The sequence below is a fragment of the Lingula anatina genome, unplaced genomic scaffold (assembly GCF_051362555.1).
Source record: "Lingula anatina isolate TDL-2025a unplaced genomic scaffold, LinAna3.0 unanchor82, whole genome shotgun sequence".
In the NCBI taxonomy this organism is placed as follows: Eukaryota; Metazoa; Brachiopoda; class Lingulata; order Lingulida; family Lingulidae; genus Lingula; species Lingula anatina.
The window spans coordinates 836,611-961,004 of NW_028257603.1; the positions used below are offsets into that span (position 1 = coordinate 836,611).

The 124,394-nt window shown below is 36.2% G+C and overlaps 12 protein-coding genes across 16 annotated transcripts; 5 read left to right on the forward strand and 7 right to left on the reverse strand.

Annotated features, from left to right (window-relative positions):
* Positions 1-3,955: 3,955 nt before the first annotated feature.
* Positions 3,956-7,757, reverse strand: LOC106170086 (toll-like receptor 4). The gene is made up of 2 exons (XM_086998462.1): positions 5,406-7,757; positions 3,956-4,790 (listed from the first exon to the last, which is right to left on the reverse strand). The coding sequence occupies exons 1-2, from the start codon at positions 7,589-7,591 to the stop codon at positions 4,268-4,270; spliced, it is 2,709 nt and encodes a 902-aa protein (XP_086854588.1). The 5' UTR covers positions 7,592-7,757; the 3' UTR covers positions 3,956-4,267.
* A 4,916-nt stretch (positions 7,758-12,673) lies between these two features.
* LOC106170654 (toll-like receptor 4) lies at positions 12,674-15,836 on the reverse strand (the record flags this gene model as incomplete). Its single annotated transcript, XM_086998558.1, has 2 exons — positions 12,674-13,658; positions 15,358-15,836. Coding segments are annotated over 2 exons (1,002 nt in total), but the record flags the coding sequence as incomplete, so codon positions are not given.
* A 300-nt stretch (positions 15,837-16,136) lies between these two features.
* Positions 16,137-23,789, forward strand: LOC106180492 (uncharacterized). 2 transcript variants are annotated; one of them, XM_086998440.1, is made up of 3 exons: positions 16,137-16,306; positions 18,314-18,586; positions 20,759-23,789. In XM_086998440.1, the coding sequence occupies exons 1-3, from the start codon at positions 16,165-16,167 to the stop codon at positions 21,733-21,735; spliced, it is 1,392 nt and encodes a 463-aa protein (XP_086854566.1). In that variant the 5' UTR covers positions 16,137-16,164; the 3' UTR covers positions 21,736-23,789. The 2 variants fall into 2 exon arrangements, with proteins under 2 accessions (XP_086854566.1, XP_086854567.1); XM_086998441.1 differs by having other exon boundaries at positions 18,317-18,586.
* Positions 23,691-25,890, reverse strand: LOC147759139 (toll-like receptor 3). The gene has a single exon (XM_086998439.1). The coding sequence runs from the start codon at positions 25,582-25,584 to the stop codon at positions 23,860-23,862; it is 1,725 nt and encodes a 574-aa protein (XP_086854565.1). The 5' UTR covers positions 25,585-25,890; the 3' UTR covers positions 23,691-23,859.
* A 2,718-nt stretch (positions 25,891-28,608) lies between these two features.
* LOC106170657 (toll-like receptor 4) lies at positions 28,609-32,408 on the reverse strand. 2 transcript variants are annotated; one of them, XM_013550630.2, is made up of 2 exons: positions 30,059-32,398; positions 28,609-29,443 (listed from the first exon to the last, which is right to left on the reverse strand). In XM_013550630.2, the coding sequence occupies exons 1-2, from the start codon at positions 32,242-32,244 to the stop codon at positions 28,921-28,923; spliced, it is 2,709 nt and encodes a 902-aa protein (XP_013406084.2). In that variant the 5' UTR covers positions 32,245-32,398; the 3' UTR covers positions 28,609-28,920. The 2 variants fall into 2 exon arrangements, with proteins under 2 accessions (XP_013406084.2, XP_086854814.1); XM_086998688.1 differs by having other exon boundaries at positions 29,307-29,443; positions 30,047-32,408.
* A 1,706-nt stretch (positions 32,409-34,114) lies between these two features.
* LOC147759140 (sorcin-like) lies at positions 34,115-38,153 on the reverse strand. The gene is made up of 5 exons (XM_086998692.1): positions 38,045-38,153; positions 37,094-37,193; positions 36,068-36,229; positions 35,626-35,769; positions 34,115-35,344 (listed from the first exon to the last, which is right to left on the reverse strand). Exons 1-5 carry the CDS (start codon positions 38,093-38,095, stop codon positions 35,118-35,120), a joined length of 684 nt encoding a protein of 227 aa, XP_086854818.1. The 5' UTR covers positions 38,096-38,153; the 3' UTR covers positions 34,115-35,117.
* LOC147759141 (NPC intracellular cholesterol transporter 1-like) lies at positions 38,149-57,824 on the forward strand. Of its 2 annotated transcripts, XM_086998686.1 has the most exons (23): positions 38,149-38,370; positions 41,229-41,382; positions 41,804-42,815; positions 43,211-43,343; positions 43,991-44,229; positions 44,668-44,768; positions 44,988-45,154; positions 45,342-45,476; positions 45,768-45,950; positions 46,344-46,458; positions 46,857-46,984; positions 47,400-47,534; positions 47,932-48,021; positions 48,417-48,607; positions 49,078-49,208; positions 49,551-49,674; positions 49,831-49,892; positions 50,243-50,471; positions 50,758-50,989; positions 51,600-51,713; positions 51,940-52,102; positions 54,281-54,436; positions 55,738-57,824. In XM_086998686.1, exons 1-22 carry the CDS (start codon positions 38,317-38,319, stop codon positions 54,433-54,435), a joined length of 4,047 nt encoding a protein of 1,348 aa, XP_086854812.1. In that variant the 5' UTR covers positions 38,149-38,316; the 3' UTR covers position 54,436; positions 55,738-57,824. The 2 variants fall into 2 exon arrangements, with proteins under 2 accessions (XP_086854812.1, XP_086854813.1); XM_086998687.1 differs by lacking the exon at positions 54,281-54,436.
* Positions 57,811-88,842, reverse strand: LOC106172912 (prolyl endopeptidase-like). 2 transcript variants are annotated; one of them, XM_086998690.1, is made up of 20 exons: positions 88,640-88,838; positions 87,552-87,679; positions 87,107-87,202; positions 86,637-86,805; positions 85,987-86,088; positions 75,700-75,842; positions 75,148-75,263; positions 74,547-74,596; positions 73,850-73,945; positions 68,046-68,150; positions 67,078-67,182; positions 66,592-66,672; positions 62,348-62,461; positions 61,695-61,843; positions 61,130-61,246; positions 60,680-60,775; positions 59,729-59,830; positions 59,186-59,342; positions 58,811-58,879; positions 57,811-58,412 (listed from the first exon to the last, which is right to left on the reverse strand). In XM_086998690.1, the coding sequence occupies exons 1-20, from the start codon at positions 88,796-88,798 to the stop codon at positions 58,347-58,349; spliced, it is 2,220 nt and encodes a 739-aa protein (XP_086854816.1). In that variant the 5' UTR covers positions 88,799-88,838; the 3' UTR covers positions 57,811-58,346. The 2 variants fall into 2 exon arrangements, with proteins under 2 accessions (XP_086854816.1, XP_086854817.1); XM_086998691.1 differs by lacking the exon at positions 85,987-86,088 and having other exon boundaries at positions 88,640-88,842.
* On the forward strand, positions 78,034-80,751 carry LOC106151446 (uncharacterized). Its single transcript, XM_024074592.2, has one exon. It carries the CDS (start codon positions 78,763-78,765, stop codon positions 80,620-80,622), a length of 1,860 nt encoding a protein of 619 aa, XP_023930360.2. The 5' UTR covers positions 78,034-78,762; the 3' UTR covers positions 80,623-80,751.
* On the reverse strand, positions 81,357-84,067 carry LOC106151426 (uncharacterized). Its single transcript, XM_086998371.1, has 2 exons — positions 83,860-84,067; positions 81,357-83,499 (listed from the first exon to the last, which is right to left on the reverse strand). The coding sequence occupies exons 1-2, from the start codon at positions 84,065-84,067 to the stop codon at positions 82,142-82,144; spliced, it is 1,566 nt and encodes a 521-aa protein (XP_086854497.1). The 3' UTR covers positions 81,357-82,141.
* A 152-nt stretch (positions 88,843-88,994) lies between the features above and the next one.
* LOC147759142 (uncharacterized) lies at positions 88,995-99,687 on the forward strand. Its single transcript, XM_086998689.1, has 4 exons — positions 88,995-90,582; positions 95,358-95,559; positions 95,915-96,133; positions 96,470-99,687. The coding sequence occupies exons 1-4, from the start codon at positions 89,320-89,322 to the stop codon at positions 97,090-97,092; spliced, it is 2,307 nt and encodes a 768-aa protein (XP_086854815.1). The 5' UTR covers positions 88,995-89,319; the 3' UTR covers positions 97,093-99,687.
* A 4,805-nt stretch (positions 99,688-104,492) lies between these two features.
* Positions 104,493-106,911, forward strand: LOC147759143 (chymotrypsin A-like). The gene is made up of 5 exons (XM_086998670.1): positions 104,493-104,575; positions 104,842-104,947; positions 105,440-105,608; positions 105,917-106,053; positions 106,664-106,911. Exons 2-5 carry the CDS (start codon positions 104,849-104,851, stop codon positions 106,826-106,828), a joined length of 570 nt encoding a protein of 189 aa, XP_086854796.1. The 5' UTR covers positions 104,493-104,575; positions 104,842-104,848; the 3' UTR covers positions 106,829-106,911.
* The last annotated feature ends 17,483 nt before the right edge of the window (positions 106,912-124,394 follow it).

Below are 124,394 nucleotides of genomic sequence, written 5' to 3' on the forward strand. Positions count from 1 at the left end.
ATTATATAAAAATGACGGTAAACCTATTATCCTGCATTGTGTAATAAAGTATCAAAAATGGAAAGGAACTCATCATTGCAGTTCGTCAGATTCAATCATTCACTATGTTCAGAATCTCCAAATGGAGCTAATTGGACATTATAAATTGTTCTATTGATATTTTTCCTATGTCAACAATTTTCCTAGTTGATCATTTAAAAATGACAGTTAATTGATGATGGTTTTATGTAAAAAAGGTGTTGAAAATGGAAAGAAAATAATTTCAGTACAGTTATCTCTTGTTAACATTTTGGCATTTTGAAAGTGTGACCCTAACTTCCATGTCCTTGGAGACCTTTCCATATCACATTTTCTGAATATCCATGATACTTTTATTTTTTTATAAAAAATTTGATGGTCATTATGCTGTTAAGTATTATGTTATATTGCATGAAAGTTAAAGAAAACCCTATTTTGGACACTGCTGCCAGGATAGCGATTAAGGGAAAACCATGTTACTTATGATAATCAACCTTACTGAAAAGACTGAAGTGCAGCTTGTGTTGGAAAACCATCGTAATTGTTTTCTGTTTTGAAAGCAATGCAGTACAGTGCTAATTGGTGCAATAAATGTATATGGATAGTAGGCAGTTAATTCAGGGTTATAAAATAATTTGCCTAATTGATTTTCAAGTTATTTCAGGGTTATAAAATAATTTGCTTAATTAATTTTCAAGTGGGTATTAAATGAGATTACATAAACACACATTGAGATTTCATTGTAAAGTCCCATCGGTTTAGCTTTCTTAACTGTGTCACATAATTAGGAATCGTTGATTATTATGCAGGTAAATGTTATTTAATATGGAAAATAAGTTTACAAAAAAAATTTTGTGTAACGCTTACATTAATGCTAAAGATGAATAACAGTGCCTTATTATTCTCAAACTCAATAGGGTTATTCATATCATGTTAGTAATTGTACAGCTAGATTAAAAGTTTGAATAGCAGCTTTATTGGTATTTTTTGTTATGTTTTATTTTACATTTTCTTTTAATTTTTTAAGCTGTTTTTTCACTTTTTTCAACATATATGCAACATTAATAACACGATATAAGAAAAACAGCTTAGCCAATTGTCATTATACTCACAGGAGTGGTCAATCTTACAAAAATGCAGGTTGAGTTCGAAAATAAGCGTTATCAGGCCATTATTTTAGAAGTTGTACTTTTTTTTCACATTTCCTCAGATTCAATTCTTAGGCATGTTAACAGTCTCATTATTGAACTAATAAGATACGTAAAAGTGTTTGTTTGATATTTCCTGCATCTTTACAACATTGTTAGTTGATTATGTAAAAATGATGGTAAACTTGTTATCATGTATTGTGTAATCAAGTGTCCAAAACGGAAATAAACTCATATCATTGCAGTTTGTCAGATTCAATCATCCACATCTGCCATGATGACCATGATGGGAAAACCATATTACTTATGATTGTCAAACTTTCAAAAAAGAAACACAGGACTAAAATGCAGCCCAAGTTGGAAAAGCAGTCTAATGGGCTTCTTTTTCTGGAAGTTATACATTTTAGTGAAATATTCATTATCTTTTTGGCATATTCATTGTGGGACTCGGAGCTCCCATGGACATGAAGCCGGATGGTAATCAAATTTTCTACATGTTCATGCTATTTATAGTCAATAATCAAAAATTGGTGATAATTATTCTATAATTTATTATGTAATGTTACATCAAAATTGACAATAATCTTTTTGCACTGCTACTGCAAACATTATGAAAAGAAAACTGTGTTATTTATTATTATATTTAACTTACGAGTATGATTTTTAGGATTGGCATGCAGTTCAAATTAGAAAGCCAGGTCAATTGGGTTATCATTTATTATTGAATTTAATGCAATTTTGTGTGAAATTTCATTTTTCTCATTCTGGCACTTTCTAAGTATAAACTTGAACTCTGATGGGCCTGAAGCCTTATGCTTTTACTTTCGTCGGTGTTACCTGTTGTGCAAAATTAAAATTTGATGTTGACTGTGCAGTTAAACATAATGTATTATTGCATCAGAAGTGATAGTCTCCTATTTTGTGCATTATTGTTTTGTGCTCTTCTTAAGTTGTGAGTTATGGGCCTGAAAGACCTTTGAGAGGGTCAGTCTGTAAATTTCCCTTGGGTATCACTTCGCTAATTTCAGTTATAAAGTAATTTGCCTAATTGATAGGCTACATAAAGCACACTTGTGATTTGAGATTACATAAAGCACACTTGTTGATATTTCCCTGTAAACTCCCATAGGTTAAGCTCTCTGCTAGATTAATAATAAGGAAGCAGTGATAATTATGCAGGTAAATTTTGTTTAATATTGCAAATAAGTTATATATATATATATATATATATATATATATATATATATATATATATATATATATATATATATATATATATATATATATATCAAACTGAAAGATTAAAAGTTTGAATAGCAGCTTCATTGGAATTATATTTACCTCTGCCAAGGAGGTTATATTTTCACCCCTGTTTGTCATCAACATAACTCAAAAAGTTATGGACCGATTTTGCTGAAATTTTCAGGAACTGTCAGAAATGGGCCAAAGAGGACAAAAATCAATAATAATCAACAATTGCTACCTTGGCAGAGGTCTGCACTCTCGGAGTGCTTTTCTAGTTTTGTTATGTTTTCCTTTATAATTTTTTCTCAAACACTTGCATTTGTGACTTTTAACTCTCATCCGCCTGAGACTCTGACATTTCTGTATTTCCACATAAGCAGTTGTATTGTTTTTTATGTCTTTAAACATTATGTTACTTATGTAATATTATTTTATGCACTGTCATCATTTTTCAAATATTGAGACTTACATCATGTGAATTTGAACTCTCATGGTCCTGAAACTGTAATCTTATTGAAAGGGTAGATTGAGACCATCTTCTGGGACTTCCGGAAGACAGTCAGGTTATTAAGTTTATATTGCCTGGTATCTAATTCTTCTGTTGGAAGACCATCAAAATGGAGGATGGATCAAAATAGATACTTTGGAATACTGTCAGAGAATATCTCTGGTTCCGCTCATGTTATTGACCATTTTACCTGTTGTGCAAGATTATAAAATTCAGTGTTGACTGATAGTGCTATTATAAGCATTATTTATTATTGCATCAAAATTAACAAAATGACCTTTTTTGCATCTTTATTTTCTGTTTTTTGTCTGTACATTTGACAGCTTTGCTGCCTTGTTTAAATTATTTAGGTACAATCTACTCACGAGTAAATTAAGTGCAGCATTTTTGTACTCAACACTAATATTTTGTTTTGTGAAAGCCTGTACTTGTTAGTTCAATTACTCCCGCTCTACTTAATTTTTTCGCCCAATATATTTCTGCTACATACAAATAAGCAAGGAAGTAGCATCTCTCGAGAAACTTTATGTTTTTTTAAGACGATGCACGGATTGTTTTAACACTTCCTTCTCTCCTCTCCCATCTGGATGCAGGGAACGACAGTGACATGAGGTACCAGGAAGCCCCTACCCCAAAAAAGCAATTCCCAATTTGTCCTGACATCTTTAACATTTTTCTAACAACCTCGTGCACCAATACATACATGACAAAGTTTCAAGGGCAGAAATATGCTATGTAGTTTTGGCGGCTTTTTTCTTCTTTTGCTCCAAGCCTAGAATATACATGTATACGAGTATTTTATTTTAAAAAATCTTTGTTGAAGAAGTGTCTTAAACATAATAATTTCTTTCGTAAAAAAAAAAAAAAAAAAATTAAAGTGAGAAATGTTTATATCAAATCTCTCTCTCCCATTGCTGAGCCGCTTTAGGTTAATCGAGGTGCATATTGTACTAATAAAGAATACTGTATTAATACAGAACACTGGATACAAGAGTCGGCAAAGGCGAAAAGAAAGTGACGTTACAAAATATGCATCTATTTATGGCATCTACATATCAAAATTTATTTACTCAAAATAATTTATATTGTCACACAATTGTTACAAATATCCACACAGTTTTTTCGATCTGATCTACAATACGTAAGCCATAAGTGCATGTTACAAAACAGTTCAAAAACCAAAAACCTCAGCCACATAACTTCAGTCATCTCGTCTTCATCAGCTTGCTCAAGTGGTTTATTCACATCAAAAATTGCGTCGGAAAGACGATTGCAGAACAGACAGTGTCCGTCTGGGTTCTCAGTCCACTTTATATACCCTCAACAGTTTAAAATCAAATCCAATCAGCTACATGAGTTCAGTCGTGTCATCTTTCTCGGGTTGCACAAGTATATTATTCTCATCAAAGATGGCGTTGGAGAGGCGTTTCCAGAACAAACGTTGTCCATCGGGGTCCTCAGTCCACTTTATATACCCTCTAGCTCTAATGTACTTTCGCAGCGATTTCGTCATAGCATCAAATGGCACAGGTTGAAACATAACCGGGATTACTGATTGATAACCACGAGCAAGAGACATCTGAAACTCAAACTCACACCAAGGATTGAGCACGTAGCTCTCAGACAGAACAAGCACTGTTTTTCTGCTGTTTTCCACGGCCTCTACGATGGCCTCGAAAAGGGAAGCGCCACCAATGAAATTTCTTTGATCTATGATAACATCAAGTTGATCCACGTCTTCTAGATGATGCAACAGCACGTGCGTTACCCAGTAATAATCGTTGTCGTCATAGGAGGCGTACACGTGACCAGGTGGTGCAGCAATGACACCTCTCTTTCGAAAATGGCGGCGAAGAAGGAAGAAGTGGTATCTATAAAATTGGGAGAAAAACAAAAACGTGATCGGTAATCATTACAAATATTTTACTGAAATGTCGCACTAAATGACATAGAAACACTTTAATACCCATTCAAACTATTGGGATTCACTTTCCTAATGTAGTCCAACTCCAATAGCGACAATTCAGTTGGTTAGTGCTTATATCTATGTATTCTATGAAAAGAAAGTTAGTCATGGTAAAAGATAATGTAAATATTTCATTGTCGCTGAGGTGCATTCGTTTCAACAATACAAGATAGCCACGAAAGTCTTTTGGTATTATGTCGATTTTGTTCACTGATAAATCGAGGATTTCTAAGTGTGGGAGTTGTATTGGATGTAGACCACCTTTAGCAATTGATAATTAGTTTTCAAAGGATAACCTACACTGTATTTGATTTTAACTATTAGTATTAATATTCATTTTAATACTATATTTTCTAGATTCTATCACTATATTTAGTATATGTTGCAAAGAGAGCACAATGAACCCTTAGGACTATATATAATAGTTTTCCTGTGTTAAATTATTTTTATGCGCATTTTGATACATATTTAATCAATATAAAAATTGAACTTGTCTACATACACTCACAAGTTAACTCACTTGATATTCCAACGGTAAATGTAAGCTACTATAAATCCACAGGCAACAGCAAATATGACACCAAGAGATGCTACCAAGGAAAGCCACTGGTTTGATGAAATGATCGTATGTGGAGAACTGTCGCATTCCCTATCAAGTCTACTCAGGCTGCTCTCTAAGCTTGTTTTAGATCCATTCACGTAGCAAGTGGAGTCGTTGGAGAATATTGTCGTCATGTTGGAATGGATAATCAAATGGAGGAATCCTATCCCGTCGCAAACGTTGCAGTCCATGGGATTGTTGCTCATGTTCAAAGTTACATCCAAACTACTATCATTTATCTTCAAAATGTAATCCAACTGTGATATCGACAAGGCAGTTAGTTGGTTAGTGCTTATATCTATGTATTCTATGGAAAGTAAGTTTGTAATAGTAAAAGATAATGTTGATATTCGATTGTCACTGATGTCCAGCCGTTTTAAGGATACAAGATAGCCAAAAAAGTCTTTTGGTATTGTGCTGATTTTGTTCACTGATAAATCGAGGATTTCTAAATGAGGGAGTTGTAATGGATTAAGACCACCTTCAGCTATCAAAGGTCCTAAATTGTTTTCTTTCATATACAAGTATATCAGTGAGGTTAAATTATCAAAAAATGTTTTTGGAAGGAAGTTAACACCATTATAAGATAAATCCAGAAACTCTAGCCGATCTAATCCATAAAGTAAGGCACAAAAAGTTTTTAAATTCATGTCCTCTATTCTGAGATATCTGAGCTTGTTTGGAAACAAAAAAACGGACCCCTTAAAAGTATCACATGGTAAGATATTATTTCTATCTGTGGCCCACCAGCTTATAGACACGTATTCTAAATTTTCAGGCAGGTTTATTTTCAAAATTGGGAGCTCTAACCGAAAATTATGTGGGGCACTTCGAGTTGTTTGGGGGGTTGGGCTTACATACGAGTATTTAGCTGGTTCTAAAGGAAGCTTTGGACGGCCATACCAAAAAGAGTTTGATGGAATATCTTGAGGTGTCACCATTCTCCTGCCATAAACATTGTTGTCCACTCTAAAAAGTGTTAGGTTTGTATTTAACATCAGATCACGAAATGTTTTATCGAAACCAAAGTCCTGTTTTCCATTTTCCAAAGTAAATAAAAGGTTGTTGCCAGACAAATCTACATATTCTAAATGAGGCAGAAACTTAAATTTTTGAAGGTCAATCGCTTCTATTCTATTGCGCATTAATTCCAATGTCTTAAGTGATGTTTGTTTCAAACACTGAAAAGTATCAGCAAACACAATCCACTGTGGAACATTTGGTTCCCCATTTCGCCATCCGAATATGTCGTACATGTGAAGAACTTCTATTGAGGTATTGTTCAGGTCACATATAATCTTCTCGGCCTCTGTGACTGACACAAAGTTGGCATATTCTATGTCCAATACTTTCAGATGTGGAAATGAAGACAATGTGCCATATTCTACGGTGTCCAGTCCACAGCTAATGAAAGCTAATCGTTCGATAGGACAGTTTTTCAACATGGCAAAAGTGTGCTTTCTTATGTTCGTTACAGATCCAACTCCATGAAACACCACTGTTTTCAGTGAAGTAAGATTGTTGTATCCGCGACCAAATGGTGGATTTCCATCCGGTAGACTTGGAAAGGTCACCTGTTGCAATTGGTGTAAGGGAGCTAAGGTTTGGTCTAAATAGCCTTGTTGAATCTGTGCACTGCTGCTCATTCTTCCGAACATCAGAACTTCTAACAAGATTAAATCACGAAACAAGTTCGTGGGGAATGCTTCATAATCGAAGTTCATGTCCCAATGAAGTGGAGACAAATCTAAGAGTTCCAAATTCCATAAACCTGTAAAACTATCCTCGTGAAAGTGTTTTATGTTGTTCCCTCCGACATAAAGTGCTTTCAGTCCCTCCAGTTGGCTAAATGCGTGTGGTGGGATCTCAGACAGACCGGTATACCGTAGATCCAATACAGTTGTATTACGTGGCATAGGTATATCCAGGGGCAGGGCACGGATTGGACTGTAAGAGCAGTTGAGAATCCAATGTGACCAGGACGTAAAATCACAGTGACATGGCGCCGGGCATCTCTGAGCCTTGAAACCTCCACAACTAACAATGAAATTTACCAAACACCACAGATACAGAATAAAGTAACCTTTTCCTGGCATCGTGGACATTTCAGTTATCGGTATTCTGGGCTTCCTTTTTGCGAGTAAGGATTGAATGATTCACATACAAAAAAAAAATTACTATACAGCCACTCATGCAGGCACATTCTATAATTCCCAATGAAACTCTCCTTTTAAGATAGGGCCAAATTGTGTCGACGAACTTTTTATAGGCATTTATATATTTATGGGCTACATAAACATTTATCTAAGCTTACATGTCGTGATACTCTTCTGCTTTGGTTGTGAATTTGACTAGGATTTGTTTATACACGAACAGTTAATTAAATATAGTACTTTCTCCGGGTCTTTTATCCAATGTTTTTCTTCCTGGTTTTGTAGAGATTGTTGTTGACATTATTAAAAGAAAATCCAGTAGGTTTATACAGATTTATAAAAAGCGTTTAGCGTGTAGAATCAACAACGTGTTTCCATTGCACTCCTTTATGTTCACAATCACAAGTCAAGATCCCACGAGTATAGAACACTACGCCTCCCTAATATCTTGCAGAATAACATTTTTTAACATTTGCTGAAACCAGAACACATTGATCAAAATGAGGAATGTGAGAACAAAGACAAGGAAATCTTAGAACAAACAAAATCAATGACCAATGATGACAGGAGGAGAGGTAGTGCGATTGCACCCACCGCAAGTGATTTTTGATAAAAGATATGTTACGTGTAAACGTGTTCTCCACCCCTCCCCCCAAGTTCATAAGAAAGCTTTTTTTTCTATATCCTTCTTTATATTAAAATGTGTGTAATTCAAATAACGTATGCTCTCACACAACTGTAACAAATCCTCTCCGTCAACTTGGGGAACCTGTGCGTGTATTATTATTTTGTTTGCCAACAGCCGTGGGGAATTCCCTCTTCATCCACCGAACTTTATGATTGGACAGGCTTTTTTAAGGTGATACGTGAGTATATTGTCTGTTACATAAAGGCAATTTGGGAAGTTTTGAAAAGGAAGATGATTGCCTTTTGAGGCTTGCCATGTGAGGTTTAAAAATGTCAAGTTTGATCTGTGGCAACATTTTCTTTGAAATAAACACAGAAGTTAAAATTGAGGAAGTTATAAACGGAAGTAAAAATTACTGACTTCAAAAGAAATTAAAATTTATTTGGGTATTGTAAGAAAATATCACATCATTTCAAAACAGTCCACAGTGCGTCCTCTAGGGGCAGGCCAGGAGGCACCTCTGCTGAGCAAAGAGCGCAGGGTTTGCGGGGAGCTGAGGAGCGCGAGCATCTGGCTCAGCGCAAGTGGCGCGCGCCAATTGCTTACCGTGTGCGGGGTGCTTTACAAGTTCAGTTGCAAACATACGGGATGTTAATGAGTAGATTTTTCGTATCAGTAATACGCTTTGCATATCATATCTGACATTTTATCTATCTTTATTTTCAAATTTCAAAAGTTTCATATACGTAGTAGTAAAATGAAAATAAAATATATATTAGATCAAACGATATTAACTATTTTGAACATATTTTTAAATATTAATTTTTTTCAATCGTATATCTATGACGATTCTAGGACAATCCCCCCGCCCCCAGGAAAGTCCCCCCCCCCCCAAGAAATATATATTCGTATACAAATATAAAGTACTGTAAAAACTATAAAGTTTAAAACATTCCATCCCTTTTTATTAATATTTTAATGTGATAATGCGCATGCGTCTTCATCATGAAACATTATTTTATAAGAAATTCCTTTTCACTTTATATTTTTATATATTTGTATATAAATATATATTATTTATATATATTTGTATATAAATATTTATTTTCGGAGGGAATCGTCCGGGGGGAGGGGATTGTTCGGGAGTGGGGGGGGGGGGCGGGATTATATAAAAGCACTGTGCTATATGACAAGCTTTCCCTGGAAAAAAAACTTGAAGTCTTCCATCAGATCTCTTTGAGGTTTTCAGTAAACTTCTAGAGGTGTGCTTAGTCATTATCATGTTATCAGTGACAAGGCATCAGCAACAGTGGAAGGGTGACGTATTATACAAATGGACTATACACGCCTCTGTATGACTAACATCAAATTGCTTATCATGTTACACACAAACGGCACAAACTGTCGGGCGTAGATGTCTTATGCGCTTTTTTTTTATTATTTTGATTACGACCTTGAGAATCCATGCGTGTACACATTATTGTTCGCCCACAGCTGTGGGGGATTCCCTCATGTACCCCTCTTCTTTATGATTGGATAGCCTTTGTTGTCATGTACGGTAGAACGGGTTTTGATACTTCGATGAAGGTCAGGCTTATTTAACTTAGGCCCTATTTAGGTACAATTTACTTTTGAGTAAATTGCAGCATTTTTGTACTCAGCACTAATGTTTTGTCCTGTGAAAGCCTGTACTTGTTAGTTCAATTACTCCCGCTACTCAATTTTTTTTCGCCCAACATATTTCTGCTACATACAAATAAACATACTTGTTGCTTATAAATAATTTTAAAAAACGAAAGAGAAAGAAGAATCTTTCGAGAAATTTTATGTTTTTAAGACAATGCATGGATTGTTTTTAACACTTCCTTCTCTCCTCTCCCATCTGGAAGCAGGAAACGACAGTGACATGAGGTACCAGGAAGCCCCTACCCTAAAAAATTCCCAATTTGTCCTGACATCCTTCAAATTTTTCTAACAACCTCGTGCACCAATTAATACATATCTGAACAAAGTTTCAAGGGCAGAAATATGCCATGTAGTTTTGACGGCTTTTTTCTTCTTTTCTCCAAGCCTAGAATGTACATGTATACGAGTAATTTTATTTTAAAAAATCTTTCTTGAAGAAGTGTCTTTAACATAATAATTTCTTTCATAAAAGATAAAAAATTCAAGTGAGAAATGTTTATATCAAATCTCTCTTAGGCTTTATTTATACTTTAAGAGCATTGCTGAGCCGCTTTAAGTTCATCGACGTACATATTCTATTTATAAAGAATATTGTATTAATAAAGAAGACTGGATACAAGAGTCTTCAGACGCAAAAAGAAAGTGGCATCACAAAATATGCATTTATTTATGGCATCTACATATCATTATTTGTTCCCTTAAAATAAATTATATTGTCACACAATTGTTACAAATATAAGGTATAATTCAAAAGATTTTTCACACAGTTTACAACTTTTCACAATAATCTCGAAATAGGATACTGTTTAACTGGGGTCGATTGATGAATCCATTGTTTCACTTCTATCCAAAATTGCCCAACTATTTCACAGCCAATAAATATGCAGTTATTAGTTTTAAAATATGTCTTATATTATTATTTTAAATTCAAAAAGTAAGCTCTTTAATCCAGATTTCTATATATTGCCTTAACATTAACAAGTAAGTTTGTTGCCTTAAAATTCTAACACTCATTTTAGTTGTTCCCATTTTTTGTTCACCATGTGGTGTTTTATAGAGATCTTTTACAAATATATTACATATACATTTCTGCACCCTTTTCAAACTTTACGTACCCCAGTAATGTTTGAATTATGCGAACAGAAATTCATATATTTAAGAACAGAATCGGGAAAAAAACAACCCTTAATATTCAACAATGGAATATATGCAATACTCAACACAATAAAACCAAATCCAATCAGCTACATGAGTTCAGTCATGTCATCTTTCTCGGGTTGCACGAGTATATTATTATTTTGTGAATAGGTTCAGTGTGGTGGGTAGGTGGGTAGTGGTCAAGCAATTCAAAGTGACAAATAATCAATGGGATACCTGGATAATCGAGATCTGTTTGCCCCACCTTAACCTAGAGATACACCTTGATTCAAGACTTACTCAACCAAGGGGGGGGGGGGGGATAATAAAGCAATTAAAAGTAAAACAATTCATCAAAAGGTTACCTGGATGAGTGAGATCGTTCGTTTACCCCACCTTTACCTGATGATATAGTTTGATCAGATTTTTAATAAAATGTTCTATGCTTCTTTCCCTAAAATCTTCTGTACTTGTTCTCCACGAAAATAATTTGTTTAGTGAAATGAATATTATCTCTCCTCGAGTTGCATCATCACACTAAGAAATATTCAGAAAATGGATAAAAAAATTTGAACTTTCTACTCTTTACTTTATATATATATATATATATATATATATATATATATATATATATATATATATATATATATATCTTCGGGAGGAGGGAATCGTCCAGGGGGGGGGGGATTGTGCGGGAGGAAGGATTATATAAAAGCACTGTGCTATATGACAAGCTTTCATTGGAAAAAAGGTTGAAGCCTTCCATCAGATCTCTTTAAGGCTTTCAGTAATCTTCTAGAGGTGTGCTTAGTCATCATCGTGTTATCAGTGACAAGGCATCAGCAACAGTGGAAGGGGCTTCTGTATGATTGCTCAGGTACACCTTTCTTATTGGATTACCATGCGTGTATACATTATTGTTCGCCCACAGCTGTGGGGGATTCCCTCATGTACCCCTGCTCTTAATGATTGGAAAGCCTTTGTTGTCATTTACGGTAGAACGGGTTTTGATCCTTCAAGGAAGGTAAGGCTTTTTAGACTTATTTAGGTACAATCTACTCCCGAGTAAATAAAGTGCAGCATTTTTGTGCTCAACACTAATATTTTGTTTTGTGAAAGCCTGTACTTGTTAGTTCAATTACTCCCGCTCTGATTATTTTTTTTTTTCGCCAAATATATTTCTGCTACATACAAATTAGCAAGGAAGTAGCATCTCTCGAGAAATTTTATGTTTTTTAAGACGATGCACGGATTGTTTTTAATACTTCCTTCTCTCCTCTCCCATCTGGATGCAGAGAACGACAGTGACATGAGGTACCAGGGAGCCCGTACCCCAAAAAAAGCAAGTCCCAATTTGTCCTGACATCCTTAACATTTTTCTAACAACCTCGTTCACCAATGCATACATGACAAAGTTTCAAGGGCAGAAATATGCTATGTAGATTTGGCGGCTTTTTCCTTCTTTTGCTCCAAGCCTAGAATGTACATGTATACGAGTATATTTATTTTAAAAAATCTTTGTTGAAGAATGTCTTAAACATAATAATTTCTTTCATAAAAGATAAAAAAATTAAAGTAAGAAATGTTTATATCAAATCTCTCTCTCCCATTGCTGAGCCGCTTTAGGTTAATCGAGGTGCATATTGTAGTAATAAAGAATACTGTATTAATACAGAACACTGGATACAAGAGACGGCAAAGGCGAAAAGAAAGTGACGTCACAAAATATGCATCTATTCATGGCATCTACATATCAAAATTTATTTACTCAAAATAAATTATATTGTCACACAATTGTTACAAATATCCACACAGTTTTTCGATCTAATCTACAATACGTAAGCCATAAGTGCATGTTACAAAACAGTTCAAAAACCAAAAACCTCAGCCACATAACTTCAGTCATCTCGTCTTCATCAGCTTGCTCAAGTGGTTTATTCACATCAAAAATTGCGTCGGAAAGACGATTCCAGAACAGACAGAGTCCGTCTGGGTTCTCAGTCCACTTTATATTCCCTCAACAGTTTAAAATCAAATCCAATCAGCTACATGAGTTCAGTCGTGTCATCTTTCTCGGGTTGCACAAGTATATTATTCTCATGAAAAATGGCGTTGGAGAGGCGTTTCCAGAACAAACGTTGTCCATCGGGGTCCTCAGTCCACTTTATATACCCTCTAGCTCTAATGTACTTTCGCAGCGATTTCGTCATAGCATCAAATGGCACAGGTTGAAACATAACCGGGATTACTGATTGATAACCACGAGCAAGAGACATCTGAAACTCAAACTCACACCAAGGATTGAGAACGTAGCTCTCAGACAGAACAAGCACTGTTTTGCTGCTGTTTTCCACGGCCTCTACGATGGCCTCAGAAAGGGAAGCGCCACCAATGAAATTTCTTTGATCTATGATGACATCAAGTTGATCCTCGTCTTCTAGATGACGCAACAGCACGTGCGTTACCCAGTAATAATCGTTGTCGTCATAGGAGGCGTACACGTGACCAGGTGTTGCAGTAATGACACCTCTCTTTCGAAAATGGCGGCGAAGAAGGAAGAAGTGGTATCTATAAGATAGGGAGAAAAATCAAAAACTTAATCGGTAATCATTACAAATATTTTACTGCAATGTTGCACTAAATGACAGAAACACATTTTTACCCAACCAAACTACTGGGATTCACATTTCTAATGCAGTCCAACTCCAATATCGACAAGGCTATCTATGTATTCTGTGGAAAGAAAGTTTGGCATGGTAAAAGATACACTGAGAATAAAATTGGAGTCATTTGACTCTCTAGTCAGAGTCCAGCACCCCTTGACCCTCATGGAGTTAATTTGACTCCTATATAAGGGTCAAATTACCACACTACCAGAGCTTTACACTCTCTTATCAGAGTCAATCACCCCCTGGCTCTCATGGAGTCAATCTGACTCTAAAATCAGAGTCAAATTATCGGGGGCCAGTGTCTGGCTGACCCTTTTCACCGACTCTTTTCGCTCGCTGGACAGAAAGCTTCGTTTCATTACTTGTGATGGCAGTGTGCAGACGGCGTGGAGAGAACAGTTTTCAGCATCCTTTGTCAGTATAAACATTACTTTATTGGTCATAGTTGGTTCTATACATGAACAAGTGGTTTTCTGTGTGTTTCTTAATTTTTAATTTCTTAATTTTTACTGGCCCGGGCTTTCAGTTGCCACACCCTTTATGTGATATGTTGGTATACAGGTCAGCAGGTTTTGTTTCCAGGTTGTAGGTTTGACCCACCAATGCATGTCAGTGGAGAGGTATGCTCACTCATTGGTTTATTTTTTCATCTTTAGATATGAGTTAAAATATCTCCCAAAGTTTACGATTTTGAAGGAAATAGTTTGTTTACTCTCTAGTATGGTCACACGGTTTCCTAATCCAACATCCAACAAACATGTCATGCTGTTTATTACCAGATTTACGAACTGTTTGTTATTGCTACATGTAATCCACTTCTCACCGCATGGCCTAGTGGTTAGGGTGTCTGCCTCTGGAGCGGGAGGACGCCGGGTTCGAACCCGTCCGGGGACAACAGTCTGAAATGAACGATACTTGCTGTCACTCCACTTGTCGCTATTGTAGCTGTTTTTGTTCATGATGTATCAAGGAGTCAAATATTCCTTAATATGGGGTCATGGTGACTCTTTTGTAGAGATAAATCAAGGGATGAAGGGATGTGTGAATGTAGTCAATTGTGACCCTCCTGTGGGGTGTTGGGTGGCATTTCTCCTTCGGAGTCAACTTGACTCCAATTGGGAGTTATTTTAGGCACCACTGCTGGACTCCAAGTTTGGAGTCACTTGGACTCCGATTTTATTCTCAGTGTCATGTTGATATTCGATTGTCGATGAGGTCCAGCGGTTTTAAGGATACAAGATAGCCAAAAAAAAAAGTATTTTGGTATTGTGCTGATTTTGTTCACTGATAAATCGAGGATTTCCAAATGTGGGAGTTGTATTGGGTGTAGACCACCTTTAGCAATTGATAAGTAGTTTTCAAAGGATGACCTTCTCTGTATTTGATTTTAATTATTAGTATTTATACTCATTTTAATACTATATTTTCCAGATTCTTTCGCTATACTTAGTATATGTTGCAAAGAGAGCACAATGAACCCTAAGTACTATATATAATAACAGTTTTCCTGTGTTAAATTATTTTTGTGCGCATTTTTGCTACATATTTAATCAATATAAAAATTAAACTTTTCTACATACACTCACAAGTTAACTCACTTGATATTCCAACGGTAAAAGTAAGCTACTATAAGACCACAGACCGCAGCAGATATGACACCGAGAGATGCTCCCAAGGAAAGCCACAGGTTTGATGAAATGATCGTATGTGTAGAACTGTCGCATTCCCTCTCAAGTCTACTCAGGCTGCTCTCTAAGCTTGTTTTAGATCCATTCATGTAGCAAGTGGAGTCATTGGAGAATATTGTCGTCATGTTAGAATGGATAATCAAATGGAGGAATCCTATCCCGTCGCAAACGTTGCAGTCCATGGGATTGTTGCTCATGTTCAAAGTTACATCCAAACTACTGGCATTCATCTTCATAATGTAGTCTAACTGCGATATTGCCAAGGCGGTTAGTTGATTAGTGCTTATATCTATGTATTCTATGGAAAGTAAGTTTGGCATGGTAAAAGATAATGTTGATATTCGATTGTCGCTGAGGTCCAGCCGTTTTAAGGATACAAGATAGCCAAAAATATAATTTATTGGTCACAATAAAGGGATTTATGTGTGATGAGGGTATTAATGTGATGTAAGATGCCCAGGGAAACTCCCAGAGACTAAGATAAGCTCCAGATGTTTCTTCCCTAATTACAGACAGGATGTCTTCGCTTTGTATTTCACGCTGTTAAGTTAATTACTACCAAGTGACACTGGTCAGATACCAGTATAGCAAAACCTGATTGGACAGTACAACCTAGTCTCATTATGATCAGCCAATCAGAATCATAAGGAGTTCAGCTTCACCAAGAACAAAGAACACTCTCTCTCACTTCCTTAGAAAATTTTAACCTAGTAGTACATGCTCAGGAGAGAAAAGTTTTTAGTGAATTTCATAAAGTTTCTCAAAGTTTCTCGAAGTTATCAGCACCACAAGGAATATCAAGCAAAACGCAAGTGTATCATAAAGAGGCGATCACCAGTTAATCAAATTCACAACAAGGGTGAGTACCTAAATTCTAGAACCTGTTTGAGTATTTAAGATCAAAGTTTAAGCTATTGCAGTATTTAGTGAATTTTGCATTCACTTTACACAGAACTTGACTTGTCTCACATTATTCAGAATGGTTCACAAGGTTTTAGCACTGGGTCACTCATACATTTGTAGGTTAGGGCAAACTGTAGAAAATCTGCAAGAAGACTATTTTAATCTGGGTTTTGACGGGACTAGTGTACAAGTTGTCTGTCATGGCATAGGGGGAGGTGTAATTAGTAAGGGCCCTAAGTCTCTTAGAAATGAAATGCATATGCTAGCTAGCTATAACCCAGATGTAGTATACCTTCAAGTAGGAGGCAACGATTTGGCTAAGAAATATGCAGATCCCTTAGGAACTGCACAGGAGGTATTGAAATTTGCTGAGGACTTGATCAGTTTCCCAAGCGTTAAGTTAGTCATCATTGGACAACTGCTGCCACGTTATGTAGATACAGGGTCTTACAATGAAAAGGTAGTTAAAACAAATCTACATCTCAAAGCATATGCACAAAGTTGCCCCAACATATATTTTTGGCATCACAGGGGTTTCTGGAAAGATTCACGGGGCATGTTTAGTAGAGATAGGGTACATTTGAACTATTCAGGAATGCAAAAATATGCCAAGAGCGTACGCTGTGCCATAGGAAAGGGCCTTGCAAAATTGTAGTAGCCAACAGAACCTAAGTTTAGTTAAGCACTTTAGTTTCAGTACTGCACTCTCAAGAGTAGAATTAACATTTAAAACACACAGTTTACAGTGAAGGCCAGTTCATCTTAACTGCATATTTTAACTAGTACAATTGGAACTAACTTCACAAATCAGGCATTGTTCAGTGAGAAAGTAGCATCAGCTATCAAATTATCCCGGTGTAAGTACATATAAACATGTCTTGGAAATAGTTAATATGCTAACAAGGGAAGTCCTATATAGGATAAATGACAATAGTCTCCATTTTTATAGTGTTGGTTTAGCAAACTTAGTATATAAAGTGCTGTATGAAAATTATGTTTCTTTGCAAAATTATAAATTGGTTTTTGCTCAGTGCTTAATCTCTGATTTAAATTCAATAATGTAAAGCTAACATGTGGAGATTCAACAGTATCTGACTGTTTGTATGGGGCGAGTTCTTCAGTAGTGTTGGCTATGCTAACATGTGGAGATCGTCTCCAGTATTGGATTGTTTGTATGGGGCGAGTTCTTCAGTAGTGTTGGCTATGCTAACATGTGGAGATCGTCTCCAGTATTGAATTGTTTGTATGGGGCGAGTTCTTCAGTAGTGTTGGCTATGCTAACATGTGGAGATCGTCTCCAGTATTGGAATGTGGTATGGGGCGAGTTCTTCAGTAGTGTTGGCTATGCTAACATGTGGAGATCGTCTCCAGTATTGGATTGTTTGTATGGGGCGAGTTCTTCAGTAGTGTTGGCTATGCTAACATGTGGAGATCGTCTCCAGTATTGGATTGTTTGTATGGGGCGAGTTCTTCAGTAGTGTTGGCTATGCTAACATGTGGAGATCGTCTCCAGTATTGGATTGTTTGTATGGGGCGAGTTCTTCAGTAGTGTTGGCTATGCTAACATGTGGAGATCGTCTCCAGTATTGGATTGTTTGTATGGGGCGAGTTCTTCAGTAGTGTTGGCTATGCTAACATGTGGAGATCGTTTCCAGTACTTGCTTGATGTAGGAAGTGAGATCTCAGTAGTGTTAGAATCAGCTACATTTTCATTAGGCTAATAGAGTCCATTTCAGACTCAATATAAGCATATATATGGATATACCATATACTAATTTGAGTTTAGAAATGCATATAAACATGTGAAGGCTAAATTAGGTTCAGTTAAATTTATAATGATTCAGCAGCTGTAATGTTTACTGTCAGTAAAATAGTACTTAAGGTATTCTAGTGTATCTCCTATTCATTTCACAAAATAACCCCATGGACAAGCTTGCTGTGCGCATAAATTTACTTATTCCAGTAGACATGCCACCAACAAGAAGGAGTCGAGTGAGTGCCCGGGCAACACCAGTGGCCCCTCGTGGGAGACCAGCTCGTGCATCCAAAACAAACAGCAGACAAGAAATGGCAATCCAAAACTTAGAAGCAGCCATTGACTATGATAAATTAGCCGATAAAGTGGCTCAAAGACTAATGGCTGCCCAACAGAATACTCCACCCACGCCTACTGAAACGCCCACATTTGAACCACAGCCAGGTCCAAGCTCTTCCCAGGATGAACAACCCAGTGCAGGTACGAACTTTCTGATTGACCCAAACCTGTATACAACTATGCCTCTGGGTTTTCACGTGGATGAAAAGACCAGACAAAAAATCTTTAACAATGAATATGTGGAATTTGCACAGCTTTTATACCCAGAGCAGAGCACAACTTTCAACCTTTACACAGACAGAGACGGTAATGTCACCTCACAACCAAAAACAAAATTCCTAAGAAGTATAAACCAGTGGAACCAGTCTTTTGACATTTTTCTGGCTATTTATTCATCTAAATTTTCAAACGAAACCCCCAATTTAGCTAAGTATGCAAGTACAATTAGACAAATTGACAACACATATGGATTTGCAGCTGCAAAATTTTATGATGAAAATTTTAGAAAGCTAAGAGCCTTGGCCCCTCTTGACTGGTCCATAGCACATAATGAGCTATGGCGACAGGTAACCATCAAATTTAATAAAGTAGGCCCAACAACATTCTCCCGCCCAGTTAGGAAACAGCCCCAGCCCTTTCGTTCCCAATACAACACGAGGACCCCCTTTGGATATTGCAGAAAGTACAATTCTGAAGGAGTATGCCACTACAACAACTGCATATACAGGCATGCTTGCTTCCAATGCCAACAACAGCACCCTTTCAAGTTCTGCAGAGGAAAAGATAATCACAACCCAAAACAAAACCCTGCAAGCACTACCAACACCAATAAAGGCAAAACTTCTTGAAAGATACCTACAAGGTTATGATGAAATAAATAAAAAGTACCTTATTGAGGGCTTTAACAAGGGGTTTGCACTGGGGATTCAGGGAACAGTCAATCCAAATCACGCAAAAAATCATAAATCTCTGTCCAATAATATGAATGCAGCCAAAGCTAAAATTGAGAAGGAAATTCAGTTAGGGCGCATTATGGGTCCATTCAATGAACCTTTAGAAAATTCAGTGATTTCCCCATTAGGTCTAATACCAAAAAAGGAGGCTAACAAATTCCGCCTGATACATGACTTGTCCTACCCAGAAGAAAAATCAATCAACTCCTATATCCCGGAAACATTTTCACGCGTCCAATACGAAAACATTGAAAATGTGATTTCTTTGGTTATTAAATTTGGCAAACATGCATTAATGTCCAAAGCAGATATAGCTGATGCTTTCAGGCTTATCCCAATACACCCATCAAATTACAAATTCTTAGGCTTCTCCTGGAATGAAAAATTTTACTATGATAAATGTCTACCAATGGGATGCTCCTCCTCATGTAAAATATTCGAATCCTTCAGCTGTGCTCTGCAATGGATAATGGTACACAAGTTCAACACGTTAGGCATTTCACATCTGCTAGATGATTTCTTTTTTATAGGACCTCAAAATGATGATCGTTGTAACACTGCATTAAATAACTTCTTGTTGTTATGTTAGGAAATAGGAGTCCCTATAAATAACGAGAAAACAGTCACACCCACTACTGTAATCACTATTTATGGAATTGAAATAAACTCTGACACAATAACTGCTCAGCTTCCCCAAGAAAAGGTCTCAAAAGCAGTACAGCTCCTTAAATCCATGAATAAAAAGAAAAAAGTTAAACTTAGGGACATGCAATCCCTAATTGGTTTTCTAAATTTTGCTTGTTCAGTAATAATACCAGGACGAGCATTCCTACGCCGCCTCATTGATCTAACGCGAGGAATTAAACATCCCCATCACTATATCAGGTTGAACAAAGAAGCTAGGGCAGACATGTCTGCATGGTTAAGTTTCCTACACCATCATAATGGCAAATCCTGTTTCCTATTTGAAAAGTGGCTCTCATCCGAAAGTATAAAATTTTTCTCAGATGCAGCCGGAAAAAATGGGGGCTTCGCAGCCATCTTAGGTAGTCAATGGTTTATGGATAAATGGCCAAGAGACCTCGAAGATATGCATATCACATGGAAAGAACTATTCCCAATCATTCTAGGCATAGAAATTTGGGGCAAAAAAATAGCGAATCATAAAATACTGTTCATGTGTGACAATGCATCAGTAGTGGATATCATAAACAAGACTTCAAGCAAAGATAAACATATCATGATTTTAGTAAGAAGACTTGTCCTGGCAACATTAAAATATAACATTCATTTCAAAGCCAAACATATCCCCGGATATACAAATATCATAGCAGATAAACTTTCCCGATTTAAATTACAGGAAGCTTTCTCATGGGCACCATGGCTGGACCCTCAACCAACCCCAATACCCAAAACTCTGACTCTGATGTCATCCAACAGTTGTTAAAAGCTTCACTTGCTCCAAACACAAGAAAAATGTACGGGAGAGTGCTCACTAACTTCAATACCTACCACAAGCAGAAATACGCCAAGCCTGCAGAATATCCACTCGACCAACAAATCTTAGCTGGTTACATTTCTCATCTTTTCCAACAGAAATATCAGGCGGCGACAATAGTGTCATATATATCAGTCTTGAGTTTTGTGCACAAGATGGATAATCTCCCAGATCCGACCAACTCATTCTTTGTCAAACAATTACTGAAAGGGGTAAAAAATACTTGCAAAGCACCAGATACAAGATTACCAATCACTCTAGAATTATTGCATCAGATAGTTAGAAGTAGTGACAAAGTGATCCCATCATTTAACAAGCGTCTTCTATGCAATGCCATGTTCCTATTAGCATTCCATGCCTTTCTGAGAATAGGGGAATTTACAGTAACAGGGTCAAATAAGATGGAAAATATTCTTCAAGTTCAACATGTAGTGTTTAAATATGCAAGCACTAAGTTAACTAGCATGAGTGTAAAAATTGTGCATTTTAAGCATAGCAACAACAAGCCGGTTTATATTGAAATTCCAAGTTCCAGCTCTATTGACATATGCCCCGTACATACTTTAAAAGCATATCTAGATGTCTTCAAACACTCTTCAGGACCCTTGTTTCAATTTGTAGACAGATCCCCAGTACCACGCTCCTTTTTCACAACAAAATTACAAGCAATTCTTTCCTTTAATGGCCTTGACTCCAAAGTGTACAAAAGCCACAGCTTTAGAATAGGTGCAGCAACATCAGCAGCCGCAAGGGGTACACCAGAAATAGTCATTCAAAAAATGGGTAGATGGAAATCAAATGCACTAAAAAGTTACATCCGTATCTCGACATTTTCTTAAAATCCAAGTCAATAATAACAAAAGGGAGGTCAGCAGAGACTGCTCCTTAATAACACTGCTCATCAACAACAAAAAGGTGGCTTATGCAGACTGCTCCAAAGACTTAATTCACAAAACCCCAAAACAAGTAAGGTCAAATCCTGGTTCCATCACGGTTATATACTTTTCTAGAACTTTGTGAACTCAGTATTTTGTCCTTGTTAACACTGGATCTGGAAACTGGATCCCAAGGCCAGCAATGCCTGCTTGGGTGACATGTCAGCCATTGGATAGTTACCATATTTGTATAGAGACTTAATTGTTATAAGTTAGCATTAGTTGATCTATCACGGTCATTTGTAACTGTATCACCTTCCATTTTATATGAGATGTTTACTATATAGAAAACTTAATTATAACAGGTTAGCATTAGTCAATTTATCAGGATCATTTGTAACTGTATCACTTTCCACTTTATATGTATTGTTTACTGTAGCTAACGTTTTAATGTGAAGCACCTTTCTTGTAATTTATTTTGGCATAAAGAGCTATTTAATTAGCAATAATTGAGATTATCAAGGTCATGAATACATGCTAGTGACCATATGGATATTAGATACGTAGAGTTCTGATGGTAAGCAAAGTGATAATGAACAACTTCCACCAAGGTCAGCAATGCCTGCTTGGTGACAACTTATCAACTTAGTTAAGAAAATTTCTTAATATTTAATATTTATAATGGTGTATGGCATATAGCCCAGGAAATATAGAATAGTAACAGAAAGTATGAAAATTAGGTAATTCAATCATTGTAAGAGAATGCAACCTTGTATAAATATCACTATGAGGAATTAGCATGAATTCAGAGGAGTCTCCTTGGATGGGGGGATACAGACTGCGGACAGTCTGTATCTTTGGCCCTTTTTCCCTCCATCTTTGCTGAAATGTAAATTATATCTTTAAGCTTGAAAATTATATAACATGCATGATTGTCATTCATAGATTTATATCTAACTCTCAGTATTTTTCATTCGTACTTTGAACATTAATCAAAGTGCAAATGTCAATAAAATGACATTTTCAACCTACATCTATTTGATTCTGTTGTTTTGTGTATGATAACAAAATTTGACAGCAAACTAGCCGCGGCGACTCCTCTCAATTCATGCACTCATAAATATAATTTATTGGTCACAATAAAGGGATTTATGTGTGATGAGGGTATTAATGTGATGTAAGATGCCCAGGGAAACTCCCAGAGACTAAGATAAGCTCCAGATGTTTCTTCCCTAATTACAGACAGGATGTCTTCGCTTTGTATTTCACGCTGTTAAGTTAATTACTACCAAGTGACACTGGTCAGATACCAGTATAGCAAAACCTGATTGGACAGTACAACCTAGTCTCATTATGATCAGCCAATCAGAATCATAAGGAGTTCAGCTTCACCAAGAACAAAGAACACTCTCTCTCACTTCCTTAGAAAATTTTAACCTAGTAGTACATGCTCAGGAGAGAAAAGTTTTTAGTGAATTTCATAAAGTTTCTCAAACCCAACCCTGTCCCTCCCTAATGTTCCCTGATTAATTAACACTACAAAACAATTATTAATTCTATGTATCATTATTATATGTATGGTATTTATGTTTAGAAACATTTGACATATAGGTAAGCCTCTATGTGTTAGCAGTTCTCATTTTGTTTAAGTCAACATACAGGGCATAACCTTAGCATAGGGCACATATGGCAGTTATAAGGCCAAGAGAGACAACTCGATTAGTGGGCTGTCAGAGCATTGAGGAAACCTACGTCCCCTTCCTGAAGGGTAGGGGTTGCGCAGCTCGCTCTCAGCCTCGGCCGAATTTTGGACATAAAATTTATCTAAAACATATTGCCATGTGTGGGCCCTTTTTCCCTCCATCTTTGCTGAAATGTAAATTATATCTTTAAGCTTGAAAATTATATAACATGCATGATTGTCATTCATAGATTTATATCTAACTCTCAGTATTTTTCATTCGTACTTTGAACATTAATCAAAGTGCAAATGTCAATAAAATGACATTTTCAACCTACATCTATTTGATTCTGTTGTTTTGTGTATGATAACAAAATTTGACAGCAAACTAGCCGCGGCGACTCCTCTCAATTCATGCACTCATAAAAGTCTTTTGGTATTGTGCTGATTTTGTTTACTGATAAATCGAGGATTTCTAAGTGTGGGAGTTGTATGGGATGTAGACCACCTTCAGCAATCAAAGGACCTAAATTGTTTTCTTTCAGATACAAGTAAATCAGTGAGATGAAATTTTCAAAAAATGGTTTTGGAAGGAAGTTAACACCATTATAAGATAAATCCAGAAACTCTAGCCGATCTAAGCCATAAAGTAAGGCACAAAAAGTTTTTAAATTCACGTCCTCTATTCTGAGATATCTGAGCTTGTTTGGAAAGAAATAAACGGACCCCTTAAAAGTATCACATGGTAAATAATCATTCCTGTCTGTGGCCCACCAGCTTATAGACACGTATTCTAAATTTTCAGGCAGGTTTATTTTCAAAATTGGGAGCTCTAACCGAAAATTATGTGGGGCACTTCGAATTGTTTGGGGGGTTGGGCTTACATACGAGTATTTAGCTGGTGCTAAAGGAACCTTTGAACGGCCATACCTAAAAGAGTTTGATAGAATATCTTGAGGTGTCACCAAACTCGTGCGATAAATATTGTTGTCCACTCTAAAAAGTGTTAGGTTTGTATTCATCATTAGATCATGAAATATTTTATCGAAACCAATTTCCTGTATTCCATTTTCCAAACCAAATAAAAGGTTGTTGCCAGACAAATCTACATATTCTAAATGAGGCAGAAACTTAAAATTTTGAAGGTCAATCGCTTCTATTCTATTGCGTATTAATTCCAATGTCTTAAGTGATGTTCGTTTCAAACACTGAAAAGTATTAGCAGACACAATCCACTGTGGAACATTTGGTTTCCAATTTCGCCATCCGAATATGTGGTACATGTGAAGAACTTCAATTGACGTATTGTTCAGGTCACATATGAACTTCTCGGCCTCTGTGACTGACATAAAGTTGGCATATTCTATGTCCAATGTTTTCAAAAGTGGAAATGAAGACAATGTGTCATATTCTACGGTGTCCAGTCCACAATCAATGAAAGCCAGTCGTTCAATAGGACAGTTTTTCAGCATGGCAAAAGTGTGCTTTCTTATGTTCCTTACAGATCCAACTCCATAAAACACGACTGTTTTCAGTGAAGTAAGATTGTTGTATCCGCGACCAAATGGTTTATATCCATCTGGTAGACTTGGAAAGGTCACTTGTTGCAATTGGTGTAAGGGAGCTAAGGTTTGGTCTAAATAGCCTTGTTGAATCTGTGCACTGCTGCTCATTCTTCCGAACATCAGAACTTCTAACGAGATTAAATCACGAAACAAGTTCGTGGGGAATGCTTCATAATCGAAGTTCATGTCCCAATGAAGTGGAGACAAATCTAAGAGTTCCAAATTCCATAAACCTGTAAAACTATCCTCGTGAAAGTGTTTTATGTTGTTCCCTCCGACATACAGTGCTTTCAGTCCCTCCAGTTGGCTAAATGCGTGCGGTGGGATCTCAGACAGACCGGTGTAGCGTAGATCCAATACAGTTGTATTAAGTGGTATAGCTATCTCCAGGGGCAGGGCACGGATTGGGCTGTAAGAGCAGTTGAGAATCCCCTGTGACCAGGACGTAAAATCACAGTGACATGGCGCCGGGCATCTCTGAGCCTTGAAACCTCCACAACTAACAATGAAATTCACCAAACACCACAGATACAGAATAAAGTAACCTTTTCCTGGCATCGTGGACATTTCAGTTATCGGTATTCTGGGCTCCCTTTTTGCGAGTAAGGATTGAATGATTCACATACAGAAAAAAATTACTATACAGCCACTCATGCAGGCACATTCTATAATTCCCAATGAAACTCTCCTCTTAAGATAGGGCCAAATTGTGTCGACGAACTTTTTATAGGCATTTATATATTTATGGGCTACATAAACATTTATCTAAGCTTACATGTCGTGATACTCTTCTGCTTTGGTTGTGAATTTGACTAGGATTGCTTTATACACGAACAGTTAATTAAATATAGTACTTTCTCCGGGTCTTTTATCCAATGTTTTTCTTCCTGGTTTTGTAGAGATTGTTGTTGGCATTATTAAAAGAAAATTCAATAGGTTTATACAGACTTATAAAAAGCGTTTAGCGTGTAGAATCAACACCGTGTTTCCATTGCGCTCCTTTATGTCTAAGATCTAATAAACTTAGTTTATGTTCACAACCACAAGTCACGATCACACGAGTATAGAACACTACGCCTCCCTAATATCTTGCAGATTAACATTTTTTTACATTTGCTGAAACCAGAACGCATTGATCAAAATGAAGAATGTGAGAAAAAAGACAAGGAAACCTTAGAACAAACAAAATCAATGACCAATGATGACAGGAGGAGAGGTAGTGCGATTGCACCCACCGCAAGTGATTTTTGATAAAAGATATGTTACGTGTAAACGTGTTCTCCACCCCTCCTCCCAAGTTCATAAGAAAGCTTTTTTTTCTATATCCTTCTTTATATTAAAATGTGTGTAATTCAAATAACTTATGCTCTCACACAACTGTAACAAATCCTCTCCGTCAACTTGGGGAACCTGTGCGTGTATAATTATTTTGTTTGCCAACAGCCGTGGGGAATTCCCTCTTCATCCACCGAACTTTATGATTGGACAGGCTTTTTTAAGGTGATACGTGAGTATATTGTCTGTTACATAAAGGCAATTTGGGAAGTTTTGAAAAGGAAGATGATTGCCTTTTGAGACTTGCCATGTGAGGTTTAAAAATGTCAAGTTTGATTTGTGGCAACATTTTCTTTGAAATAAACACAGAAGTTAAAATTGAGGAAGTTATAAACGGAAGTAAAAATTACTGACTTCAAAAGAAATTAAAATTTATTTGGGTATTGTAAGAAAATATCACATCATTTCAAAACAGTCCACAGTGCGTCCTCTAGGGGCAGGCCAGGAGGCACCTCTGCTGAGCCAAGAGCGCAGCGTTTGCGGGGAGCTGAGGAGCGCGAGCATCTGGCTCAGCGCAAGTGGCGCGCGCCAATTGCTTACCGTGTGCGGGGTGCTTTACAAGTTCAGTTGCAAACATACGTGATGTTAATGAGTAGATTTTTCGTATCAGTAATACGCTTTGCATATCATATCTGACATTTTATCTATCTTTATTTTCAAATTTCAAAAGTTTCATATACGTAGTAGTAAAATGAAAATAAAATATATATTAGATCAAACGATATTAACTATTTTGAACATATTTTTAAATATTAAATTTTTTCAATCGTATATCTATGACGATTCTAGGACAATCCCCCCGCCCCCAGGAAAGCCCCCCCCCCCAAGAAATATATATTCGTATACAAATATAAAGTACTGTAAAAACTATAAAGTTTAAAACATTCCATCCCTTTTATTAATATTTTAATGTGATAATGCGTCTTCATCATGAAACATATTATTTTATAAGAAATTCCTTTTCACTTTATATTTTTATATATTTGTATATAAATATATATTATTTATATATATTTGTATATAAATATTTATTTTCGGAGGGAATCGTCCGGGGGGGAGGGGATTGTGCGGGAGTGGGGGGGGGGCGGGATTATATAAAAGCACTGTGCTATATGACAAGCTTTCCCTGGAAAAAAAACTTGAAGTCTTCCATCAGATCTCTTTGAGGTTTTCAGAAAACTTCTAGAGGTGTGCTTAGTCATTATCATGTTATCAGTGACAAGGCATCAGCAACAGTGGAAGGGTGACGTATTATACAAATGGACTATACAGGCCTCTGTATGACTAACATCAAATTGCTTATCATGTCACACACAAACGGCACAAACTGTCGGGCGTAGATGTCTTATGCGCTTTTTTTATTATTTTGATTACGACCTTGAGAATCCATGCGTGTACACATTATTGTTCGCCCACAGCTGTGGGGGATTCCCTCATGTACCCCTGTTCTTTATGATTGGATACCCTTTGTTGTCATGTACGGTAGAACGGGTTTTGATACTTCGATGAAGGTCAGGCTTATTTAACTTAGGCCCTATTTAGGTACAATTTACTCCTGAGAAAATTGCAGCATTTTTGTACTCAACACTTATGTTTTGTCCTGTGAAAGCCTGTACTTGTTAGTTCAATTACTCCTGCTACTCAATTTTTTTTCGCCCAACAGATTTCTGCTACATACAAATAAACATACTTGTTGCTTATACATAATTATAAAAAACGAAAGAGAAAGAAGAATCTTTCGAGAAATTTTATGTTTTTAAGACAATGCATGGATTGTATTTAACACTTCCTTCTCTCCTCTCCCATCTGGATGCAGGGAACGACAGTGACATGAGGTACCAGGAAGCCCCTATCCCAAAAAAGCAATTCCCAATTTGTCCTGACATCCTTAACATTTTTCTAACAACCTCGTGCACCAATACATACATGACAAAGTTTCAAGGGCAGAAATATGCTATGTAGTTTTGGCGGCTTTTTTCTTCTTTTGCTCCAAGCCTAGATTATACATGTATACGAGTATTTTATTTTAAAAAATCTTTGTTGAAGAAGTGTCTTAAACATAATAATTTCTTTCGTAAAAAAAAAAAAAAAATTAAAGTGAGAAATGTTTATATCAAATCTCTCTCTCCCATTGCTGAGCCGCTTTAGGTTAATCGAGGTGCATATTGTACTAATAAAGAATACTGTATTAATACAGAACACTGGATACAAGAGTCGGCAAAGGCGAAAAGAAAGTGACGTTACAAAATATGCATCTATTTATGGCATCTACATATCAAAATTTATTTACTCAAAATAATTTATATTGTCACACAATTGTTACAAATATCCACACAGTTTTTTCGATCTGATCTACAATACGTAAGCCATAAGTGCATGTTACAAAACAGTTCAAAAACCAAAAACCTCAGCCACATAACTTCAGTCATCTCGTCTTCATCAGCTTGCTCAAGTGGTTTATTCACATCAAAAATTGCGTCGGAAAGACGATTGCAGAACAGACAGTGTCCGTCTGGGTTCTCAGTCCACTTTATATACCCTCAACAGTTTAAAATCAAATCCAATCAGCTACATGAGTTCAGTCGTGTCATCTTTCTCGGGTTGCACAAGTATATTATTCTCATCAAAGATGGCGTTGGAGAGGCGTTTCCAGAACAAACGTTGTCCATCGGGGTCCTCAGTCCACTTTATATACCCTCTAGCTCTAATGTACTTTCGCAGCGATTTCGTCATAGCATCAAATGGCACAGGTTGAAACATAACCGGGATTACTGATTGATAACCACGAGCAAGAGACATCTGAAACTCAAACTCACACCAAGGATTGAGCACGTAGCTCTCAGACAGAACAAGCACTGTTTTTCTGCTGTTTTCCACGGCCTCTACGATGGCCTCGGAAAGGGAAGCGCCACCAATGAAATTTCTTTGATCTATGATAACATCAAGTTGATCCACGTCTTCTAGATGATGCAACAGCACGTGCGTTACCCAGTAATAATCGTTGTCGTCATAGGAGGCGTACACGTGACCAGGTGGTGCAGCAATGACACCTCTCTTTCGAAAATGGCGGCGAAGAAGGAAGAAGTGGTATCTATAAAATTGGGAGAAAAACAAAAACGTGATCGGTAATCATTACAAATATTTTACTGAAATGTCGCACTAAATGACATAGAAACACTTTAATACCCATTCAAACTATTGGGATTCACTTTCCTAATGTAGTCCAACTCCAATAGCGACAATTCAGTTGGTTAGTGCTTATATCTATGTATTCTATGAAAAGAAAGTTAGTCATGGTAAAAGATAATGTAAATATTTCATTGTCGCTGAGGTGCATTCGTTTCAACGATACAAGATAGCCACGAAAGTCTTTTGGTATTATGTCGATTTTGTTCACTGATAAATCGAGGATTTCTAAGTGTGGGAGTTGTATTGGATGTAGACCACCTTTAGCAATTGATAATTAGTTTTCAAAGGATAACCTACACTGTATTTGATTTTAACTATTAGTATTAATATTCATTTTAATACTATATTTTCTAGATTCTATCACTATATTTAGTATATGTTGCAAAGAGAGCACAATGAACCCTTAGGACTATATATAATAGTTTTCCTGTGTTAAATTATTTTTATGCGCATTTTGATACATATTTAATCAATATAAAAATTGAACTTGTCTACATACACTCACAAGTTAACTCACTTGATATTCCAACGGTAAATGTAAGCTACTATAAATCCACAGGCAACAGCAAATATGACACCAAGAGATGCTACCAAGGAAAGCCACTGGTTTGATGAAATGATCGTATGTGGAGAACTGTCGCATTCCCTATCAAGTCTACTCAGGCTGCTCTCTAAGCTTGTTTTAGATCCATTCACGTAGCAAGTGGAGTCGTTGGAGAATATTGTCGTCATGTTGGAATGGATAATCAAATGGAGGAATCCTATCCCGTCGCAAACGTTGCAGTCCATGGGATTGTTGCTCATGTTCAAAGTTACATCCAAACTACTATCATTTATCTTCAAAATGTAATCCAACTGTGATATCGACAAGGCAGTTAGTTGGTTAGTGCTTATATCTATGTATTCTATGGAAAGTAAGTTTGTAATAGTAAAAGATAATGTTGATATTCGATTGTCGCTGATGTCCAGCCGTTTTAAGGATACAAGATAGCCAAAAAAGTCTTTTGGTATTGTGCTGATTTTGTTCACTGATAAATCGAGGATTTCTAAATGAGGGAGTTGTAATGGATTAAGACCACCTTCAGCTATCAAAGGTCCTAAATTGTTTTCTTTCATATACAAGTATATCAGTGAGGTTAAATTATCAAAAAATGTTTTTGGAAGGAAGTTAACACCATTATAAGATAAATCCAGAAACTCTAGCCGATCTAAGCCATAAAGTGAGGCACAAAAAGTTTTTAAATTCATGTCCTCTATTCTGAGATATCTGAGCTTGTTTGGAAACAAAAAAACGGACCCCTTAAAAGTATCACATGGTAAGATATTATTTCTATCTGTGGCCCACCAGCTTATAGACACGTATTCTAAATTTTCAGGCAGGTTTATTTTCAAAATTGGGAGCTCTAACCGAAAATTATGTGGGGCACTTCGAGTTGTTTGGGGGGTTGGGCTTACATACGAGTATTTAGCTGGTTCTAAAGGAAGCTTTGGACGGCCATACCAAAAAGAGTTTGATGGAATATCTTGAGGTGTCACCAATCTCCTGCCATAAACATTGTTGTCCACTCTAAAAAGTGTTAGGTTTGTATTTAACATCAGATCACGAAATGTTTTATCGAAACCAAAGTCCTGTTTTCCATTTTCCAAAGTAAATAAAAGGTTGTTGCCAGACAAATCTACATATTCTAAATGAGGCAGAAACTTTAAATTTTGAAGGTCAATCGCTTCTATTCTATTGCGCATTAATTCCAATGTCTTAAGTGATGTTTGTTTCAAACACTGAAAAGTATCAGCAAACACAATCCACTGTGGAACATTTGGTTCCCCATTTCGCCATCCGAATATGTCGTACATGTGAAGAACTTCAATTGAGGTATTGTTCAGGTCACATATAATCTTCTCGGCCTCTGTGACTGACACAAAGTTGGCATATTCTATGTCCAATACTTTCAGATGTGGAAATGAAGACAATGTGCCATATTCTACGGTGTCCAGTCCACAGCTAATGAAAGCTAATCGTTCGATAGGACAGTTTTTCAACATGGCAAAAGTGTGCTTTCTTATGTTCGTTACAGATCCAACTCCATGAAACACCACTGTTTTCAGTGAAGTAAGATTGTTGTATCCGCGACCAAATGGTGGATTTCCATCCGGTAGACTTGGAAAGGTCACCTGTTGCAATTGGTGTAAGGGAGCTAAGGTTTGGTCTAAATAGCCTTGTTGAATCTGTGCACTGCTGCTCATTCTTCCGAACATCAGAACTTCTAACAAGATTAAATCACGAAACAAGTTCGTGGGGAATGCTTCATAATCGAAGTTCATGTCCCAATGAAGTGGAGACAAATCTAAGAGTTCCAAATTCCATAAACCTGTAAAACTATCCTCGTGAAAGTGTTTTATGTTGTTCCCTCCGACATACAGTGCTTTCAGTCCCTCCAGTTGGTTAAATGCGTGCGGTGGGATCTCAGACAGACCGGTGTAGCGTAGATCCAGTACAGTTGTATTACGTGGTATAGCTATCTCCAGGGGCAGGGCACGGATTGGACTGTAAGAGCAGTTGAGAATCCCCTGTGACCAGGACGTAAAATCACAGTGACATGGCGCCGGGCATCTCTGAGCCTTGAAACCTCCACAACTAACAATGAAATTCACCAAACACCACAGATACAGAATAAAGTAACCATTTCCTGGCATCGTGGACATTTCAGTTATCGGCAATCTGGGCTCCCTTTTTGCGAGTAAGGAATGATTCACATACACAATTTTTTTACTAAACAGCCACTCATGCAGTCACATTCTATAATTCCACATGAAACTCTCCTCTTAAGATAGGGCCAAATTATGGCGACGGGCTTTTTTATAGGCATTTATATATATTTATGGACTACATAAACATTTATCTAAGCTTACACATTGTATTACTCTTCTACTTTGGTTGTGAATTTGACGAGGATTATACACGAACAATTAACTAAATGTAGTACTTTCTCTGGGTCTTTTATCCAATATGTTTTTCTTCCTGGTTTTGAAGAGATCGGTTGACATTTTTAAAAGAAAATTCAATATGTTTATACATGTACAGACTTATTAAAAGCGTTTAGAGTGTAGAATCAACACCGTGTTTCCATTGCGCTCCTTTATGTTCACAACCACAAGTCACGATCTCACGCGTATGGAACACCGTGCCCCTTTAATACCTTGCGAAATGACGTTTTTTAACATTTGCTGAAACCAGAACGCATTGATGAAAATGAAGAATGTGAGAAAAAAAAGATAAGGAAACCTTAGAACAAAGAAAGTGCGATTACACCCACCGCAAGAGATTTTTGACGTGTTCTCCACCCTTCCCCCCAAGTTCATCAGGAAGCTTTTTTTTTCTATATACTTCTACATATTAAAATTTATGTAAATCAAATAACTTATGCTCTCACACAACTGTACCAGACCCTCTCCCTCGACACCTGAGTGTGTACAATTCTTTTGTTTGCCAACAGCTGTGGGGAATTCCCTCTTCATCCACCGAACTTTTTGATTGGACAGTCTTTGTTGAGGTGAAACAACGTAAGTGTATTGTCTCTTGAATGAAGGCAAAATCATTTAGTGCAGGGATATTTTCTACTATATTTTTTTACGAATTAATGTTCTATTTATTTCTCATCAAATACGAAATACAGTATTGGTAACCCGGAAAAAAACATATTACAATCGATGTAAGGTAGCTTTTGTTTAGTCTAAATAACCTTTTTGCATCTGTGTTGCGTTAAATCATGGAATAAGTTCACGAGGAACGTTTCATTATCAAAATGTGTGTCCGGATGAAGTGGAGACAATTCCATGTGTTTCAAAGTTCATAAACCTGCAAAGCTATCCTCATGAAAGTGTTTTATGTTGTTGAATCCTGCATATACTGCTTTCAGATTTCAAATATAGTGCCTTCTCCTGGTAATAACATCCCCAATATGTTTTTCTTCCTGCTTTTGGTACAGAAACATTTCTTAAAAGAAAAATAAAAAGGTCTGTTCAGGTTTTAAAATAGCGTATAGCCCGTAGAATTAACCCCATGTTTATCTTGCGTTCTTTTCTGTACCCTGGGTATTTTTCTTATCAGTAAAAACAATTTGCATATCATATCTCATATTTCATCTATCTTTATTTTCAAATTTCAGGAGTTTCATATTAGTAGTAGTAAAATGAAAATAAAATATATATTAGATCAAACGATATTGTATTGTTTCTGCTTTTGAAAAGGTCATAAGATTTCTAGTGGGAATTTGAAAAGGAAGGTGCTTGCCATGCGAGGTTTAAAAAGATTAAGTCTGCCACACTTTGTGGCAATATTTTCTTAAGCACAGAATTTAAAATTGAGGAAGTTATAAACGGAAGTAAAAATTACTGACTTCAAAAGAAATTGAAATTTCCAATGATATTAGACATTGTAAGAAAAGATCCCAGCATTTCAAAACAATAGTGCACTAGCACAAGTCATTTTGTCTGTTACAAGTTCAATAGTAAACATACGACATGTTTATGAGTAGATTTTTCTCATCAGTAAAAACAATTTGCATATCATATCTCCTATTTCATCTATCTTTATTTTCAAATTTCAGGAGTTTCATGTAAGTAGAATAAGTATGAAATGAAAATAAAATATATTAGATCAAATGGTAGCCTATTGTTTCTGTTTTAGAAAAGGTCATCTTAAGTGGGAATTTTTTTGGGGGGGAGGTCAGTCATATAACTATCTATACCATATTTAATATTTTAATCACACATTATGATATATCTCATTGCACTATTTTATAAATAATGAACAGTAATGCTTAAATAAATACTACAATATAAAATTTAATTATTTTCACTTGACAGGAAAAATTTTATGACATTAATTTAATCGGTGCAAGGAACCACAGAATTTGCACATTATTCTGGTTTTGCATTTCATGACCTTTTCATTCTTTAACCCTGTAAGGCTACAGTAACTTCTTTCCAAGGAAAAAGATAAATATTGGTCATGCCACACAGAAAACAAAGTATCAATAAAAATATGTATAACAGATTGCAGATATTCTTAAATAATCCAAGGAAGAAATCCTAGACTTGTAAAAGTAAGTTTCACCTAACACCTCAAATTGTCTTTAATCTTAAGTAACCATCATAATAACATTTAATGGTTCGGATGATATTCATGTAACTCAACCTCTTAGAGTAATGCCAACTTGAAATTGAACTTCTAACAAATGTGGCATTTGGACAGAAAAGTTTTGCAGATAGAACTGGACAAGATTCACTAATAGGCGCATCCTCTATACAGAAAAAACGGTGACGTTTCTGTTCAAAACCAACACCTAAAGCTGACAAAATATAAAAAAAACTTTACTACCTTTTTATGTTTGAAAAACATTTACCAACTCCACATCTTTTCAGGAATAAAATAACATGGTTTGGTCATCATCAATCATTTCCATATGGTGACAATGACACAGAAACCACTGACAAAACTAGGTCAAGGTGACCCCCCCCCCAAAAAAAAAAAAAAAAAGGTCAACCTGATCCAGTTTTTAGCATCAATCCACCAATCACGGTTTGTTGAGCATCACCATGCACATGAAGTCCTCATAACTAATTTGAATATTTCCAGTTCCAGAAGTGTCCCTGGCCCTGAAGTTGTCTGTCAGAGATCTGAGGAGGACACATGATTGGATGAAATTGTCCAAGGTCAAGGCCCTTCGTGCATGGACATCATATTTGGTGACGATTAACTGAGCGAACTGTGGCGATAAACGAAATCCCATTTCAGTGAATGCTGCAATAAGATAAAGTCATATTTAAATATTTCTTGAATCATGAGAAACACCTGCTCACTAAAAGGCTCTATTGATCTGTGGACTTACTTATCTGTGGATCAAATATGGCCAACCCACTTGAAAGCTTGCTCTAATTTATTGCTCTGCTCCTGTTAGTTTCAAATTTATCTTAGAGCTTGTTTGTTTCATATGTAAGAAAACATTTCTAGAAAAATAATTCATTATTTATTTTCAATTACTTTTACCAATAATGACCAACAGATGCTGTAAAAGAGCTTACCGTTATGCAACTCATTAAACTCTATAGATCCAGATCTGTCTCTGTCGTATCTGTCAAAGACTCCCTTCCACTGGTGTATGTAATTCCACAGGGCCTGGAACTCATTCAGATCTATATGGCCGCTGTGATCCCTATCAAACATACCTGGAAATAGGATACAAATTGCACAATAAAGAAAGAAAATAGTCAGTGTTAGAAATGAACGCTGGAACGTCTGCCCGGGGCTGACAACTTTCAGAACGGACTGAGAAGTTTTTCCACCTGGCAGGCATTCGAGCCAGCTACTTTTCAAGATGGCTGAACTTTCGGTCCTGCAACTAGTTTTCCTAAGAGGCAAACAGTGAATACAGTGTTATTCTAGGATCAGAGAGGTGATACTACCTTCAGGGTAGGTACCACCACAGTTATCAATAAGTTACAGTTTTCAAAGAGATCTACCCACCTATCATGAGCCTACAAGTTTCAGCATTAAAGTGGCTCCAGTTAGCATTGGTGAGGGCCTGTTGCAACTCTGTGACTGTGATTCTGCCAGATCTGTCAGCATCCACTGTGGTGAACCAGTGGTATACCTGGGGGTCTATCCCTGGGGGTGGGGCACCATACCCTGGAATTAGAGTTAGAAAATACTGTGAACCAGTGATACACCTGGGGGTCTATCCCTGGGGGTGGGGCACCATAACCTGGAATTAGAGTTAAAACATACATATACTGTGGTAAACCAGTGGTACACCTGGGGGTCTATCCCTGGGGGTGGGGCACCATACCCTGGAATTAGAGATAAAACATACATATACTGTGGTGAACCAGTGGTACACCTGGGGGTCTATCCCTGGGGGTGGGGCACCATACCCTGGAATTAGAGCTAAAACATACTTATACTGTGGTGAACCAGTGGTACACCTGGGGGTCTATCCCTGGGGGTGAGGCACCACACCCTGGAATTACAGCTAAAACATACTTATACTGTGGTAAACCAGTGGTACACCTGGGGGTCTATCCCTGGGGGTGGGCACCATACCCTGGAATTAGAGTTAAAACATACATATATGGTGGTGAACCAGTGGAACACAGGATTGTATCGATTGGCTTTGTTCCTGGGGGTTTATCCCTGGGGTAAATTCTATAGTCTAGCCACCTGTCACAGGGCGGATCCAGAGATATTTTCTGACAGTCTTCCAAATTATCTTTCAAATTGTTGATCCATCCTCCATTTTTTGACCATCTTCCAACAGTAAAAAAATAGATACCCATCATGTAAACTTGAAAATCTGCTGTCTTCCGGAAGACCCACAAGACAGCCTCAATATGCCCCTGTGTCATTAAAAGTCAATACACCTCATACACACTGCATATATACTTTGGTCTCACTGAGATACATTTTAAGCCATTTTGCAGGGAGGGGGGGGGGGGGGGGCGGTGAATGTTTAATCAATATGCATTTCACTTCAACTAAAAACATCAGCCTTACCTGGTTGTTGATAACCACCATACCCAGGCTGTGGGGCTCCGTAGGGTTGCCCTGGGGGTGGGGCTCCGTAGGGTTGCCCTGGGGGTGGAGCGCCATAGCCCTGAGTATAAGGGAACATAAATAATGCATTTAAAATAAATCACATCAATAGATATTAACAATGAAATACAAATGATTGATTTTTTCATACTGATAAAGACAAAGTCATAATATATTTTACACAATTAATTACATAAAGCTAGAATACCACTACATAATTTTAAGGGTTTAAACTCACCCGGTAAAACTGTTTGGTTGACAAGATTTATAGATGTGATTAATTGATTTTTCAGTATTGTAGGGTAAGCCAGTTAGCACACTTACAGTATCTCCCCCCCCCCCTCAAACCTATAAGTCTTTAATTTTCAATGTTAATCAAAAAGAAGTTATGTGGTGACTTTGATCAATGTATCTTTTTTTCTTTTTAAATTAAATCTTCAAGCTCTTGCAGCAAATTTCCATCCAAGGGATATCCTAGGCCCTCATAACATTTGTATGGCGCAAAAACATCGTTAATTAGTAAATTAATTACCTAACTAATTACTCTGAATAGCGGAAACATTGCACAAAGTCACAGCACAAAAATAACTCAGAGAAATTCAAAGTTATATCAAGATGGAGGAAATACAAGTGCCAGTCAGTCTACTCGCAAGTTGGTACCAATCTAGATTTTAGTCTTAAGAGCAGTTGTAAAAGGGAAACAAAGGGAGAGGCACAGCAAGGGTGTGTCACTGAGAAAGTGAGAGAGTGTAGATGGCGGAAGTGACTGTGTCCAAAGTTGTAGCACAGACTCTGTCACCGTCTTGAACTCTTCCCTGGCAGAAATTTCAATTTTCTCTGTTTTCTTTTTGAATCTGACAGTTTGCATTTAAACCGCACACAACTAATGGGAATAGTGTTCCTTCAAAATACCTGTGCAGGTTGCCCGTATCCATAGCCGCCAGGTGGGGGATAGCCTGCCATATTGGATCTCGAAAAATCACGCGTGTAAAGTTCAATCTCGCAGGAGTCACATGACACATCGTACGACCCAAGTTTCAAAATGGTGGCATGACACACATTGAGTCATACCGCTCTGATTAAAGTTTATCATAAAAATTAACGAAAATTCTGCGGTTAAGTGACTGGACCAAGATAAAAACGATCTGTTTCATGACTGACGGAAGGCAGCCAATACAGGAATTATGAAGAACGTGATGTACCTAGCTGTCGCGCTGTTTTTTATTTATAATTTTGAGGTGGGTTTGGTCGATTTTATTGTTTTGTTGCTAAGAATCAATTTATATATAAGGTATTGTTGAGATTCAGTCAAAAATGTTATGAATTATCATAAAGATCTTATTACTTTCTTGAATTAAGCCCATACTAGTAATTTTTGCCTTGCTACATTTCAATTGATCTTAAATGTTTAAGGTTATCAAATGCCCTAACATTGTGTTTGGCTGTTTTAAGTACAATTATTTATATTTCAGAGATAATTGACAGTTGAATCAGAATCACAATCGCTTATTTAAGATTATGAATTAAAAAAAAAACATGCATTTCATTTTAAAACCAGGTGAAAATGAGTAATATGTAACTTCTGTTCACCTGTAATATGATATTCATGTACTGGTAGCTGTACTTTGTACAGTACTAGTACTTGGATGTTGCTGACTTTGAAAGCATTATTTGGTGTCACACAGACCCCACACCATGTTTTCAAACTAATTCACTAAATGGCAGTCTCATCACTGGTTAAACAAGAAATGATAAGGATTAAAGGCCACTTTTTCAGATTCTTAGACCTAACCTGTAGGTATCACAAATGGCCTGTAGGCTGCAATGTAGCTTTACACACCAATGATACATTGAATAATGATGCACGTCAATATGCTGACAGGAAAGCATCTTCAAACATGCCATTGCCCTGTGAACACAATTGATAAATACATCGTAAATAAAACAAAAATATTTGCCTGGTTTGATGATTATGTTATTCTGATTTGGCATAATGATGAATCGTCCTTAAAGAGCTGTCAGGAACAAGATTAAGAACAAATGTGATTACAGTAACTGTAAACCATGGGTCCAGTAGCCCAAGTGGTAAAATTAAAGGGATAATAACTCTTCGTATGAGATCTATATTTCACAATAAAAACATTGTGAACAACTCATAAAAATATAATGTATTCTGTTTTACCGCAAAAATGTCAGTTATAGCTATTATTCTGATATTTGAGCTTGTCTTTAGACCAGAATGTTATTATGCAGTATGTTTTCCCCTTGAAAAAGTTTATAAACCACGAAACCATGGAGAAAAATCATCAACCCACTCAGAAACTAATGCCATAGAATTTATTATGAGACCTATTTTTTAGGTTGATCACTGCAAGAGACTGTAAGAGACATATTTTACAGCACTAAAGAAATGTCACTGACTATTCACATATTAGTAAAAAAGCGATACCTTGTGACTTTGGTTCAAGCAGTGCATTTATTTTGTTGCTCACAAGGGATGTGTTATCAGTTGATTACGCCTTGAAAAGGACAACAATGTCATGAATTTAAAATTTATTACAGAGAAAACCTGTGTTATCTTTAAACAAAAATAAGTGTTCAGTCTCACTTGATTGAATAAATTATATTGTCAATTGTGATGTCAGACCAGGAATTAAAGCAATATGTATGATGGTCTTCGAGAAATAAGAACAATGTAACTGAACGTCAAAAAAAAAAAAAAAATACTGCTGGCAATATAACAATCACTGTGTATTTGTACTTGCTGGTGTTTTGTAAACAGCTACTTATGTAATAAATAAATACTGGTGTTTTGTAAACAGCTACTTATGTAATGAATAAATATCATATTTATTACATAAGTAGCTGTTTACAAAACACCAGCAAGTACAAATACACAGTGATTCATATAAGTGAAATAAAAAAAAGAAGAAAAAAAAATATATATAAATAATTAAAAAAAATTTTTTTTTAATATAATGTATTAAAAAATATTTGATATAAGGTCTCATGTTGAAATGAGTAACCTTGATATACATAAGTCTTCTGGTTCAGTCAGTACACTTTTCACTGCGCTGGATACTTTGGACTTTGTTCCCATTATACATAATGTGAAGTTCTATATTTAAAGGGCACCTGCTCAGCTGTTGTTAATGGTTAAACTTCACTGTAAAGCTCTGACCAAATAATGATGTTGTTGACACAGTTTCCTTTCTTAATTGTTTGTGACGAGATGCAGGGTCACATGGGCCCAAGCACACCTCCCCCCCCCAATCCCCCCCGAAATATTTCAGACTGAGTGCTGCTTAGTAAGGTTATTTTGGTGGTGACAATGGGTAAGGAAGGGGAAAGTGTGTGTGTGTGTGGGGGGGGGGGGGGTGACAGTATTGAATGCAGGGGTAACACTGGGTTTTATCTACAAAGCAGTTGATATTTCATTTGACATTACATTATCTCATTTATCATGTGATACACAATAGGTTAACTCTTATTGAAGGAACTACGTAAAGGCTATCTTTTTGTGTCTGTGATTTCAGTATTTGAGTTCATTCAAGTGCAATTCTTACCCCATGGTGTTAGCATTTCACCTTTGCCTGTGAGCTTGTGTAAAGCAGCTTAAACTTTGACCTACTTTTGCCATTATATTTTTCAGTATAACATTGTTGGAGTTGTGGTATATTTTTTCCCTCACAACAGAAAAAGCATTAACTTTTCAAATAATATTAACAAGTATAACAAGCAATACCAAACAGGTTTTCATCCCGGATCTACCCACTTTTATGTGACATAAAAATTGATTCAGTTGTGACTGACAGTCTAAGTTTACTGTCAGTGAAAAGATGTGTGTCCATGTGCATGTGTGTGTGTGTATGTGTGTGTGTGTGTGTGTGTGTGTGAGAGAGAGAGAGAGAGAGAGAGAGAGAGAGCTGAGAGAGAGAGAAAGATAGAGAGAGAGAATGGACTTGCCTGGCAATATTTTTGAGTAAAAAGTTAATAAACAGATAAATAGATACATATAAATAAACAAAAATACAACTCACAAAAAGAAGAATATACAGATAATTTTGTTTACAGAAACATTTCCAAATTATTTCAGACTGTGTCCTCAGCAGACCACTGTGTTTGGTATGGAGAGAAGACATTAGACTCTGGAAAGATCCTCAATCCATTTTATAATGGAACGGCAAAGCCTCTACTGAATGAAAGTGCCAAAGCTATCTTGAAAGAGCTGTGTCCACACATGGTAACAGGTAAAAACTGACTAACAATTTTACCAATTTTACTAATATTCAGTTGCTAACCATTTTACAGTACTATGGGTCTGCCTACCATTGCTTTATATAATTATAAATTTGACTAATTTACAATTTTTAAAAATTATTTAACATTGCTCTTTTGTGTCAATGATTCTTCTGCTGTAATTTCTTCCTTAAAATGTCACAATTTAATTTTTTGATATTATTATTATTATTATTATTATTATTATTATTATTATTATTATTATTATTATTATTATTATTAAATAAGTATTATAACATTAAAGTATGTATATGTTTAGCAAATGTTTTCCCCCAAAAAACACCAGTTTTGGATTTTAGTAAAATAAATATATATAATATCTGTATTTGACACTAAAAAAAAAAACTTTTCATGATTATTTTGTCTTTCCAGGAGAGAACATATCGACGTGTTGCAGTCCAGATCAGATCTACACACTACAGAAGAACATGGGGGTCCCCAGTCAGCTGATAGGGCGATGTCCGTCCTGTTACTCCAACTTCCGCAAACTCTACTGCGACTTTACCTGCAGCGCCACCCACAGCAGTTTCTTAAGAGTCGATCAAGTCATTCCCATTTTAAACCTCGTGAATCAAGTCACATATTTCATCGATGAAGGTTTCGCAGACAGGATGTTTAACTCGTGTAAGGATGTCGTCATGCCGAGTAACAACGAGAAGGCAATGTCAGTGTTGTGCGGTAACGCAAACTGCAACGCCAAGAAGTGGTTGAACTTCATGGGAAATCCCATCAACTCCCCTTTTCAGATTCATTACATAATGTCTGGGTTGCCTCCCGGCTACGAAACCTTTAATATCAGCACAACTCCATGTTACGAGGCGGTAGATGACGACAGTTTGGCGTGTAGTTGTCAGGATTGCCCCAAAGCGTGCGGGCCTGAACCCACCCCCAAACCTCCTCCACCCAAATGTTACATCTTAGGGATCGACTGTGCCTTTTTCATCATGGGATGCATCTTCATAGGCTTCTTCTTAGTTTTCATCATCGGCAACATCTTTTATTACATCATCTGTAAGAACACGTTGGGAGTCAACCGACAGGATGATTTGGAAGAAAATGACTGGGCGATCAACAGCGACAGCAGTGACACTGTCCCAGTCCTCAAGCCTGGGGCTGCGCAGCGGAGAATCATCGGGAAACACGAGATCAACTGCTTGGAGAAAATTGGCTTCCACCTGGACAGATGGCTTCAGAAGATTTTCACCAAATGGGGGACCTTCGTGGCCAGGCGTCCCCTGGTGGTGCTGATAATTGGCCTCCTCTTGTGTGTGGCTCTCGGCTGTGGTCTGCTCAAACTCTCCGTCATTGTGGATCCTGTTCAGTTGTGGTCAGCTCCCAAAAGTGTGGCCAGGACACAAAAGGATTATTTTGATCAACATTTTGGGTAAGATTTCTGTTACTTTATAGGTGTTACAAAAATACTTTGATCAACATTTTGCTTTAAGATTTTAGTTACTGTATTGGGATTCAACATATTGTGTATGATTTTAGTTACTTTATAGGTGTTATAAAATTACTTTGATCGTCAGTTTGCGTAAGATTTCAGATACTATTATATGAGGTGTTATGAAGATTATGTTGAGCAACATTTTGGGTTAGCTGATACTAGAATTTGTAGAGTAATTCTGTAATGGGTTTTATTTACTTTCATTCATTCACTAAACTGGTGTAAGAAAAATAAATTAGTAGTTGAACAATATGCCTTTGATTGAAGTGCCCTCAGTGCTTGCATTTTCAACTCCTGTCAGGGATGTATAAGTAAATATGTCTTCATTCCAGGCCATTTTATCGCACAGAGCAGCTCATCATTACGCCTAAGAATCAGTCAAAATGGTGGAGAACCAACCTCGATCCTTACTCCCCGGGAGAAACCCTGATTGGGCCTGTGTTTAAAAAGGAGTTTTTGTTGGAGGTAGGGGAGGAATTACAACTTAAAACTTAAGCCCTTTTCATATTGCATGTTACACTTACACTGTGTTTTTGTACAAAAATTATGAAAATTGACAGGTTAAAAGCCCAGTTTTTAGAGTCATCTAAAAAGAGCTCTCCACACTGCTAGTTAGATTAATTTTGATTGGTCTAAGTAGTTAGAAGCCAAAATTGTAAAAGGGCGCAAAATTAGCATAATAATAATATGTGACCATCTGAGTGAATATTTACAGATGTGTAAAACAGTGTAAAGAGAGCCACAGACACAGATGGATGAAGTGTGGTAAATCAAATGACCTTCATTTCAAAAGTAGACCCCAGTATGAGAATTAGCAATAGTAATTCCATCTTTATCTTTAAAATGAAAAAGGCACCCTATTCCAACAAACCAAGGGTTTCCTCAGGATTTGGGGTACAGGAAGTTGAAAGTGTGATTATGTAATTTGGTCATTGATTTACTGGGAATCCAACCCAAGCAAGCCTAACCAACCAACCCAAAATTTTTAAAAGCCATCCACCATATTTGAAAATGTAAGCCGTCTTTTGAGGCTAATGACTTTCCAATTATTAGCTTGACACATCTGTGGGGAGAGCCTTGCACCACACTCATAATCATTTCCTCTCCTTCAGATCCTGGACCTCCAGACCAAGATCACATCTCTGGTCGCTCACGACAATGACACCAACGTGACGATCAGCCTGGAAGACATCTGCTACAAGCCTCTCAGTCCTGACAACAACCACTGCACCATCATGTCTGTCCTGAACTACTTCCAGAATAACGTCACCCGCCTGGAGTACACCGCCTGGGATGGATACCACCTCCAAGAACTGGGCGACTATTTCGACCATCTCTTGTCCTGTGCCAGGTGGGTAGGGCATGCTGTAGGTTTGTTTGTTTGTTAAGAAATGAAGTGAAATAAAGAAGCTAAGGAGTGTGTGTGTGTGTGTGTGTGTGTGTGTGCGTGCATGCATGTGTGGAAGAGAGATTCAGGGCCCCGTATCTCGAAAGCATCGCGTATTGCGAATCGCTATATTAAATAGAGGCTACAATGTATTATATGGGACGAGTTATGGAATCGAGACACTTGCGCATGGTCGCAACATAGCAAAGCTTTCGAGATACGGGTCCCTGATTGATTTATTTCAGATTGCCTTCACATATTAAGTTAGTACATTCATAGAGAACTAAACCTTATCATCACACAAGTAAATAGATAACACAGTTTCAGAAATACATAAATATATTGAGAGAGAGACGCACTTCTTGTAATTATTATCTAATATTAAATTTTCTATATTCACAGAGGTCCAACCAATCCCACAGATACTGCTCTGACTAAGTTACCTTGCCTTGCAGAGTTTGGAGGGCCAGTGTTACCTTGGGTGGCTTTGGGAGGATTTGAAGGTAGTGTCTTGATCTGTGTTGCCATCTATCCTATTGTGTATTTTGTTGGAAATTGAAAGGCATGAGTGATGAGTGAAATAAACCCTTTGACACTACAGTAGAAAGGAATTATAACAAAAAGCACAACCTTGAATGAGAAGCTGAATTCCATGTCTCTTGTAAATTAATTTCTTTTTGTTGATATTTACATGTACAATTAATGTTTTATATCAATATTAGGTGACAATTATGAAGATGCTACAGCTTTGGTTGTCACCTTTATTGTCAACAATCATGTGAAGGACAGCGACCAAAAAAATGCCACGTTGTGGGAGCAGGTGTACTTGGACTTTATGAAGGAATACGTGAAGAAGGATAGGGATTTTACTGTGGCTTACTCAGCTGAGGTGGGGTTTCTCTAGCTCTCTCTCTCTCTCTCTCTTTCTCTCTCTCTCATCAAACAACACTCAGATCAAACCACAAATTGAAATGAATTATTGTTTCTTTATGTATCTCTCTCTCAGACCCCTTGTTTTTCATGTATTTTAGGTTTTGTATAATGCAATTTATTGATAGATTTATCCATTTTTGCAGCGTTCCATTCAAGACGAGATCAACCGAGAGAGCAACTCTGATGTCTTGACCATATTAATAAGCTACTTGATCATGTTTGCATACATCACTATATCTCTAGGAGAGGCCAACAGCTGTGATACAGTCAGATTACTGGTAAGTCTTGAGAGAGAGAGAATAGTATCTATCAGTGTTAGAAATTAAGGGTGGATCGTCTGCCAGGGGCTGACAACTTTCAGAATGGGCTGAGAAGTTTTCCCACCTGGCAGACATTCAATCCAGCTACTTTTCAAGATGGCTGGACTTTCGGTCCAGCTACTAATTTTCCTAAGAGGCAAACACTGGTGTATATAGTTTATACAGTTTATCCTTTAAAAAAAGTTTCAATGGTCTAAGAAACAGAGTAAGTGATGATGACTAAATAGTGTGTATTTATTTCTGTTTCAGATTGACAGTAAGATCACTCTGGGTTTCGCGGGAGTTCTCATCGTGTTTCTGTCCGTGATCAGCTCACTGGGGTTCTACAGTTACATAGGTGTCCCCATGACCCTCATCATCATTGAGGTCATCCCCTTCCTCGTCCTGGCCGTCGGGGTGGATAACATCTTCATACTGGTACAGGCCTACCAAGTAAGTGTAGGGCAAAGTTTTGTTTAAGAATTGATTCTGAAGTCATCGCCAAGTTTGTGCTTGGACCTGTAGCCAGCATATTCTGGAGAGGGGTTCTTTTTCTGAAAAATGTGGACCTTTGTTACACTCCTTAGTTGACCTGCATTTACATAAAACATGGAATCAAGATAAGATGTCAGATTCAGAGCAGTTTTATCCATTCCCCTCCCCCTTATCTATTAAAAGTTGCAATTATATAAGTTTCTTAAAAAAACAGCTAAGTATAGGCTTTTATCTCCAGCATTTCACTCACCTCGGCAAGCAAGACACACTCACCAGGGAATGAGACAACTAAATAGTTGAAAACTTATGAATATTTAAATACATCACATTAATTTATCTTGTTATCTCCAGCGCTCCCAGCGCCGCCACAACGAGTCCAGAGAGGAGCAGCTTGGGAGAATTGTGGGTAAAGTGGGCCCCAGTATGCTGTTGACCAGCTCCTCTGAAACCCTCGCCTTTTTCTTGGGTGAGTTGTTTGAATATGTCAGTGTATCTGATATTAGCATGCAGTAACCTTGCTCAAATAGACTGCAGTTTCAGTAGTTACATATGCATGCACAAACATATATTTCATATCTTAAAATCACCAGCATGTGAATAATTTTTGTTATTACCACCTCACCTTGCACTGTCAAGTTGCTGAAGATCAGAGGTATTCATGTGCAAATACACATAATGTGCATACATACACACATACATGCACATGCGCTTGATTCTGTGTTGTTTGAGGTAAATATTATACAAATATGAAGTAATTTATGTGTAATAATTTATGTGTAATGATATATATTTATTAGTAATAACTTCTAAGTTGAAGTAATTTTAAACCAAACCCTTGACCTCCATCTCCCTCTTCCCCCCCAGGTGCCTTGATAGACATGCCAGCTGTGAGGATCTTCTCTCTGTACGCCGCCCAGGCAGTGCTCTTCAACTTCCTGCTACAGATTTCAGTGTTTGTGGCACTTCTGTCTCTAGATGTCAAGAGACAAGAGGTAAGTTATTGGGAATATATTTGCTGAGTACCCCAATGATATGATTTTTTTTTCTCGTAGGTTAATCAGTTATTTAAAAGAGCAGGTTGAGATGTGTAGTTTTGAATTGCGTAGCATAGTCCTTGTACTCCTGTGTGTTTGATGTCTTTTGTTGTTAAGACAACAAAGAAAACAAGAAAGTAAATATGTCATAAAGTCTGTTTGATAGTACAGTGATGTTATTGTCTAAGACTAGATAATATGTGCACTATGTTTCAAGCCACCATCTGTGTACCCTGATCATCATGAAAAGTGAATTATATATTACTTATTATTAAATCTCTAAGCCAGAATACTTCTACAGTTTTATATTTAATTACCTGGAACAATATGATAAACTGCTTGTATTTTTATATGATTATCTTTTTGTTATCAGAATAACCGCATTGATGTGGCCTGCTGCGTCAAAGTCGGGAAGTCCATTCCTCCCAAACAGGACAGCTATTTACTGGCCTGCTTCAAGAATTACTATGCACCTTTCCTGATGAGTGACTGGGTCAGGCCTTCTGTGGTATGTAGACTTGTATTGTGTTAGGTGTGACTGTTTTGTGAGAAATTGGGTGAGATTGAATTGTTTTGGTTGTGTTAGTTGAGATGCTATCAATTTGTTGTGTCTGACCATCTGTGGTGAATACACCAGCATTGTGTAAGGTGTGAAAGTGTTTTGAAGAATGGGTGAGATTTTTGTTTTATATTGATTGCATCAGCTGAGACTGTTCTCTGTGAAACTTCAGCACTTGGACTTTGCCACAAGATGGCTTTGAGTACAATAATAAATGCAGTGGAAAAATGTCAAATGATGGTCAAAAGTATTACAGTTATATTATTGTTAAGTACAAATAATTATGAGTTGTTTGATAAATATTTAGGATAGATTTTGAAATCATTTTTTCCTCATTTTCTTTCAGATTGTGATATTTGTTGGCTGGTGCTGTGCCAGTCTTGCCATGGTGCCTAAGTTAAGCACTGGCTTAGATCAGAAACTGTCCATGCCCAGAGTAAGTACACATACTAAGTATGTAAGTTTCACAAATATGTAAGCTTCAGTTGGGTTAAGGGGAGTGGTACAGGTACAGGTAATAGGAAAATTTGCCTGAGGACCTTGTTCACATGACACAAAGTTTTGAGTATTTCCGCGTGTTGCATTTGTGCCACAAGTATCCAGTCAAAGTAATTTTCTATGAATTGCTTGCACAGTGTCTCCCTCGAAATGAATATAATGGGTGCTTATTGCATATCATTAAAAATTCATAATATAGATTATGAATGATGGTTTTCCAGGGTTCTTCCAAAACAATTTGTTGAAAATTGATTACAAAAAATATTAGTTTCAAGGAATCTAACAGTACATCTATTGAAAAATAGTCACAAAGAATTAAAATTGTTTATCCAGGATTCTTACGTTCTGACCTACTTTGACGCCATGGCCAAGTACCTGTCAGTAGGTCCACCTGTCTACTTTGTGGTGAAGGACGGGTATGATTACAGCACTCTGGAAGGACAGAACTGGATATGTGGACTACCTGGCTGTCATCAGGACTCACTGATTGGACAGATTTCACTGGCTTCAAAGTTTAGTAATGTGTAAGGGACAAGTTTGAATTTCATTTGTGTATTTTATTTTATTTTATTTTATTTTATTTTATTTTATTTTATTTTATTTTATTTTATTTTATTTTATTTTATTTTTGCTTGCTGAGATAAAGTTTGACTGGGTTGAAGAATTAAGAATGTGTTAATAAGAAATATTTTTTATGCTGACCAAATGTTTGAAATTTATTGGTTTCATTTTTGAAAACATATGAAAAGACAAATAGCTATTAATAGTTCTGTGCAAAAACTGTGTTAGCCAGACTACATTAATAATAATAATGATTTTTATTTGCAACTAAAAGTTGGATGGTACATACTTAATTATAGTAAAATGGTAATTCCAAATAAATCATTGAAATATATTACATTTTAAAAGATGTTTAAAGATATTTTCATTATAAAGAAATGCATTAAAAATGAATCTTTGGTTGTATTTACTGATGTCCATGTGTTGTGTCCAGCTCCAGGATAGCCCAGCCTGCCAGCTCCTGGCTAGATGACTACTTTGCCTGGTTAAAACCTGGAGGAAGTCCTCCTTGCTGCCGAGCCATCAAAGATGACCATGGGAAGGAGGTGCTCTGTCCCTCACTAGGTCAGTGTGGTCTGTTGTCACACCTAACACATTCAGGGTGTTGTCTGTCTTGTCTTATGTATGTTGCTGTCATACCTAATGCATTCATTGTGTTCTCTGTCTTGTCTTATTTGTGCTGCTGTCGCACCTAACACATTTCTGTCATTGTCACATCTAACACATTTAATGTGTTCTCTGCCTCGTCTAATGTGCTGTGTTGTCAAATTTATGACATTTTCATTTTGAGATTCAGGTTATATGAGATTTGTCAGGTTCCTGACTATGATTTTCAAATGAATGGCAACTTTCTTGTGATTTTACTCACTTGATGTTGTCTGATGGTATTGCTGTTTTTTATTCCAGTTGACAACAGTTCCTGTTACAAGTGTAATACCAGTATCACTCGGGACCATCCTGATAAAGACACCTTTGTCCGCTACTTGCCTTGGTTTCTGGAGGATAACCCAGGAATCAAGTGTGCCAAGGGGTGAGTGTGCAGTACCTCCCCCCCTCCTCTCTCTCTCTCTCTCTCTCTCTCTCTCTTCCAAAGAAAAACTGTCAGTCTTAAGTGCATTATATTAATATTTCTTCGCTTTATTATTATTATTATTATTATTATTATTATTATTATTATTATTTCCAGAGGTCATGCTGCCTATGGCCAGGCCGTCCATTTCAATGACGCAGCCAAAACCCAGATTGGAGGTAAGACAACTTCACAATTACACACACACACACACACACACACACACACACACACACACACACACACACACACACACACACACACACACACACACACACACACACACACACACACACACACTGGATTGAACTTGGCAAAACACATAATTACAGTTGAGAAAGAAAATGAAGAGTCTTTCGAATTCCTACAGAAGGAACACAAAGAGGGGTTTCCATAAGTGTTTTTCAAAACCTGATTTTTTCCCTGATTGCCACACAGTATTATGTAAACAAGAACAGTTTATTATATATCACACTAGGAAAAAAAGAGAAAAAATTACTTTGTTAAATTACTTAATTTTCCTTTTTAGGCAGCTACTTCATGTCCTACCATACGATCCTGAAAACCTCACAGGACTATATCGAGGCTTTGCGCTATGCAAGGCAAGTAGCGAATAACATCACCAAAGCAATGAATGACGCCATGACAGGCACTGAGGAAGAGGTGGCTTACAAGTACAGCGCCCAGGGAAACATGGAGGGGAATATCACATTGGAGAAGCACAAGAACAAAAAGAAATTTGAGGTGTATCCATACAGGTGAGTAGATGGAAGTCTATAGATGTATTGTATATATTTTTTTTAATATTTATTGGTTCATGAAAATTATATAATAATTTATACATATAAAGATGGCAAATCTCAAAGAACCTAAAAATACAACTAATTAACTAATATAACAATTAATTAATATATGTCTAATGATGATGGAAAAGAGAAAAATATTAAATTTAATCTTCTTCTTCTGACTTTATCTTCCTAATTTTAAAAGTACTTGATTGTATTTGACAATGTTAACCTAATCTTTGGTATGCTCAAATTTCAGCGTCTTCTACGTTTTCTACGAGCAGTATCTGCTTATTGTAAAAGACACCTGGTTCAACTTGACATTGTGTGGAGTAGCCATCTTGGTCGTGACCTTTGTGCTGCTTGGGTTTGACCTTTACTCCGCCATCTTGGTTATCTTGACAATCAGTATGATCGAGATCAGCATGTTTGGAATGATGCATCTTTGGGGGATTGATCTCAACGCAGTGTCTTTGGTCAATTTGATCATGGTAAGAGTGGTCAGAATGCTCTTCAGCTACTGTCAGTTTAATATGATCTTAATGCTCTGTTCTTTGGTCAGTAAAATTCTAGTGTAAATGATTATCTAGTTCTCAATGAAAATAGCCTCAAACTATAGACCATGAACATGATATTGGACTGATTATCTCATCTTCTGTTCTATTGTGTTAATTTGGTATATCACGTCAGATTTAACAATAATGATAATTAGTCTTATATGCCATATCTACTATTTTGTTGTTTTGGTACATGCATATTATATGTAGACAACGATATTCTCAAAAGTAATATTATTCTCACATCCTCTATGCTAGTGTGTTGGTATAATATCTGATGTACTATTCTAGTGTATTGGTACTCAGGGGCAGATCCAGAGATATTTTCTGACAGTCTTCCAAATTATCTTTGGTGGTCCGTCCTCCATTTTTGACCGTCTTCCCACAGAAAAAAAAAAATCAGATACCCGTCAATGTGAACCTGAAAATCTGACCATCTTTCAGAAGACCTAGAAGATGACCTAAATCCACCCCTGGTACTTGTATTCAGATGTCTACAATGATATACTGGAAAATAATATTATTATCTGTTTTTCTATTCCAGTGTGTTGGTATATCCGTAGAGTTTTGCTCTCACATTGTACGAGCGTTTGCAGTCAGCATACGAAACTCTCGAGTGGAGAGAGCCAAGGATGCTCTAGCTCATATGGGTAGTTCAGTGAGTATTAGTGGATTTTTTCTTATAATTTTATTTTTAGATTTTTATTTCACAGCAATTAAAAAAAAACATGTAAAATTGTATAGGCAGAGTACAAAAAATTGATACAAGATATTAAACAAATATATACCTTTGCGGCTTACATTTTCAGGATATTTTGTAGGTTCACTTTCATCTCTATATTGATTTATAAAGAATTTTCCATCACACTTTTTCTCTGCTTCAGGTGTTGAGTGGTATAACACTGACAAAGTTAGGAGGCATTATAGTTCTAGCTTTTTCTAAATCACAGTTATTCCAAGTCTTCTATTTCCGTATGTACCTTGGAATGGTGCTGTTTGGGGCGACACACGGCCTCATATTTTTACCAGTTTTACTCAGTTACATAGGTAAGTGAAAACACTGTCCTGTTTGATGTGATTGTATTGAAAGTTTTTTGTTTTATGTCTTTTTGTTTGTTGTTTGTGTGTCATTTTTTTAAACTTAGACTGTTTGGCATCTGTCTCTGTATAACTCACTTGTAACGCAAAGTAGAATGCATTAACTTTTATGCCATTTTTAAATAACAAAGAAAATAAATAAAAAAGCATTAGTGTGCAATTTAAAGACTGATGACTGTTTCAGTTAATCTATTCATTGTTACCTGATTGTAAATGTTGCTTCTAGTATCTTCAATTCTTAGCAACTGTGAGGTTTATAGAATCAGAGGAGGGTGTATTAATTCAGATGATTTCAATTTACATGTAGTTAACACTGGGTGGCTCCAGTTTCACTTAAGAACTTCACTTAAAAGTTGGTCTTATTTTTAATGACAAATTTTTTTGGTCAGCTTCAAGGTAAATTTGTCAAAGTTGGAGTAGAGTAATTTACATCATTATTGTCATGTCATTGTGGTTTGATTTTTGCTATCGTTTAATTATATTTTTCTTGTCAAAACATTTCTCACTTTTAAAATTAAGTTATAAAATTTTTATATGGAGTTGGACTACGGCTGGTTTATTTTAGGTGAAACTTAAGACCACCTTTCTACTGAAGTTCTCTGGTGACCCCCCTTGTGTAGTGCCAATGCTAACATGTAGTAAACATTACAATGGACTAAAACCAATAGTAGACTAATTGGCGTCACCATATTTTTCATAATTTGATTTTTTGGTATCTTTGATTTTTCATTTATTTATTTTACAATGTGATGCACCCAAGGGGTACTAATGCCAGTTTGTAGTTTGGAGATCCAAGTGACACATTTAAGTCTATTTTTTGTCCGGACAGGGATAAAGCTTCTGATGCAGTGATTTATGATATAAGTTAGATAAAGATGGAATAGTGATTGACATTCATACTTAATCTTTTGCTTTGAAGTTACTGTAGCATGGGGGGTCAATTTTATTTCCAAATTTATCTTAGGTTAAGATGAATAGATATTTCAAAACATTCACTTTGATTACGGATAACCTAACTGCTTATTGCCAAGTAAAACATATTTACACCTAGCAAAACTTGATATTCTATATAAACCTTTGCCTATCTAGACTAGAACAGCTTAATCCTTTCAATAGCTTTTAGCTTTGCTCAGCAGTCTTAAGAATGCCCCACTTTATGTCCATCTGTCCATAGTTGATAACCAGTGTTCCATCATACCTTGAGAACTGCATTGTGTTGCACTGTCACACCCAACACAATGTTGTGTACGCCTGTCACACCTAATGCAATGAACACAATGCTGTGAATCACTGTCACACCAAACACAATCACAAATATCCTACACTGTTACTCCAAGTGCCTGACTTATCATTTAATTTATCAACACATGCTTAGGGCCTTCCAACCCAGTTCCTGGAGGCTCCTTAGCGTGATAGGTCTCCAAGCTTTTAAATAATAGCAATAATGACAATAATTACGAAAATAATAATTTATATTCTAAAATGTCCTCAAGGTCCCACCAAGTCTTGATGTGACTTGTTATCACAGTCATCCAATGTCTTCATTGTGTTTCTTTAAGTATTCTGCAAGTAAATATCAATATTAAAATCATTTTTATGATCACTTGATACCAAAATCAAAGGCTAAAATACAGGTAATTGTGAGAAGTTAAGATCTTACTCAATCTCCTCCTTCCCCCCCCCCCTCCCATACTCCAAAATTAACACATCCCTGTCTACCTGTTCAAGCAGCCACAGTTTCCCTTTTTATCCTCATGTATATTTATCACACCTCTACTGTAAAACTTGTAAAAGTTTTTGATTTCTTTTCCCTAAGTTGCTTTTTTTTTGTAAAACAGCTTTTGCATGCTATTATTTCCTTACTGTACATGGCTTTTACCAAGTTTTCTTTCTTCCTTTTTCATATTTTATCTGAAATACTTTGGTTGTGGATTATTGTTTAAAAATAATATTTAATTTTCATTTTTGTATCAGGTAACTGCTCTATTTTTTAGTTGTCTGCCTTTACTACACTTCACTCCATGGTCAGAAGGCTAGAAATAACATTTATTTATTTATTTATTTATTTATTTATTTATTTTTTTGCCCATAACTTGTTTTTCTTATCCCACCTTTTCCTCATTTCAGGCCCTCCAATTAACAAGGCCATTTTATTTGAAAAACAACAAAAGCACCGTGATCGTGTCACCTATGACGAGAATATTGAAAGGGACAGCAAAAAAGAGCCCACGTCTCGTGTCATAGACACTAGGGATGGGTCATATTCAGATCAGTTGTCTTAAGGTATACACAGCCATCAGGGTTGTAATTACACAAAATGCAAACACATTACATAATAATTGATACCTTTGCAACACATTGAATAATATAATATCCATGTGGTATAATATTCCTGTGGCCTTTGACCTTTAGAAAATGAATGTGACCTTGACCCTGTAGATTTCACCTTGACCTGGCCAATAGAAATTTCCCATTCTGGTGTGTTCTTGTTTGGTTCTTTGCCTGTAGGATTCTTTTTTACCTCTTGAGTTTGAAACTACCATTCTTTTAGAAAAAAAAAACAAAACTCTTATAACGTACGGCACAATACTTCTTTTCACTGATTCTTTATGGTAGTTATATTCTGTTTTTTTTTTGTTTTTTTTTGTGCAATATTGTCACTTAGAGTAAATGTTTTGAAAACGGCAATAGTATTCAAGAAATAGAAAACAGACAAAACAGCAGACTCCATGTATGTTGATGAAAAGTAAATTGTTTCTAAAGAAACTAAACGTTCAGCCCAAATATTTTGAAAGTATCTACAGTTATCAGGAAATAGAGAGATTAAACCTTGAAAACGGACAAATCAAAATACTCAAAGTGCATTGCTTTTAATGAGCCAAGCAAGTAGAAAGAATTATCACTCTGAACTGAGTTCATTTATTGTTTGCTTTGGTAACACTTTCACCTGTCAGTTTTATTTTAAAATCTGGCTGGCCTAAACAGTTTCAAGCCCGTGTACTTTTATAACAGGTGTTTGCTGCCACAACTACTTATTGTTGATAATTTACACTGTTGCTGTAGGTAGAGCTGCCATGAGAAGAATAACTTATTGCTCCTAAAATGTGAACATACTAACTGTCTTGTGTAAACAGTAACATGTTTGAACTAAGCCCAAGATTTGTTTACACCTATCTGTCCCATGCTTTACTCATTTGTCACAATTTCGAATGTGAAAGAAACATTTGTAAAAAAAAAAATGTATCACCATGCTGCCACCTATGTTTAATAGCCGTAACAAACACTGTAATAAGATTTAACGTTTGTGATAAGAAATGTGAAGCACATGCAGTGGAAACGGAGTTAAAGGTTTCAAAACATTAATATGTAAATGTAAATGTAACTTAACTCGTCTTAGCGCCTGACATTTAATTGTTACCCCCAATCCCTGCAGGTCCATAATTTTAACACCAGTATGTAGTCTGTTTTGGCCGCATAAAGTAATTGCAAAAGATAGACTTACAAATTTCAATTGAGATAAGCTGACATTTATTGAACATTAGCCAATATTACCCACAATGCTAAATTACCCATGATTCTTGCAGGTCCACCGTTGAACAAGGCCACTCTGTATGCCAGCCAGAAAGATGACAGAGATCAAGGCAAGACCATCGAGAATGTACAGGTCCTTTGTGGTGATACTTGAAACAGCACAACTCCCAGGCGGAGAGACTTAAAACAGAACTTTATGAGGCATACAGACTTGGCCAATGAAAAAATGGAGAGAGAGAGGGGGAATGATAATCATTAAAAAGCAAAATCAATGCAACTCATTCTGTTCATCAAGTTTTGATGTTGAGAATCATTATTCAGACTTGATAATTTTATGAATTATTCTCAAAAGGTGAGAAGCTAATTTAACATATAACGTTGAGCACCACAATATTTGAAGGCTGTGGTATGCCCAATTTACATGACCCTCATTCCTAAAATAGTGACCAGAAAATAGTAGGTAAATATATACTTGCCTGAAAAAAAATTAATCTTGCCACAGTATTTTTGTAAGTATTTTGTTTTCAGGAGATTCAATTTAAAACTGTGGCTTCTATACTCAGGGTGCAAAATTTTCTAACTTTAAGTTAGGACACATTTGGATGAAAAAGCATCAAGATTATGTATGCCATCGTTTAGAAAGCTGTCAGAATTTAAACACGGCCTTTGGGGGCTGTGTGACGTCAGACTTTTGTAAAAAACATGCTCAGAACTTTTTGTTAGCTAGGCGGGATCAACTTTTTAGTCCATAGGCTGAAACTTATGTGCTGAAAATGTCTTCTTAGAAAAAGTGACACATAAAACACGATTTTTTTTTTTTGTACTTATGTGCAATAAACTAAAATTCTAGATAAATTGAGAGAAAACAACCAGAAAAATATCTAAATTCTGTCAGTTATTATTTCTTTGTACCACATGCACTACCGAGTAGTCTACACATTTTCTGGCCCCATTTTCCTCCAGATCTTTTGATATCTCACTTAATTTTTAATGTCAAATTGTGAGATTTTGACCCATTTCTTATTGCACTTACTGCCCATTGTGTGGTCATTGGTTAGTGAATTTGGTTCCTTTTGTCCATTGTGTCTTACTTGTGTAGATAACAGAAAATAAAAGAGGCAGGTTCTCTTTAAGGGTAAATTCTAAAGATACATTAATATTATAGAACTGATGTAATTTCAAATGACTGTATATGGCATTGGATGTGAAAATTGGTTGCAATATCAGCAATTTTCTAGAACTCACTCAAAATTACTTGGAGTTAAACCCCCAAATTCCATGTATGCTCTCTTTGATTATAATCTCTCAGAAAATTTTATTGGCAGCTCATTTTTTTTTTCTTTTTTGAAAAAGGGAGTGCTGATGTGTTAAAAATTGAACATATATATATATATATATATATATATATATATATATATATAAAGACTGTGAATGATGTTAATGTTAAAATATATACATCTAAGATATACACAGAAAAATAAGAGAAAAAGAAAAAATTACTTCACGTGAATGAAGTATTTACACTGCAACCAATGGAAAATTTTTGACATTTTGTCTAATATTGTCAAATGACTTCTGGGCTTAAAAATTACTTATATATTTATGTTATCGGCTGTGCTTGTGCTGTATATGTAATCTGTTGTTAGAGTTGATTTACCTTTGGTTTTAAGTGATGATCGAAGCAGTCATTTGAATTATTTCACCACATATGAGTCAAGTGTTGAGAAAAGAAGATCCACATCCAGCAAAATAATATATATACACACACATTGTGCAATTTTTACATGTATAGATATTCGATCCCTATATCTGATAAATCACACCTTCTATTAGCAAAGTGTTGACAATTTTTCTCCTTTAGCACTTGCGCACATAAAATAATTACCCCCCTGATTGGTCAGTTTTGGTAAATTATTGTTACAGGTTTTCTTCTTTGGTTGTAAGAGCTAAAGTGATACAAAGCGGATAAATTTTTTAGTTATTGGAACACTTTCCATAGATATGATAAATAATTGACAATCTTAATTTGTTGCGGAAATATAAAATTTGAGTGTCATTTGTAAATAAGTGTTGGCACAGTCAATTCTTGAGCAAATTGTACATAAGAAGCAAATAAAACAAATGTGTTGAATAAAAAAGATATTTGTATTTATTGTTACATTTTAACATATAAAATAAACATCTTTTTTTTCTGATTAAGAGATGCAATCATGCTATTTCATTACTGAACAAAAATGTTTGTAGTCATTTGCCCTATCTCTACTTTTCTCTACTGTTGCAATATTGGAAACAAAAAGACTGAATTGCAGTTCTACAAATAAGTGGTCATGTTTTAATATCTGAAAGAAAAAATTTAATTCCTCAAAAAAAAAAAAAAAAAAAAAAATTAAATGGGCAATCTACAAGGAGGTTAGATTCTAACAAAAAGATGGGTAACATATCGGGGGGATATAAAAATCAGTTTGTAACAAAACCTTAAATTCAGTTTTATCTTGAAATAATCATTTTAAGGAGACTCAAGATACAATAAAAGACAAAACATTTTTTCTCACATCTATCACAGTTTTTTAAATCTATCAATTAAAGCAGCAACTTCCTCGTGATTTTTTTCTCAGAGGAACTGCTTGTGAAGTGGTGCCCTCTATAGAGCTGTTCAAGAACTTCAGTCTCTCCACTCCAGTCCAAGGTTGAGCACTATGAAACTGTAGATGTCAGTCAGCTCTTCAATCTAGAAAATTAAACATTACAACACTCAGTTGCAAAAAAAAAAAAAAAAATGGCCCTTTTATGAAATGCTGTTACAATTAGTATAGCGTCTGAACTGACAAGTATTGTATGCAATTTGAACTGTCATAATACTTGGATCTTGTAATTGAAAGGAGTCACATACATGTACCTATATACTAAATAGAGTGTCAATTCCATACATTACTTGTAAGTTAATTGCTTTTCATTCTATACTTGCTGCATGTATTCTCTGCATTCCGTTCTCCCCTCTCTTTCTTCTGAATCATTTACTAACTTGAAATCTAAGCAATTCACACAATTCTAAGCAACCATTAAACTTGGGGATCCTTAAAATTAAAAGAAATAAATCACATACACTTATAAAAATCCCACACTTACCACTTTAGCAGTGGGTTTTCCCGCCCCATGCCCAGACTTGGTATCAACCCGGATCATCAGGGGGTTTGTCTGAATTTTTACAAAAATTATAATATTTAAAGCAACTGTTTGATATTAAATATTAAATGGACGAAGAATCCAACATGCTCAGATACCAACTTGTGAAAATTAAACCAGTTGTTGCAGACTAGTAATTTTTTCTCCCCCAAAAAAAGGAAAAAGAAAAAACATTTTAAATATGGACAGTTTCATTTAAAATTTAACTTGGTTAAATTAGCAATTTAAGACCAAGCAGTCTAAGTGACCAGTAATCAAGCTGAAAAAGTTGAAAATCCACTCTGAAAAAGGTTTTAAAAAAATAAAAATAAAGGATACCTGTTGAGGCAAATTCCCCAGTTTATGTTGCACTTCAGCAATGTATTTAAGAGAGTGTAGAGGCACCACTCTGTCGTCGTGATCACCGGTCAGTAACAACATGGCTGGAAACTGGACGCCATTGTTTGGCTCTTGGACATTGTGGACTGGGGAGTATCTGAAATGGTGCGAATTATGTTAATGAGAAAATGATAAAATTTTTCATATTTTGCCAAATTTGTTTTGTTTGTCATGTCTTAAATTATCTTCTTGCAATAAATAAATAAATAAATAATAATAACAAAAATTGAATGTCAACCACATTTCCCATGATCATAATCTTTATTTCTCAAAATTCCTAAAATTTTGAACATAAAAAATTACAAGCATCAAGTTGGGTTTGAGTGAAAATGTTTGTACTATATGTCAAACTAATAACCATACATAACAATTCTTGAAAGAAATGTCATTTGAAATAAGATGAAATAAGTGTCACAGAGCATTCATCATGGGTCAAAGGTCACCTGAAGAGGTCAAAGGTCACCTGAAGAGGTCAAAGGTTACCTGTAGAGGTAGTCAAAACCTTCCTTTTCATCACTGCAGCCATAATCAGTGGTCCAGGCATGTCCAATAGTAAACTTATGGAACTTTAACATGTCCATTACACTAAAGAGAAAAAATATTGTTTCTACAAAAAAATAAAATAAAATAAAATAATAAAGTAATAATATCTATCACTGGCCCCCTTACAATTATAGCTATCAGGGTTTCCACAAAATCATTGACTTGAGGAACTTCAAAAATGTTCATCACACTACTGGGATAAAAATATTTTTTCAGTCTACAAAAATATCTATCAAGGATATTCTCACAGTTATCGTAACTATTATGATGGGGCCTTAGAAGTATGTTCTCGAGGACCTTCAACATGTCTAGAACTGTATAGAGAAAATATTGCTTGAAAAATGTACAAAAATTATATATCCTAGGTGATCCCATAATTACAATTATCATAAACCATTTTAAAAAACCATATACTACAACAGTTCTGAAATATTCCTACATGGCTCAACAGATAGAGAGAGAGAGAAAAAATTAGCTTGCATAAGGCTTTGCCTTAGGTAACACAAGTTATGAAACATTCACCACTTCATAACTGAAAGTAATATGTTAATGCAATTATCACATGGCAAGTGCCCAGAATATATGATCAAGCCAGATATTTTTGTACATCTACTAATTTTCCGCAATCTGGGGCGCTAATCCTGAGATAGTCTCACTCAATGTGACACTGCTTCTAGTGAGAGGAAGGGCAAAAAGCCTACACATCCCCCAACTCCACAAATGTCCCTAAAACTAGACATAGGACTTACCCCACTTGGAAATACAAAATATCCTGCTTTAAAATATTGAACCCAATTTGAGATAGGACTTACCCAACAAGGAGATTTAATTTACCCCACTTGGATATGCAACTTGGAGATAACACTTACTCTAGCTGGAGAAAATACTTACCCCACTTGGGCGATTGCACATCCAAAAAGTTCTGGTTTCTGGTTGACACAAGCTCCCACCAACAGTCCGCCATTAGACCCTCCATTGATGGTGATTCTGAAACCAAAGATTTCATCGATCTCAGGTTTATTTGAAACAATCAAATACCATGAAGTTTAACAGTATTACAACAATTTAAGTATTGTGGGTAGTTTATAACTTATAAATGATTAAACAAATCATACACACCACCTATTTTTTGGGTAATTTTCACTAAATCATGCTATAATATGCAAGAACTAACAATGTTTTTCTGAATTTTTTTTTTTCATGGACTTTTTTAAAGTATTTGTTATACAATTATTTATCATGGGCTTTTTTACAAAACCAAGTAAACACGAATATAGTTCTGCAAGTTACTTAGTACTGAGAATTATTTTCTAACAAGTATCACAAAAATAAAATGCTTACCTTTTGTGGTTTGTATATTTTTCTTTAACAAGATATTCTGCAGCAGCTTGGAAGTCATCAAAAACATTTTGTTTCTTTTCTTTAATCCCAGCATTGTGCCAATCCTCACCATATTCTCTGGAAAAGAAAGAATAATATGGACTTTTTTCTTTCAAAAATCTAATGATTTTTAATTTTTTTTTTAATTTGTCTTCATGTAAGTAGTGCTTTGAGGATTTTTCAAAGTTGGTCTATTACACTAGGAAGTGTAAATTATGTGGCTGTTTGAAAAGTTTTCCATTGTCAAAACAATTTGTCTTTAGAGTTGTAGTTTCTGAGACCTTGTCCAAGAGAACTTAGATGCTTATATCACAGAGACATCTTTAAGCAAAGAAGACTCAGGGATTGTTTTCAAAATTCCAAAGGTTCAATTGTTAAAATTTATAAACCAATACATATATTTAAAAAAAATATATATATATATATAACTATCAAAAGTTACAGAGTGTGTAATTTAACTGATAAATTTAAATTCTGCAATAAATCTTACTAATTATTTATTCAAAATACATAAATTTATCCCTACCCTCCGCCACGAATATTTGGTACTGCTACAACTCCCCCAAGATGTTGCATAAATACAATTCTGGACACACTAAAGGTAGGAGTGATGGCAATACTGAACCCTCCATAACCATAGAGTAACACAGGGTGGGAGCCATCAAGCTTAAGCCCCTGGAAAAATATGATGATAAACATTATTTGTTAACTATAGACTATTCTCCACTATTTTGCCTATGCAGAGTTAAATTTGTCTAAAGTATAGGCCTATGCTGGGAAAAGATATGCTAGCTAAAGATGGCTATGTTGAAACCACCATATCCATGGAGCAAGACGGTGAGAGCTATCAAGTTCAAACCCCTCAAATGAAAATTAATGAAATGAAACATATATGGTGTAGGTATACAATACTAGGCCCTGTTTTGTCATATAAGAGCACTGTTTCAGTATCAATACTGGTATGTTCATTTTTCATGCAATTTCCACCATGATTCCATTTATGTTAAAACAGTGAAACCATCCAGTCTCTATTCAGTGAAATAATAAAACATTTCACAAAAAAAAAAAAAAAAAAAAATGAGCAGGCAAATGTTTCTCACATTAAAAAAAAAAACAACATTAGTCACTTAAGATGATCTTAAGTTATTATAACTGTAAATCATATTTCATGTCAGATACCTTTCTGTGGACAATAAACATGGGGATTTTGGTCCCATCTTTTGTAGGGTAAAACACTTGTTTGGTCTCGAAAAGGGCAGGGTTATAGTCCTTAACTAGTATTTCCCTGAACACCTGGAAAAAAAGAACGATAATAACTAGAGGATCAGAGAGGCGATACCGCCTCCGAATATTGTACCACCAGCTGGAGCAAGCGCATTCGTATAGACCCCAACATACACAAAATAAGGGACACAGCCACCAGTTTTGTGCTTGACAAGCTGTAAAAATGCAATCAACAAGAATTTTTAAACTATTGCAAAAAATATATATGGTACAATCAAATTTAAGTTCTTCGTAAGGTAAATACTGGTAAATTGCCAGTATATGACTTCCTATTCAAGTTCAAGAGTAACTATGGACCTATCTCTGTCAAGTTTGAAGTTAAAAGAGAAAGAAATTAGCAGAGTTCAGTTCATGATAAAAAGTAGGTCAAAGGTCAATTTCAAGGTCACACTTAGATTGCCAGTATAGGACTTCCTATTCAACTTCAATAGTAACTATGGACCTATCTCAGCCAGTTTTGGAGATAAAAGGGAAGCAAAATTTGCAAAATTCAGTTCATGGTGAAAAGTAGGTCAAAGGTCAATGTCAAGGTCACATTTAGATTGCCAGTATATGACTTCCTATTCAAGTTCAATAGTAACTATGGACCTATCTCTGCCAGTTTTGGAGATAAAAGGGAAGCAAAATTTGCAAAGTTCAGTTCATGGTGAAAAGTAGGTCAAAGGTCAATTTCAAGGTCACATTTAGATTGCCAGTATATGACTTCCTATTCAAGTTCAATAGTAACTATGGACCTATCTCTGCCAGTTTTGGAGATAAAAGGGAAGCAAAATTTGCAAAATTCATTTTATGGTGAAAAGTAGGTCAAAGGTCAATTTTGAGGTCACATTTAGATTGCCAGTATATGACTTCCTATTCAAGTTCAATAGTAACTAAGGACCTATCTCAGCCAGTTTTGGAGATAAAAGGAAAGCAAAATTTGCAAAATTCAGTTCATGGTGTAAAGTAGGTCAAAGGTCAATTTTAAGGTCACATATAGATTGCCAGTATATGACTTCCTATTCAAGTTCAATAGTAACTATGGACCTATCTCTGCCAGTTTTTGAGATAAAAGGGAAGCAAAATTTGCAAATTTCAGTTTATGGTGAAAAGTAGATCAAAGGTCAATTTTAAGGTCACATTTAGATTGCCAGTATATGACTTCCTATTCAAGTTCAATAGTAACTACGGACCTATCTCAGCCAGTTTTGGAGATAAAAGGAAAGCAAAATTTGCAAAATTCAGTTCATGGTGTAAAGTAGGTCAAAGGTCAATTTTAAGGTCACATTTAGATTGCCAGTATATGACTTCCTATTCAACTTCAATAGTAACTATGGACCTATCTCTGCCAGTTTTGGAGATAAAAGGGAAGCAAATTTTGCAAAGTTCAGTTCATGGTGAAAAGTAGGTCAAAGGTCAATTTCAAGGTCACATTTAGATTGCCAGTATATGACTTCCTATTCAAGTTCAATAGTAACTATGGACTTATCTCTGCCAGTTTTTGAGATAAAAGGGAAGCAAAATTTGCAAAGTTCAGTTTATGGTGAAAAGTAGGTCAAAGGTCAATTTTAAGGTCACATTTAGATTGCCAGTATATGACTTCCTATTCAAGTTCAATAGTAACTACGGACCTATCTCAGCCAGTTTTGGAGATAAAAGGAAAGCAAAATTTGCAAAATTCAGTTCATGGTGTAAAGTAGGTCAAAGGTCAATTTTAAGGTCACATTTAGATTGCCAGTATATGACTTCCTATTCAACTTCAATAGTAACTATGGACCTATCTCTGTCAGTTTTGGAGATAAAAGGGAAGAAAAATTTGCAAAGTTCAGTTCATGGAGAAAAGTAGGTCAAAGGTCAATTTCAAGGTCACATTTAGATTGCCAGTATATGACTTCCTATTCAAGTTCAATAGTAACTATGGACCTATCTCAGCCAGTTTTGGAGATAAAAGGGAAGCAAATTTTGCAAAGTTCAGTTTATGGTGAAAAGTAGGTCAAAGGTCAATTTTAAGGTCACATTTAGATTGCCAGTATATGACTTCCTATTCAAGTTCAATAGTAACTACGGACCTATCTCAGCTAGTTTTGGAGATAAAAGGAAAGCAAAATTTGCAAAATTCAGTTCATGGTGAAAAGTAGGTCAAAGGTCAATTTTAATGTCACATATAGATTGCCAGTATATGACTTCCTATTCAAGTTCAATAGTAACTACGGACCTATCTCTGCCAGTTTTGGAGATAAAAGGAAAGCAAAATTTGCAAAATTCAGTTCATGGTGTAAAGTAGGTCAAAGGTCAATTTTAAGGTCACATTTAGATTGCCAGTATATGACTTCCTATTCAAGTTCAATAGTAACTATGGACCTATCTCTGCCAGTTTTGGAGATAAAAGGGAAGCAAAATTTGCAAAGTTCAGTTCATGGTGAAAAGTAGGTCAAAGGTCAATTTCAAGGTCACATTTAGATTGCCAGTATATGACTTCCTATTCAAGTTCAATAGTAACTATGGACCTATCTCTGCCAGTTTTGGAGATATAAGGGACTAAATGTTATAATTTTGGAGTTACCATAATGTGCCTTAAATTTCGTACAGAAAAAATTAATTAAAATAAAGAAAATGTCATTTTGGTCAAAATTCTTGAAATAGGAGGTGCTCTGAAGTTTCAGAAGTTCAAATTTGATGAAATAATGTCATTTTTGAACACAAGTTGTCTGCTTTGCCAAGCCTTATGTTTTATTTTTCCAGAGTTCAAAATTTATTATCCATTACCGTACTGCACATTTTGCTTTCACCACCAATATATACTTTTTCATACAGCGTAACTCGAAAACCGTATGGAATACAAAAAAACCGAGACCACCTCCAGTGTTGGGCTTTACATGCTCTACAAAATGCAAAAAAGAATGGGTCTCTAGCATTAACGGTTCCCGAATTAGAGACAGTTTTCAGTTTCGGTATCTTATGGCCGCTACTCCCGTGAAAATGCACCGATTGACCCCAAATTCATAGAGATGAAAGATGACCTGAAGGGTAACACTTTCCAATAATATTATTGGTTAAGTCTGTGTGGTGTCTGAATAACAGGGCAAAAAATTTTTTTTTCGTAAAAAATTTCATTTTTTTGAAAATTTTGGCCCATTTGACCTTGAAGTAAAGGTCAAAGGTCAAATCCAAGGGTATATTTGAAATCTACACATATGACTTTTGGAAAGCCGTCTATAGAAATTTTTCCCATAACTCCTTCCGTAGGGTAGATAATTAGCATTTAATTTTGCCATTTTTAGACAAGGGTGCATTGCAATGAGTGCCACACCCAGACCCCAATACCGACAAAGCCCAAATTTTACGTGGAACGAGTTGAGATTATAGGTGACCTAAATCCATGAGATGGGTACGGGGGCCCTTACCGTCTAGGAGGAGAAGCGGTAACGGTAGCCATCCGGCGGAGCCAACGGAGCCGGCGGAGCCGGCGGAGCCGGCGGAACGATCCGGACGGGACCGAAACCATGTGTACCGCCAGCGCTAACGCTGGTGGTACAATAATAATAAGCTAGTATCTCTGCAACTGTCACAGACATTGTAGAAGAACAGAGAGCTTCAAAAATAAGAAGAGAAAATTTTATTTTTGAATCATTTTCTCATTATTAGTGTGTTTTTTGTTTTTTTTTCGTAGTTTCAAAGCAGCAGAAAATTTTGGGTCTGCTTCAAATCTTCATATATAAGTCACTAAAATTATATTGCTATGAGCCAGTTATTTTCTGGTCTTGTGAAAGTTTCACACCTTTCATGCGCTATGTAATACAAGTGTTAATTTCCTTTACTTTGAAGGCTCCTGTTCTTGAAGAACTGACCAAATGAAGAAAGAAAGAGGGCAAAAAAATACAGTGGTTGAACCTGGAGACCATTAGAGAAGTTTGGCTCTGAAAGAAGTTCAATAATTTAATCTCAAAATAAGACATAATTCAAAGCAGACCCAAAAAAATAAATAAATAAATAAATAAATAAATAAATAAATAAATAAATAAAAATAAGAAGAAGAAAATAGAAACATCTATAATTTTGACATTTACCAGATGGCTTTTTCATTAAAACGAAGCACTGTGACACACCACGACATAATTTTCCATTAAAATAAATTACTAAATTTTAAAACAAAAACTTACAGTTGGTTTCAGGGGTTCCTGGGTAAGGTCACACCTGTATATTATCCCTGGGGTCAAAAATGACATAAACTGATAGAAAATCTGAAAGGAGATGTTTTAAAATACTTGTTATTGATTAAAATAGTTAAACAAAATATAAATGTCTATCAAATAGCTTTTAGTCTAAAAGACTGAAAAAGTAGGAAATTTTCATCTAACAATATCAAAAAGACATATTTTATAATTCTAAAGGCTCCTAAAATATATGTTATCTGAAGCATTCAGAAATAGACAACATTTTCATAATAATTATTATAATAACAAAAGAATTACTATAAGAAATTTTTCCTATGGCAAGAAAATAACATCATCCTATTAAATATAACAGCTTTCCAATATTTTATGACACAGATCTATGATATACAAATTTTTATGAAACTGATTCATGAAAAAAAAACATTTAGACCAATTTAAAGGTACTCAGCACAGGTGCAATAACTGACTTACTTCGGAGTCCTTTTTCTTTCCGGAGTATCCAACAATTGTGCCAACCTCCAGAGGAAGTTGTGTCACCATCTTCCCAGACTGAAGATCATTTAGATACAGTACATTCTGGAAGACATGAAATGAAATGTTTTATATGCTTAAACTTTTCAATTTCTACACTTACTTCAGCTGTACCTAAACAGAGCTTCCAATCACTACTGTTACTGTGACTTTCCTCAGCTTGTATTTCTTTCAGTCTCTTACAAATTGAAAAGCTTAAGCGTATAAAATAATCAAAAGACTACACTTTTGAATTTTTACCAAAATATGAACTGAAATGTGATAAACTTTTCTATAATATAAATAATAATAATTATTATTATTATGTGGCCCACTGCTGCAATATTCAGAAGGGTGAAATGAGTCAGGTCTATCAAACTGGACTACGCAGATTGATTCAATTACATGGGCAGTAATTTAAAATAAATTACATATGGGAAAACTGCACCCATCACCAATTGGGAAATCTGCACCGATTACCAACGTGTTAATAAGTATCATCACCTTGGCAAAATCAGCTGCTGAGTTGTTCATAACGAGATTATTCTTCATCAACAGAACAGGTGGATGTGTGGCCTCATGTCCTGTTGTATGATAAAGGTTCAAGGAAACTAGTGTGTGGGCGCATGCTTGCCAGAGTTCTTGTGTAGGCAAACATGTGTTCCTTTCGTTAGGTAACACTTGCAGTTGAACATGCATGCAAATACATGTGCAGTTTCTGTACAAGCATGTGCATGTTCATGAAGATGAGGCATGTAAAACTATGTACACATTTAGGTGTGTGTGTGTGCGTGTTCATAGTTGTGTGTGTGTGTGTGTGTGTGTGTGTGTGTGAAAGAGAGAGTATGTGTTTGTTTCATAATCACACACATGCATATGCGTTAATGCACAAACACGTGCATTTGCATACTAGTGTAATCAAGATGTACCTTGACATCCTGCATGTAGCAGAGGACTAATTTATTCTTGTTGACACATGCGGCCCAGTCTAGGACGTCTTTGGCATCCTCTGCCACCAGTATCTGCCAGTTGTCCTAAATAAAAAGAAAACAAACACATAATACTATTATATATTGTTTTCAAAGTTTTTAAGTCTACTTCAGGGGCAACTTTCACAAAGTCACTCTAGCAGGAAATTAGTCAGTTCCCTGGCTCAGTTGACTTGGATTTCCATGAGAGTGCTGTTACACTGCTTCTGATAGGGCAAGATGTGCCCATGTGACCATGTAACCTTGGTAATTAAGTTCTTAGTCAGGGAAATTGGTCTGATCTTTAATAAGACCAAACAAGGCAGCAAAGCTGTCAAATGTACAGACAAAAAGCAGGAAATAACTATGCACAAAATAGGCTAATGTCAATTCTGATGCAAAAGTACATTATGTTAAACTGCAAATTTAACATCAAATTTTAATTATGCTCAACAGGTAATACCAATGTAAGTAAAATGTGTAACAAGCATAAGGCTTCAGGCCCATGGGAGTTCAAGTTCACACTTTGAACATGTATAACTTCCAGAAAAAGAAGCCAATTAGACTGCTTTTCCAACTCAGGCTGCATGCCGATTTCGAACTTGACTTGCGTTTTAGTAAGATCAATTACTCCTGTGAGTTTCATGACAACAAGCCTATTGGTTTTTCTTGAAATGTGTTTACAGTGTTGCATATATGCTGAAAAGTGAAAAAAAAGCATAACTTCTACAATAAAGGCCCGATCATGCTGATTTTTGAACTTGACCTGTGTTTTATGAATATTCATCAGCTCTGTAAATATAAAGCCCAAAAGTAAAACTGCCTTCCACTTATCGTGCTTACAATGAAAGTGCACGGCGACGGCGATGACGGCGACGACGGCGACGACAGACACAGGTGATGTCAATATGTACAGACACATCTATATATATTTACTGTACTGTTTAAGAACAGTAATTGACATGGTTTTTCTTAAATGGTCATCATGGGAACAGTGCCCAAAATAGGTTTTTTTCAAATTTTGATGCAATATTACATAATGTTTAACAGCATAATGACCATCAATTTTTAACAATAAAATATTAGTATCATGGATGTTCAGAAAATGTGACTAGCAAAGGTCTTCAGGCCCATGGAACTTCAAAGTCACAACTTGAAAATGCCAAAATGTAAACAAGACAGCACTGTTCTGAAATGTTTTTTTTTCCATTTTTAACAATTTTTAACATAAAACAAAATTAACAGTTTACTGCCATTTTTATATGATCAACTAAGAAAATTGATGAGATGGGAAAAATATCAACAGAGCAGTGTTAAATGTCCAATTTCTTCCATTCTGAGATTCTGAACATAGTGAATGATTGAATCTGACAAACTGCAATGATATGAGTTTTTTTCTATTTTTGAAACTTTATTACACAATACATGATAACAAGTTTACCATCTTTTTTACAAAATCAACTAACAATGTTGTAAAGATGCAGGAAATGTCAAACAAACACTTTTATGTATCTTATTAGTTTAATAATGAGACTGTTAACATGCCTAAGAATTGAATCTGAGGAAATGTGAAAAATATGCTGAAAAGTGAAAAAACAGCATAACTTCTACAATAATGGCCCGATCATACTGATTTTCGAACTTGACCTGCGTTTTATGAATATTCATCAGCTCTGTAAATATAAAGCCAACAAGGCAGCAAAGCTGTCAAATGTACAGACAAAAAACAGAAAATAAAGATGCAAAAAAGGTCATTTTGTCAATTTTGATGCAATAATAAATAATGCTTATAATAGCACTGTCAGTCAACACTGAATTTTAATCTTGCACAACAGGTAACATGGTCAATAACAGGAGCGGACCCAGAGATATTTTCTGACAGTATTACAAAGTATCTATGTTGATCCATCCTCCATTTTGATGGTGTTCCAACAGAAAAAAATAGATACCAGTCAATATAAACTTAATAACCTGACTGTCTTCCGGAAGACCCAGAAGATGGTCTCAATCCACCCCTTCAATAAGATTACAGTTTCAGGACCATGAGAGTTCAAATTCACAATATTTGAAAAATGATGACAGTGCATAAAATAATATTACATAATGTTTAAAGACATAAAAAACAATACAACTGCTTATGTAGAAATACAGAAAATGTGCAGAACCCCAGGCAGATGACAGCCTGCCTGGGGCTAAAAGTCACAAATGCAAGTGTTTGAGAAAAAATTATAAAGGAAAACAACAAAACTAGAAAAGCACTTTGAGAGTGCAGACCTCTGCCAAGGCAGCAATTGTTGATTATTATTGATAATTGATTGATTATTGATCCGGACCACCACCAAAAATTAATCATTGTCCTCTTTGGCCCACTTCCGACAGTTCCTGAAAATTTCTGCAAAATCAGTCCATAACCTTTTGTGTTATGTGGATGACAGACAAACAGGGGTGAAAATATAACCTCCTTGGCAGAGCTTGAGGTAAATATAATTCCAATGAAGCTGCTATTCAAACTTTTAATCTTCCAGTTTGATATATATATATATATATATTTAAAACTTATTTGCAATATTAAACAAAATTTACCTGCATAATTATCACTGCTTCCTTATTATTAATCTAGCAGAGAGCTTTACCTTTGGGAGTTTACAGGGAAATATCAACAAGTGTGCTTTACGTAATCTCATTTAATGGCCTATTAAAGCAAATGACTTTATAACTCTGAAATTAATCTAGTGATACCCAAGGGTAATTTATAGACTGACCCACTCAAAGGTCTTCAGGCCCATAAGTCACACCTTAAGAAAAGCACAAAACCATAATGCCCAAAATAGGAGACTACCAATCCTGATGCAATAATTAATACATTATGTTTAACTGCACAGTCAACATCAACTTATGCACAACAGGTAACACAGACGAAAGTAAAAGCATAAGGCTTCAGGCCCATCAGAGTTCAAGTTTATACTTAGAAAGTGCCAGAATGAGAAAAATGAAAATTTCACAAAAAATGCATAAATACAATAAACATGATAATCCAATAGAGCTGGTTTTCTCATGAGCTGAAGGCCAATCCTAAAAATCGTACTTGTAAGTTTAAAATTATAATAAGTAGCACAGTTTTCTTTTCATAATGTTTGCAGTAGCAGTGCAAAAAGATTGTCAATTTTGATGTAACATTACATAATAAATTAGAGAATAATTATCACCAATTTTTGTTTATTGACTATAAATAGGATGGACATGTAGAAAATATGATTACCATTTGGCTTCATGTCCATGGGAGCTCCGAGTCCCACAATGAATATGCCAAAAAAGATAATGAATATAACACTAAAATGTATAATTTCCAGAAAAAGAAGCCAATTAGACTGCTTTTCTAACTCAGGCTGCATTTTAGTCCTGTGTTTCTTTTTTGAAAGTTTGACAGTCATAAGTAACACGGTTTTTCCATAATGGTCATCAAGGCAGCAGCACCAAAAATTGTGTTTTCTTCTATTTTGATGCAACATTACATAATGCTTAACAGCATAATGACCATCGATTTTTAATAATAAAATATAAGTGTCATGGATTTTCACAAAATGTGACTAGCACGGGTCTTCAAGCCCGTGGAGGTTCTAAGTCGCACCTTGGAAATGCCAATATGTGAAAAATTAAATTTTCACAAAAAACTGTTTAATTGCCAGAAAAATTTACCAAACAGACTGCATTGCCTACTGAAGCTGTATTTTAGACCCATGTTTCTTTCCTGTAAGTTTGAGAACAGTAATTGACATGATTTTCCTTAAATGGTCATCATGGGAGCAGTGCCCAAAATAGGGGTTTCTTCAAATTTTCATGCAATATTACATAATGTTTTACAGCATAATGACCATCAATTTTTAATTATAAAATATTAGTATCATGGTTATTCAGAAAATGTGACTAGCAAAAGCCTTCAGGCCCATGGAACTTCAAAGTCACATATTGAAAATGCCAAAATGTAAACAATACAGCACTGTTCTGAAATGGGTTTTTTTTCCATTTTTAACACTTTTTAAACATAAAACAAAATAAACAGTTTACTGCCATTTTTATATGACCAATGAAGAAAATTGATGAGATGGGAAAAGTATCAATAGAACAGTTTTAAATGCCCAACTTCCTCCATTCTGAGATTCTGAACATAGTGGATGAATGCATCTGACAAACTGCAATGATATGAGTGTATTTCCATTTTTGACACTTTATTACACAATACATGATAACAAGTTTACCATCATTTTTACAAAATCAACTAACAATGTTGTAAAGATGCAGGAAATGCCAAACAAACACATTTACGTATCTTATTAGTTCAATAATGAGACTGTTAACATGCCTAAGAATTGAATGTGAGGAAATGTGAAAAAACAGCATTACCTTTTAAAATAATGGACTGATTATGCTGATTTTCAAACTCAACCTGCGTTTTAGTAAGATTGGCCCCTCCTGTGAGTATAATGACAATTGGCCAATCTGTTTTTCTTATATTGTGTTATCAGTGTTGCATATATACTGAAAAAAGTGAAAAAAAAACAGCATAAATTCCCTATAAGTGACCCGATCGTGCTGATTTTCGAACTTGACCTGCGTATTATGAATATTTATCAGTTCTGTAAGTTTCAAGCCAAAGGGTAAAACAGCTCTTCATTTATTGTGTTATCAGTGTTGCAAAAATGCTGAAAAAAAGTGAAAAAATAGCCTAAATTCACTAAAAATGACCCGATCATGCTGATTTTCGAACTTGACCTGCGTATTATGAATATTCATCAGTTCTGTAGGTTTCAAGCCAAAAGGTCAAATGGTTTTCCAATTATGGTGTTATCGGTGCTGCATATATGCTGAAAAAAGAGAAAAAATAGCCTAAATTCACTAAAAATGACCCAATCACGCTGATTTTCGAACTTGACCTGCGTATTATGTATATTCATCAGTTCTGTAAGTTTCAAGCCAAAAGGTAAAATGGTTTTCCACTTATCGTGTTATCGGTGCTGTATATATGCTGAAAAAAGTGAAAAAACAGCATAAATTCCCTATAAGTGACCCGATCATGCTGATTTTCGAACTTGACCTGCATATTATGAATATTCATCAGTACTGTAAGTCTCAAGCCAAAAGGTACAATGGTTTTCCACTTATCGTGTTATCGGTGCTGCATATATGTTGAAAAAAGTGAAAAAACAGCATAAATTCCCTAAGAGAGACCCGATCATGCTGATTTTCGAACTTGACCTGCATATTATGAATATTCATCAGTTCTGCAAGTTTCAAATCAAAAGGCAAAATGGTTTTCCACTTATCGTGTTATCGGTAAAAGTGCACGGCGACGGCGACGGCGACAGCGACGGCGACGACGGCGACGACGGCGACGACAGACGCAGATGATGGCTATATGTACAGACACATCTGTGTCTGTACATAAAAAGTAAAACTGCCCTCCACTTATCGTGTTTACAAGGAAAGTGCACGGCGCCGGCATCGGCATCGGCATCGGCATCGGCATCGCCATCCCCATCCCCATCGGCGACGACAGACGCAGGTGATGGCAATATGTACAGACACATCTGTGTCTGTACATAAAAATTGGTCTCTTTGTTTTCTAGATTTACTACATTTAGCTCAGTTAAATAAAGAATTGATCTAAAACATAAACCCCTTCTTTGTTGTCTTTGTTACAAACCTGTGTATGTGCCTGGATTACTTATGGGAGAGTAATTATCAGTTTAACATTCTCAAATCCTTACCATCTCAGGCTTGCTAAGGTCTATGTTGATCAACTTGTACTTGGGAGCATTGAGGTTTGTTTTAAAGGTGAACACTGTGCCTTCATTTGTGATGTACTGAAATAAAAAACAGTATTGTTGCTATTAATCAGAATATTGATGCCATCCGGAAGTGCCTGTATATCCACAGAGTACAGCTGTATGTTACATAAAAGCCATAGAATGTATGTTAAATCTTTTTATTATAATAGCAACAGAAACATTTTTTGAAAATTTCAACATTTTTTTCAATGTTTTCCAATTTATCAACTTCTTTAAGAGTTCTAAATTTCGAAATCCACCAGTCTCCACCACCAAAATCAGAGTTACTCAATAATATAAAACTCAGATCTAGAAGTCTCTGCCTAATGTACATGCCACTTGCCACCAAAAGCATGTCTCTGGGGACAATATTGTATTTTAGGTGTCAGACTAGTTGAGAACTAAGAATCGTTAACAAACTAATGGAAATGTACTGGTTGTTTTCAATCATTTATCCACTGTCTTTATATTTCATACTTATTCAGTTTAATTCAGTATAACTTGGAATAGTACTTTCCAGAGGTCTGTTAGTCCCCAGGTGGCCAGTGGACTGATAAGTATGTCAATTACTAGTAACTGTCTGAAAGAGGTATAAAATTTTACCAAATACATTTTATTATACAACTCTTAAACTAACCTCGTATTCAGCATCAAAGTTATCCACCAATTTTATGTAAGGAAGCACACCTGGAATTGAAAATATCTCATTTCAATTTACGTAAAATGCTTTCAACAAAAGATTAATGTGCAGTCCATGCCAAAATGTTTCACTTCATAGCTCCTTTGTAAGCACCATGAAACCACCATCATCTGGAAATGCCTGTAGATCCACATACTACAGCTGTATATTATTTGTGCTATCTGGAAGTGGCTGTAGACCTACATAGTACAGCCATATACTCACCATTAATGCCACCTGGAAATGCCTGTAGATCTACATAGTACAGCCATATAATAACCATTAATACCACCTGGAAGTGACTGTAGATCTACATAGTACTGCCATATACTCACCATTAATGCCCCATGGAAATGCCTGTAGATCTACACAGTACAGTCAGCCATATACTCACCACTAATGCCACCTGGAAGTGCCTGTAGATCTACATAGTACAGCTATATACTCACCATTAAACCCATCTGGAAGGGCCTGTAGATCTACATAGTACAGCTATATACTCACCATTAAACCCATCTGGAAGGGCCTGTAGATCTACATAGTACAGCTATATACTCACCATTAATACCATCTGGAAGTGCCTGTAGATCTACATAGTACAGCCTGTTGACTGGGTGGCAGCCTTCACTGATCATCATCACCAAATAACGCCCACAGTCCGTTACCTCAGCTCCTCTGTAAACAATGTATGTCAATACTTTTTACATCAACAGATGTTACATAAATTCAAAACATTTATGTCCTATATCAAGGTACAAAAAGCAAATTATATTTAGCTCGATAAATAGCTTTTCTTGAATTTCAGATAATATATGGACGTTCCAATCCTGAATGCACGACTGAATCAAGAACAACTCGTCATCATCTTATCTAATTTTGTCAGAAATATGTGAACAATTGCCATAATTGCACCATTTTGAGGATACTAAACAATATTAACTTTCTTTTTTCATTTTACCTAATCTTCTTATATCTCTGTTAATGCATTCAAAGGGCTGCACAAAAGCTGCGAAAGGCCTGCAAATCGGCAGATTACAATTCTCAAACTTTGAATTCAAAAGTTTGAATTCTTTTCTTTATTATTATTATTTTGAGTAATACTGATATTTACATCATCCATTTTGGGTGATCTGGAAACTCGGCACAGAGCACATCCTCCTCCTGTGATGTCCCCAGCCGGTGGTAGTATAACTTCTGGTTGACATTACTGGTTGTCTCAGTACCATCAGACTTGCCTTCCTGCTCCTTGTACCTCTGAATAAAAAAAAACATGGAATTTTTTTCAGTGATCTTCCTATAGCAAAAATTACTAGTAATTTTAATTTCCTAATGGAAATTTGAGTACTTTGTATTTAATCACCTAGATATACAAAGCAACAAATCCAAAATCTTATATATATATAATTCTTTGTATCAGACTTGCCTTCCTGTTCCTTGTATCTCTGAATATAAACATTGTATTTTTTTTTCAGTGATCTTCCTGTAGCAAAAATTAATTTTAATGGAAATGTACTTTGTATCTAATCACCTAGCTATACTAAGCTAATATCCAAAATCTTATATAGAGAATTATGATCCATAAACCTTTTTGAGTTTTTAAAGTTTAAATTGAACCACTCTTGTAATGACACAGAACCTTGTAATTTCATTTGAAACAGTGAACTCAAAAAATTCAAGACTCAAAAAAGGGTTTATAGATTGCAAATTCTTTAACACAATTAAATAGGGTAAACCTTGAAATCAACTGGAAAACTGAGGAAATTTCTAATGTTATTTTTATTCTTTCTTTTTTTTCCTATATACAGTATGTAAATCCAACAAACACTGTATATCTTTACAATGAATACCACTCTCAGTTCACCTTAGTTACAACCTTAGTTGGTTACTGCCCAAGTTTTGTTTTTACCAACAATTTTTAATTCAATTTTTCAGTTTCAAATCCAATTTTCACCTAAACTGACATCCTTAACTACTGTAACAATAATAACAAAACTGTTTAATTATTAACAGTTCCACTTTTTCATTAGCTTTTAAAGTAAAATACCTTAATACCACTAATGAGATGAATGTCTTAGCCTACCAATTTTGAAAATTCATCAAATCTGACTGAATGTTAGTATCAGCTTAATAACTTCTTTGTAATTGCGATCATTTGCATGCATAACAAGGCACCATAATATCCTTTGAGTGACATGGCTACCAAGAAGCTGCCCAACCCATGAGTATAGATTAATAGCATTAACTGAAATTTTCCCTTTGTCATGAAATACTTTTGAGAATTATATCTTTTTGTTATGGCCTGTGTTAATAAAAGGAACTCTTAATTATTATAGTAAGTTCAGGAGTTTAAAACGGGGATTTTCAAAGTAAAGTATCCAAGAAAAAGGAAACCACTGTACAGGGTCTCAACATGGGGTAGGCAACATCCCTAAATATAATTTAATCTGACCATATGCAATTATATCCCCAAATGTTCCTCTTTTTAAAAAGATTTATTGCAAAATTTTAAAAACTTCACGTATGTATACTATACTGGGGTAGCGCTAGCAATTTTTTCCGCTTAGCCAAACCACCACTTTTTTATCAACTTGTTATCCAAATGTTAACTAAAATTAGTCAAATCAAGCCTTTTTCTTTAGCCAATTCGCCTTATTCATATAGACCATAATCCTTTGCGCGCAACAGGAGTTCCGGTATTTTTTTCCCATAGCAATTCTATAGACGCGTGAATTAAATGCCGCACAGGTAAGTGAAAAATGATTATTTAATTTCAAATAAAATAGATATGAATAAAACTAATATTTCTCCTCATGATTATCACATTTTGCCATGAAATTAGTCGTTTTTTAATAATTTTTTTTTATTTAGACGATAGGCTGACTTGGAGCGCATTTGCGCACCGCAGTGTGTTAGATGTGTTGAGAGGAGATTGCGTTCGTGCTTGTCTTGTTTGACCCATTTTTAAAGTCACGTTGGTTTGTTTTGATTTTCTGCGAGTCCGATATGAGTCGGATGTCCATTTTGTAAACCATAGCCAGGCCAAATTTACCCAACTTCCAGCAAGAGAGCCGTGAGTGAGACACTGAGAGGAATTGTGATATGTCAGGAAAGTCGTATACCCATTTATCTTTATGTTACCATATGTCAGTTGTTCCGTTATTTTTAGACCAAAATATTTACATTTGTTTGAAAGTATATTAGATATAGTAAGAGTGTCCCATTTTTAAAATAAGAAGAAAAGGGTAATTCTGGTCAGAACAATATGTCTGATAAAGGCAAATAAATTCAGCGCTTCCACTATCATGCTTGTGGGCTGATTTGATAGTTGTCGGCGCCACTAGCTTGATTTTAGTGGTACATTGTTTTGAGGTAGTGGACATTAGTCAGGACAGGTGGCAGTGAAATATCACAGGAGAGCAAGCTCAGTGGTAGAGCGTTCACCTTGTGTGGAAGGTCTTGGGTTCGATTCCCAAGCTCTCCCTTTTCCAAAGTTACCAGCTACTTAAATAACTACCTTCTTGTCCTACATTTGCCCTCAAACAGTATCAAATTTTAAAATATATTTGTATCATATAGAGTATTGTTTTTCATTTATACTTGTATATTAGTACAGAAAACATTTTGTCCATTTTATGATCATTTCCTCTCAAGGTGCCCATGGTGTACAGGATCTGTAAGTATGTTGTACTTTGAACATGTATTGCATGCATGGAGGTTTCCACTCTGAAAAGCATCATTATTTATTTGAAAGTGGTTAGGATATGCTAACTTAGTCTACTAGGTAAAGGACAATTGATAGTTGAACCTTTCTTGATATGTTTACTTGAGTATAGCAGATTATATTTTCCCTGTGTGATTTTTCCCTGTCTGATTTTATGAAATTATTCTAGTACTAGTAGTTATCCGGTATTGAATATAAGGCAGAATAAATGCAAAGAAGAAAATCATAAGGAAAGCAAGTTCATTGTTGTCATTTACCCATTATGAAAGGTCTAGGGTGAGGGTCTAGTTTTTTATCCCTAATTGTACACATGTACAAACATTGATCTCTTGTTGTTACTGTCTAAACCTCTTCCCCTGCCCTAATTAATGCTTCCTGTTACAAATAAATTGCTTTAATGTCTGTCACAACTAGTATAGAAATCTCATGTTTTTATTTTAGTTGGTTGGGGAGATGAAAACTAAAAGCAAGACCGAAGAAGATACTGTGACATTACAACCAAGATCATGCACAGAAGTATTTGCACTGAAAGCAGAGACCTTAAAAAAATTATGTTTGAAGCACCAAATTGCAGTGCACTACCCAAAAAAGGCAAGGTGCATTTTTTTGTGTGACATATTGGGACTGTCAACTACAGGGTTCAAAACAAAGGACTCATTACTTCACCCAGGAGTAAAATTATCTGACGAACAATTCCAAGAATTTCATCAAAATGTCAGTCCCCAAAAGCTCTGTACACGAAATGACTTTTCAACGAATTTATTAAACATCCCAGATATAGATGTGTCAGACATAAAAAGATATCTTTTAAATACAGAAGTCATCACAGCAGATTGTGCAAGAACCTACAAACTCTCTCGCCCGTATCAGTTAAAAGATTCTGTGCATTCTGTTCGTTATAGCCAATGTTCAGATTTGAAATTTTTTAGTATAATAAGGGCCTATTGCAATGCCTCTCAATCAACAAATTCTGAGGATGTAAAGGTGGTTTTTGTTGTTATAAACAAAATCAATGCCATTCCATGTGGTGGGTTTTGTACCTGTTCTGTAGGCTATTCCTTGACATGTGGCCATATAGGGGCAACACTATTTAGGGTTGCAGACCTAGTTGCAAGTGGAGTCAAGGAGGACATAACAGCTAGCACCTCCTTGCTGTGCGAGTGGCTGGAGCCTAAAGGGTCCTCTGCAAGTCCATCACTGCTGTCTCATCTTCCTATAAAAAAGAATGTGAGCAGCATGCAGAGGACCCCTGACGACTATGGACAGGTCATACGACAGCAAAAACCACCTTCAAAAGATGACATTTTAAAGTTGAGGGCGAGCCTTTTTAATGCCACACATCACATAGGACAATATTGTCCTGCAGTACATCTTTTGGGAGCAAATCTCCATAATGCAAATAAAATTCCAGATTCTATTCTCTTTGATACACACCTAGAAAATGACAATTCAATTTTATTTGACAATGAAGTTACTGTCACTGCATTACCATTACCAATTTTTGACCATCCTCATAATTGTGATTATGATGCAGATGCATGCATTAACGATCAAGTTGAAAATTTTGTAAAATCAATAAAATTTAGTGAAAATGAAATTCATCAGATTGAGGAATCCACAAGAGGCCAGAGAGAGAACCCTGAGTGGCACCAGCAAAGAAGGGGTGCAGTTACAGCCTCAAGGATGGGGTCCATTCTTCGCACATTTGAAAAGCAGAAACCCCCATGCAAATCGGTCATTACTGCCATCATGGGGAGAGAATGCTCTGAAGACAATATCCCTTATACTACAGTACCATCACTTAAGTGGGGGATTAGTAATGAAAAGAAGGCAAGAGATCAGTACCTTAGACAACAGAAGAAGCAACACACAAACTTGTCAATTAATGAGAAAGGCCTAGTTGTTGCTGAAGACTATCCATATATAAGAGGCAGTCCAGATGGAATAATAACATGTAGCTGCCATTCTGAGAGAGTGTTAGAAATTAAGTGTCCATATTCATGCAGGAATATGATGGTGAAAGATGCCATAAAATGTGGTAAGATAAGGTATCTGGATGGCAATTTTATGCTAAAACCATTCTCAACAGAGGGCTATTATGAACAAGTTCAGGCATTGATGTATATTCTAAAATTGAATAAATGTGAATTTGTAATTTGGACAAATGTTGACATGATGGTGATTGAGGTTGGGTATAATGCTGAATTTTGCCAAAAAAAATTATTACCTGGTTGTGTAAGCTTTTTTAAGCAATATATAGTGCCGAATATTTTAAGCTGGAACAATAAGAACAAAATGCCCAAGATGTGTTAGGGAATGAAAATGATTACTGAATTGGTCAAAACCAATATTGGGAAATGATTCCCAGTGTAATTATGTGATGTATATAGAACATTACAAAATATGTGCACATATTGGTGTAGCACTTTCATATTGAGAATGGTTGTTTATATAATTATATTAAATCATTATACCCAACCTCAATCACCATCATGTCAACATATACATAAATGCCTAAACTTGTTCATAATGTATTTACAAAAAGTTTGGTAACATGCATTTATATGAAGATTTGAGGAGTAATTGCAATTTCCTCCTTAATGAGTTTATTTAAGGACTTGAACAGTTCATGATAAAATACAGTGTTTTACAAAGTCAATTACAATAACAGTTTAAATGATGTAAAAATACAAATGTTGAGTACACAAACATGAAAATTTTATTCTATTCCAATACTATATGTATGTACTCAAATGACTAATTGGGATGTACAATAAATTACTGGCTGAAAATGGCATTTCTTATCAATGTAGTAACATACCAATCCCATACCTTTATTATACAATCTTATAATATGTTCATATTTCAAAAATATTAAAATTACTTGTTGAGATGTAAGTCTGCATTACATCTCTGACAGGAAATGATATTACAGTAGTCTGCAGAATTCTCCTTTGATGAATATATCACGGGACACTTTGGTCTGATTTACTTCTCCAACAGGTAACACAACAGCAGTAATATGTTTTCCAGAGAACAACTACAAATGACTGATCTTTACGTTTATTTCTCTGGTTGAGAGATCTGGAGTCTCCTAAGACAGCAGGGACAATCCAGCTATCGGTTTGACTGACCAAACTCACTCCGAGCTCTGATCCCCAATCTCTCTCTGTCTCTAATACAAAGTTCTTCTCCTTATATACTGATACACACAAAATACATTACAGTGATTCCTAAAACAAGTCAGAGATATTGAAGCCAATTAACAGAATAAAGACATATTACTAGAGACCTTCAACATAATTTAAGTCAGACTGCTTTAAACTCCAACTTGGGGTTGAAGCCATAAATAAAGTTATTCAATCCTTTTTAAACTGAAAATACCCTTTTAAACTTGGTTAGTTTTTTTCAATGAATAACATACATTAACAGATTCATATAATGTCATTATAAAAGAGGCATCTGAATGATCTTTACCAAATGTTGATTTAATTTGATTTAAATGTGGAAGTTCCTAAAATGAAGTTTGGCCGTGAAATCACCACTATGACAAATATAAATACAGTTTCAACCTGACCACATACATATTTGAATAAAACTGACTGTAATCAAACTTGCCTTGCCTGGATTATTCTGCATTTTAAGCTGAAAGTGGGTTTTCTTGGAGATTTACAAATACAAAATTTTACTGAACTTTGGTGTGCTCTTAGTCTGGACTGTAATGCTGAATAACTGGACTTGATTTCCCATGCAAGAATTCATTATTGAAAAAGACAATTAATCACAAAAAATGCTAACTAAAAATAAATAAACTAAATAAGAATGGAATTATTTATTTCTTTATAACTGGTAACTGAAAGTTTGTCAGGTAAGCACAAACAACAAAAATTTGCTCAAATAGGTCAAACATATTTAACTTAACAATTTGTTCTAATAAGTGAAATGTCTTAATTCTTTGTATGATCCTTTCTACGTGAATTCTTGCATGGGAAATTTTGTTTGATCTATTTGATTCGGCATTTGTGAATTGCACTCTTTCTCTTCCCTTAAAATCAGGCATTACGATCTTTACACCTTGAAATTCCAATTCATCAGATACAGTGAAACCTCTGTCAGACATCACCAAATCCCCCCTCTTGAGTCCATGCAGGAGTGGCTCAGAGTTCAGGGTAATATGCTTGTCTGAAGCTCTGCCACCCCATGCACTGGACACAAAGTTCACGGCAAGATTTGGTGATATGCCAACAAGAAATTTCACTGTATCGTGATGTTTATAATTTGAAAATGTGCTCTTTCTTGAATCAAGTGATGATGATTTTTGTAATAAAAGTTCTGTGCAGTCTAAAATAATTTTTAAATTGTCAAATGATTGAAAGCAATTAGGTTGTTCTTCTGTTGAATATTTCATTTCAAATAAGGTTTTAAGTTCATTGCTCAGAAAATTAATCCATGTTGTAAAGATTTTCGAAAAATGACCTGTGCTTATATCAAAAGTTTGAGCAATGTCTTCATTAAATTTTCCTGTCTTTAATTTAACTAAAACCATAAAAAATTCTTCTTCAAATGTAAATTTTCTAGTTGGCCCTTTTTTAGACGTCATCCCTGTTGTGTTTGTGGCCTCTCCATTCCAGTAACATAAATTATTTGAATCTGTTCTTGTTTTTAAGTAATCGCATAATGAAGAAAAAACTAAAAAATTTGGCAAATTAGTCCAAAACTGAAATTTTCTGTCATCATCTTTTATATTTTCCAAACGAAGAAATTTTCCTTTTAAATCAGAAATTTGCTCTTTCAATTCAGTTACCTCTTTTTCCAATTGTTGAATTTTTGTTAAATTTTGTTGTTTATTTGTTGTATAATAATCATGATCTCCTGCTTCATTCAGACAATCTAAAAGTCTGGCAACTTTTGGCCTGCCAGCAGCTTGCCTGCCAGTTGATGATCTTTTCCTGAAAATATGTTTTGGCTTTTGGTTGTAGCTCCTATTTGCAGATAAAGAGTTATTTGTTGTGCGGGGCTTTGAGGAACTATTGGGAAAAATAGTTGGTGAGTAGCTTGGATGAGTCGGGTCATCATTTTTTCTACCTGTAAATGAGTAAATATAATTATATATATCAACCAAAGTAACTGAGCGTATACTGCAATTGCAAAATCTGATTGCAGTTATTGTATAAACAATATTGTAATTTACTAGTTATTTTAGTTATATGATTATATAATATATACTGTTAGGTCATAGTCATTTTAAAAAATGTACTTGAACCGCAATAAATAATAATAATAATAATAAAATTAATTAATTGATCATCTTCCCTATCTCATGCCTAGATTGATCCATAAAAAAATTAATTAATTGATCATCTTCCCTATCTCATGCCTAGATTGATCCATCTGGATCAGTATAACTCCCTGGGGAATCTCATTAAATTGCTTTCAAATAAATTGCTTTAATGTCTGTCACACCTAGTATAGCTGATAGAGGATAATTTTCTTTACCCCCTAGTTGATTTGGTATATTGTGTGACAGACATTTAAGCTGATTATATATACCTCCTGCAAAATGCACAGAACATATCCTTGTGGATGTAGTAGGTGTAAAATCCTTCTCAACAGGTATGTGGCACAGCCAGTTGTGTTTGCGGCTCACATCTTTGGGGAATTGGTAAAAGCTAATTGCTTGCCCCTCCCGATTACATTTTCCACGGGAGTTTGTGCATCCAGGCACGCAGCAGTAGTCGCCCACATATGCCTTTTTCATTATTCTGAATGACTTTATTCCCTGTAGAAAATTATGGCAAAATGATGGTACAAAATAAAGTAGACTTTAGGGCAAGATGAGCACATTTAGTATTATAAATATATTAAGAATTAAAGATATTAAACCAAGATATGCTAATATATAATGGATAAATTTTTTGCCATTTGCTTTGTAGCTCAGCAATGTATGCTATTTGAAAGAAGATACAATTAAATATTGTACGCAATTTAAAATAACTGTTTGAGAGCATGAATATGCAGTATTGGACAGGAATGCATGCAGTTACTGGTAGGCTATTGGTAACTTTGGAAAAGGGAGAGCTTGGGAATCGAACCCAAGACCTTCCACACAAGGTGAACGCTCTACCACTGAGCTTGCTCTCCTGTGATATTTCACTGCCACCTGTCCTGACTAATGTCCACTGCCTCAAAACAATGTACCACTAAAATCAAGCTAGTGGCGCCGACAACTATCAAATCAGCCCACAAGCATGATAGTGGAAGCGCTGAATTTATTTGCCTTTATCAGACATATTGTTCTGACCAGAATTACCCTTTTCTTCTTATTTTAAAAATGGGACACTCTTACTATATCTAATATACTTTCAAACAAATGTAAATATTTTGGTCTAAAAATAACGGAACAACTGACATATGGTAACATAAAGATAAATGGGTATACGACTTTCCTGACATATCACAATTCCTCTCAGTGTCTCACTCACGGCTCTCTTGCTGGAAGTTGGGTAAATTTGGCCTGGCTATGGTTTACAAAATGGACATCCGACTCATATCGGACTCGCAGAAAATCAAAACAAACCAACGTGACTTTAAAAATGGGTCAAACAAGACAAGCACGAACGCAATCTCCTCTCAACACATCTAACACACTGCGGTGCGCAAATGCGCTCCAAGTCAGCCTATCGTCTAAATAAAAAAAAATTATTAAAAAACGACTAATTTCATGGCAAAATGTGATAATCATGAGGAGAAATATTAGTTTTATTCATATCTATTTTATTTGAAATTAAATAATCATTTTTCACTTACCTGTGCGGCATTTAATTCACGCGTCTATAGAATTGCTATGGGAAAAAAATACCGGAACTCCTGTTGCGCGCAAAGGATTATGGTCTATATGAATAAGGCGAATTTAAGTCAGTTTTAGCATTTGGCTAAACTGGCGAGTGTTAGCGCTACCCCAGCTATAGCTTAGTAATTGTCACACACACACAGACACACACATTTTTAATGTTAAGCCACAGCAAATATAAGACCAATAGAACAACTGGAAACTAATTGTCTCATTTTCCTACTGCTTTCCTCAATGTTACTATGTGCTTGTTATATCACAAGCAACAGTGAAGGATATATATATATATATATATATAATTGGAAGGTGGCTAAAACCAAGGTGCTTTCTGTGAATAAAGCTAAAATGAGCTTACGAATATAAAGATAATGAATCAACAATGTCATGTTCATGAAAACAGCTAAAAATAACTTTGAAAATAAGGGGAAGGGCAACCTAGGTGAGATTTATGGAAGCAGCTAAAATTAACTGGCAAAAATGAGGAAAAAGATGTTAAGAAGTCCTTGTTTGTGAAAATACCTAACTAAAAGTAACCTTGGAAAATAAGGGGAAGGGCAACATCAAGGTGATATCCATGACAGAAGCTAAAATCAACTTGAACACTTAAGAAAAAAACCTAAAAAAAATTCTGATTTTAAAACCTATAACAGTTAAAATTCACTTGTAAAAAAAAAGTAATGGGCATCAAAACCCCTCCTCACATTTTACTTAAAGTTTATCGACAGAAAATATTAGAAAGAACATCAACCCCACCTTCCCCCTACCTTAACCTCAACTCAATTCCTTCCTTGCTCTGAAAACTCAGTGTACTAAGGTTTTCTACTCACATTATAAAACATGCCTTTATGATCATGAGTCCAAGCCATGCTGGAAAACTTCACCTTTTCCAGAGTGTCTGGAAGATCTTTACCAGTGGCAACCTCCTTGAACTGTAACGGGGATTTTCAAAATAAAGTATCCAAGAAAAGCAAAACCACTGTACTGTAACAAATAGTTTTGTATTAAACAACACGTCCTGTTTCTTATTTTTTTGCTTCTCTTTCATTCTTTTTATTTCTTATAATACAATAAAAATGTGTTTGTTTGTTTTTTTTTTACTTAAAAACAAAACTTTTCTTAATTGTTTATATAAATAACATTACTAGTACATGGAAATTAGTCTATTCAACAAATGATAAATACATAGTAATTTAAAGTTAAGATTTTCTGTTGTGTCCTTTTCACCATGGCATTGATTTATTCAATCAAATTAAGTAACTCTATAAGGGGTCTACATGTATCTTCAAAGTGTACAAGGCAAACACATTATTTAATTTCGAGTTTAGATTGTCTTCTCTGAAAACAATATTATTAAGTAGTTGTTGCTAATTTAGAGCATAATTTCTTGCTACAACTGTCCAGACCCTAGTCTCATCACCTCAACAATAACATAACCAATGACAAACAGATAGATGGCAGCACATGCTATAATCTTTACCTTTATAGTAATCCAATCAGAACCACTGTTACTTAGGCCATAGGCAAAATATTCCCCATTCTCTGAAAAGGCTGTGCCTCTAATAGAAAGGGTCCCATCTTCTGACAAAGCATTAGGATCGAGAAAAACTTTTGCTTCTGCTTCCAAGGACTCTTGGACGTAAAACACACTGAAAGTTTGATCAAAATGAATTTTAGAATGCTGAATAAACAAATAAACAAATAGACAGATAAGTTAAACATTCGCACTGATCTATTACTGCCATTATTTGTGGGTACAGGCTTGTCACATCTCCTTTATAACTTTTAGACTGGGCTATTAAACTGGCTTTTTATAATCTGGTCCTTTTGATATACCATTTGTGGTTTAAATTAGTATTATTTTTTAGTCATTTACACACATACATGCACACACACCTACTAGTAAACACGTACACACTCGCACGCACACACACACACAGACACACCTACCTCTGATTTTGTAAGCCAGTGTTATAGTAGTAGAAATAGCGGTCTCCTTTCTTGGAAGGACAGCTATACTTTGGGTAGTCCCACATCTCTGTTATTCTGTAAAAACAAACAGCAGAGACTATCCTCAGAAATACAAAAATAATGCCAGTCAAATAACTTCACTTGATCACATGAAATAAAATGAGACAATAAATAACAACTTTGAAAAAAAAATTAATAAAAATTAATTATTTTGCATCAAAAAAATCTAAATCTGTAATCAATACATTTTATCAAGAGAAATGTTACCTATCCTTTCATTCAGTCTATTTTAACAAGGACTACAATAAATAAAGTAACATAATAATGATTGTCATAGTAGGTTAAACAGAGCTCTCTTTCATAAGCAAAACCCACCCCGTCTCACACCCAGCCCCCCAATTTTTTTCTCATTTCTCTATCATACCTCTCATTCAGCTTCTTCCTGATGGAACACTTGTCCAAGAAAGGCTCCGTGACTGCATTCTGAGCATCTACAAATTCCTTGGTCTCTTCAGCATCAGGATCTTCCATCCAGCCATAGGGGTCAGGAACCTACGGCATTAAATAATAATAAGAGATTTTCATGGGACGTTAAATAATAGATTCTCTATAGAAAACAAGGCTCAGCAGTTGGGGTCTGGGATTAACGTACTGTACTATATTAAACAAGATTATTCATAGAAAACTAGGCTTATACTACAGCAGTCAGGTTGGGAATTAACTTAATACATTAAACAATATATTCTCCATAGAAAACTAGACTCAGCAGTAGAGGATGGGAATGCATTAATCTAATACATTTAAAAACAGCTAGATTATTCCTAGAAAACTAGGCTAATAGTACTAATATTCTTGTAGCTGTGCTCACTTTTCAATTTATTCTAACAAATAACAGGTTAATTTGAGCTATGTAACAGAGAAGTTCTATCTGAATACATACTGGAGTACAGAAATTTGCAGAACATTTGATTTCATTTGACTGCAACATGCATGTACATGTTGATCAGGTATTGTACCATAATTTTCTGACCATGGATAAAAATGCAAAGATTTTCTGCTCATTTTTTTATTTCTAATTTATTTAATATTATTATTATTACTATAGCCAGGGCAAGATGGGCGGTTCGTTTAACACACCCCCCCCCCCCCACCCACCCACCCACCCACCCTCTCCATTCCGACTCTGCAGTAAAGTGGCCGGTTGTTCGGCTGGTAGTCAAAATATTTCGATGGAAATGTCATATGATATCATTGATGAAAATGAATAACGGGTTTGACATCAGCATTATTTATGTTCTGCAGGACAAACAACTCCACGCTGTTTAATGTCATAAAGACTTTGCGTCAGCCAAATGCCTATCAATATCGTCCACGCAATAGCCTCGAATTCGGTATATCACCCTCTTACAGGTGTTTTAAAAAAAGTCGTGAGAAAGAGGCCTTGCGGCGGTGTATAAGCAAATTTTACGTTGCCATCGTCTATATTGGATACCAATAAGTGAGTGCCCCTACCTTTGTTCCATGGTAATCCTCCACGCTCGACTCGTCCCTTCTTGCTTTCGGGTACTGGAACATATTCGGAATGCTAACGAAGCGAAACTGAAGAAAGACCAAAAAGAAAACAATGCACAGATGCTGAACTCTTCGGCAACCTCTTCGATCGAGAATCATGCAGGGGACGACGAACAGACAGAAGCAGGAAAGGTCCCACGGGACTGACGCTATTAATGAATTATGCTCATCAGTGTTGCTCATATCCCCCAGATATTATCTATAATCATCCCCAATCCATTACATATTCATTATATATGCCATGTCGGGATTTTCAAGAAAGGCTTACATACTTTAGGAACATATCATTTACAAAAGTCTTGAAAAATGCAGACCTTTCACCAAGGAGGGAATTCCAAATCACAACCAACCAATCATAAAATGGACTTGATGACGTCACTGGACGTAAGGTTTCTATAAATAGAACACAAACAGTGAGTATATAAAAGGTGGACATTTAATTTATTGATCGTAATACATATATTGGAGAGGATATTCCTCCGTTTTGCAATGATTTGTACGTTGCAGGTGACTTGCGAATAGTAAAGGACGTTCTTGAAGTATTATGAAGGAGCTTCGAGCCAGTAGCACCTAGTAAGGGAATCGATGCTTCGATCTGCAAATAATTTTCACAACACAACATGGCCGACACGAGTTGTATGAAGAAGGTTACTAACGCTGTTGACTCGCTACCCGAAGGTCATTTGAAATATGAGACATCGTCAGCGGATTCGTCTTATGATAGTTTTCCCTTCTGGCATTTGTCGCCAGATTTATTTTCGAGCAGGTTAAGTGTGACAGAGAATTTAGATTCAGATAAAGATGAAATACATCCTGGTTCGAATAACAGAAAATCAGAAGGGAATTTCGCCAAGTCTGCAAGCAACACATCACCAAGAAAGAAAAAGAGAGGCAAAGTAAGAAAGGCAAGTCGGACAAAAACACAAGGTTTTGTAAACACAGTGTCAGAAATGAACGCCACTGTGACTGATTCAACCGTCACGTCCTCTGAACAAGATGGCCCGCCTGCTTTGGGTGGCTTACATAGGCAATTAATGGAAGAAATTGAACGCTTTGACTCCAAAACTTTAACTCACCCACGTGGTTCTTTCAGAACCAACCCTTGTGGATCTTTCAGGCGTATGGGCCCGTTTGGTTGTATCATAAAAGTACCCCATGAGCCAGAAGGGAGCATATCTAGCACCGAGGCATGGGACACAGACTGGGACAGCGACGGGTGGGACAACAGTCCCGAAGATGACGACACTTTGATCCCTGACCTTGAGGCAGCTGCCCAGCAGCTACAGATGTTATTGGCCAGAGAAGATTTGGCTGAAGAGATGGGGTGGGGGCTGCGAGAAAACCACCCCGCCAAACCCCCTTTTCCCCTGGGGCCATTACAGACCACCGAGTGTATGGTGTGCTTTGACACACGCGACCTTCACCTACGCCATTGCTGTCAGCTGCCTGTCTGCAATGAATGTTTGAAAGAATATTTCAGAACCCAAGTGGAGCAGGCCAATGTTAAACTGGGTTGCGTCAACCCGAGCTGTGATGCCTATGTCCACAGAGATGAGATCATTTTCATGTTAGAGCCTGAAATGAAGGACAAATTCTACCGCTTTCTCGTCGATGCAAACAAAGAGCCTCATGTCAAAACTTGCCCGCGCTGCAGCAAGATCATGACTCTAAAAAAGGAAGACTTGACACAATCCAAGTCGATGAAAGCAGGGTACTCTGTCACCTGTTCGGAGTGCCACCTAGTGTGGTGTTTTCCATGCCAGGCCCCATGGCACGAAGGCGTAACGTGCAAGCAGTTTAAGAAAGGAGACAAGCTGCTACGACAATGGGCCAAAGAGTACCATTATGGTCAACCCAATGCTAAGAGGTGTCCTAGCTGTAAGGTAAGATTAAAATTATTGGAGTATTAGGTGGGGAAAGGAGGGGGGGGGAGAATGAATAAAAAAATCCATGCATATGTACCTGAAAAGTGCCCCAGCAGCACTATTTGGAATATTATCTGGGGAAAGTGGGGGGGGGGGGGGGGTGTTGACTAAAAAAAAAATCCCTGCACAGTCCAGTGACCAAGCTGCAAAGTGGGTTTTGAATTATTTGGAGTATAATCTAGGGAACAAGTATTGAATTCAATAAAATGTTTGCACATGTATCTGAAAGGTGACCCCGCTGCAAGGTGGGTTTAAATGGAATATTATCTGGAGATGATGGGATGTTGGGGGGGGGGGGGGGGGGGTATTAGTAAATCCAAAAAATTATCCTGTATGCAAGTTATCTAGACAAAAAATCAGGTCTGTACCTTGTGGGGGAGGGGGGGTTAAGAAATAACTGCCCTTTCAATCAGAAAAGATCGGCTCTAAATCAGGGTTTGATATTGGTTGTTGGTTCTATGCCATTTCGAGAGTTGTACCAATTGTAGGTAAAAAAAGTCAACTTTTTCAAAAATAAAAAAATAGAGACCCCATTGAAATTGCTCATGTATAGACCTGAATTTTGTATTCATGAATAAGTTTAAATATATACAATAAGGCAAATTTATCTATTCACATGAATTACCCATTGTGGTATTTTTAGCTTTAATTTTCTGATTATCCATTAAAGGTAAAAGGAAACGACCTGAATTCTCCTTAAAATTTGTATCCATTGTGTCAATTTCTTCATTTCCAGCAATTGTGGCATTATAACAACTGGTAATTTGATATAACGTACAAATATTAGGTCAAATTCTTTTGAAAAACTGCTTGTGACATAAGGAAATAAGGAAGTAAAATAAAACAGGTAACCTCAAGATCTCAGGTGTGCCCAAGACCTCGAATTGCAATTAACATTATCCATTGGGGGGGGGGGGGGGGGGGGGGTACCTCCAAAACAGCGGTTATCACCATTATTTTGGAATCTGTACTTGCCATTGGACCACGTGACCTCGATAGGTGGCTACCCTCTGTAAAAATCTCTTATAAGATTATTGCAAAAAAGCAAACTTTTTAGGAAAAAAAAAAAAAAAAAACGGGGACTAACTTGGAATGTTTGTACTGAAAATTGTCATTTATCTAAGGAAAATCATTTTTGGCCAAAATGAACAGTTGTTTTTTCCTTGAAGCACATTTACTGGCAGTCAATTTTCAGTTATAAATACACTTTTGTCCAGAGTAAGAGCTGATGTTCAGATCTAGTATACAAGTTAAGTCATCTAAGCCTCAGAAATTTTAAAGACTTCTTGTGAAGTATGCTCTAATCAGGTCTGTACATTTAAATGAGTTTTTGAACATGATGACATAGGAATCTTTTTGGTGTCTTTCTGATGAACTCAGTTTATGATATGTTGGTATTAACTGATTGGTGATTGATTAATTAAATACAATCTGTTTTGCTCACTGGATTAGACACACATGATTTGCAGGACTGATAAATTAACTGTCACTGTGATACCAGTACAATTGTCAAGTCACACTGGAGAAATTTGATATCATTTCTGCTATCTCCGCACTCCTATTTATAGTACAGTACTCATGTTTTGAAATTTGTTGATCATGTATTCTTCTGCAGAAGGACAATATGGTATTTGCTCAAAAAGTTTGAATCAGTTTGATTTTTAAAATTGTGATTTATGCATTCTGAAGTCCTGAAACTAATGTTTATTATAAATTGAAAATATTGATATATAATGAAAATATATATTGTTGAAATTGTGTTGAAAACTCGAGTTAATTTGAACAGATTTGAAAAGGTAATTTTCCAAATATTTTATGTTTACGTAACACCTGAAAAAAAAAGATAATAAAATATTCTCAAAACTTTGGTTTTTTATGAGTAGCACCTGCATAGGATTTTTTTTTTCTTAAATTTACCTGAAACAAAAGATAAGGAAGGAGAGAATATAATTGAAATGAATGAAGTACCATAAAATACAATAAACATACAATATCTCATTTGTAACTTAGATCCAGGGACATGTACACATAGGGATATTTCATGCAATAACAGGAACTCAGAGTCTACATCCTAATAAGATTCTATAGAGTGCACTTAGCACCTGACAACACACTTACTGTACTAGGACAGTGCAATTTCACACTAGAGAGCTTTATAATTTGACGTAACAGGGGCCCTGAGTTAAATATTCCAAGAAGTCTTCATTCCTGGAGGACTTGTCGTCTAGGTCTGTTTGTTAGTCTGCCATTTCAATATGCACTCATTGCAGGTAAACTCGGGACATGGCAGATGTTATTTTATAAATATAATAGTTAACTAATGAAGATGTCCCGGAACAGGCCCCATGCAGTTCATTTGGGGATTTAACATACAGGGTTGAAAAGGGTCCCTTGTTAATTAGTGGTGTTAATTGGTCTGTTTCTGTCTAAAATTAGTCTGTTTTCTGTCTGAAATTATTCCGTTTTCTGTCAGAGTTTTCCCCTGTGTGAGCATTCTCTCAGGTTGGAATACACACATACACACACATGTAAACACACAAACATGCTCTTTCTTTCTCTGTCTGACAATTACACATACTAGTATCTCTCTCTCTCTCTCTCTCTCTCTCTCTCTCTCTCTCTTGCCATTGAGTGCTTGCCATTGATAGAGCTTTGACTTATACTTGTTTTTGCTTGTGCTGAGAGAGGTTCAGCATGTTAAAATTTTTTTATCTTATTCACTAAGATAATGCCAAAATAAACCTTGTCATGTTACATGATAATGTTGTCACGTTGAAAAATACAGTGTGGTGAATGTGTTTATTCCAGCTGATGATGTTACAGCAGCTTTTTGGTGGGGGTAAACTGTATTTATTGATTTCTGGCAGATCTCCCTTACAGTACCTGAATGGCTGTTAACTCTGTTTTTAACGCTTATTTAATCACAACAATACTAGTACAAGTAAGTACTAGTACTATAAATCTTGGAAGGGTTTTATCAGTAAAGAGGAGAAGTAATGCTTTTTTTAAATAGATACTCATAATAATAGATGACGTGTGAATAGATACTCCTAAACAAAAAACTTATGGCTCCATTCAAAATAACTACGTACAACTGTGTCAAACCATACAATGACACTTCCTAGTCATCACCAGCAAGCCATTTTTTTTTTTTTTTTTTTTTTTTTTTTTTTTTGTAATATCTTTCTTAGTTACAGAGATATATATCGCGGAGTGATCACTATCTAATAAGACAGATTTACAAAACAGCAAAATTAATGATATACTAGTAAATGCTGTGTGTAGGGAGAGGCACCTGTGGTGGTAAATAAAGCCAAAAGGGAGTTCTTACCCAGTAGGTATTTATTTTTATTGTGATAGTTATTTCATATAAAAGAAAGGGGAAACTACCCAAATATAGGCCTTCAGTTATAATGTATCAAACCCGAATGTATCAAATCTTTAAGGGACAATTTTGTGAGACTTAGGCATGGAAAAAGTCAAGTGCACACATTTTTAGTCCACAGAAAACACCCAGGTAAAGAAGGGCTTGATTCACAATGCAGCTCTATTCACACCAGATTTAATTTAGACAGGAAATTTTCTTATTGTCATTACAAAGCAATCTGGATTCACGATACAATTCATTCATTTGAATATTCTCAGTGAATACATAACTAGAAAAAAAAAACATGAGTAGAGGCAAATTGAATACACCATGAAAAGCATAAAAACATAAAACATACTGGTACTGAACACACAAAGGAATAGTTTGAGTTATTTAAGACCAAAGTACAAGGATATGACACAATATTTGACAATAGACTGCCATAAAAGCACAACTGGATAGAATTTGTGACTCTTCCAATACAGGCTGTAAGATTAAGAGATGTGACTCGGGCTGCAGTTTTATGGTAATTTATCACAAATTTTGAACACCATACTTTTCTTCCAAACATTATCAGAATTACAGGATATCATTATGGTTTTTAAAACTACTCACATAAAAAAAACAATCTTTTTCAATTGATATTGACCCACCTCATTATTTTTCTAACACACATTTTAGGTAAATTAAATAATTAACCTTAAAAAAAAAGAAATTATATGATTTATGGATTTTGTTCAAAATTAGAGAATAAGTACCATTAAATATTGACAATTCAGTGACTTGCATCATCAGAATACTGACTTCTGGAAAGAAAAAAATGATTATGGGATTTCTTGGTATGCGACTTGTCTGCAATGGGGGGTTGAGTACAGTATGCAGTTTTTATGGTCATAAATGTTCCTATTATTTTGTTATATAGCTTGTACTAATGTAAAAGGCATGCGCCATCCTTTTGAAATAAAGGAACTATCACAATAACCCCTGCTAAAAAATGCCAGTTGTATGCAAAACAAAGAATTTATATATACCCGTATCTGTTCACTTGGTTTATTCATGGTGATAATTACTGTAACTAAGATATTATTCATGGTGATAGCAAAAATTGGGCCCCAAATCTCTCTCTCTCTCTCTCTCTCTTTCTCTTTCTCTTTTAAGTGTGAAAATAGTTTATGATGGTTGGCAAAAACTAAGTGGCGAGGACCCTAGAAAATGTTTCATTTGTTTTTTATGTGCCAGAATCATGTCAACAGTGGAGTTGGTTTAACCTGTGTTATCTGCATATTATATGTTTTTGTATTATATTGATTTGAAATCTATTTTGGCTATCAGTTACACATGTAAGACTTTTCTCTCTCTATTTCAGATTTTCATCCAACGTACAACGGGATGTGATCACATGACCTGTTCCGGCTGCAAGACAGAGTTCTGTTACCGCTGCGGAGAAAGATTCCGAGAGCTGAAATTTATTGGCAACCATTACAACCGCCTCAGTATATTTGGCTGCAAGTACAAGTACCTGCCTGAGAAACCAGTGCAAAGGAGGCTGATTAGAGGGTCCATTTTTGGTAATATTTCTGCTCTCTCTCTCTCTCTCTCTCTGTTCAGAATAGAAGTGATCTCACTAGCAGGATCATTCTGTCTCAGCAGGGCTTCTAGGTAAAGCACAGTCAATGTAAACAGCCTAATTGTCTGGCATCCCCCCTTGCTAATCAACATGAACACAATGTGGACCATGAGGTTTTCCTCACTTGACCCAAGTACTTTAAGTTTCTACTAAAAAGCCTACTGCGTGACAAGGGGGAATCTATTCAGTGTGTAATAGAGGAATACATGATTATTATTATCATTATTATTATTATAGCAGCTGGCAAACAGATAGAAGCTCTTCTCAACTGAATTTTGATTTAATTGCTGTTACAGGTGGCAAACTGTTAGCAGCGCCTCTATTGGCTGGCTTGGCCATTGGTGCCGGCGGAGTTCTGCTGGGTATAGGCGCCATTGCTCTTCCTTTCTATGCCAGTTATAAGCTCCACAAGTTTATAAGTCACAAGAAAATGTTGAAAAGGCAGCGAAGGAGACAGGAGGAGATCAAAAGAAGAATGCAGCAAATGAGAGATGAGTACAAGAGGAATGTGGAATGTGGGTATAATTTTTATTTATTTATTTATTTATTTATTTATTTATTTATTTATTTATTTATTAAGTTTATTTTTGGTTGGGGGTTCCAAAGAAGTGCCTTCAAGCTGGAAAAAAGTCTATTATGCAGTGGTAAATTTTGGACCAAGTGACAAAAATACTCGCATTAGATATATATATATATATATGGATTTTGATATTTAGTTTATTACAAAGTCAAACAGTCAGTTACAGTATTCTCATTTTTTGTTGCAATTAAAAAAAAAACATGAAACAAGCTTCATAGCGAACAAAACTGGGTTGTTGTCATATTAACCATGTTTCTTTTGTTTCTTTCAGTGCGCAAGCGTAGCCTTGAGCCAAGAGCTCCCATAGTGAGCGATTTCTGTTGGCCTATTCTGGAAATCCCAGTAGACATCAATCACCTCGCAGCACAATCTTCTGAACCACCGAGCGTTTCAAACACAGGTTCGAACAACGTGGATGATGAAGAAGAAGAATCAGACTTTGAACTTGAAGATGATGACATTGTCTTGAGTGAGTTGCTTGGCCTGCCAATGATTGATCCTAACATATCCAAGTATTTTTTGAAAGTTGGCCAAGCTCGTGGAAAATCCCAAGAAAAGAGCGAAGAACAAGATGCAAGTGGGCCCAGTTCTTCATCAGATGGTAGCGATGTACCAGGAGAACAGGCGGGTGAAAATTGCAATCAAGTTGATCTCAATTCCCAGGAAGCAGCAGGGCCATCAAATCCTGGCATCTCAAATCACCATAGAAACCCAATAGATGTTGCTATAACAACTGAAAAGGATACAGCTTTGCCACCAGTGCAACCAGTTTGGCAGAAGTTTTCATTTCAAGAAAGGCTGGAACCAAACCTAGCACATCCTAGTGTTGTGGGATCTACTTCTATAGAAGAAGACAAAGAAACTGGAGAAGTTATTTTTATCACAAAATTGTGAACATAAAAACATCTAGGAAGATTGGGCTCAAGCTGGACATGAATGCAGTCTCAGATGTGTACAGTAATTAACCGCTGTATTCAAACCAATCCAACAAAACAAGGTTTTGTGAAAAGTAATTCTTATTGTAAAATGAAGTTGTGTTAATGACAGAAGTGCTTTTTTTGGAGTAACTAAAGATTGTAAATCATGAAAATAAGGAATACTTGAAAAAGGAGTGTTTGATGTATACAGCTAATTACTGTAACTAAGATATTTTTCAACCACAATATATCAGCCAATTCTATCACAATTGTCTAAAAAGCAAAAAGAATTTACGTAGCTAAAACGGTTATATATTTTATGATGATTATCATTGTATTTTCTCATTACCTGTGTGTGATATTAATTATAGAAAATTAGCCTGCTAGTTAAGGCCTAGAATTGCCATGTTCTCACTTTCAGGTGTGATTGCCATTCTTTTGCCCCTCAAGGTCAGAAATGCCCATTGTCCATTTAACACCCAGGTGAAAAAGTTGACAGGTCATCGTGTTCATATTAGAAAATGATCGATCATGTTTTCACTTCTTCACATGGTACAAAGAATATGGATTCAAATGCAATTAAACAAGTTGTTCAACACTTCAAAATATTTTCAAACAAGTCAAAACAAATAAAGAAACGTCTATGATACAAGCCATAAGCCATGTGATATTCCTCCTTTCTTTCCACTTTCTAAAATTGGATTTCTACATGCTTTAAAAAATGTGACATTCTCTGGTGATGGAAAATAATTTATGTTACTCTTTGAGGCCCTCAAGTTTTTTATATTTACCCATTTCAGGTAAATGATAACTTTTAGAAAAAAGGCTGTGCATTACAGATAAAAATGACTATATGTGAGTTTCAGTATAATATTAGATAAGTATTACTTATGATTCTTCGTTTCACATTGCAGTCATGAAGGTGTTTTAATTTGCTCTCTTTAGAGTAATTATAGAACATGACTTCAGGTATAAATAGCGTTCATGCTTGAGGATTTGAATTATATATTTATGCTGAAGGGTATGAAATGTTTTTATGCCTGAGGGTAGAAATTATATTTATGCCTAAGGTTATAAATATTGTGTTTATGCCATGCTATGGTCATAAAAGGCTGGGCTGTCACACATTTATAAACTGAACACTCCTGCTATGTAGGCAAGCATTCATACTGAGTTTACAATTGTCTTTTTCTGTGCTCATAGATGTGAACATTTATGTAGCCCTGGAGTTAGGCTCATCTTGTGTTACTAAATAGAGATTGTCTTGTGTGACATGAGCATCCAGCATCGTGGAAGGTCAACTGCATGTATTTGCACCAGTAAAGTCTGTGTGTACATTTCACTTGGTGTGAAAGCCTGTTCATGGGATTTTTGCATAAAAAAATCTGGTACCAGCAACAATTTTTGTCAGTTTATTAAAATTCCAGTACTGAAACCATGGAATTACATGTGGCAGACTCCATATAATTTTGCACTTTATAATTCATATCTTTTTTTTTTTTTTTTTTTTCATCAGCTGAAACTTAATGAACTCGTGTTTTCCAATCCTAAAGATTTCTACAGTCTGCTGTATGTGGTGGATATATTAAAGGCAGGAATAGTTCCATTAGCACAAAATGTACAGATTCAGTAATTTGGAAAATTATTGTATTTGTTGCTGTTAATTTTTATGCACTTGTCAACTACAGTGGAACCACATAAGCAGGCATGCAGGTTGTGGAATTCATTTTCTTCTTCTGGCATTTTGCAAATGATCTAACATTTTGCAGACCAAGGTCCACTCGGGCACAGGTGTGTTAATGCATGGTGACTGTAAACTAATGAAGTGGATACTCTCTGTCAGAGGTCCCTTATAGCTGTTGTAGAAGTTACAACCTATTTTTTTACAGCTAGTGCAGTTAGACGGTACCGAATAATATGATTGTTGAATTGTGCAATATATAAATATATATGTGAGTGTGTTGCTGTTTTAATTGTTTTTGGTGGAAATTATCCTGTGTATTTTCATGATGTATAGGAACCTTTGAGTATAAAACAATGCAATCCTGCTCAAACTAATGCAGTTAGACATTCTTTGTTTAGTTTCTGTGACGTCAAGCACTAGCTACATGCATGAATTATGTAGCGAACATAATTAGTTGTTTTTTCTTTAAAAATATTGATATGTAACTGAATCCTTCCAACAGTGAGTTTACAAATAAGAGGACTTATAACAGTATCTAAAAAATATTAATTGATGGTCCTGGTTGTTTTACAAACATAACACAGAAATTATGATTATATTTTGTGCAGCATATAATAAGCTACTTGACTGCTATGTACGCAAGTATAACTAGCCTTCAGTTATTCAAGAAAGTTGACATTATTTATCCAAGTTGCTTTATTTGTGAAGCAGAATTTTCGTTCAAAATCAGGTAAGTAATTAGATCTAATTACTTCTCGTTGTATACAAATCAGATAATGACAAGTGTTAAGACGTGATCATCAGAGGTGTAGTCATGTGACCAAACCACGTGATGATTCCAGATTATCTTTTATGTAGAGAAAATAAACTGGAAATGTTTTGTTGTTATACTGTCATTGATGTCCTCATTTTAGCAACCATCCTGCTTCCAAATACATGTATTTAATTCATTTTTTATAAATGAAATTATTAATTCGGTGATCGTAAAAAAACGAATGAGTGGAACCGTAGTAGCCGATGATGGGCGGAACCAACGTGGAACGTGGCTTTTCATCACAAATAAATGGAAATATAAAGAGCGACTTCAGACTGAAAACTGCTATTTTATTGCCCCTGTCTGTTATTGTTTTAAGTATCCAACTAGGCCACTTGTCTTTTTCTCTTTATATACAGACTTAATTCACCCCTAAAATAGTACACAATACAAGTACCAGCCCCTGTTGGAAAACATCCAATCTGCCCGTCTGGGTCCAGTTTCTTCAACACTGGACAGCGCTATCCATTGGATAATTTTTTCATCCTCTGGGCAGATATCCTGTGGGAAAAGTAATGTTTCCAAAATGCTGGACAAATATTTTTGTTTCTGATGTTGCTATCCAATGGTTAAAATGGTTGGTTGCTTCAAGACAACTGTCCATAGGATAACAATTTTATACAGTGGATAGTGTTATCCATAGGATAGCGCCACCCAGTGTTGATGAAACTGGGCCCAGTTACCCCTCCCCTTACACGGTTGCTCAGCAGCAGTCGAGGAAGATACAATAATTGCGCAACAGATTAGTAGTAGCGCAGCCTGTAGCCAGAGAGTAACACATCCCCGTGTTTGCATGTGAATTACGCCTGCCTCTTCTCTATAGGCGGATTTATATTAATCAGGGGGGGGGGGGGGTCCAGGGATGCGAAGCAGACCCCCACTTGGCTTGAGGTTCGGGAACCGCTGAAGGGCCCCGAAAGTTTTGGTATTTTGGAGGGTAAGCGGTGCAGTTTGGTATTGTTTAGAACTATAATTCAGCTAGTCAAAATTCTAATTTCAAGAGGGGACCAGAAATCGTAGGTGGGGTTAGGACCCCCCCCCCCCCCAAATCCGCCACTGATAAATAATAATACTGGAAATATCATTTAGTTGCCCTTTGAATTTATAAGGTTTAACTACGGAAATTGCTAGCGTGAGGCAAAGCACGTCAATGTGGCACCAGAGTAAACTCCCATGGACACGCGTTTCCGCACGTGACGTGAGTCACTTGATAAACCACGAAGTCGTACAAAAACGCATGCAATGCAACCTTTTTGTAGCAAAACAATAAAGCGTTGTGGATTTTTGCGCACATTTAATTTTTATCACTTAGACCAAATTCTTTTGGATATTAATAACCTTAAAATCGTTTTTGAGTTACAGATGTCTAATTTTATCATCACGATCGAAATTCCCAAGCTAATAATAAAAAATATTTTTTTCCTAAGAAAATTTTTTACTAAACTAACATTCCTGGGGTTAGCGATTGTTAACTCTCTGTAGCCATTTCTTTCATCTTTGTAACTGACACTCGCCGTAACTTAGTGACAATCTGGGAAATATAAAAGAGCACTGAGCCATTGCTAAAGCTGTAGTTTTTCAAAGCCCGCCATGCTTACTGACCTCAAGACTGTGCGTGATGTGTCAGCAGACTCAAGATGGTTGAGGACATTGGTAACTGAAACTATTTTTTGTGACTTTAATTCATGGTATTTATCTGTTTAAATATGACTAAAAAGTATTTCTTGTTCTCAGATATAATCAACTAGAATTGGTAATTGGTTATGTTAAAATTCACTGTCACTTTGAAACTTTGGTCACACAGAAGCCCACCTCATGTTTGCCGTCTGAATTCTGTTTTGCGTCAACAACAAAGGTTTCAAGCCACCCTTATATGCCACAGAACTTACAGCACTTCCCGAGTTCATCGTTACAAAACAAGAGTACAAGAAGGGTAGGTATGAATACAACATTGTTCGTATCTTTGCTGAAAACATGGCAGTGACTGGCAGACGACATCGGACATGTTTTCTACATCCCAGACACACGTTGAGGCAGCCTTCTTAACTGTGACCAATTGGGACGTGGAACGCTAGCACCTGTCGCTGATAAATCATTTTACAACATTTATTACTGTGCAGTTGAGCCAAATGCAACTATTAACTTTTGTAACGTTCTCCTTGAAAATTTGATTAATTTATATTAGATTTTATATTTTTTTCTGTGGATGTTCAATGTAAAGATCACCCTCTCTGTTCAACATGCATGCAAAGGTCAAAATTTTAATATTTTCGACCTGAACAACATCAGTGAACTACCCGTGAGTTGAGGTAGAGATGAGTTTGGGAGGGGGGAGGAGGGGAGGTAGCCGGCCGGCTGGTTCTTAATAATGAAAAAAATGAAAGATAGAAATTTTCTCTTTAAATTAAAATATTATTTATGTTTCATGCTATTTCTAACAATTTGGGTCAACTTAGGTTGCGGAAAGCTCCAATTTTTTCAAAAGAAAGTACCCATATTATACATGTAGTAAAAGTGTACTCTCCTGAATATTTGCCGATTACGAGCGAAGCCAGGCAAATTTAACGGTCCTTGTGCTACCTCCCCCACCCCCTTCCAACTCACACACATATCCAAAACGAAAATGCAGTGGCATCGACTGTTGACGTTGTATAGACCCTAACCAGCTTTGGTCAAAAATAAAAAAAAATGTGTAGAATCTGAGTATGAATCTTGAAATTCCTGAACCGAATTTGAATAGCATAATTGCATGTGCATGATAAAGTAACAGCCATAACCATGTGAATGCGCCATTCTTTACTGCCCTTAGATGTTGAAACACACTTATCTTCCTCTCAAATAATAATTCCCCCACTCTGTCCTAACCATCGTTACTGGGTGCACCCATTTATAGACCCTATATAAAGAAGTTAACTTTACACAATATTACTTTGAGATACCGAGATACAATAGAAACCTAGCGATGAAGTTTCTTACAACGCTAGCGTTGGCAGTAATGCTGTCACCTATGTCACAAGGTATGTTATAGATTGCTCATTGTATGTGTTAATTCTTCTGCTTATTACTTCCAATAATATGGCTTCTAAATAGTTCCATATGAAAGTTAAAGCATGCGAAGTTTAGCGGCACGTGTCCAGCAAAAAGAATTCAACAAATTTCACAATGCGATTTAAGAGGGGAGCAGTTTGCATTCAATTTTAAATTTTAAATCCAGTTTTCATTTTCATATTTTAATATAAAAAAACCATTTATTTTAAGAAAAACTCGGAATCTGCTCTAGAAAACTCTGTTTTAAGTAAAAGAGTAGTTAAAACGGGGCAGTAAGGTGGCAGTTTTACTAACGTAAGACGCACGTATGTTCTATTCAGGTTTACGATGCCGAGGCACAGGTAAATGCGTGAGGCAGGGATCATGTGACGGTATTGTTGACGCCAACTACACGTGCAGAAGGGCAGGGAAGGTGTGCTGCGTGCCGTCCAAAAACTCAACCACTGTAGCTTCGAATTCCATCTACGAAGGCAAGTATAACTGTGCCTCGCGTTCAAATCGTTTTTAACAATGGCTGATTAAGCAAAGGGATGATAATGAGCCGCCAAATAATTAACCAAGAGCTCCTTTTAGAATGGAATGGGCCAGAGTCACCCTTACATTCAAAGAGCCTGCAAACTCATTTCTTTATAAGAGAAGTGTTTTCCGTGATCCCTGAAGTATAGACTACACAATAATAATTCAATAACACCGCATTCACAACCACAAAGTTGATCCCAGGACTAACAGATCTGCCGATCAAATATGGCCGACCCAATTGAAAGTTTTTCGCGTATCCTCCGCCGGGAAACTATTCAGTGTCTATTAGCTATTTTTCTACAGCTACAGCTTTGGGATAAAAATCTTCCTTTATTAGAATTACCGTACATGTACGTATAATAACTTCAGGGGGCTTTTATAAAGCCAGTGTTACGAAACAATCAATTTTTCTTGTCCGACAGGTGGTGATACGGAACGTTCCTCATTTTATCGTCGAATGGCACTTTCGGCTGTTTGCATTGTATGAATGTTTTTTAAAGTAGCCAAATAATAGTAATCATCAGTTGAGTTCTTAACGATACATACTTTAGGGTACTTTTGTACCAGTAGACATACTAGGCACTAGGTTTCAGAGAATTTTCTTGGAACATGCACGACGCTTGTTCACAGCATTTTAACTTTTACCACCAGCTTAACACGTGCTTCTAAGTAATTGTGTTACAAGTTTCAGGAACCTAGGGAACAATTAAAAGGATTTAAATTAACTGAAATTGACATTAACAGCAAAACGAAAAACTGAATCTAACGAGGGTGACCTTTTCCATCATTCTCTCATGAACACTCTGGCGATGCTAATTGGAATGGCTGCGCAGTAAAGAATAATACCTTAAATTAATTTCTCCTCTGTTTGCAATGCAATGTGAAATGCTGTTGATTATATTTGACTTTGACATTTTGTTCCTGGCAAACTAAACATACTGCCCTAGTAAAGATAAAATTATAACTAGTTTTTTTTTTTCAAATAACTTGGGAAATCAGACATAAATAAAGTGGGAGAATTCAATAAATTAATTAATTAATTAATGATTGTGAAAGGGTTTCGGCCATACTACGTTGTACTAGTATTTAATTTTATGTGTTTTTTGCATTTTTTTTCAAAAACACATGTATTATTGAATCTTCCTGATATCAGTATCCACACAGAGCACTAAATCATTCATGATCTAGTGAGGAAAACACTCTTATAAAAATCAATTTTCTCGAAGGCTCTTGCGGCACGGTGGGGAACTCACGTATTGTGGGAGGGGACACTGCTGACGCGCACGAATGGCCTTGGCAGGTCTCTCTTCATCTTAACAGTAGGGAGCAGCACGTGTGTGGAGGCATATTGGTCAACGAGGAGTGGGTAGTGACAGCAGCGCACTGCGTCCACGGGTAGGCCTAAGTCTAGTACTTACTATGAACCAACTGTCCATCTATCTGTCCACCCATCCACCATAATTTGATTCATTCATTTGCTTTGTCATATATGTAATCGGGGAGAGAGAGAGAGAGAGAGAGAGAGAGTGAGAGAGAGACTTTCATTAATAATTTTATTAAATATTCAACATTTATAAATAACATTTCTCCATCCATCTCGATCCAGATCTTGTATGCATAATAACTTCATTGAACATTCAACATGTAGGATTCATCTCCAGGTCTGGTATGAACGCCCCCGGTGATTGGACGTTAGTTCTAGGTGAGCACCACCTGGCGGAGGAAAGCAACAATGAAATACGTCGCAGTGTGGGAAAAATAATAGCTGTAAGTAGACCTTCAGTGAATATGGTTTTTCCCTTTCTGCATTTTTTATAGCTCTGCATTAAAACTCTTTTAGTTAAAAGGCAAAGACAGTGGAAGTAGTGAAAGTTTTTTTTTTTTTATAAAACTACTAGCTAGAATTTTAACTCTAAGATAATTGTGAACATAAGATTAATACATTGTATATTTGGTCTTCCTCTGTGAAATTATTATGAGCTACTTGTTCACATAAAATTACCTTAGCGTTAGCCAACGAAAACCCGGCAAGTTATTGACTGCGGGTGTAAATTGTAGATTCTCACATTGTATCTCAATGGGCTGGATTAAACGTGATTAAAACTAATAAAAAGACCACAGGTAATTACAAAAGCATTTTATTTCAACAGCTTTGACATAGATGAACAAGACAATGTAAAAAAACTGTGTGAAAAGTTAATGTTACAGAAAGTTACAGGGTTGGGGGTATACTATAAAAGTACCCATCTTTCTACACAGCATCCCAACTACAAGAGCTACGGCACTTATGCCAATGACATTGCTTTAATGAAACTAGCGACCCCTATCCAGATGAGTCGCACCATGCAGCCCGCTTGCGTGGCACGCCCTGGTCAGGTGTTCCTAGGCAACGGGGACTGTTGGATCACTGGCTGGGGAGATACAAAGAGTAAGTGAGTGAATGCAGTTTTAGTTTTGACTTGCGTCGAAAAAGACAATACAAAAGCGCCAAAATAGGCGTGATTTAAATCTCAGATAAATAATATACATATGTTGCATGCAACCATGTCAAGCGAGAGTATGCGACTATTTTTAACATGTTGCTTGTTCAGATATTTGTAGCTAGGGATGCCGCATACTTCTCAGAACGTCGTAGGGCGTATTCAGAAAAAGTTGATTTGCGGATTAACTTTGGTTGTGAATGTGTCCATAAAGAAAATCACAACATCATTCTTCTTTTCTTTGTGCTCTTATCAGGTAATGTCAGCAATGAGGTCCTCCGGGAGTTCAACACCGTAATTCGTACTTATGCTGAGTGCAAGGAAGGCTGGGGAAGCTACGTGTTGGAAGACACACACATTTGTATAGGAGATGGTTCCGCAGGTTCCTGTCAGGTAGGTATAGGCTGAGATCAGTCAGAACGTTCGATTTATTATTATTATTATTATTATTATTATTATTATTATTATTATTATTTTGCTTAAAAAGCTGAACAGAAGGGTTTTAGCGAATTTTACATTTTGAACTAATCAGTTATAAATATAAATGTGGCGAAAAACGGTTACATATTGTACATTTCCTGAGCCATATTTGCAAAGAAATAACATCTCACAATTCTGAGAGGCGAGAATCAGTGTTAAAAAACGATGAAATATTCCTCAATGATCTAAATTGTTTTGTTTTTTTTTTTTTGCCTCGATCTCGACCATTTGTTACCTTCAGCTGTTTGAACCATATTTACAGGCGAGAATGCACAGCTTCAACGCGCTATAAAAAAGCCACAAGAAGAAGTAGAGAAACGTGGTTTTCAACACGTGACTGTTTAAAAAGCGTTCTTTTTTAAATAGATTTTAAAACCAATCCATTACCCTTACTCTTTGTAACATAAACGTGTATTCATTGAAGCTGCTACGTGTATTTCTCATTCATGTCGCTTACATCATATTAAAGAAAAAGATAAGGAGGTCGCTTATGACAAATATATCACACTCTTTTACATTCCAGGGAGACAGTGGCGGCCCCTTGGTGTGTAAGGTCCACGGCGTCTGGGTCCTGGCTGGTGTCACCTCGTGGGGGTACAGCGGCTGCCGAGAACTGGGGTTCCCTAATGTCTACACACGCGTGTCTGAGTATGCAAATTGGCTGAGGGATACCATCAATTCTAATTAAACTACTCAATAGGGGGCGTGTCTGAGTATGCAAATTAGCTGAGGGATACCATCAATTCCAATTTATCAACTCTATAGGGGGCGTGTCTGAGTATGAAAACTGGCTGAGGGATACCATCAATTCCAATTAAACAATATCTCATAATTCACTTTGAATATACTAGTAGAAGTCGCTGTTTACATTGAGAAACCTTGATGACTACCATATAGATGAATCAAGGGGGCATGTCTGAGTATGCAAATTCGCTGAAGGATATTATCCATTCCAGTAAAACAACTGTATATCGTTTTTATCTTTGAAAAGTTTCATTGTACATTGCAAAACCTTGATGACAACCACAAAGATGAATCCATAGGGCGTGTCTGAGTATGTAAATTGGTTAGTGGGTCATCTATTTTTATCATTTACATGCTCAGACACGTCCCCCTGGATTTAGCTATACCGTAGCCTAAAACTGGACAAAGAGTAAGTTTGCCCAGCAGCTGCACATTTTTCTCGGATTGACGTAAAAGCGCCGTCACGCGCGCGCTGGAAAGCACACAAGCGGACCCCAAAACTGGAACGGTTCTAATTCACGGTTCTAATCTTAAAAGCGATACTCCAGAAACTTGTTATTTTACAATTGGCAAATTGTGCAATAGATAATGAAGATAAATTGATGTATGATTAACCATGGCATTATATGAATCGGTATTTGGTTTGGTCAGGTGATCGTCGGATGCCAAGCATATTTCAAAGCGAAAACATAAGTCTCTTTAAGCCAACGATCTCCAAATAAGACCCTAAGTGCCACTTCAGAGAACCTAATAATAATTAAAATAATATTAGTAAAAATATTCCAAAACTGATATTTTTGGTAACTAACTGTAGGTTATTTAAATAGTCACTCGATTTTGTGGTCGAAGCACATGTACTTATTTCAAAATTGCTACAGTCGTTGGTGAATCTAAGCCATTCCAAATATGTTTCTGGCAATTAGTGTAAACAATGATTATAAATCAGCAAGGGATTTTGTACTCCTCCACATATTCTTTAAAATGCCCCAAAACTTCCTCTTCCGTCAGGTGATAACGCTTCAGGTCATACTTGTGGCGGCCGTGTTTGTTTTGTGGGTTTTCCTTCACATACGCCTCCATGTTGTCTTTCCCTTGGTCAGTCATCTCCAGGCCAAAGTGATCGTATATTTTCTTCACAGCATCCAGGGGTGATGTAACGAGGTCGTCAAACGCAATATCGACGAATCTGTGCTCCAAATCTGGGTGGTTCTTCCTGAACTTCATCATCTCTATTCCACCGTGGAGAAATGCCCAATTCAACACTTCCCTTCCAAGTTGCTCTAAATCTATATCACACTGTTTGTAGGCTAGGAGTTTGTAAGTTTCACGGAGAGAACACAGGGAAGCAACGGATGTGCACGGATTGCGGTAGGTGTGAACGAAGATTGCGTCTGGATACACCTTGAGTATGGCATCCAGGTAAAGGCTGTGGTAATTCTCCTTAAAAACCATTCGGCGGTAATTGTGGGCAGCTGCTGAAACCAAAGCGAGCACTAATTAAAATCGTGCACAATAATGTTTCGGGGGGGGGGGGGGGGGGGGTATCAGCTAAACTTAATTTTTTTGATCAATCTTTGAAACAGAGTTGAGTTGGGAAATGCAAATGCGATATGCGAGATATTAACTTAAACGTTTCCACAAATTTGAGGCAGATGTTTGTATACCACGTACATGTAACTTTAGATGCAAACGTATCTCCCAATTAAAGTTAATAACTGATCAGTTACCAACAATTTCAAAAGGGGGGTCTTTTTAAACAATGGCGGACCTTTTTACCTCCTTAGTTGACCTTACTTAAGGTATGACAGTGTTTAGATCAATGTTTGTTTCAGAGTAGAACTTTTTAGACAAAAGGGTATTTAATTGGTTTCGAACCCATTGCGCCCCCTCGCCTCAGGCGTTGAGGAAAACCTCACCTCTACCATTCAGTATAAGCTGTGTTTGCAGTTTATGGAAACGGTATGCCTCAATCATTTCCTCATTGGTTCTTGCCTCATACCACGTGACGTACTCTCCACTGTTGCCGCCTTGGAAAGCAGGTGCCTTGAACACGCCGATGTTTTCAAAGAGGTGATGTCCCTCGTATGGACTTTCAGCTTCCATCTTGTGAATGCTTTTCATCTGTGGCACGGTCTCGTTCATCGAGGCTGAAATAGGGAGGTTTTTTAATTTACATCGAGGCTGAAATAGGGAGGTCTTATTTTTCAGTGAAAAACGAAAAGACTATGCAAGCACAGATTACGTCACTTTTTGATGAAAGTGGAGATTTTCTCAATTTATTGACATTCTACAGGATATTCCGGGTATGAATAGAAAGATAATGCCATAACTTTACTGTTTAAAATGTGTGTAAGAACTTAGGAAGAAAAGTTTCCGACTATTTTCGGTAGCCTTTCCTTAATCAGCAAGGCAACCTCACTCAGGAACGAAACGTAGCTGTTTCACTAATATTTTGGTCCAAAGTAAGTGACTACTGTCACTAAAATCATCAGTAAAAGTACTGTTATATTACTAGTATATAAAGGTCTACCGCTTAGGTTGTCACCTAGCTGCCACTGACCTTGTGCTTGCTTTTCTTCCAAAATACGCGGATCCGTGCCGACAGTGGCGACATCTACAACTGGATGAAGAACTTCATAATACATTAGGGAGGTATTCTGGGGATCTTGCAGTTCTTGAAGGAAAGATGTCCCAGTTCGACAAGGTCCAATGATGAAAATTGGCCTCTTGATTGAAAACTGCAAAAAGTTTACATTATCTCTGGTATCAATAAATGAATAAAATTGCTCACAGGGCATCTTCCGAACTATATGATTTAAAAGATCAATCAAAATATTAACTCTTTGGCAAGCAATGAAATCGAGACATAAGTAAAGCCTAGTGGGCAAAAACAGTATCCATTCACAGCACAGATTGTGACAAAATTGGTATTTTGTCATATAATGACAACACAGACCTCTGCAGTTCTACTAGTAACCGTATACATGGACGATTTTAGGATTGCCTATACCGTTTTCTATCATTGGCATGTCACGCTCTAACGGTACACGGCTCTATATAAGTCCCAAATATTCAAATTAAAAGAACAAGTGAGTTGGCCAGAGAAATGGAGCAGTCAAATGGACGCATCCGCATCCTCTCTTGTGACCTTGAACTATCGTAAACTATTGCAAAAGATCAAGGTCAAATTAACCTTATTACCGGCAATACTGGTTTTCCTATTGTTTAGAATGTATGAATTGTTCCACGTGGACACAAACTTATGCTTTTTACTGACGACTTAAGAAAAATTAGCACATTAAGTGTGATGAACGGTCTTCTATATTTACGTACATTTAATAAGTATATACACTGTTAGTTATGGAAAAGGTTTGAAACGAGATCGAGGGACACCCTTTAGCCTACACATACTAACCTTACTTAAGTCAACTGACCGCAGTCGTCTTGAAATCGCTAGTCGGTTTTTAAGGACATCAACCAAGCGAGCTTCAACCCGCTGTCTCCCTGCCGAAGTTAAATTTTTGTCTTCACGAAAGCACCTCAATAATAAGGTAAATCCTTCATACCACCAGCGGCCGGTGAGGGTATCCGACAACAGCAACTTGCGGTCTTCTTGGGAGAAATGTGTAAAAATACTTTCCTCTGTTAGAGGAATAGGCTGTCCTTGAGACATTATGCGATATAGGGATATGGCACCACGAAATGCAAAACATGTACTGGATACGTATATACATGTATATCCCAAGGAGCTTCTATACTACGATAACGCCAGGGAGATATCTGTATCAAATAGTCTGAAAGCCAGTCGCTTATGTAGATTTATCAATGTTTGTTTAGTTTAATCTAGTCTGTCCACCCCAGCAACGCAGAGAGGCTAGCAAGACTGAGTATCATGTGTGCACCAGCTGAGCACTCACACTTGACCCAATTTGATTAATTATTAAAGAATGAATAATCTTTTCTCAAGGTTACACATTTTAAACCCCCTTTTCACTGGGCGGCGTCCTTTCTGAGGCTTATGTACCATCACGAAACTGATCAGCTGGTCGCCGTCGGACGCACAAAGGACGCACGGTGAACACACAAAGGTCGTTCAAGCTGCGCCGAGGACGCCATGGTCGCCCCTAAAGTGTTGAACATGTTGAACAAAGGACGCACAAGAGACGCAGAAGCATTTACACTGAAACACAATTTTTAAATTAAAATCGCTTTGGCGACCATTGAGCGTCCTGGCCGCATTTTTGATCGTAGAAAAGGTAAAGGGGGCTTTGGAATAGAGGCAATCCCACCTCTTAAAGTAAATTTAAGGGGAAGAAAACTTTGTAGGGACTTTAAGTCAATAAAACCCATACCCCTGCTTCTTCCTAGATCTGTCTGACGCGTTTTACCCACTTTCAGTGTAACCCTAATATTGGGAAGTTTGATGATATGCATTTATATAACGAAAATATTCTGGACGAATTTATATCAATTAACAAGCAAATGATTGTTTCGGTTTCAGAATCTGATGATACTAACATGCGAATGGTATTTAAGGATAATTTCCACAAGTGTGAAAAATGTTCCAAGGTGTCAGTTTTATCTCCAAATATCCTGCAAATCAGTAATATTTCCAATTCAAACAATACAAATAGATATATAAGCATTCAAAAAAAAAAAAAAAAAAAAAAAAAAAAAAAAAAAAAAAAAAACGTATTGATAACTTTTTCTCGAAAATTAAAATGCCTGTAGCTGTCTATATGAATCGAGAAGTTATTTGTTTAAAAATTAAGGGCCCGGTTGAATTATAACTAATGAAAAGGCGATAACTGCTTTTTAAGACGAAAATTCGATTTGGAGCAAAACTAAAAACGAATCAATAGATTATAAATGTGGAAAAACAACTTTGCATAGCCTATTCATTTTAATGAATTTTAATACATCAGAATATAGCGAAGCAATTATTTGCATCTTTAAACCAGTTGAAAGGCCCACCTCTGCTATGAAGTATAAGCTGATCGAGTCTGCAGTTTGTGGAAACGATAAGCTTCAACCATTTCATCATTGGCCCGGGTCTCCATCCATTTTATATACGTCTCACAGTTTCCGCTTTTAAAAACAAAATTCTTGTACACACCAACGTTATGGAACAGAAATAAATCTTCTTCCGGAGCTAAACCCTTCTGGGGGTGGATGGTTTCCAAATCCGGTCTGGAGGCGTACATCGTGTCTAAATAATGAATAGTTATGTCATTGTAATGAATGCATATTTAAAAGCTGGTCACAGGATTTCTGTAGCCACCACGTCTGTCTGTCATCGCCATGTATCTGTTATAGGACATGTTAGGACATGTTCACGTTGCATTTAGTTCATAATTGAAAATTGTAGGTAATTATACAGAGGCACGGTAAACCATCATGTAACTTTTAAGTTTTTGTGTTCTCGTCATTTTTCACATATTGGAATTTTCAATGTGTGACACTAAGCCCGATGATATTAACGTTTTCATAATGTCCATGTTACCTGTAACACATAATTGATCGATTACGCCTCTTTTTGCAGTATTGCACCAGAATCGACAAAAACTTTTCATTAGCATCCTCATTTTCTGTTCTGTGTCTGTAGTATTGAAAGCATTGCTGCCTTGTTTTCAACACCTGAATCCAATTGTGACTAACACATAAAAGAGGTTAAAAGCTAAAACACTGATGCAAAATGTCTTGTGGTTTTAATGCCATCAAAATATCCTACAATTTTCACTTGTGACTAGCATATGAGAGAGGTTAAAAGCTAAGATACTGCGGCAAAATTTCTTGTGGTTTTAATGCCATCAAAATATCCTACGTATTAAATGCAAACTCAAATATCTGTTACATGTGTACACATAAGCTATAGAGAGCTGTTTTATAGCTCAGTCGTACAAAATGACAATCATCCAATATGTTACAATTACTTAGACTCATTGTAAGTCACTACAATTATTGTTACATACCTAATCTTTGTGTAGTTTTCAAAATTCGTGGGTCCTCGGTGACGGGAGCAACATCTGCAACTGGTTGCAAAAGTTCATAAAACTTGAGGCATGTATTCTGCGGATTGCAAAATAAGAGGTTTTGGAGGAAAGTAGTTCCAGTACGACAGGGGCAATGAAAACCGGCCGTTTAATTGGGATCTGAAAAAAAATGTTTATTACATATATGAGAGCATTCACATCGAGATAAGCCGAGGTCTAGCAAGGCCAAGACCTAAATATGGCGGACCTACATGAAAGGAAAACCGCGTAATCCTTTAATGGTCTCGAAATGAATGTCATTGAATGTCACTGAGAGGCCATTCTAAATTTTAAATTCTGAAAATTAGAACATTCAATCTTGATTGAGAGCAAAACAATAGAAAAGTAGTCTACCTTTTAGTTTTATATTTTTCGATATACAAAGTAAAATGATTCCAAAATTACATATCTGAAAAGTTGATTCCTGGTTGAAATGGTCGAGCCATTATCGTACGTGGGAGGTCTAGGTGCCTGTAAACTAGGCCACTCCGTTACCAAGCACTTGTTATTGCTATCACATTACGACCGAATGGCCCCTTATATATCATGTAAGTTTTTTTTTTCTTTATTGAAGTTAGGTAATGTTAATTACAGAGTACAATACTTCTTTTTTACCCCACGCTTACTTCTCTCTCACAAACACACATACAGGCACATATAACTACTACTGATGGCTCATCATTTTCATTAATAAATAAGATATTGATAAGCACAGCATTTTTTCTCTAACACAGATAGCATTCGATGTCCGTAAAGGACAGATGTCCCCCATTTTTTGATTTACTGTAAATGTAATATTTTACCTGGGAAATCAATAAATTCAATTTCTCATCATTATTTCCGAGAATAATATCCGATGCAGAAGTATGAATATTGGCTCCCTTTTCTTCCCTAAACCAGTTTTCGATTTGATTCCACAAATTTTTTGCGAGATTACAATCTATGAATAGATGTTCAATTGTTTCCATCCTTGTGCTACATAAATTGCAATGAGGATTATCAACTATTTTATACTTGAACAGTAAGTATTTTGTCCCTAGAATTTTATGAATACATCTAAAGTTAAACCATCTGAGTTTGGATTCTTTTATATCTGTCAGGAGACGATTGTAGCTAAGATTCCATGTTATTGCTTTATTAAAGAACCTTTCCCATTTTATTTCATTTTAGGGGTTTCGTACAGTTTTTTATAAACGTATCATAAATCACTTTACAGCCTTTTTTGTTTTTTCATATTATCCTAAGCGGTTTGGGTATTTTCAGGTTATAAGTTTTCTGTGTACCAGTTATTCCTTTCAAATTGGGAAATGCATTATAGATAGCATTTCTTAGGCCAAAATATTTTGTAAATGGGAGGCGTATTTTGTATGCATCCGTGATTTCTCTATATGAAAGCACGTTGCCGTTTGAATCAAGCAAGTCGAGCACCACTTGGAAGCCTTTCTCATATAATGGTTTTAAGAAAACGACCTTGTTTTCAATTAAAATATTCGGATTATACCACAATGGAGCTTCCAGAAAATCTTGTGGGTCATTTTCCTCTATTGCGCTAGCATACCGCGAGTAATATGAAAATAATTCTTTCCAGAATAAATTTGTCGTGGTTTCCCCGCATTATTTCGCATATACAGGTCCAAACTGACAGAGCGACGTCGTGTTGCAACTTTCGGTAAAGATCCTTCCGTATTGGTTAGTATTCGATAGTAATCTGCGAATCCAAGTTAATTTCAAGGCTTTAATATAAGATTGAAAATGCACCATTCTACAGCCCCCATTTTCGAAGTCTTGAATAATTGTCTTTCTTGATACCCTATCATTTTTCCCATGCCAAATGAATTTGAAAAGAATAGAGTTTAACTCTTTTATCCATTGGGCACTGGGACCTGGTAATGACATAAACAAATGAGTAAACTTTGGTATCAGTAGTGATTTAACCACCGTTATTTTTCCCAGGGTGGACAGATACCTTTTTGACCAGTTATTAATCTCTTTTTTGATGACAGCCAACTTAATGTTATAATTGCGTTCTTCTATACAATCAAGTTCAGCTGTAAAGGTAAAACCTAGCACAGATACAGGTTCATTTGTCCAGTCTAATTTTTCGTTTTTACACAGAACGTCTTTGCTATTCATTTTTGAGCCAATCCATACTGCTTTTGTTTTTGAAATATTTGGTTTTAACCCAGAATATTTGAAAAACTGGAACAAAAGGTCTAGAGCACTTTTTAGCGATTTCTCTGAGCCGTCTAAGAAAACCACTGTATCATCGGCATATTGTAATAATTTTATCTCTTCTCTTGCTATACCAATAACTCTAATGTTTTTTTCCTGTCTTATAAGAATACTTATTATTTCTGCGCATAAATTAAATATATATATGGGGATGCAGGGTCACCCTGTCGACACCCTCTGCCTATTTTGAAAAAACGGGAGAATATCCCAGTTCTGCATTTTTGTAAAGGGTTTTAATCCACCTAATAAGGTCATTTCCACAATTGAAGAATTCTAATGTTTTGTAAATAAAAAAACAGGATATGCTATCAAAAGCTTTTTGGAAATCAAAAAGTAAAATAATACCTGGGATTTCTTTGACTTTTGTATAGTGCAGAACATCATACAGAATTCTTATGTTCTCTCCTATATACCTCCCCTTTAAAAAGCCCTTCTGATTTTCGTGAATTAAAAATTCCATAACAGATTTTAACCTATTAGCAATACACGAGGAAAGAATTTTATAACTATTATTTAACAGGGAAATCGGCCTCCAGTTGGTCAGAAATTCTCTTGGTTTGTCACTTTTCGGTAGTATAGTGATAACCCCCTGCACCTGGGTGGTGGACAATTGCCCCTATATCATGTAAGTTAATATATGAATGGATTAGAGATGCGGGGTAAAATAGACTTTCTTTTTAAAAAAGATACAAAAAAAAAAAAAAAAAAAAAAAAAAAAAAAAAAAAAAAAAAAAAGCAATATCAGGACCATATGTGTAGCCGAAAAACTGGCAGGTATCCGGCCTACAGTTTTGTATTGCGGTTAAAACTAGCTGAGCCACGAGGTTATGTTTACTGGGTATCTAAAACGTGTCATGCACTGACGAACTTTCATATATAAACAATACAAGACAGTTTATACCACAAATGTCAACAATTAGCACAACCCTTCAGATCTAAATACATGTACGTACATGTACTAATACTAACCTTGCTAAAGTCAACTGAAGGCAGTCGTCTAGATATCGTTATTCTATTCTTCAGGACATCAACTAAGCGTCTTTCAATCACCTGTCTCCCTGCTGAAGTTAAAGCTTTGTCTTCACGAAAGCACCTCAATAATAAGGTAAATCCTTCATACCACCAGCGGCCGGTGAGTGTATCCGACATCAGCAACTCACGATCTTCTTCAGAGAAATGATTTAAAATACTTTCCTCTGTGAGGGGAATCGGCTGTCCTTGGGTCATTGTTCAATATACTAGCTCACCGTACACTCAATTAGGCAGGTTGTTCGGTACTGGCAAAACATCATATGTCTTAGAAACCTCTGTATTAACGCCGTAAAAAACTTGCGTACTACAGCCGATCTACGAAGTCACAACTTGTATGTTCTTAATTTAGTCCTAGGCGCCTCATACATGTCAAGGTCAGCTCACGGCAACGAGCCAGTTTGGGTTTTGTGTTGGAATATTTTCATTATCTATATTTAGCTCTATTTGTGTCTCGTATTCCTCTCGTAAGATGTAGACTATGCCAAGAGTGTATTAGTGCACGCACGTCCATATGTGTACCATTTTACCTATCTTCTAACATTGCATTTATTCCTATGCACTTTGCATTTCACTGCTTAAGCGTGTCGGCAACAAAACATATTGGACGTTTTTTTTTCAATTTATAGTTTTCGCTGCTGGCATAGACACAATTTGTTACATGCTATATCTTTTATTTTACTAAATTTGATAACGAATTTGATAAAATATATAATCCATGGTTTTTGACCAGGTTTAGGACCATTTATTCATGCCCCCATTAAACGGCCGATTTTCATTATTATCCCTTGTCGCACAGGGTCAACTTGCCTCCAAAACCTCTTATTCGCCGATCCCCAGAATGCATACTTTAAATGTAATGAACTTATGGAATAAGTTGTATATGCCAATTAATATAACGTCGTTGAAGACACACGGATTTTGAAAACTACTAGTACACAAGTAATAGGTAAACACTATTTTAAACAAGTATAAATGATTTCGTGTAGGATTGGCAAAAGATGCGGTTGTATCATTAAAAGAACATTATTAATGTAACTAGCTTTACTGCTTTTGATCAAATGATATGTTTGTTGCCACGTTTCACTATGACACCTAGTAAATGTGACAAAGTTATAGGAGAGGTAAAACGTATTTGAGCAAAACTTGGTATTAATTACCAACAGAATATGATCTAAAAACCCCAACCATTTAACGGCTGATAAAAGTTAACACTGATTATGAACATGGTGTTTTGTACCCCTCGCTGAACTATTTAAGCAAAACGTGATATCGATTACCAAGATAATATAATCTAAAAATTCCAACCATTTGACGGCTGATGAAAGAAAACACTGGCTATGAACATGGTATTTTGTACTCCTCCACATATTCTTTAAAGTGCTCCAAAACTTCCTCTTCTCTCAGGTGATAACGCTTTAGGTCGTACTTGTGGCGGCCATATTTGTTTTGTGGGTTTTCCTTCACAAACGCCTCCATTTTGTTTTTCCCTTGGTTGGTCAGTTCCAGGTCAAAGTGATCGTATATCTTCTTCACAACATCCAGGGGTGATGTAACGAGGTCGTCATATGCAATATCGATGAATCTGTGCTCCAGTTCTGGGTGGTTCTTCCTAAACTTCATCATCTCTATTCCACCGTGGAGGAATGCCCAATTCAACACTTCCCTTCCAAGTTGCTCTAAATCTATATCACACTGTTTATAGGCCAAGAGTTTGTAAGTTTCACGGAGAGAACAAAAAGAAGCAAGGGATGTGCACGGATTGCGGTAGGTGTGAACGAAGATTGCGTCGGGATACACCTGAAGTATGGCATCCAGGTAAAGGCTGTGGAAATTCTCCTTAAAAACCATTCGACGGTAATTGTGGGTAGCTGCTGAAACCAAAGCGAGCACTAATTAAAATCCTGCACAATAATCGGTGCTGGGGGGGGGGGGGGGGGGGGGGGGGAGGGGGGGGGTTGGGGAGGATAAGATAAACTTAATTTTTCCATGAAACTGTGAGATAGAGTTGAGATGGGAAATGCAAGTGTGATATGCCAGTTGAGTAAAATCTCACCTCTACCATTCAGTATAAGCTGAGTTTGCAGCTTATGGAAACGGTATGCCTCAACCATTTCCTCATTGGTTCTTGCCTCATACCACGTGACATACTCTCCACTGTTGCCGCCTTGGAAAGCAGGTGCCTTGAATACGCCGATGTTTTCAAAGAAGTGATGGTCCTCGTATGGCCCTTCAGCATCCAACTTGTGAATGCTTTTAAACTGTGGCACGATTTCGTCCATCGAAGCTGAAATACGGAAGTTTTATTATACGTCGAGGCTGAAAAAGCGAGGTTGCACTGCTGCATTGTGTAATATGAAATGATTTAACTGGGTAGCTCTCCTTTGGGTTGGTTTTGGCAAAGCATGGTTCTGACAAAAAAGTGTCCATATGTCGCCAACAACTGCACAGAAGAATTAGAAATGTTGCATGCAAGCGGTCAGTTTTGCAGTGCGCAAAATTAGTTAAGCATTGTTGTATAAAGTACAGAGAGGCCACGCCCAATGTATAGAAATCTTACCACCAGGGTACAGGACTCACTGTCCTTCCGGATGATTTGGGGACCATGTGAAAACTAGTGAAAACCGAGTTTACAGACATCTTGAAGATACCTACGACGAAGCGTGTGCCGCGTCTAAAGTGACTAGAGTCATTGAAAGCGTCAGTATCTGGAGTGGATACCACAATGGAGCAAAAAACAACAAAGGTAGTCACTGACGATAAACCTGAACTATATCAAATAAAAGAATAATCTGGGAATCACTTGAATATCTTTTGATAGGGGGGCACCTTAGGAACAATTTTGGGTCGCACAATGAGATTGCCAGTTCACACAGCGCACTTTTAATAGCAGATAACTTACAGAACCAATGAAACGAGCAGCTACCTTGGTCATCAAATGCGACATATTTGGACCACATTGACAATATGTTGTAGGTCATTACTCGCCAAATCAACGGCCTACATGTCCTGCAACAATACTGAACCAAATTGGACAAGTTTTGACCGATGCCTGGAATGTTATTCCAGATTAAACTCTAAAAACCTATCCAAAGGGATGCCTAGCCGCTTGAGAGTCCTAATATCAACCAGATGAGGCCAAGCGTAACATACCGTTGCTGTAACTAGACACTGACATGAGGGTCCTTTGTGGAGCGTGCATCTCTATTACAGATGATAATTTGGAAAATATGGAAATCCAAAATATCCCTTTTAATGGTTGTCATATGACTTAAAATAGGCAATGAATGTATTTTTTGGCATCACTGGTGAATTCGAAGAGGTTATTAAAAGTAATTAAAAGTATCAGTCAGCAAAATAGGAAAAATTATGAAAAATTATTTGGAAAAAAGCATTCCATATTAAATGCCAAGTCTGTATGTACAAATAAGGGCTGTTTATAGCTCAAACATGGTAGAATTACTTAGACTCACTGTAAGTCAATACCATTTTTATTGTTACTTACCTATTCTTTGTGTAGTTTTCAAAATTCGTGGGTCCTCGGCGTCGGGAGCAACATCTGCAACTGGTTGCAAAAGTTCATAAAACTTGAGGCTTGTATTCTGCGGATCGCAGAATAAGAGGTTTTGGAGGAAACTGGTTCCAGTGCGACAGGGACCAATAATAAAAAACGGCCGTTTAATTGGGATCTGAAAAATAAAATAGAATATATTAGGTATGTCATCATCGATACCAAACATTTTCTCTTACTTTACATGAGGGTCATTAACGCAACTTTCATCCGGGCACATTACCGGACCGTGTTTCAGTGATTCCCTCATCTGGTCTACACATGGGTAATATACATGTGCCCAACCCAAAGTCGGCCTGTAGACATTGTGCGGAACTGGCTCGATTATTCTAATCGGGTAAATTACGAATTGTATGGATACTGTATTTTTTAAGTAATAAATTCTAAGGATTAGAACTTTCATATTGATAGGTAGCAACACAATTGAAAAGCAGTCTACCATTTAGATTTATTCTATTCTATACAGTAAAATGATTCCAAAATTATATATCTGAAAAGTTGATGACTTTCCTGGTTGAAAGGATCGAGCCATTACCGTAAGTATGCCGTCTAGGTTCCTATAATCTAGTTCACTTAGTTAACAAGCACTAGCTTGTTATGTAGATCACATTACAACCGAATGGACCCGCACACATCATGTAGATTTACATACAATTGAATTGGAGATGCGGGGCAAAATAGACTTTCTTTTGAAAAAATTATACACAGAAAACACAACAGCAATATCAGCACCATATGTGTAGCCGTTAAACTGGCAGATATCCGGCTTACAGCTTTTTATTACGGTTATCATCAGCTAAGGCACGAAGTTAATGTTTACTGGGCATCTAAAACGTATCCTGCACTGAAGATCCCTCATATATAAATGGTAATATAAATGATAGACGTCAGTTTTACCACAAATGTCTACGGAGCTTTGTTAGTAGGCCCTATCATATTAACTTTTTTTAATTTTCATTTAAGTTTTATTTTATGTCAACAAAAGAATACACCCCTTCTGTACATGTACTTCATCAGAAACGCCCTAATCCAAAGTGGCTCCAGAGCCTGAGCCAGCATATAGCCCCCAGAAGATTAATGAACCTTTATATGCGCCTAGAAGGATGGTGACCATATTGAGATCATGTGGCTATCCTATACAATATAAATTCTGACATAATAACATGTGTTATGTAAGGGCAATGCACTGTTCTGTAAACCTAAAATAAAGATATTCACTTGACGCAATCAGTTTTCAATAAAATAACAATAGAAAAAACTAACATATCCAGCTGCTGTCGCCCTTAAAGAAAAATAATGCAATACTTTTGTCACACCCCCCTCGTACATATATATACTAACCTTGCTAAAGTCAACTGACGGCAGTCGTCTAGATATCGTTATTCTATTCTTCAGGACATCAACTAAGCGTCTTTCAATCACCTGTCTTCCTGCCGAAGTTAAAGCCCTGTCTTCACGAAAGCACCTCAGTAATAAGGTAAATCCTTCATACCACCAGCGGCCGGTGAGGGTATCCGACAACAATAACTCACGGTCTTCTTCAGAAAAATGGCAGAGAATACTTTCCTCTGTGAGAGGAATACATGCAGGTTTTACTCCAGACATTGTTCAATATACTCACCGTACATTCAATCAAGCAGATTGTTCAGTACAGGCAAAACAATGTTAAGGCCTATATGCCTTAGAAACTTCTATATTAACGCCGTGAAGAACTTGCAGCCAAGAGCAGATCTGCGAAGTCACTTAATTACAACTTGTTTTTACTTAAATAAATGGAATTTAGTTCTAGGCGTATCTTACATGACTGGGGCAGCTCACGACAATGAGCCAATGTGTATGATTAGCCGAGAAGTGCTGAATGTGAAACGTAGAGACCCATTTACATTACCATGACAACATTCTGTCCTTTATCGTATCACATACTGCCGAAAATTGAAACGAGACTTACAGGGGATACAGATTACAGACTAAAGATGGCTAGACCGCGCTGCCATCAATTGATTTCAGCAACGTTAGTACACACTGCTTTTCATATCATAGTGATGATTATTTTGGAATGTTAATTTCGTGGTCTACATTTAGCTCAGCTTATGTCTCAAATTCCTGTCGTTAGATGTAGATTATGTGCAAAGTGCATTAGAGCATGCACGCCTATATGGGTAACATAGTTTCCATCATCTTGTAACATTGCAGTTTTCAGGTCATTGCTTAAGCGTGTCGGCAACCAAACATATATGGATCGTTTTATCATGTTTTAGTTTTCGCTGCTGGTATAAACACAATTTGTCACATGCTATATATATTTTTTTACTTTCCTTGATTATGATATGATAAAATATAAAATGCATGGTTTTTAGACAGTTTCGGATATTTTTTTCACAGAGGAAAGTATTCTCTGTCATTTTTCAATCATAGTGACCAGTCTTTACCCTCAATATACGTACTGGATACGTATGCATCTCAAAGACTAGCTACTATACTAAGGTAACGAGTTATAGTAGTGTCCTAGATGATAAGGAAAGCTCGTTATATCTTGAACTAAATAGTGCGCTTCACCTTGAAAGACTTTCTGTGATTGGACAATGCGTCCTAGGCACGGCCATGTTTTACCCTACGCGTTGTATCTTTGCATTACTTAGTGCGGGTGTTTGACACTGAACACCGTTTCCTAGTGCAGCAATTGCGGAAAGAACTCAGCGCATTCCGGTGGCAAAATACTTTTTTGTATTAGTTTTAAAGTGGACCTTATGTCCCGGTGATGTGGGATGTAAATAACATCTCTCACAGATAGGATTACGGCCTAAACTCTGTTTTGGGGTAAAATGGAATTTATTATATTTCAATTAGTTGTTTACAATGTATTTATTGTGAAATATGAATTCCACACGAACCGTTGTTATCCCTTTAATGATATTACTGCTTTTGATTACATAGTATGTTTGTTGCCACGTTTTCACTATGACACCTAGTAAATGTCACAGGTATAGGACAGGTAAAACGCTGAAGTATTTAAGCAAAACATGGTATTAATTACCAACATAATATAACCTAAAAATTCCAAACATATGACGACTGATAAGAGTTAACACTGATTATGAAAATGGTATTTTGTACTCCTCCACATATTCCTTAAAGTGCTCCAAAACTTCCTCTTCTGTCAGGTGATAACGATTCAGTTCATACTTGTGGCGGCCATATTTGTTTTGTGGGTTTTCTTTCACATACGCCTCCATTTTGTCTTTCCCTTGGTTGGTCAGTTCCAGGCCAAAGTGATCGTATATTTTCTTCACAACATCCATGGGTGATATAACGAGGTCGTCATATGCAATATCGATGAATCTGTGCTCTAGCGCCGGGTGGTTCTTCCTAAACTTCATCATCTCTATTCCACCGTGGAGGAATGCCCAATTCAACACTTCCTTTCCAAGTTGCTCTAAATCTATATCACACTGTTCATAGGCTACGAGTTTGAAAGTTTCACGGAGAGAACAAAAAGAAGCAAGGGATGTACACGGATTGCGGTAGGTGTGAACGAAGATTGCGTCGGGATACACATTCAGCAGGGCATCCAAATACAAACTATGAACATTATCTTTAAAGATTATTCGTTTATCACCGTTCACAGATTCTGAAATTAAAACCAAACTTGTTTTAATCCTGACAAAAAACGTTCACTATATTCCCATTTATAATCTTTAACACTGTATCGCTTTGCCCAGACAATAATAGGAATATATAAACTAACTAACTAGCCATTGGGTTCGTGATAAAAATAGATGACAGTGAGAGGTGTGACAAATTTAGTTAAAAGCGTAAAAAATTGGAAAAAAGAAATCTGCATTACGCAGTCATTAATGTACAGAAGCAGATATAAGTTGGTAAAAAATAGCAAAAACAAACCTCTGCTATGAAGTATAAGCTGAGTCTGTTGTTTATGGAAACGATAAGCCTCAACCATGTCATCAATGGTCCGCGCTTCCATCCACTTCATATACTCTTTACAGTTGCCGCCTAGGATAAGGTTTAGTTTGAAGACACCAATGTTGTCAAACAAAAGGTGGTCTTCCATTGGACCAACAGCTTCCTGGTAGTGCATGGTTTTCATAACAGGTCTGGTTGCGTAACCCCAAGCTGAAAATCGAAAGATTTTTAAAGGTTTATTGAATGCACAATTAAAGACTGTCACAGATATGGCGTTTCCATGATACACACGCAATGTAAACTAGCGGTATGTGTAAATATACGCTTTGTTAATCTCTCTTGTTCAATTTCGACTGCTTGGCTTGCTGATACTGTGAAAGTGAAAAAATGTTTTCTTTAATTTTTGTGCATCTTCTCACAATTCAGAATAAATAAAATATCTATCTATCTATATATCCTACAGTGAATTTTCAAGCACCTGTTCCACTGGGCTTGCGACCCATTGGAGTAAGAATTTTTGCCCACAAATACAAACATTCAAGAATATGGAAGGCAGTAATATTCAAGATTGAACTATCAGTTCGATGTGACGATTAAATAAATTAAATAATAGCGCCAACTTTGAATGGGTGAGAGTTGGCAAAAACTTGTTCTCTGATAGGTAACAAGACGACAATGTTTGTGTATATTGCTTACCTAGTCTTTGTGTAATTTCTATAACCCTC

What these genes read in the sequence shown, in the direction of transcription:
- LOC106170086 (XM_086998462.1), bottom strand. Translation starts at nt 7,591, where the DNA reads ATGTCCACGATGCCAGGAAAAGGTTACTTTATTCTGTATCTGTGGTGT. An exon ending in ATTTACCGTTGGAATATCAA is followed by an intron (nt 4,791 to 5,405) that starts GTGAGTTAACTT and finishes CCAATTTTATAG; the next exon opens with ATACCACTTCTTCCTTCTTC.
- LOC106180492 (XM_086998440.1), top strand. Translation starts at nt 16,165, where the DNA reads ATGCTCAGGAGAGAAAAGTTTTTAGTGAATTTCATAAAGTTTCTCAAA. An exon ending in TAATCAAATTCACAACAAGG is followed by an intron (nt 16,307 to 18,313) that starts GTGAGTACCTAA and finishes TACTTATTCCAG; the next exon opens with TAGACATGCCACCAACAAGA. An exon ending in GGATGAACAACCCAGTGCAG is followed by an intron (nt 18,587 to 20,758) that starts GTACGAACTTTC and finishes TTTAAATTACAG; the next exon opens with GAAGCTTTCTCATGGGCACC.
- LOC147759139 (XM_086998439.1), bottom strand. Translation starts at nt 25,584, where the DNA reads ATGTCCACGATGCCAGGAAAAGGTTACTTTATTCTGTATCTGTGGTGT.
- LOC106170657 (XM_013550630.2), bottom strand. Translation starts at nt 32,244, where the DNA reads ATGTCCACGATGCCAGGAAATGGTTACTTTATTCTGTATCTGTGGTGT. An exon ending in ATTTACCGTTGGAATATCAA is followed by an intron (nt 29,444 to 30,058) that starts GTGAGTTAACTT and finishes CCAATTTTATAG; the next exon opens with ATACCACTTCTTCCTTCTTC.
- LOC147759140 (XM_086998692.1), bottom strand. Translation starts at nt 38,095, where the DNA reads ATGGCAGGCTATCCCCCACCTGGCGGCTATGGATACGGGCAACCTGCA. An exon ending in GATACGGGCAACCTGCACAG is followed by an intron (nt 37,194 to 38,044) that starts GTATTTTGAAGG and finishes CCTTATACTCAG; the next exon opens with GGCTATGGCGCTCCACCCCC. An exon ending in GTTTAATGAGTTGCATAACG is followed by an intron (nt 35,345 to 35,625) that starts GTAAGCTCTTTT and finishes ATCTTATTGCAG; the next exon opens with CATTCACTGAAATGGGATTT.
- LOC147759141 (XM_086998686.1), top strand. Translation starts at nt 38,317, where the DNA reads ATGAAGAACGTGATGTACCTAGCTGTCGCGCTGTTTTTTATTTATAAT. An exon ending in TATTTTGATCAACATTTTGG is followed by an intron (nt 42,816 to 43,210) that starts GTAAGATTTCTG and finishes TCTTCATTCCAG; the next exon opens with GCCATTTTATCGCACAGAGC. An exon ending in AACCCTCGCCTTTTTCTTGG is followed by an intron (nt 46,459 to 46,856) that starts GTGAGTTGTTTG and finishes CTTCCCCCCCAG; the next exon opens with GTGCCTTGATAGACATGCCA.
- LOC106151446 (XM_024074592.2), top strand. Translation starts at nt 78,763, where the DNA reads ATGAAAACTAAAAGCAAGACCGAAGAAGATACTGTGACATTACAACCA.
- LOC106151426 (XM_086998371.1), bottom strand. Translation starts at nt 84,067, where the DNA reads ATGAAAAAGGCATATGTGGGCGACTACTGCTGCGTGCCTGGATGCACA. An exon ending in TTCTGTGCATTTTGCAGGAG is followed by an intron (nt 83,500 to 83,859) that starts GTATATATAATC and finishes TAAAATAACTAG; the next exon opens with TAAATTACAATATTGTTTAT.
- LOC106172912 (XM_086998690.1), bottom strand. Translation starts at nt 88,798, where the DNA reads ATGATTCTCGATCGAAGAGGTTGCCGAAGAGTTCAGCATCTGTGCATT. An exon ending in GCTACATGCAGGATGTCAAG is followed by an intron (nt 67,183 to 68,045) that starts GTACATCTTGAT and finishes CATGTCTTCCAG; the next exon opens with AATGTACTGTATCTAAATGA. An exon ending in AAATATACAAACCACAAAAG is followed by an intron (nt 60,776 to 61,129) that starts GTAAGCATTTTA and finishes CTTTGGTTTCAG; the next exon opens with AATCACCATCAATGGAGGGT.
- LOC147759142 (XM_086998689.1), top strand. Translation starts at nt 89,320, where the DNA reads ATGGCCGACACGAGTTGTATGAAGAAGGTTACTAACGCTGTTGACTCG. An exon ending in AGAGGTGTCCTAGCTGTAAG is followed by an intron (nt 90,583 to 95,357) that starts GTAAGATTAAAA and finishes TCTCTATTTCAG; the next exon opens with ATTTTCATCCAACGTACAAC. An exon ending in GATTAGAGGGTCCATTTTTG is followed by an intron (nt 95,560 to 95,914) that starts GTAATATTTCTG and finishes TTGCTGTTACAG; the next exon opens with GTGGCAAACTGTTAGCAGCG.
- LOC147759143 (XM_086998670.1), top strand. Translation starts at nt 104,849, where the DNA reads ATGAACGCCCCCGGTGATTGGACGTTAGTTCTAGGTGAGCACCACCTG. An exon ending in GTGTGGGAAAAATAATAGCT is followed by an intron (nt 104,948 to 105,439) that starts GTAAGTAGACCT and finishes CTTTCTACACAG; the next exon opens with CATCCCAACTACAAGAGCTA. An exon ending in TGGCTGGGGAGATACAAAGA is followed by an intron (nt 105,609 to 105,916) that starts GTAAGTGAGTGA and finishes TGCTCTTATCAG; the next exon opens with GTAATGTCAGCAATGAGGTC.